The sequence below is a fragment of the Ixodes scapularis genome, unplaced genomic scaffold (genome assembly GCF_016920785.2).
Source record: "Ixodes scapularis isolate PalLabHiFi unplaced genomic scaffold, ASM1692078v2 PGA_scaffold2__306_contigs__length_199485367, whole genome shotgun sequence".
Classification (NCBI taxonomy): Eukaryota; Metazoa; Arthropoda; class Arachnida; order Ixodida; family Ixodidae; genus Ixodes; species Ixodes scapularis.
Genome location: NW_024609857.1, coordinates 94,404,220 through 94,527,646, shown reverse-complemented (window position 1 = coordinate 94,527,646; position 123,427 = coordinate 94,404,220). Strand labels below are relative to the sequence as shown.

Here is a 123,427-nt window from a genome sequence, read left to right as displayed (position 1 = left end):
TCATCATGTATCCACTGTTTACATCGAGCCTGCTTACCAACCTTCAAATTTAAGTCTTTTGAGACCTGCACTTACTTCTTATCGCAAGTACTGGGACAACATTTGGTCTACGGGCCGGCGTCGTCTAAGAGAGCAGACGACAAGCAGAAACGTTTGAAAGAGCAGACGACAGTTCGAACGATCAGAAGATCATTTGAACTTGAAGACGCACTGAATGTAATCCGTAGGTGCTCCGCACAACTTGACGGTTTTCTCGCGTTCATGTTGGAACAAAACAAATCTGACGACTCAAGTATCCGTGAATTCAACCCAAAATGCATCTCACCCAAGCAATCGTTGTCCGACGGCGTCTGCTTTTCCCTTTTCACGGCTCTTATCCAGATCCTCGGACGAACCGAGCACGTGAAAACTGACCTTCAAACTTTTCTCGACACTTTTGGTACAGCCCCCGTCGCGGAGCTTTGACGAGAAGGCAGGTTTTTGTCTGGTTCCTTTCAAAACAACGCAGGAATACACGTCTGGCATGGGTACTTCTGCTCACAGTTCCAGACCGGAAGTGCGACCGACGCGCCACCACCGCGCCGTGACGTAACAGAGATGAGTTCGTGTATATGTGTTCAAAGGAGCAGCATCACATCGAACACACCAATGTCTTGTTAAAAAAAGTCACGGAAAGGAATTTTAAAACGAATTAAATGATTATCAGAGAGCACCTGATGGATGCCCGCTAACGTCTCGTTTGTAATGCCCGTCTAGGAACCTTGACAGCTAGTGACGGTGAGTGTCTCGCCTCCGGCCACGACGAGAGAAGAGGGGAAGGAGGAACTCCCCTATTTTCGAGAAGTAGCTATTGTCCCCCTACAGTTGTGTGTTCCAGAAGTAGCTATTGTTTCCCTACAAGATTATAAAAGATTAACCCGTCACTCAAAATTCGTACAAAAGCAGCCGATTTGGGGGGTGGAACGACTAGGCCATCCCATCGACGTCAGCCTCGCCGTAGCTTTGCTCGTCTCGAGACGACCTATGTCGTTATTGCGTCGGATGTCACGTGTTCTAAGCTGGGCTTTGTCTGTGCGCTTGCTAGAGTGGGCCGTTTATAACAAAAAATAAAGCCATCAGGCTCAAAATACAAACGTGCGATTGTCATTTACGGATATTGTGGATCATATTCAGCCTATTTTTGAACACGACGGCCTCTCCACGCTTCGGCAGGGTGGAGCGGTAAAATGGGAGATGGGAAGGAAATGAACTTTCAAGAGACTATGGCAGCGATTTAAGTGATTTTAAAGCATCGACGTTTATCAGAGCACCACTTCGCAATTTTTGTTGTAAGGGAGTTAGTATTTTTGATGGCAAGGGCATGAATGCCTAATACAGCTGTATAAATATTTTTATTGACTTTTTTTGTTTATAAATACATGGCAGGTTTGTGTCCATATGACACATGTTTTTATATTTAAAGGGGCGGTGCAACAATTTGCGGACTTTGGCTACTTAATTGCGGGAATTGATCCCGGCCACATATAAAACGAAGGGCCGAAAACTATTCTTTCCTGCTTGCCCTAGTTTTCATTAAAAAAAATGAAAGAAATTGATATCTCTGGCACCCCTCAACTCAACATTGAAGCGGCACCAGCTTCGCCTGTGACGTCATTCGGAGTGGCGTTGGTTTCCGGTTGGGTTCTTTTGGCTTCCGTTTCCCCAGCGCTCGCCGGCTCGCCGGGCTCGCCGCTCTCCCGCTCTCCCGCCGATTCCCGACCAACATGGCGGCATGGGCGGACGGCCTGAGCGACGTCGGCAGTCGACGCGGCGGGCAATCGAAGTCGAAGTCGAGGTCGAGACACCAGGAGCAGTAACGACACCACGATACTACGAGCCACGACCAACGCACTCCGTCGAGCGAGGGAAAGACAAAACGTCCGGGTTGCTCGTGTAGCCGCCGTATATAGGCGCCTCGGACGTCGACGGATGACGGCGACGGCAGGTTTTGTTGACTTGCGGTAGATGGCGCCACAAATAATTCATACCCTTTTAGCGGCAATATTAGGCTTCTGAAGCGTTTCTGCATGCCTAAACAACAAGATTTTTTAAACTTAACCTAAAATCAAGCTTACAATTGCCTAACACTGTTACTTACAAAAACCACTCCGAATGACGTCACACCACAGGTTCCATTTGCGGCCACCATCTGGGCGCTGGTTGGGAAAAAAAGCGTTCTTTATTTTGCGATTACGCAGCGAAATAGAGGTATTTTGGGGTATGGTGGCACTTTTTCTCTTACTTATGCCGAAGTAAACAATATAAAAAATACAAGCTGCACATTCGTTCAGTGTTAAAATCATTGCACCGCCCCTTTAATTTTAAAAATAATTTGGCACACAGCAAAGTAATACTCCGACCTTCGGATAATCGGGAATCTATCATAAGTAAACTGCGATAAACTTCGAATTTAGGCAAGAGATAAACTCCGAAAAACACCCTCCAAAATTTTGCAAAAAATAACCTCTGAAAATACAGAGCCCTACCTATAGGCTCTGCCTTTGCCTATCTGGTGTTTTAACGGGGCTAAAGTCCTTGAGGGTGCACATCAGTGTAAATTTCAGCGAACATGCGTTCTGAAGAAATTTCAATGTAACTACAATTGAACAATCTTATGTTTGAGGTGACTGTTGTCCGGTTCAAAATGGGGTATGTTCATTCCATTTTTTTTTACACTAACAAAGTTGAGCTTCAAAATGTGACAATGAAAAATGATGCCTCAATGCATTCTGTCTGGTGAACCTTACAAAACTTCGTTGACTCACCCTTCTTCTAAGTTATTATCTTTTGCTGCCTGCTCAATTTTTTTAAAATAATACAAATGTATGTAAAAAAACGTTATGAAAAATAATTTTCTAGCTGATTTGTACTTTTTCCTACTTTATAGGTAAAAAATATTTATCAAGTATGGGTGCTTCTCATTTGAGATGGGACCGTAGTTAGCAAAAACGTTTTTTTTCTGTCATGATATTATAAGTTATAACCTTTTGTTCGCTCCAACGTTTGGGTGATCTACACAAAACAAGTTCATTGCAAAACAAAACAAAACAAAAGTTTTTTTTTGGCCTGATTGCATTTTATTGCTAATGACACCCCGAGGTCTGACCAATGAGGAAGTAGGAACAGTGGCAGATGAGTTGGAAAAGGGAGCTGAAGACGCACCTATACACTAGTATACCGATGTGGTGACTTGGATGCTTAGGCAGATTTAAAAAAAGTAAAGAGGAGTGGAACCATGGCGGACGGGGGAACAGGCGGTCGGACGGCGAAGGTGGTGAGGCATGAAATCGCAGGAGAGAGGCATGCAAGACGCACGGGGAAGCTGGCACTACAGTGCAGGAGTAATCGATTATTAAGGCAGGGGAGGAATATAGGGGGAAAAGTCTGAATTCCGGTGGTAGTGCAGAGGTAAACTAAAACTGACGGACAGCTACTGAAGGAACTGCGTAGCAGCAGCAGAGACGCCCCAAGAACGTTTTGGCAACATGTAAGAGGGGAGGTGAGATGGGCAGAGGCCAGCCTGACGACAATGAAGGATCCCATGAATGGAGCAGTCCTGACTGGAGAGGAACGCATTAATCATATTACTGTAGCGATGGCGGAGATCGTCAGAGAGTCAAATGCCTAGAGCCAGAGTGACCCAAACAAGGAACTGACTACATCAGAGCGTCGCATAATATCGCAGGGCGAGTTAAATAGGGTCTTGCAACGCACAGGCGATCACACTGCAACGGGATGTGTCAACATCCAGCAAGCCTCTGAAGAAAACGAGGAAAAATCCAGGGAAAGACTCAGAGAGGCACTATTTTGTGTGATGATCACAGGAGATATACCAAAGGACCGGAGGACATCCCGGGTCAGGCGGAAATACAAGGGGAAAGGAGACAAGCAGATCATAAAAAAACTATTGTCCAATAACTACCTCGGTATTCTCTGTCCTATACCGAATCTTGAAGCATGTGTTAAAGGGGCCCTGGAACCCTATTTAAGTATTTACTTTTTTTAGCGGTTTCCACATCTCTTGGGGTTCGGGCAACCCAACGGGCACGGAGAGAGTAATCAAATAGCAGTGCGTCATATTTTAACCGGACGATGCGGAAACCTCCACCTACAGGGGCGACCCGCGGTGCCGAAGGCACGCGATATGTGACGTTTTTGGTCCTGGCCTTACTACTGGTCAGAGCAGCTAAAAGTTTTTTTTTTAAACTCGAAATACAAAATATAAGTGGCGCGAACCGTTTCAATTATTTATGAAAGTAGTTTTTCTTCAGTATTTTAGATCAGAAAAGAAACAAATGCAGTTTATAAAGTACGGTAACAAGAGATGACCTGTCGACATACCCGCCACCAGGCGGTGGAAAAGGCGGCGCATGCTAGAAAGGGGTAGTAGGATCAGGCACCGATGAGGGTTGAACGTAGAAACGTCCCGGATGTACGCGGCGGCGCTGCGGTCGAGGATCCGACCGGTTCCGAGCGTTTCGAAGGCCGGCGAGCAGGTTTGGCGGTATGGCAGCGCGAAGTGGCTCCCGTTCTGAACTGATCTTTACCCCGTGCTTGGTGTCGTTTGTGGCCAATGAAGTGTCATGCCGAATTAGTGTTTAATCGCGCAGCAAATGCAATGCGAGCCGCCCTGGCTGCCCGCTTCATACAGCCTATCCAGAACATGCTTTAGTGGCGCCCTCTCGAGCCGTCGACACAGAGTGCGGCAGCCGTGACCGCTCGCTGAACTCACTACCCCTCCTCTGGTTCACGGCCACTCAAGCAACCAAGGACGTCATGAAGGAGGTTATTTTTTGCTTGTTTTTTTAATCTTAATTTGCCTATAACTTTTAAAATAATGCGAATTTCGAGAAAAGAAAAGTTTCACTAAGTTACTACGTTCAGTGCGCTCAGGTTTGGTGCAAATTAAAAAGCAGTCAAGAAGTCCTTGCAGGGCACCTTTAAGGTAAAGGCTGCAGAGTTGGACAGAGAAGGAGGGCATCCTAGGGGAACTCCAGAATGGGTTACGGAAAGAAAGGTAACTAGAAGACTTCTTCGTGCTCGCACAGGCCATGGAGATCGCCTACCAAGAGTGGATACCATCGTACCTGGACTTTGTGGACATCTACGTGGCTTACAACTCGGTTGACCATAAGGTACTGTAAATCGGTCCTCAGCAGCTTGAAATGCCGGTGAAGTGGAGGGACATACTGCAAGAGATCTACAGAGACAACAGTGCTGTGGTACTGTAGGGTGATAGATACACTGACTCGATTAAGACCCAACGGGAACTTAGACAGGGATGTCCGCTCTCTCCACTGCTGTTTGTGTGATACATACATTGCAGGGATCGGAAGAACACTTGTGGGCAGTGGTTTCTGTATCAACCAGAGCGAGGAAGGGAGGCGGGTGGCACAAAGGGTTCTCGCCTTAATCTCTGCGGATGATATAGTGCTTATGGCAAGGATCTTCGAGGAGCTTCAAGGCTGCTCGACAAATGGGGATAAGAGGAAACTACCTAAACTAAGTTGGGGTACGGCGCCTCAAACGCGTCTCCGACTGTTGTGTTTAGTTTCCTATTTCGCCCAAACATCGAAAGCGGTCCCGAACTGGCAACAAATGACGTCACAAAAACCGGGGTGTCATAGATGTCACGATCCTGGCGGTTGGTCATAGAAATGCTGGCGAAAAGCACGAGCGAACATAAGTGTCGCTGTCATCACGGCGTCGCATTTCTGGATGCCGAAGCTTCCGTGGACTGTCAAGCTGGAGAGCGACCTGCAGCAGACCAAACGTCTGCCACACTCACCACCGCTGCTGTGACGACGCCAGGAGCGTGGCCGGCCACAGCAGCATGACACTTTTATGACGTCATCAGGCGGAAACTGAGGGGCCACTTTTTTGGACGCGGCCGGGGACGCGTTCCAAGCAGCATAGTTGGGGTTGGCCTTCAACTCCAGTAAGTCTGGAGTTATCAGGACGGATGTAAAGCCTTTGAGTGCGTAAAAACCAAGAGATAACCCAACCAGTTGACACAGAAGACGATCCGGGGCCAGAAGATCGAATGGTACTCAGCGAATATAAATATCTGGAGGTAACACTGCAGCCAGGACGACAATATCTCATGTAACATGAAACCGCGCCACGACTCACTGCGAACGCACGCAAGGGATAGTTGGGTTGCAGGAGAATCTGGAGCTTCAGTCGATACGAGACTGTGCGTGCCCTGGATGCCATGCGGAAAATGGTGGCGGTTCCGCTGCTTACCTTTGCCATTGCCGTGCTTTGCCTGTCGGCACGCACACGAGAACATCTCAAAGTGAGGCAACGGGAGGTGGGTCGCCTGGCGCATGGAACACACCGAGACACCACAAATGAGTGCAGAAGGCTACATAGATTGGTCGTGCTTCCAAGTCCGCGAGGACACCAGCGAACTGATTTTTGAGCCGCACTTATGCGCGTTGCCGGAACAAAGATGAACTCGACAAGTGTCCTAATACGTACACTTCCGAAGCATCAACACTTGGTGGGTAAAAAGGGTGCGATAGTTTACGGAACACTATGGAACACCTCGGGTGCTACTGTACGAAGGTGCAACAACGGGGATAACTAAACAAGTCTGGGAACGAGTAGCGGAGACTGAGACAACCAGACAGCCAGCACACAACCGTCTCTTGCTACTTCGCGAGGCGAGGAGGTATTACGGACAAGCCACCTCAGGGCCAAGCACACGACAGGACTAAATATTACGTGTCAGCCAACGTTACTAGAACACTCAGTTGGAAAACTCGCCGTTGAAACCTGGGCCACTGGCGTCCACCGAGACCGAGCTAAATACGATAAAAGCGCCACCCTTTGAGGGATATTCACACGAGGGAGAAATCCAGGGGATTTCTCCATGGCACGCGGACCCTGCGACCAAAACGTCAGGCTTTGCGATGTGCAAAAGCCTCGCGTTTTCGTCTCGTGATGCGCGCGCGCCGGGGAGAAATCCCGGGGATTTCTCCCTCTTGTGAATACCCCTTTAGCGACGAGTTGAAACGTGAATGTTGCCTTATACCTGCTACATTATGCCTGCTACAGTCACTAAATGTTTTCAGAGTACCGAAACTTTCAGGCTTGAGGTGCCAAAATGGCGGCTCAATCTTTTTCTTTACCGGGGTAATCATAAGCTTTTAAAAAGCATGTTTTTGTGTAAAAACAAACGAAAAAATCTCTTTTTTTTGTATTAACCCTCATTGGAGATTAGTACAAAATAACAGGAGTGTGATGTTTTCTAATACGTTTAGTTAAAAAGGTTTTTCGGCACAATTAATATTGATTTTCTAGAACCATGTCTCGCCGGTGATTTCAAGTAGCGCGTCCCAACCTGGGCGCGTCCTAACTTTGCTAGTAATTCGCGGCGCGTCCGATTGGAGACGGGGTTGGCATCCCTGAAACCCCTTCCACCGTATATGTTTCGGCGCCAAAATGGCCGATTAAAGTCAAAATAGAACAATCACAGCGAACGCTATCGAATGCGATACTCCCGAGCCGAGCCAATATAAGCAGCCGTGCAGTTCCCCGATTGGCCGCTGCGGGAGAAATGGCGGCGTTGCGATCGCCATTAGCTCGGTTCTCGAGTACAAATCGGTGCCACTTTTTCAGAGCAGGCTCTATGGCAGTTTCCCAACTGAATTGTTCTAGTAACTTTGATATCAGCTATGCGACCAGAATCAGGAAACAGTCTTCCACGTCGTGATGGAGTGCTCCGAGCTGAGGCCACTCGTGCCACCCTATGTGAATGACTATGCTGTTGCACTGGGACTCAAGGACTGTAATTTAGCGCGATAGGAACCGCCGGCGTGTGCAGCGGCAATGCGCCAACTGTGCCGACGACAGATGGACATGTGATGCTGCCCGTGCCCGCAAGGAAGTAAAACCACGAAAGGCAAACTAGACTGGGGAAAAACTGTGAAGAGGGAGGGTTGCCGCAGCAATAGTGCTTAGCGTTATTTTTATCTTTTGGCTAGGTTTAGTTTTTTAGACTGATCGCCCGATGCAAGGGGTTCAGCCGCCACAATCAAATAAATAAATTACTTAATTTCTTATTATGTCCTTATGGCTACAAGAGAAAATCAAAGTTGGTACTGTGACAAGTGAAAGAGGAAGTTGAAGCAAAAAAGAGTACGTAGAGAATCTGATAGGGATAGAGTTTGCATGCACTTTACAAATGTTACAGCCTGAGAACAGGCTGAGGAATTTTGTATAAATAAATATTGCATATGTTTGAAAGCACATTTTCGTTGGAGTGTGTCCAAAAATGTGTAATGATTGACGTGTTATCGGCACTATGAGATTGTCACCCTGTTACTATTTTATGGATTAATCATATGGAATGACTAGGCCTATCACGCCACTAAAATATCAAGCCCAACCGATCTCAGATGAGGGATGGGCAGTATTTCAAATACAAGTATTTGAAATACGTAATTCAAATACTTTGTGTATTTTGCATTTGTATTTAATTGAAAATTGGGTAATGTATTTGATGTGTGTATTTAAATACTAAAACGTGGGTATTTCAAATACAATTGTAATTAAATACAATTTTGTGGGCGAAAATACATCCCTCAAATTTATTGTCACTGTCCAGAGTAGGAATAAAACTACGTTCTGCATTGAATGCAGTGTTTCTCAATCAAGCACAAGCGTTTAGTGACTTTGTGATTACGGTGCTAGTCCAGGGCAAGAATAGTGACGAAATCGACGTTCACAGGCAGACTGGCTAAATAAGTGCCTGTGAGAAGTTGTGATGCTTTCCAGTCTGATTTTCATCCATATTTTTGCCTGGAACATTCTAAATGTGCGGGTCGTCCAGATTTTCGTAACTGGTGCGAGTTTCAACAATAAAAAATTCTCTAGCTAGTGCTGCGCGTCTTGGTCGTCTCGGTTCTTTGTTGGTCTAGACCAAAATGTAATCGACAAAAAAAGCTGCTTGAAGCTCTGTACTTTTTTCACCTATTACCTCCAAGCTTATTATTGTGATTATATTTCTATTACGTTACTAGAGCCTCGCACACTAACTCCCGAGTTTGCGACGCAAAATTAAAATAAGACACCCAGAAACCCGTTGCAGGCGCCCTGAAGTCGCTGACACAAATTTTGAGGAATGTATTTGGAAAAGTATTTGGAGGAGACCAAATACATTTGGTTGTATTTGTATCTGGTACTTAAATGCTTTTCTGGAAATGTAATTAGATTTGTAATTAAATACATTTTTGACGAAGTATTTTATATTTGTATTTCGATACATATTTGCATGTATTTTGCCCATCCCTGTCTCAGATGTTTTCACTCTTGCTCACCACACTGAAATAAAATTTTCACTTGTGGCAAAATAACTTGTAATTACATGCAGAAACATACGTATAAATATTTTATTTTTTTTAATCACTCATACATTCTTTACAGAACCATCTGGAGACTATTGCTTCGGTGCAACATACATTTAGGCTGTGGTGCAATTGTCTTTGCATATGTGGAAATAATGGCTGTAATGGTTTTACAGACATACTTGCAAATTGTTTTATTCATATTTCTACAATAAATTATGCTGAACACATTTTCTTGTGTGGTATTTATATAACATTGTTTTATTATGTAGCATGCAACAAAATATACAGTCAAGATATTTTTGTGCGTGATAGACCTATTTTACTTCGAATTTTGTGTGTGGCCATGAACATAATTCTCAGTAACAGGGTAAACTTATTAGTCCACTGAAAATAAAATTTTCATACTCGTGTTCACAGGTGCTCATGTTCAGCCTGATATAAATCTTTCTTGCTTGGTGATTTTTTTTTTTTTTTTGGCTGTCGCACAATTTCAACTTTCGGCTAAGTAAAACTATGCAAATAACTCAACTTTATAGAGGACATTATTTGCAACAGTTTTAATGCTATGAATTTGAGCTTGTTTCGTTGCGTTATTCAACTCAGGTGCGGGTCTTCTGAGGGTCATGATTGCTATTTCACTAGTCGTTTGATATTACACGTTTCATGTGGCTGCATTCAGCCTAGGCGATACCTGACCCCATTTCATGTCTAGTGGCAATAATACAATCACATTTCAGCAAAAGACAAAACTATTAAGGGGAAATTCGTATGAATAATATCACTTAACAAGTCATTCATGCTACTTTCACACATATTTTGAGAAAATTTAGAAGATTTTTAGGAGAATAATTAGGAAAATTTTTATTACACAACCAACCTGTATTACCATGTCCGCAAAAAAAAAAAGAAGTTGAAAATCATGCTTTTTTTATTGTTTTGAACCACTGATGGTTTTTTTCGGGTTATGTACAGGCGAATACCATGGACATTTTCATTCAACCATCAATTATAGGTTTAAAGACATGGGGTGTTTGAACTGCACAACAAGAACAACTGCTGCACTCCATCCCCTGCTGCTTCCTCTTGTGAAAGACTCCGCGGATCTGGACCGTGCCGGTTGGAGCACGGACTCGGCAAGTCTGTTGGCTGTCATAAGCGCACGCTCGCGTTCACTCTTTCTTCTCACGGGGTGTCTTCATGCAGAAGATGAGGAAGAGCGTGTATAAGATGAATGCTGCCGAAATTGCGACCAGGGCGTACATGAAAAGGCTCAGTTCAGGGTGCCTGTATCGGTTCTTCTTTAGCCATTCGAGGACTTCCTCTTCCTTGGTGAGGTCACCTGCGCATTTAAAACAAGGATCCTGGTTGTCAGAGTGAATGATGTTTCGACATACGGTTCCCACTTGATGATGTACCGAAATGAAGGCTACGAGCCACCTTAGCCAGTTCAACGTGCCGCGAGATTGCACGCTCCACACATATCGGTTTACCCAATCGGAAGGTCAGGTGACACACTAGGGACTTTTAGGGTACCGTTTTTGCACGTCCGATACGGTATGATGGGCCCTTCCGTACAAACTGCGAATGGGGTAACGCAGAAAACTCGCGCATGCGCAGCTCGTACCGGAGGGCCCATCGTACCGCATCGGGTTTCCAAAAACGGTTTCCTAAAATTGCCTACTGAGCTATAAATTGGTCCGGTGGCTCGTAGCGTCTGCTGCGGTACATCGTAAGGTAAGACGAAGTACAGCGGTCGAAATACACTCAGTAATTTGTGCGAACACTTATCAGCTATATCTATAATTTCGTCGACATGTTTATAAACAAATAGCTGTACGATCGTTGACAAGGCCAGTGGTGTTAAGTGAGTGCACAAGCGCCAACCAGGGGGAACAAGCGGAATACATTCGCCTCTTCAACTCTTGTGTTCGGTGCCGGCGAAGCTAGAAACGTTAGCTTCGCCGCACTGTTGCATTGGGAGGGTGAAGCACCGCTTCCGCAGTGTTAATACTAGTCATAAAGGAGATGGTAGGAGGAGATTTGTTGTCTTCCTTTTTTTTATTCTTTAAACCACTTATTCGAGCACTAAATAAACGATCTGTACGCCTGCCTTGCAGGCTGCAGCTCTCTGAGTGTACAAAATAGTTCATGTCAAGTACAAAAGCCTTCTTGCAGGCGTAACCAAATGTCTTTGCATCTCGCGGGTTGTTGTTTCCAAATAATGTACGTTGCTGGGCTATTCGGTTCATCTTAGTTAAACGTATAAAAAAGCGCAAAAACGACAGGGGCACGAAGTAAACAGGACAAGCGTTAACTTTAGAATATTTTTACTTAGGAAAAAGCAAAGTATATCTACATACGCAAAGCGGCAACACATACAGCTATCAAGTCAATATCCGATCATGCAAAAACTGAAATTTGTTTCCATGAAGCAAGATTGACGTGTCTCTGACACATGCTTTCCCACTCTTTTTGATAACACCGCCCTCCAAAAGGTTACGAGCAACAGTCTCATGGCTTCTTCTCAGAATACTTGTCTGCTGAAGTCGCGGAACACAACTACAATTGTTGCAATGTATAAGCAAGTGCGAGCCACATGAATTTTTTACTGGTAATGCGTGCTCCTGTGCTCGATCATTAATGCATCGCCGCGTCTGGCCGATTTAGACATTTCCAAAACTTAGTGTAATTTCATACGCTACACCCACTGTGCAGTCCGCGTAAGGAGTCACGTTTTTTTTTTTTTTTCACATGGCCGTTTTGTTTTTTCATCAGAAACGCGGGAGCATAACCCAGCCAACTTCTTTGGGGCGAAGAAACTACGGGCACATCGTACTTGTCACTTTCTTCACATTAGGGGAAACTTTGTGGAAATACGAAATGACTTCTGTTTCTTCTTTTTTTTTTTGCCTTGTTTGAACTGACACATGCCGTCCCACTTTTTTATATAAAAAAGTGGGACATCACGTGTTAGTGACACGTCAATTGTGCTTCATAAAAATGTATTTCAGCTTTTGCTTGCTCGGATACCAAGTTGATAGCTGTATGTGTTGCCGTTTTGCTTATGTATATATGCTTGTCTTTTTCCTGAGTAAAAATAGTTGAAAATTGGCGCTTGTGCTGTTTACTTCGTGTCCCTGTCTTTTTTTCGCTATTTTATATGTTACTGTTTCCTGTCGAAACATTGGTAAAGCAGTGGTGCTGATGGTACCTCGGTTTTTTGACTAGTCGATATTGCCAGAAGCTGAACCTGGTACATCTGTATTACTGTTGTCAAAGCACCTAGTGTCATATAAACGAATTCGCAAGATGTTAAGTACAGGAGGAAAAAATCTTGATTTTTGTATTAAATCAAATAAATAAAATTCATTTGATTTAAATTCGATTTATATTATTTAAATAAGATTAATTTGATTTAAATCACTGTAGCTAGAAAGTAGTGACTATTTCGCAAACAAGCAGATTTATTGACCAATCCATCGATCTGATCACTGATAACAATGCAGAGGAAAGATTTGTTGTAAATGTAAAGTACAGTTTAATGAACTACTTTTTATTGATATAACCCCAGCCATACTATATCAAAAGCAGCTTGATTTTTTTAGTTAGCTTTATTTCGCGCTTTAATTTCCTTCCAATAAGACATTACTTTTTCTAGTTTTTGTTTCTTTGTTTGCGTTACGTAACTGCCGAACGAAGTGGAAGGTAGAAAGAAAGCTGAATGATACGATTTGCTCAGAGGAGCAATGCTTTTTGCTCGTGTTCAGCTTCATATAAGTCTAATTTCTTTTTATTTCAATACAAAACAAGTGCACATAGAAAGCATCAAATGATAGACAAACGCTAAGTAAAAACTTTGTTCCGAATTATTTTTGCGGGGAAGTTTTGATTTACATCACCATAGAAGAACTAGTGTGATTTAAATCATTTTTTAGATCGTCTTTATTTTTATTTTTCACCCTGGCTATCTGGTTATGCTTACGTTTGTGGCAGTAGTTTAATGGGTAGCCACTAGGTGGTGTGCATATTTCAGCCGGTAGGCATTCGCTCGGTAATATTGGTATTAATTTACATGCACTATTGGTTGATTGTTTATATTTTAATGAAGATGTATTGATTTTAGTAAGAAATATTAGTTTTCAAAGGAGGAATACCGGCATATTCATATGATCAGCAAAAGCGTAACAGCTTGACTCCGGCACAATTAGTATGTATTTGTGTGTCCGGCATCGTGCATTGGTGGTTTAATATGATAAATGCAGCAAAGTCTTACCTCTAAAAATAGAGGGGAATTTTCTTCTGAAGTACACAATAGCTGGGACCTGAGCAATACCATATTTTCTTGCATATTTAACATCATTTATTTTGACAAAGGTCACGTCCAGGTCATCCACCTCATCGTCAATGTTTTCAAGCTCCTCCAAAACGCTGTCGCATTTCGGACAGTTGCTGTCATCTGTGAATAACAGGAAATCAGTATGTTTTATAAATATATATCAAACTCCCGTTTGTTTTTATTGCAAACAACCTTTCACTTGTCACTAATTCTATAACGGGAGCAGTGTAGAAGTGTTAAACCTTTTTGTTAGAAATACTTGAAAAATGGGATTGAACAACTTACAGAAAAAGACGGCCACAAAATCATTTTCATCGAGGAGTTTGTCTAGCATCTTTCTGTTGACCTCTTCAATTTCATCTTTCAACTCTATATTCTCGTGACTCGTTAGCCATGCCAAGACCTTTTCTTCGTTAAGGAGGTCCCCTGGAAATCAAGATGCAGGCAACAACGCTGAAGAGAACGTCCAGAGAAGTAAACAGGGTTGGGTTACTTAACCTTTATCGAATGTTAGTTTGGGGCAGATAAACTTGCAAGGAAGATTATGAGAGGTATGACTCAGAAGCCATCTATTGGTACATGCAATTAACTGTACTTAGCCATTTGATAAGTAGTGGTTCTGGTAGTCATAAAATACACTTGGAAGTTTGAATTATCCAGAACCTTTTACACCTCATGGGAGTGTGGATCACTGAGTGCTTGAGCCGCTGTGATACCAAGCTTGACAAAATACATATGTCAGGGTAAACAATTTTAGGTTCCATCCACAAAGTTTGTTTAACCGGACAATTTAACTTAGCACAGAGGTTGCTGAAATATGGTCAAAATATATTTTATTCCTTCAAGATTTTCTCCCAAAGATTCATAATCAAACTAAACTTTTGCAGTACATTTCAGCATAAGGTCTTTAGTGAGGGATTTGTGCTGGCCTGTTTAAGGCTGAAAGATGCACCAACAGTGTAACATGTTGTAGATGTAACAGCTCCTAAGAACGAGGACTAAGAAAAGGAACACAACACAGGTTGAGCGTTGTCTTGTGTTGTGTTCAGTTTAATTATTTTCCCACAATTAGGGCTAGGCTTTCGCCTTATCGCCTGCCTGTGGACCCTGCAGATATTTTCTAACACAAGTTGGAAGACGCTTACCATCATATATGACTGGCGTCTTTTTCCGGAAGTAGACAAGTGTAGGGAATGTAGTCACACCATACTGCACTGCAGCTTCGAAATCGTTGATCTTGACAAAGTCGATCCCAAACACATCAGCCTCGTCGTCTATATTTTCAAGCTCTTTGAGGGCTTTTTCGCAATCTTCACATTCCTCTTCATCTGGAATACAAGGCCTAGTTATAAAATATTTGATGCTTCGATCGGTGTTTTTACGTTTGAACAGGGAGTGTTTACATTTGATGCACAATACATTATTTGCTGTTATCGTAATGGTGGCACGAAAGTTCTAATAAGAAACGGCAGTAGGGGACGATTCTGCAGTACTACTGGTGTTAGTCCAGAACACATATCCTAAATAGAGACATTGTGCTTAATTAGTGGCTTTATAGTATTGTAATTTTCAAGTATATAGAGAACAGTTTGGCTTGCCAACAGTGCATAACAATATAATTTTCTGCTATATGACTAGCTTTTAACAGTTCCCCATACTAGCATGTGAACGATCCGTGTGATTTGCTTGTCGGTGCGGGTCCTACCCGCGGTAAATTATTGCGTCTGTAATATTCAAGTTGTTTTTTTTTTGTTCCTTCGACAGGCTCTACGTTAATTTGTGTGAAAGTGGAAACAAACTCACAGAAGAGAACAGCGAGAAAGGGAGAATCCTCCACAAGCTTGTCGAGCATTCGTACATTGACGGCCTCGATTTCATCTGCCAGCTCCCTGTTGTCATCGTCAATGAGCCACTCGAGCACCGACTCCTCATTCTTTATGTCACCTGTTACCAGAAGAGAAACATAACAGGATCGCTAAAGTACACATTGTCTTCTATTTTCGATGGCGTTGCGACACACACCGTCGAAGATGAGTGGATTGGCGTTCCTGAAGTAGACTAGTGCGGGGAATGTCTTGATGCCATAACGCTTGGCAAGGGTTGGGTCCTGGATCTTCACCATGTGGATTCCGTAGAGGTCTGTATCGTCATCTATGTTTTCCAGTTCGTGGAGGGCTTGATCACATGCTTTGCAGTGGGGCTTATCTGTGGAAAGGGAGCGCTAATATTTAAACATAGAAGCATTAAACACATGACAGCCCATACTACATGCTTGGTGATATGCAACTCTAGACCAGTAGAATCTTCAGAGTATGGCCGTCTTAGTATGCTGTCTTGGTTCTTCTCGATACACTAGTTATATTCATTCACGTAAGTGTTAATTAAAGGGACAATCGAGCAATTTTATAACTTTGGCTAGATAATGATACAAAATCTCTTGTACATATTAAGAGTAGAACATGTATTATATGTTTTGAGTGCTGTGGACTGGAAGCTTCGCCATATTCTAAATTTTGTTAGAGCAAAAGTTTGACTTAGAGACATAACCATCTTCTATGTTCCCTGAACACTGGCATTATTTCATGTCTTGTGCATGGTGTGATATAGTGGTCTTTGGGGTTGCCGTTTTCTGATGCAAACTCAACCTGCATGTTCTAAGCGTCCCTGAGAATCGAGAAGGATTACGATCGTGCATTTTTGTTTCGCATACAAAACTACGAAACATCGAGACACGCCCCCTTTCCGAAACATTTCGGAAAAAAAGGTGCGTGTCGCGAAATTTGGTTGCTTTCTAAATAGGGAAAAAAAAGGCCACGCATAATAGTAATTTTGGTGTTGCTAGATAAGGCCCTGACTCTATTTTTATTATGCTTAAAACGCATGGATCGAGTTTCCACTATAAAAAGTCAATCTCAAAATCCACCTTAGTGCTTCTTTAGCAAGCCGAAACAGAGGTATACAAAATAAGTTAAAAAGCCAGTAAAGGGGAGGGGAGAGGGGTGGGGGGGGGGGGGGGGGGGGGAGTCTCCTTTTGCTCTCGAGTCTCGGAGAAAGGTTCCTGGGACAGCAGAGAAAACCAGTCATGGCGTTCACTTTTCCTGTTTAAAATAAAAACGCGGGAGGCGAATGTCCCTGCAATGCTTGCACATTATAGCTATTTTTACGCTTGTTATTGGTTAGAGAACATGCTTTTAGGTTGTGTTTAATTGATGAGTGTTGTATTTAAATTTTTCGCAGTTTCTATACACACTACCTAGATGGCGCCACTGTCCCCCATTGCGCCCGTGTTGTCAGGGTCGCGTCCCGTGGCCCACGCAGCCACTGCTTTTTTTCATTTTCTCGGGTGACCGCCCTTCTTTTATTCAACATTTTGTCGACGAGTATTCACTACAATGAACAGGCCTTCGAGCTTTTGAGACATTTGTGCTTAAACTTGTTACGAATTTCTGCAAGCCCTCGAAAACTGAGCAATAAAAAATGGTGGCCTTTTATTCTGGGACACAGAATATTGTGAGGTATCCGACCATGCGTAGATGAATAAACCAAAATCGTCTCATATGTTTTTCTTCTCTTCTCGTCGCTTACGTTTTCGATGTGTGGTTGCACAATGGGTGGGGACTAGCTGATAATCGAAACTGCGTTACTCTGTTTAATCGATGATATGAATGGTCTTTAGTGAGAGTGGGATAGTAGGAATATAAAATTATTTGCATTGGGAACTTAATTACATCAGAATTAGTTATATCGAAGTTTCTTCTAAAAGTAAATTTCTTCCGAAGCAGATAATGCCGCGTGCGAATAGCTGAGTCAGCAGCGTGCTCGACTCCCACGCCCGTGGCTGAAATTTGATCCCCGCCAGCGCTTGTTTTTTTATCACATGATTCGATAATTTTGTTGTTTGTTGAGCTCGGAAACTTCTAGATACCCACGCGCTTACAAAAGGAGCTTCGCATGGCTGCTTGTGTGAGTCATCCTTCCGTCACCGTCAAAGTACGTACGATCTTTTTGACTTTATGTTTCTCGGCACAAGTTCGCAGCATTAAACGTTCATTTCCAGTTTTATTAGTCAAGTTTATGTTTTCATTCGTGACAATGTTTAGCTGCGCGCGAGACGTCACCATGGCTGGTCAGAAAAACATTTTATCAGAAATCAACAAAACGGGATTTTCACTGTCCGCACGATTCTTCCGTCACTTGGGCTACGAGGCCATAGAACAACGTATGCACTACAGTGAGGTAAAGCCCGGGAAATAGTTAGAGAAAAAAATAAAAGAAAAGCTCATGCAGCCAATAGCCACTTGATACCCGATGCACCACGGAAATGTCGCGATGGCAATATTCACGAGGAAGAGAAAGGGCACGTGAAATGTCCCATTTAAATTATTAAGAATTAACGTGAGCTAAGAGATTGTATACTCACAAAAGAATACTGCCAGGTATTGTGTCTCTTCAATGAGGTGGTCCAGCATATCTCGATTTACCGTTTCTATTGTGTCTTCGGTTTTTTGTACCACAAGCCACTGGAGTACCTCTTCTTCCGCACTCAGGTCACCTGAGCAAATTTGGAGGGTGTTTCGTAATCTGGATATTGAAAAATCTCGAGCGATTGTAGGCTTACCATCATAAAAGTTTGGAATCTGTTTTTCGAAGTAAACCAGGGCTGGAAAGTCTTTCACTCCATAATCTTGGGCCATGGCGACATCTGTGGTCTTCACAAACTGTATTCCGTGACGGTCGGTATCGTCGTCTATGTTCTCTAGCTCATTTAGGATGTTTTTGCAATCTTCGCATTCTGGGCCCTCTGTATCTGCAAATAATTAAGGTGCAAAATGGAGACAACTTCTGCCGGTGCTGGCAAATTAGTACTCTTCATGTTGGCCACTATTCCCAACCCAGAACCCAAATAAACGAAAACCTTAAAATATACTGGATATTTATAAAACCTCAACCTGTGTGTTTTGTCTATGTGATATCCTTCTCAAAAATAAAAACAGCGAAAAAAAAAACAACAAAAAAACCAAGGACGAGTAAAAGAAGTGCACAGCGCTGTGTCTGTACACTTCTTTTACTCGTCCTTTGCTATTTTCTTTTTTTTTTGCGCTGTTTCCACTTTTGAAGATGATTAACCAAGTCGCCCAACTTACCGCCTTGTGATCCTTTGTTGGGGTCAAACAAGGTTTCAAATTTATAGTTGCAAAGTTATCTATGTACGGTAAATTATTATGCTTATAATAACCAGGATTCTTAGAACAGAGTGCAATTCGGGGAGGTGAAAAGGTTTCCCAACGCTTTGCTATTGGAAGGTGGTACACTTACAGAAAAGCACTGCCAGATAGTGTGCGGCCTTGATGAGCTTCTTGAGAGCGTCCCCTTCCACTTCCTCGATTATTTCGCTTCCGGGATTTTTCTGCAGGAGGATCCACTCAAGGATATGATCTCCACTTTTAAAGTCACCTTCAACAGAGAAATATATACAGTGGGAGGGTGAAGTGATGTATACGATCAGCTACCTAGAGTGTCAAGATTTGCATCAAAACGCTTGCACACTGTGCATTAGCTCTTACGGTTGGGTAAAAAGGAGCATGACAGCACAGTTCCAATAAAGTTCGTGTTTACTTCAATTCCATATCTAAATGAACACAAAAAGACGGAATGTAGGCCAAAGTGTCCATCTGGGGGAGATTTAATGCCATTTAATGTTACCTGTACTCTGTTATTTTAACCCAAGAAGGCGTAAGAGGGAAAATAGCTCAACGCTCTCCAAGAGTTCAATTTTGAATATCCTCTTTCAGCCTCTGCTACCTTTCTATCTTGCTTGAGACTATTGATTATAAGCTTATCATCTATGATTGATACTCACACTTTACAGAATTGATAGTTCAAATTTGATACTCACCGGCATAGATGACGGGTTCTTTGTCTTCGTTATTGAAGAACAAAATGGCCGGGATGGCAAAGACACCATACTTTTTGGCAAGAGCAGTGTCGTCAATTTTTACCATGTTAATTCCGTGGGCGTCAGCATCATCATCAATCTTTTCTAGTTCCTCCAAAACCTTAATGCATTGCTTGCATCCTGATTTACTGTCTGTAAGTGAACAAAAATGCCACAATGACATGCATATCGGTGATTAAACAGAATGTTTCAAACTATCACTTTCTTTCTTATTACACTGAAGCAGGCCAGCTTAAAATATTACACGAAAAAGAAATAATATGAAAAACCAATATGTTAATACATTATATAATTTTATAAAGATAGCTTGTTTTTTATCTCTTATAGTTGGCAAATTTCAAATACATATACATGCTGTCCATCCATTGCTGACAGCTCTGGGAAGGATAGTTATTAAGACAACTTTTAAATGCACTGCTACTGAATTATAAGTGTAAGCATGCATTCACTTTTCTTTTGCCAAGGGTTTATATACATGTCCTTTTGCACACTTCGGTGTCATTTACTTTGAAGGTTTACAAAATTATGAAGATTGCAGATAGTTTAGTTTTCACTGTCTAGGAACCTTTTACAGGAGTATGAGATCTGGCAAGATGGCATTTGTAAGGAAAAATAAGCACTCAGTTTCCCAAATAACTTGCACCAAAACTTGGGAAAAAAAAAAAAAAAAAATGGAGTGCTCTGTTGGAGTGAGTCCAACTGTATGTTGCTAGCAAGCGTCTTACGAAAGTGCACGAATTTTTTTTTAGTGCGCCTAGTTATTTCAATAAGACTAATTAGCTAACCTTTATTTATTCGTTTAAAGGCCTAGATGTAAATCGGAAACTTGTAGAGCGCATTGAGAAAACACAGTTAAGGTGTTTGCTGCTTAAAACGCTCTGTGCGCTTCTTTTTTTTTTTTTAGTCTATAAAGAAAGCCCGCGAAATATATTTAAAAAAAAAAAAGAACATGTGACAATGCACCCACGGTTCGCGCTTGCAGCACTCTGAAACGTGTTCTCAAGGGGTCGAGGCCAACTCGTCGACGGCTCATTCGTCGAATAGGCCAATTCGTCATAGGGCAACTCGTCGAAGAGGCCAACTGGTCGCTGCCCTTTCAAAGCCGTAATATATATATATTTTTTTTGTCTTTAAATATTAAAGCAAATCCTGCCCTATAGTAATGCGTAGTATCACCGCACAGTAACATACCTCCAATATGCTCTTTCTTGTCGAAGATGACAACTTGCAACTTTCTTCGCTTTCACGGTGCAGTGGGGGACGATAACTGCGTCGCGCGTGTATCACTGGGGCGTGTATTAACCTACTCAGCCTAAAACTCCTTCATGGTTCAAAAGTAGCGCAAGGTGCGTCGATGCACGAGGCACGTACAGCGTGCAGCCCTTGGGAAGATCATGGCGGCACAGCGCAGCACTGAGCTAGATTTCAGACGCCATGTTCTTCTCAGAAGTGGCGCGCGGCACGTGTCTCGAGCATTTCCACAACAATGAATGGCGCCACTTTTCCCAGGATAAAGGGGCTTTAACTCGGTCCACCCGTTCACGCCGCTTCGCGGCGACAGTCTGCGGCGGCTCATAACAAAAATGCTAACCCACCTGGCCCACCAGTCACGCAGCTTCGTTTCGACAGTTTGGGGCGGCTCATTACAAAAGTAATAAAGAAAACAAACAGAAGGAGAATCCCGAAAGTAACATTTCTCAATTCGTCTCAATGTACTGTCCCGTCTTCGCCCTCTTACAATTTTTCTTTCCGCCTTGTAATCTAAGAAAGGTGCTGTCTGTAGTCCAAACAGAAATCAAAATTTAGGTCAGAAGATAACGAGGAACCACAAACTTTTACCTCGGACCGACATTCAACACATTCGACGAGTAGCCCTTCGACAGATTGCCCTTTCGACAAGTTGCCCTTTGACGAATTTCCCTATTACGAATTGGCCTGTTCGACGAATTGGCCGTCGACAAGTTGGCCGTCGACGAGTTATCTTTCGATGAGTTGGCCGGATCCCGTTCTCAAGGAACGGTTCACCTTATCACTGGTGCGCTGCCCGAGAGAGGGCTTTGCAGCCAGCACGTGCTCATGCCTATCCTCGGGATACACGAACACAAAGCCCTTTTTCGGACAGCGCGTCAGTGATAGAGCGGACTTTATTCTTTCAGAGCACGTTCGAGAGCGCTGCAAGCGCGACGCGTGGCTGCGTTGTCACGTGGCCTTTTTTTATAATTCGGGGGCTTTCTTTTTAAGCTAAAAAAAAAAGAAGCGCGCAAAGCGTTCCCTGTATCAAACACCTTATTTAAGTGTTTCTCAATGCGCTATACAACTTTACAGCACAAACCTTGGCCCTCATAATATAACTAAAAGTTAGTTAATTAATCTTAATTAATTAAATAATTAGGCACATTAAAAATCCCGTTCACGTTCGTAAGACGTTTGCTAACAACATACAGTTGTTTTCACTCCCGCCGAGCACTTTGTTCTTTTTTCGAGTTTGATACATGTTATCTGGGACACCCAAATTGCATAATGACCAGCGTCCTGCAATCAATTTTGCAGGCAACTTACAGAAGAAGACTGTCAAGTATTCCGATTTTGCAAGAATCCTCTCGAACATTCTCTTGTTCACTCTTTCTATAGCGTCGTCCATCTCCATGTTTTCTGGATTGGTGAGCCACTCCAACACCTCTTCCTCATCGAAGAGATCACCTGCAGTGAATCGAGAATTGGGGATTGTTCAGTTAACTGCACTTAATGAATGAAGCCCACAGAAGTATTTTGCACAGTGTCCTTGTTTTTTTTCTTGTTTTTCTACATATTTCTAAAGTGAAAGGGTTTATATAATACAAGGATTAAAAAGAGATTCCCAAGACCGAAGCAGTTGGCAAAGTTTCGGATGGCTCAACGTAACGACAGATCTTTCGAATTTCGGCACTGAGAGCTACTATACTGACAGCAAATTGGAAAAACCTTTAGAACTTCCTTATATTAAAAACTGTACATATAATAAGTGTTTGTTTCAAGGTAAAACGCACTTTGGTTTCATGTAAAATGTAAAATTGTGAACACTGACCTGTGTACTTGATATGTTTGCCATGTCTGAAGTATGCAATGCCAGGAGGATTTCTAAATCCATATTTTTTGGCCATCAGGTTGTCTTGCATTTTGACCAAGTGAACTTCGTAGTCGCTGCAATCATCGTCAATGTTCTCTAGGTGCAAGAGGATTTCCTGGCTTTCGTCGTCATCGTCAAGATCTTTAATATAAAAACAACTCTTTTATAACTAATCAGTTCTCTGGGCACTTGAGCTTATAAATATGGGGTTAAAAATAAGCTGTGTAGAACTATAGTACAAACAGCTAAACATACTCAGGCATACTTACAAAAAAATACGGCGAGGTAATCTGTTTCAATTATCATTTTGTTTAGCATTTCTCTGTTGATGTTCTCAATTGTATCTTCATTTTTTTGTTGAATCAGCCAGTCTAGTACTTTCTCCTCCTTTGTGAGATCACCTGAAATAAACCATGAAACATGTTAGGAAACAGTAATTAGTACACTGAACAAGCTCGCAACCAAAATGATTTCAGAAATATACAATGTGTGAATGAGAAGCGGGTATTAAACGTAATGTCTGACGCGTAGAATTGCATTATAAACATGGTGGCGTTAGCATGAGCATTAACTACAAATGAATTGGCAGTGTCAACTTACCCATATAAATACTTGGTGTGCCATTTTCAAAATATACAAGAGATGGAAACTCAGATACGCCAAGTTCCTTTGCATAGGCATCATCGTCTATCCTTACAAAGTATATGCCATGCTTATCAGTGTCGTCATCTATGTTCTCGAGTTCTTCCAAAACTTTGTCGCACTCTGGGCAGTTGTCGTCGACTGTAAAAGAAATGGTCGGTAATAATTTTCTTTGTTCATATGTTAATATAGTAATTGTGAAGCACTCTTTAAGAATACAAACTTCTGGTACGTAGTTTAAATCTTTAAAGGGCATTTTTACGCATACATTGTTTTGGTTGTACGGTGCATGGCACTGTTAACATAAACACACACCGACGATTTTTTTTTAAATTTTATCTTGAAAGTTTGTTAGGTAACAAATTCTACTGCTTAGGTTAGCGCTCTGTTAAAGACTTTCCACCATCCTAATAGTTTGAATGACAACCTTTAGATCTCAAGAGAAAAACCAGATTAAACCGGTAATCGCTTGTCCGCGCTAACTATGTCGCTCAGTATATTCAAAATCTCAAGGACTTAAAGTTTTCGATTTGGGAGAACTCCTTTAGGGTCAGTTGTAAAATTCCTTCCTGGTTCTGAAATCCTTTGCAATAAATTGTACAGGTGTGCAGAATAAATAAAATAATTAATAAAAATAAATGTGCCACGAAAAGTTAAAAGGTGTTTAGGTCCTAGTCTTGAAACTACAAGACTAAAATTTGCTTGAATAATGCGGATCCTTAAAGGCACGTTACTCAGGGGAAGAGATAACAGACAGCTATTGAATACTTAAAAACCCCTAGGGAACTCTAGGGAGCCTTCAAGTTCTTAGAAACCAAGTTTGAGAGCTGGTGCAACAGCATTCATTTTTCTGATACTTGCTGTTAGCCTTCATTGGGGAAATACCAGTCCCTTATTTGTATATCCTGACTTATTGACTTAACTAGAAGGCTACGCTTCTGCCTAAATAATGAGGCTCACAGAAAAACACAGCAACGTTTTGCATATCCTCCAAGAGCATTTCCAGCATCCTGCGATCTACGAGTTCAATCTCGTCGTTGGCTCTTTCTTTGCTCTCTGTCAGCCACTTGAGTACCTGGTCTTCGTCTTTCAGGTTTCCTGAAAAAGGTAGCATTTTACGGCCTGCAGTTGAATGTGCAGCGGATACGAAAAACACGCCCTTAATAATATGCGAGTGCTGTTGACTAAAGCGTCGGCTCACAAATGAGCATTTGCATCGTACCATCATAAAACTGGGGGAATTTTTTCTTGAAGAACACCAATGCCGGCAGGGACACAATCTCATAAGACTTCGCAATTTTTGGGTCAGTGACCTTGACAAAATCGATGTCCATTTCTTCTGCTTCGTCGTCGATGTTCTCAAGCTCCGCAAGAACTTTATCGCATTCTGCACACTTGTCTTTTGCTGCATAGAACCACAAAGAAAGCATGGAGGTTTCGTGATTAAGAAGGCTCACATGAGGTTTTATTTCATGCAACACTTGTTGCTTTATTTGGAGCTTATTTTTCTTGATAGAACAAAACTACTTACTGAAAAGAACAGCGACGTAATCACTGGTGCTGAGCAATTTTTCCAGCATCTTCTGGTTGACTCGCTCAATCTGGTCAGGTATATCAAGAACCTCTTCGCTGGTCATCCACTTCAAAATCGCATCTTCATCCATTAGGTCGCCTGCGATGAAGCAATAATCAGGGAGAGTTCTACAAAACTTCGACTTCCACAATTTGAAATATTTTTGGGGCATTGATAGCTTGAATGCTAGGTAATAAGTAATTCATGTTAATCTTAACTGACCTTTGTAGTGTACAGGCTGACCATTGCGAAAGAGGACAATAGCAGGGAGACGAGTAACTCCTGCTTGCTTTTTGGCTAGCTTTGTGTCATCTGTTGTGACAATGATGATTCCGTGGTCATCAGACTCGTCGTCAATGTGTTCCAGTTCCGCCAGGATTTTTGGACACTCCTTGCAGTTGTCAGGGGCTGAGAATGTAAGGAAGGAAATAATTAACTAAAGACTTGTCTGATAACATTTCACTGCGTTGCACTGTACAGGGGTGGAACTCATGAACTGCGCTTGGGAGCAGCCACGGGAGCAGCTGAAACAGCTGTTTAGGAGCAGGTTGGGAGCAGCTAAAACTACGTTCTGGAGCAGGCTAGGAGCAGCTCAGTTCAGTTTTCATTGCACTTCAGCTTGTGCCTTAGACAAGCACGGGAGCAATTTCAATTGTGCTAAGCAGCATGGATGAACATGAGTGGTTAGGGACCTAGGTAGATGGGATAACAGTGTAACAGATGCGAAAACTTGAAACTTTGTGAGCCTTAATGAGAACCAAAAAGCAAGTACCATATGTTTCTGAAGATAGCGTCCTTGATATTTCCGAGTGGCTTTCAGCTGCTCAAAATGCAAACCAGCACTGCTTATCGCACAACCCACACGTGCTCAACATAGTAATTATATCTGCGAACCACGTGGCGTGCGTAAGCGACGGGCGTGCAGTAGCGCGGAGGAACAGGGAAACAAATTTCAAGTTGTGCAACTCAATATCGAAGCAGCAGACTATGATTAACGGAGTTATCGTATCTGAAGCGCTCGCGTGACGGCTGCTGGCCAGCAAGGTTTCGGATCAGACCGCGTGCAGCTCTATCAAATCAAAATTTATCTTGAGAGAATGCGGTTCCAACAACGATGAAGGCTAACGTTTGGATCCCGGGCCACAGAGCTTCGGGCAATCTGACGCTGAACGACTCGACCTCACCTAGGCCGACCGCTTATGGTTGAAGAATAACAATCCAGTCGCAGGTCGTGTGGCGCTTAGAATCCGAGTTCTTTCACGCGCTTCCAACTCGAGATACACAGGGAGAATAAACAGAACAAAGGATTACAAGGCCGACCAAGCTAAACGTGCTCATTGTTGCCAATCGAGTCGATAAAAACCGAAACCAGGACAAAAAATAAAATTTTTTGGGGGCACGTTTTGCGATTTAGCGCATACTGGCGCATTGGTTGTGGTGTTGGTTGTGGCGCAGTTTCTGCAACATGGCGCAGAATGGCGCAGATATATGCGTCTGGTGCAAAATGGCGCAAATGGCGCAGCCGTTCCACCCCTGCTGTAACGATTCCTTTTCGCTTTGTTGCTGCCGCCGCCCGATAACAATATGGCTCGGCACATCGGGTGAACACTACATAGAACAACGAAAGCCCGTGCACTAGCATTTCAAGTTTCAAGTTCAGGCACGAGGGCTGTGTCAGCGTTCGGCAGGGCCTCGCGTACCGTCAGTGCGAAATGCTTCGAAGGACGCTGGGCGTTGGCTCGGGTCCAATTGCTGAGTTGGCGCTATTCGAGTGTGATAACACTACGTGAAGGTGGAGGAGGTTGTTCACAGGCTTTAATTATTTTAGGTATGTTGATCGGGCTCGGCCTTAATTTTTATTTTGTTCGTGTCTAATTGGCCACAAAGCCCTCAAAAAGCAGGCCTAAAGGCTCAGTAAAGAGAGTGTGCTTTCAGCAGCAGAGCGTGCAGTGTGTTCCTGAGCAGCCGTCCGTTCGTCAGCCGCTGAAAATGTAGCAGGAAGATGCATACAGCACATGACACTATACGGCATACACAATATTCGGGAGGTCAAATTTTTGTTCTGAATCCCATGTGTTGAAACTGTTTGTGTTACCATTTCTTTGTGGTGGATTTTATGTGCAAAAGTTAATAAAATTAGGTCAGCCCAAAATGTAAATTGTGTTTACAGTGCATAGTTTTATTGCAGGATCCTCTTTCTTTTTTACACCTACCATTCTCATTTCCTCATTCCACCTGATCATTGTTTGTCGCTAATTACCCAATCTTTAACATTATTGAATATTGCAGTTCAATCAATAGAGAAAAGATAAGTAATCCCAAGCTGTTATATGCACAGACGAAAAGTTTTAATATTATACCAGCACACCTCAGTATTTAGTGAGAAAAGGTAAGGTTGGTGAAATACTAGTTTTTCTTTAAAACTCACCAAAAAATACCAGAACGTACTCCTTTGTACGAAAAAGCATTTCCAAAATTTCTTCAGTCACTTCTTCAATGGTGTCCTCTGCCTTCTGGTGTAGTATCCATTTCAGTACCTCCTCTTCATTTTTCAGATTTCCTATTAATATAAATTGGTAGTTCTATTGATGTCACTTTGGCAAACAATTTCTGGCTGTTGATGGTTGCAGCCTTCTCAGAAAGTATTTACAGGTTAGTTGAACCGAATCTGATGAGTTCATACCTTCATAAACATTTGGTATTTTATCCTCAAAGTACACAAGTGCAGGCAGCTCATCGAGTATGCCAAAATCTTTAGCAACACTGTCGTCGTCAATCTTCACGAAGGGAACTTGGTGTTTATCCAAATCGTCATCAATGTTTTCAAGTTCTGCCAAGACTTCAGCACTTGCCTTGTCGTCCTTGTCATCTGAAATTGCAAACCCCAAATGGCAGCACATTACCCAGTGTAAAGTGATATAATTTTTGAAGAGATCTACTGAACTATAAAATGAAATTAGAACAATATTTAAAATATATACTTTAAAAGAGTTATACTCTAATGTATGATATATGTATTCTAAGTTAAGCGGCTCCTAGTATTGATCTTCAATGTCTTATAACATTGATCTGTCATACATATGCATGATAGTACATCTGTATAATAGGCTACTTTTATTTTGTTAATGGTGAGTATTAATCAGACATTTCATGTCTGAAATACCGATTTCATAATGCGAGTTGCCCCATTGTTGAAATGTATTTTATTTTATTACGCAAAAGATTGAGAAAATATGTGACTCACAAAACAAGACAACCAGGAAAGGGTTCTCATCCACGAGATCGAACAGCATCTGTTCTGTAATCTCTTCTATTTCTTCAGATTCTTTCTGCTTGATGAACCAAGCAAGAACCTTATCTTCATCCATGAGGTCTCCTGTAATATTAAAAATTTTGCATGGCAGACATCAAGCAAGATTTTTTTACGAACAAGAAAGACCTACATGTATTACGCTGATATCGGATCAGGAATTATTTTTCCGCAATATGCACACGTTCTAAACTGAGTCCTGAATACTATGGTACTGTGGGCTGTCGTCTTAGCTGTGTTATAGTAAAGTGTGATAAGAAAATATCCGACTATGAAAACCGGACTTCCTTGTATAGAAGTAGTTCATGTTAAAAACATCTTTTTTATTCACTTGCTCGCATTACGACTTAGTTTGATTTGTGTTATTTAAGTATTTAAAACAATCTGATAATTCTGTCCGGCAGGTACATTTCAAGTAGGTTGTCACTTCATTGAAATATTATACATATGCTTGTGTAAAGTTCTTAGTGTTCTTATGGCACTATGTTCAATTTAAGCATGCCTAAGTCTTTTATCTATCAAGTTACTTCAGGACTTCTCAATAACCAATGAGTGTACTCTTACATACCATCGTATAAATTGGGAATTTCGTTATCATAAAAGACTAGCCGCGGGAAGGTCTCAATGCCGTGCTTCTTGGCAGCTTCTGGGTCATTGGTCTTGAGAAACACAATCTCGTGGTCATCAGCTTCATCGTCAATGTTTTCTAATTCAAGAAGAATTTTATCGGATTTCTTGTCATTTTCCTTATCTGAAAGATATAAATGTTGGTCGGTCACATTGTTTAAAAGCATCAAAGTAAGAAACTAGAATATTTCTGGACGTTAAAGTAGTTTTTAAATGCATCAAGTAGTTTCAAATAATTATTTATGCTTGTCTATTCTGATCACATTACCGACCTAGGTATGTGCTCTAAATAAATGATAAATGAAAGATATGAGTGTTGCCTATCAACGAGTTTATCTTTCACACATAAAGCAAACATCTTTCAATAAGTTCTCGGCAATACTGTAAACAGTAAATATGAGATTTTCGACAAAACAACAACAAAATATAGAGAGGACACTATAGATTTTAGCAAATGTTCTTTCTTGGTAACTTAGTATATAAATTCAAGAGGCATAAAAACATGAAGAATACATTATGGGCATTATAAAAAAACATTCAAGCTTAATAAACTGCATATTAACCAACATGCAAATAATCATGCATATCTCCGTGAAAAATAGCGCGTTAATTAAATTAATTGCAGCTTTCAATTAAACGTTTACTAAACTGATTTCGTAAACCCTTATGTATTGCTCGTCTAATCATCACCGCCTAGATAACTCAAGGCACGTGCACCGCTTTTCATCGTCACTATACGTCGTCATTCTTTGCCCGATGTCGGGCAAGGTGTGCTGATGCCTTATAGAGGGTGAGGAATACAAGCTGCGATCAACAAGTTCTGAAACTGAGTTTGTAACGTAAAAAGAGAGGGCAGTGGTGTAATGCGCGTGCGGTGGTCGAAGGCAGGGACATTCCTGTGTCATTATCCCAAAGAGTGTCGTTCTGTGAACATTTCGAACTGCGCTACACGAGTTTTTGGGACCGCGTGCACCGAGCACAGTGGCGATTTCACCATATACCGCAAAGCAAAGCAAAGCAAGAGTGGACGTCAATTTTGCGTTGAATTCGGTAAGTCTAAAACAGAGACCTTTCAAAAGTATTCAGCAGGCTTATGTCAAAAAGCGGTCAATTGCGCTAAGTGTCTTGAGTGGTACTCGCGCTTCAAGAATGGCAGAACAACGCTGGAAGGCGATTAAAGGTAAGGAGATTTTCTCCGTTCCCCCTTGGTGTTTCAATGATGTTCCGCCATTTCTGAAGCGCGAGTGCCACTCAAAACACTTCACACAATTCACTGCTTTTTGACATAAGCCTGCTGAATCAGTTCAAGTGTCTCTGCTTTTGATTTGCCAAACTTGATGCAGAATTTATCATCGCTTTTCTTCTGGTTTGCAGTCTATGGTGAAATTGCCATTGTGCTCGTACACATGGTCATAAAATCTAGTGTAGCGCAGTTCCCAATGTTCACAGAACGACGCTCTTGGCATAATGCCACAGAAAGGTTCCTGCCTTCGACTGCTGCGAGCGCAGCACAGCGCTGCCCTATTATTTTTTTTTTTTTTTGCGCTACATAATGTTTTGGAATTTTTTGATTGTATTAAACGTATTAAAGGCACAATCCAGATTATTTTAATCCGAAGTTTTAATTGAGCATATCGGCTTGTCATTGTCCACGTGGTGTTGGTGTAACTCCCCTGTCTACATTTCGAGCTCTGAATATCGGGAGCGCCCCAGTATTAGCAAAGCTGAACTCACACAGTGACACGAGTAGAAGTGGAGAAATGCTCACAAAAGAGAACGGCGACGTGCGGGTGTTTTTCGATGAGGGAATCCAGGATCTTGTCGCTTACTTCCTCAATGTCATCCGATTTCATCTGGTGCAGCAACCACTCAATCACCTCCTCTTCTTTAGTCAAGTCGCCTGTTGTTCAGGTAAAGTTTCAGAATATTGTTAAACAACGAAACTTCCCCAGTTTCATCAGAACAGTGATTGGGAAGGAGAAAGGGGGGGAGGGGGGGTGAATCGCCCGCCCCCCCCCCTTTTTTTTTTCGTTGAGTCATTTTATACATTTCAATGTAAACATTCGGGGAAAAGGAACAGAAAATCTCATCTCCCACTGTTATGCCCCCACATCAACTCTGGAACGTTTCGACTCCCCCTAACTATTCAAACTCGTCATACCACAGCGGATAAAAGGGATTTGTGACATCGCAGGTATGACATCTACCAGTTTTTCATGCATGTTGCATAAATAATGAACATGTAACTCAAGAACTAAACGAAAAACGTGTGCGCCCGCCTTTCATAATTACTACAACTAAATAGTTAATTCAAACTGCCTGAGAACGATGCACCCCACTGAAAATATTAAGCAGATCTAACGGAAAGAGTAGGTTGAACACAATGCATTTTGTGAAACGAATCCACATATCTCTACCAGGAGATTAAACGCAAAAGAGCACATCCAAAAATTATAATTTCCTGGAAATGATTTTTTTTTGTTCCCAGTTCCCCCGTTACTCATAAATAATTCCTCAAGCTTAAAGTAGTGCTCTCTAGATTCCTGCCTATAATCACTCACTGGCAAAATGAGAAGGACAGGGCATGTCGTTCGAACGACCGGCCTCCAGAACGAGCGCCCTGCCTTCCGCTTTGCTTTGCCTGTGCGCGCTCGAGGTGCACGAGAGGCCAAAGCATTGTCGAAGGTAGGAAGCTTGCGCTGAAGCTCCCCTCTGCTGAAGTTTGCCTCTGCCATGCTCACCTTGTTACTGAGTGTAGTTTCTTCAGGTAGCATTTTCAGTGAAAACTTACCTTCATAAATGTTGGGGATTTCTTTCTCGAAATAGACTAACAAAGGCAGCTCGTCATCAATGCCGTAGCTCTTCGCGACTTCATCGTCGTCAATCTTAATAAAAGGCAGGTCGTGTTGATCTGCGTCGTCATCAATATTCTCCAATTCGCGGAGCACTTCTTTTGACCTTGCGTCGTCCTTGTCATCTAAAAGAAAGTATTTTGTGAGTGCTTAAGTTTGAAGATAGATAGTCTTTGTACGGTTAGAAGTACACGATTCACGAAACTTACAGAATAATACAGCCAAATAGTTTGACTTCTTGATGAGAGACTCCAGGACTTCGGGAGTGACATCTTCAATCTCGTCTGATTCTTTTTGCTTTACAAGCCACTCGAGGACTTGCTCTTCTTTCATTAAGTCTCCTGCATAGCGTCAAAATTGCATTTCGGTATATAGACATAAATATTTGACACTGCGATTATGGATTCACTGTGTTTCACATTCAGTTTTCATTCCGGGTAAAGATAGTATACTGAACAGCTTTTAAGCACTAAATAATAGCTTATATACCTTTACGTATAACGCAAGTAATTCAACATATCAACAATTTGCATAAATGGTCTATTTTCGGTAGTTAGGTATAGCTCTTCGCTATAAGAAACATCAGGTACAACATGTTATGAAACGTCATACAAATCCACATTTTTTAATGCTTCTCCCGTGAAGTGAACACTGCTGGACTCTGCGATGAGCGTTTGGAACAGATGACAAAAAACCGGAAACGCGAGCAAAATCGCACCAGCGAAATCTACGAATCGCAGAGAAAGAAGGTTGGTGCCGTAGTGATCTCTGTCGAAGGGCCGCAACAAGGCATGTAGTTGGGAATAGTTGGTGGTGCATACTTTTTTTTTTGCGGGAACATTGCTAAAAAACGTAAGACAAGGGGCCCTAATTTGGACACTTGGCGAAAGCGTCGGCGAGGAATTCGACCGCCGTGATTCGTCGGCACCAAGGTCAAGTGCGGCGCCGGCCAATTGCCGCCAATAAATTCCTCGCCGACTTTTTCGCCAAATGTTCAGGTTAGAGCCCCTGGACGAAGAAGCACACGGACAGGAAGCTGACTGACAACTGAAAATTTATTTCTGTGCAAAAACAGAAAAAAAAAAAAACACGGAAAGGGGGAACGGAAGAGAGAAAGAAAAAAGCAAACTGATAAAATCCGGCATCAGTCACCCGTGCATACAGTCTCACGAACCTGCCACACGTTTTAATGAAATCTATTTCGTCACCTACAAGGGCAACAGAAGGAGCGCTCACACACGAGATCGCTCTATCAGTCGCCATAAAATGTGATTCGGTCATCTCTCTCGCAGTGGCGCAACGTGCGACTGCGAGGGAGATAGACAAAGCATATTCTAAAAATATGCTTCGTCAAAACGCGCAACGTGAGTGCGCCGCCACGCATTGCACGTAGAAGAGGCTAGATGAGAAAGCCTCCGGACTGTCACATGAGGTTGGCCTTTTTGACGTCGGTGCCACTGGGAGGACGCACCTTTTTGTGCGATGCGTGCCGGCGCACGCACATTGCACTCTAAAAAAAGTCTGTGCGTCTACTTTCACGCACAACACTCGGAGAGCCAATCAGCGCAACTTACGGAGGCAGCTCAGCGAATGACGATGCGGAAACATATGTTTAGACCAAAAAACGCAGTCTGAGTTGTGACATTAAGCAATTTAAAACGTCACTCTTGCATTGCTTAATGTCACAACTCAGGCTGCGTTTTTTGGTCTAAACATATGTTTCCGCATCGTCATTCGCTGAGCTGCCTCCGTAAGTTGCGCAGATTGGCTCTCCGAGTGTTGTGCGTGAAAGTAGACGCACAGACTTTTTTTAGAGTGTGCGCGTTTTAAACACGGCAAAGGGGGGGGGGGGGGGGGGGGAGGGGGGTGTCAACGCGGAGATGCGCTCTGATAATAAACCGAAATTCAGAAAAGCGTCCAAATTGACCATTTTTTTCGGACCGCCGTTAAATACTGCGTGTGCCTTATATAATTGTAATGTGGGTGTATTTAGTAGTTTTCGATGATGCCCAGCAAGATTTTAATTGAAACCATCCCTTTAAATTAATCATTAATATTTAAGTACTCAAAATTAATTGTTTACCCAATCAATTGTTTACTGAGCCTACGGTATCAACCTTTTCTCAGCGCGATGCGTAGTTTTCGCAGGAGCCATTTTTCCCGCGTTTCCGGAAACACATTGTATAATTGAGTGCATTCATAGGCAATTGACAAAAGTACAGATCGCCAACCGTAAAGTACCTGACTCGTTATCATCGCCTAATTAGATTGCGGAGAATTTTCTCACCAGAGTAAAAGTTGGGAATGGAATCCTCGAAGTAGACAAGTTGTGGCACAGCGTCGATGCCATACTCCTTGATGACGTCTTCGTCGTCGATCTTCACGAATGGAATGTCGTGCGTGTCCAGCTCGTCGTCAATATTTTCCAGTTCCTTGAGCACCTTCTCGCATTTCGCGTCGCCCTTGCGGTCTGCAAACACCAGTGTCAGCCTGTTAGTGCGGCGGTCGGGTTTTGAGCGACAACAACAAACCTGCATCGTACACTTCAAAATATTTCCCAACATTCGAAACCAACACAATGCCGTTTTGTTTGTTTCTATTCAAGCTGTTTTGCGCATCTTGAAACTTTGGTTACATTTACCTAAAGGAGAAGGACGTGAGCTGTTATAGACTATTCCAATAACCCTCTTCTGCTCGCTGTCATCTTTGTTCACTTTGGTGTGAAACGCGTTCTGAGCATGTGCAGTAGCTCTATTCTGTTGAATAGCAGACGCCGCGCACGCTACCACAGCCCAGTGACTCAGCGTTTTTCGCTTGGGCGAGAAGCGCTGGAATGGTGTGTACGGTGCACGACAGATACAACACTGCTTGACAGCGAACATTATATGTATTATTAAATTACTTTACCAGGAATGAATTCACACCTATGTCTTTCAGGTGTTAGGGTAGCAGTCGAAAGTTGATTTGTGGAAAAAATTAAAGCACGCCTTTTTCAGAGTGATTTTCTATTTTCTCCCAAAGGAGCACGAAATAGCACCAACAATGGTACTCCCTCGTCGACAATTATATACATCGATGAAGGTATCCATTAGTTCGATTTTACCATTTCGGGCAGAATTGGGACTGGGTTTTCATGGCTCCAGTGTTTCATACAAGACTCCGGAGTACAAAACGGCAGCTTTATAAGGCCAACCAACCTCAGGAACCGCGTGAACACGAAATGTGTATAGGTCCGTCAGTCCGTAACCGCTAATCGATCTTTTTTTTTTTAAAAAAAAAAGGCAACCGGTGCCAGGGATCGAACCTCGGTCACCGGCGTGGAAGCCGAGTGCACTGCTAATTGAGCTATGGACCCAGCATGCAGGAACGTTGGGAGCAGAAGCAGGTGGTGTGAGAAAGCGCGCGGATCGAAGAGGGGCGGAAAGGGAAAGAAAGAGAGGATCAGAAACATGGGGGTGTAGAAAGAGCGCGCGGAATGAGGAGTGGAAAGGGCAGGAAAGCGCGCTTCCACTCTTTCGGTGAGCTAGAAAATTCACCGTAAAGGCTGTGTATCCGAAGTGCGCGCAGCTTCACAAAGATGCAATGGTGTGACGCATTATGTTTCTATACAAAACCCTGCCCTATGCACCACCCGAACTAGGAGTACCACCCACCCTATAAAGCTACCGCATTTAAACGCGTTTGGCAAAATGTTCAAACATGCAGCCAATTTTGTATTTTATTTAAAAGCACGTATGCCTGAGAGCGTGTATTGGGAAGTAAGTTAAAAAGAAAGTTTTCTATATCTTCTGAGACGAATACTTGAAAGGATAAAACATAGAGAACGGGGACGAGAACATGACTCCTTTAATTGAGCAGCAACATGGAATGGCACAATAAATAAAACCGCTCCAAAGGTTTCAACGTTCTCGAACGTTGCGTTCGAAAACGTTGAAACTTTTGGGGGCGGTTTTATATTTTGTGCCATTCTATGTTGCTGCTCAATGAAAGAAGTCATGTTTCCGTCCCCGTTCTCGATGTTTTATCATTTCAAGTATTCGTATATATTCCCCAACACACTCGTTTTCAATTATTACTACCTTCTGAGCTTTATGAAATTTTAAAATTATATTTCAGTTTTAATAAAAACATATTCAGTCTAAGAATTAACTTAAATTGTGCTTCATAAGTGTGCCCGCATATCAGCTACAACAGCGATTTTTTTATTATTTTTTTACCTCGGGTTTATTATTGATTTTTTATAAATAGGAGTATGTACAAAGCATGATGCTCAAAAGGTTGCTTTCTGAAAAATGCAAAATGAGCGTTAAGTTGGCTCAAGAAGACCATGCAGCTGTCAGGATTGCACGCGATTCTTTTGTATGCTTGGCAGTGATTGCATCAAGAAATGGTAGATTCGCTTGAGACTTTACATGCGGTAATACGCAACTATGCATTATTTGCACATTGATTGCAGGGCCAATTTTTAATTAAATATATATGAAAGCGTAAAAGGAAAGCGTACAGTGTTATGCTTAAAGTCCATATCAAACATGTTTTTGGTTTTAACATACTAGTATGCGTTTCAGGAAAGGCTATTTAAAAAAAAAAAGGACGACACGCGACATGGAATTACGTCATGAGCGTCACGTCATTTGATCACGTTGCATGTTGTGACGTGTCACATGACGTGATGCAGCATGAGTTTACAAGTATCGGTGTAAACAGGATCACATTCACGTGAAGTACCCTTTAATGTTTTCTACGTGCAAGAATTTTGACAGGAATGACGAAGACGGGCTCCAAAATCTTTATTTTTATGACTTAATCATTGAACGCTATTTTTATGATAAATTATTTTTGTTGAAGTAACATTTTCGAATCGTTATTTTACACTAAGTAACCAGCAGGAGAGGCATGCTTTCCAACAAAATATTAGCCCAAAAAATTACGTTACACGCTTTACTGTTTTCATACAGGTAAACAGAGCGTCAACAAATTCATGCTCGAAATAAGGTCAGTTCTAAGTCCAGGTGTTTCGCCGCTTAGTTTAAACAAGCTGCTATATTATTGTTTGGGCTAACAGTGCAATGCTTTTTTGGGGATGCGTAGTGGAAGCCAACTGTGCTAGTTCTATAACTGACTGAGAGTTAGAACCTACAAAAAAGTACCGCAAGATAGTCAGCCTTCTCGACCAGTTCGTCCAGCACGTCCTCGGAAACGTCCTCGATCTCGTCCTTCATTTTCTGCTCCACCAGCCAGCTGAGCACCTTGTCCTCGTTGCTCAGGTCTCCTGAAAAAAGAATGTTTCCTTCACAAACGGCTGTCCCCAATTGTACAGCGAAGAATGGGTTAGTAATGAGACATCACCTTCCGTCAAAGGGGTTAAGAAGGGTAACACAATTACGTTACCATTGGATCACGTTGAATCTAATTTTGCACCCATATAATTTCATGACCTTGCGAAAGTTCTGAAAGTTTTTTTTTTTGTTTACCATAACGAAATTATGTTTTTATACAATTAGCTCACTATTAAATTATGTTAAACATAGTAGTTTCGCAGTTGTGCAATCTCATGACCTTGCATAGGTTTATGGAAGTTTTTACACTAAAGCTGTTTTACTCTTTTGTGCGTAGGCCTAGACCTCCTACGATCCACACCTGTGCAATACCAGATTTTTGATGTTTCGAGGATCGTATTCTAGCTTGTTGATTTTGAGCTTCTGACCTCTATTTCTCTACCAGCCTGATTGAACCAGAGCAAGATAAGAGGATTAATGCGATAGATTAGGCGACTTCCTCCCCGTCACTGTTCTAGCTGTTATTGAATATTACAGCAACTCACTGCAGTCTTTTGTCTTTGGGTGAAGATAGTCTTAGCCATAGAGCTTTCATGAGAAAATATGGCTTCTATTATTAATCTACAACTAAATGGCTCAGTTTTGGTTACCAAAGAGTGACTGCAATAGTCTCTAATCTCAAATAAAAAAAACAACAACACGGTTTTTGTATTCCGTCGTAACGTTTAGGCAGAATATTAAAACATCCAGACAATTCATTCTAAACATGCGTTTATTATTGACTTGGCCCCGAGAGTTTGTCATGCGTCGAGTCATTCGCTAATTTAGCAAATGGCAGTTGCCACGCTCAAAACGGTAATTTTATTATTGTCACGTGACCTTGCCTACGCAAAAGCGTAAAATGTAGAGGAAGCTGCGACATGCGCTGTTTTCTGCTGCAGTGCATGCGATGCGGGCGCCGTTTACGTATGCCACTTTACGTGGTGTTCTCCACGAGCACGTAACCAAAGGAGAGCGCCACGTGGGTGCAGAACATAAATTACAACAAGCAGCAAGGTCATCCAGTGCAGCCCGAGTTTCGGTCTCGGTTAGTGGTTTTAAACGAATGTTCACAAAACTTATTTTATTTCTCGCAAAACAGATGACACAGTAGCCTTCAGTTGTACTCGTCAAGCTGAAACCAAATGTTTTAATGAAATTTTCTAAATTGTAAATATAAGAACAGGCTTTAATATTTGCAAACTCACACACACACGCGCGCGCGAGCATACAGACAGTTGCACACAAACACATTCACGTCATTTATTCCTCTTTCTCGTGTAACATACTCTACGATGACATCTGTGTTCTGTCAATACTGGACATATTTAGGAACTCTTGGTACGTATCGGTTCCACGCTTACAGAAAGGGACATCACTAGGCACAGACCACGAAGCGATTTGTCGGGACGAGAGGGCAGTCGGTAATCTAAAACTCGATACCGCTTGCCGCTTCTAACCACGCAGTAAAGCACTGTATTTTCCGACTTACCCAAGCACCGCCACATACCGCTAAGTACCGCCATCGTGCCGCGTGCGCTCCTATTGGATGCCTTCGATGCGTCGCGCCATTTTCGGCTCCTGGCGCAGGCTCCTATGCAAGTTCGTCTGCTTATTTTGCAGGGGCTGTGGTGACGTCAGAACGCCCAGCTCTGCTTGGCTCTGATTGTTGGATAGTGGGTAGACCTCAAAGCAGGCTGCCTTGAGGTCTACCCACTGTCCTCCAATCAGAGCCAGGCACGTATTCAGGGGAGGGGGGGGGTTCTCACCCGGACCGGGCCCCCCCCCCCCCCCCCCCGAAATCTTCCATTTAGCTGGGGCCTCCTCTTCCCCCCCCCCCCCCCCCCCCCCCCCCCCCGAAGCAATCAGGAAGGAAATCAAATCAGTCAATCAATCAAACCACAACCGCTGCAAAAGAAGGAAACGAACTTGCGCTCCGCATTGGCCTGCTGCGGCCACTGCCGGCGCGACGTAGTATGCCAGCGCGCTCCAGTTGGTCTATAATGTGGCTGCCGGCGCCGCGTAACCGGTTAAGCACCGCATTTCCGGCAACGTTTCCGCCATTTTTGGCTTAAGTGGATCCCATCATGCACCTCCTCGGAGTCACTTGTATAGCCAATAGAAATCGCCTATAGCGTTTGACCAGGCAAAGGTTGGCAGTGCCCCCTGGCTGTCGTTCACGGCAGAGCCAAAACAGAGTAGATAGCGTGATCGCATGCCGATCTGACTGTGACGCTGTCAGTGCGATGACCAGCAGCGCCAGTATTGCGCCAATTTCAAGTAAATCCCAGGTGCACTTGGAATTTGCCCATTGTTTCTGTGGGATACCCGCCTCCTCCTTTAGTAAAACGCGCACCTAAATACACCACCTCCTTCAAATGCACCGTATACCCTGGGCTGTACTACCGCGGACAATGCGAGCTGCAACAGCCCTTGCTTCTATGGCATATAGGCCATTCCATTTAGCGCTCTCTGGGTGGCACCATTTTGTTCGCCCGCAGCGCCCTCTCCACACATCCGGGAAGTTCAGCGGGTTCGGCGGGGTAAAACGAGAGAGAGGGCACGCGCCCGACTCCGCTAGCAGACGACAAACCGGGAGGTTGCCTTTCTCCATCTTTGGGCTGTATCGGCGGGCTCTACCGAACATCGAACTCTCGCTCGTGGCTGCCGTTGTGAAGTGGTTCGCGTTCTTACAATAGTTGTGGCTACTCCAAAATCGGCCTATAGCTCTCTGTTGTTCTATTTTGCGAAATGATCAACTAGCATATCTTTTTTCCGTTACTTAAATAGCAGTTGAGTCAGCCGGCAGTACTATCCTCAACTTTTGCGTGTATTGCGGCAGGAGAGCACGTTTTATTTATTATTTCAGACTTCCACTCATGGTCGCTAAAGGCCTACACCAGTACGAACTTCGTCTAATAAATAAAATACAGCAACCGGATTTACTTTTCGCCAAAAAGATCGGCCAATCTGACACAGTTTTCCCTATTTTTTCTTTTATTTGCACGCTGGTAACAGCGCAATCGGACCCTGTGAGTCTCTTTATCTAGCATAATATTACACGACAACTGGCATACCAAAATCTGCGCATCTGCGCTTGAAAGTTCCAAAATGACGCGATTTTAAACAGAGTTTGCACGCCAGCCGGACGCTAGCTACAGCCCACTCGGCGGAGCGGACGGCACGCGGGGTGAGAGGGGGAGTGCATTTTTTTCTCTTTTACCCTCTCTGCTATGACCCTAATGGAACGGTCTATACCGGCCGTCTTTTGAAAGAGCTGTGGTTTGACCTAGGAATGCAATGCGAAGTTAAAGGGGCGGTGCAACGATATTCAATTGGAATGCATGTTCACATTACACGAGCTTACTGGCGTTAATGGGACTCAAGGATACTGGCACTTAACGCCGCTGGCCAAGAAACTCCATTTTTGCGGTGTAATTTCAAGTACAAAAGCGAGCATTTTCATTCAATTTCTGCTTAGCAAAACTTCCCCGCTAAATTTTTCCGCTAAATTTAGCGGGGAAATTGACGTCACGTTATCTCAACACCAATTCAGTTTCCCCGCTAAATTTAGCTGGGAAATGGTGTCACGACTTCGTGTCACGTCACCCATGAAGAAATTCAGCGGCAGGAAGAGGGGAGGAAAGAAAAGGAGGAGGGGAAGGTACGGAGGAGGAGGAAGGGCATACGCTCTTCTCCGTACTCTCCCCCCCCCCCCCTCCTCCTCAAGAGCTGCGCTCTAGTTTCGCATTACAGAGATTTGCAAACGTCTTCGATTTTTTCTTTAAATTTTCCCGCGATTTCGATTGCGTGTGGTGAAAAACGAACGAATATTTCCCAGGTCATTACCGTCAGGGATCCGTTTTAAGTGGTATTTGCTCAAAGTACGAAAATCGTTGCATCGTCCCTTTAAGGTCCCATACTTCGGACTTTTTTGACAAATTCAGAGATAATAGATCTTACGGGGATCATGCAGGCGCGGAAAAAGTCTGATCAGGTGTTTCAGCTCATATTGTCCTATTTAATGTTACTTCAAAATCTGCCAAAAAAAAAAAAAAGAAGAATGGGACAGAAAGCTGACTTGAGCAAGCAGAAGCAATAAAAATAATAAAACGAAGCGCCAAGAAAGTACGCCCGTTCTGACTCACCTTCGAACAAGGTAGGCACGGTGTTCTCGAAGTAGATTAGAAGGGGCAGTTTCTCCCAGCCGTACTTTTTCGCGAATTCGATGTCGTCTGTCTTGACGAAAGGAATTCCGTGCTGATCCGCGTCGTCATCGATTGCCTCCAGCTCTTCCAAAATCTTCTTGCTCTTCTCGTCGCTCTCGTCATCTGGAAGAAGAAGAAAAAAAGCGCGATAAACAAGATATTAAAAAACGTTTCGAAACACCCGCTCGCAAAATCTCAGCGTCAAAGCCCTTTGGAAAAGCCTCCATTTTCTTTTTGGCATTTACAAGGTGACATTTTAATCCCAAATTGCTCGGATGTCGAGCATCAGAACCAATAACCAGTTCCCTGGAACTTGTTGGATTAAAAAGGGGGCGCGCGACTACTTTTAGGGAATAAAATAATTTTCAAAGTCAAGATTTATTACTCTTCGAAGATATCTCTAGTTCTGGGAAGCCAAATAAGTAAATTGTATATATTAAAAAAGTACAGTAAAAATTACATAACTTCTTTAGCTTGCTTCAAAAAGCTTTTCTTTGGATACTGAAGACACAAATAAAAACCCCGAATAAGTTGTTGTTCAGCGTTGGATGAAGCTCGCCTCGGTAAGAAGGTACAAGATACAAAGCGACTAACAAACAAAGACCGCCAGAATTTCCGTCTTTTCAATCAGGGCGGTCATGTCGTCCGCAGAAACCTCTTCGATAACGTCGGCGTCCTCCCCGGTGTCCATAAACTCTTGAAGCCATTTGAGCACGTCCTCTTCGTTTTTCAGGTCGCCTGTAATAGATAAGAAGAAAAAAAAAAATGTATCACGAGGGCAGTCGAGGCTGGTAGGTACAACTTGAAAGGAACCCTCTGGGAGCCTTTTTGTAGTAAGAGACGTTTCGATAAGTTTCTGGGTTACCCATGGCTGGCCAGAAAAACATGAACGTCTTTCTCTATACTTGGTCTCACCACAAGACAGACCACAGTGAAAGTCTAGAAGACTTACAAATCAGATGCACAAACTAGAAGTGCAGGATGTAGCTGCATTCACTGTGTTTTATCTGTTTAGCAGGTGGACGCGCACAAGGCCGACGAGCACCTTGACGTCACACTTCGGGCGCTACCTGATTGGCCCATTTAGATCGTAGCATCGGCTGTGCTCAGACGGAAGGAAACAAAACGTAACAAAAAAAAGTTTCTTTTTTTGTTATTAAGAGTTAAAAATTACGACCTACGAGAGATTCTTTAAATTAACTGCGTTCCCAAGAAATTAAGCCTTTGTAATCAAAGGTGAATGAACCTCTCGAATCACATTGGGAATATAATGCAAATTAAGGCGTTGCTTCTTTTTTTTTTTTTTCTCCCTCTCGTAACACTTTGCATGTTTAGTCGAAGAAAGTTTGGTGCTGCCGTTGTGAGGAGTTAAATGACCAATATGAGTATCTTTTAATTAGTGATGGCAGCCACAACAAAGACGACGAGCACTGCGTGACGATGCACCCTTAGTGCTGATTGATTGGCTCCATAGGAGCATTGGCTACGGTCGAACTTAATTGGAAACTGAAAATTCATCACATTATGTTTCGGGCGATTACTCTGAGCGATGTGACTCACCGTCATAGAGGAGGGGAATGGTCTTTCGGTAGTAAACTAGCGCTGGAAACTGGTCCAGTCCGAACTCCTCGGCGACCTCCGTCTCAGAGATTTTGACGAAACCGATGCCCAGAGCGTCAGCCTCGTCGTCGATGTTCTCGAGCTCCTGGAGGACGGCTTCGGACTCCTTGTGTTTCCTCTTGTCTGCGTGCGTGACAGAATGAAACCTCGATCGAATAATCACTGTGGATCTCTGTAAAAGCTAGGACACTTCACGAGCTAAAAGGCGGGATGCGGCAGCTTTCTATACATGACTTGCACGTGACATCATTTTTATCATGCTGGACATCATTCGGACTCATTCTTAGCCTAGTGAAAAAAATCTGATGATGCAATATGCACGCTACACGATAGGTACGCACTCAGCCGCTGGTCCACCACAACGGCGGCTGGTGTAACGTGATTGCGAGCCACGTGTGAACGCGGGATTAAGCGAATTAAACGAGAGAGACTTTAAACGCTTTGCTCAGAGATAAACCGCTAATCGTACCGTAAGAATAGCTCACTCAAACTTAAGTTTCGCTTTAAACAATATTTTTAGGGTCTAATATGTTTTATTGGTAACTTTAAGCTCGGGGTTGAAGTTAAATGCACGGTTCCTCTCACTTCAGCGTCAATGAGCTGAGATGAAGGTGGTCAAATAAATCAGGAAAGAGCAATCGAACCAAGCAAAAACTACTTTCAGTTTACCCGATGACCTTACAGAATAAATATATTTGTTTTACGGATATAATATGCATACAAGAATATAACGCACTTAAAACAAAACAAATATTATTTTTTTTATGTAAGTGCATTTGGCCATTTTTCTTGTCATACTATACTCCCGTTTCCCTTTACAACCGACCGCAGCGAACGCTACGAGCCATCTTTGCGCCACGCTGAAGGAATTCCTATAAATATCTGTTTGAGGCGACATACGTTCGATATTTTATTTGAACATGCCAATGAGTTTGAAAAGCGCTCTGGCTCGACTGCGCGTATTTGATCCGCCAACTTTCAAAGCGGTAAAGAGTTCCAAAATGCTAACACGCAATGTATAAATATTTTTTCAGTCGAAATCGTTGCATATTTTTGGCATTTATTCCATCGGCAATGGTCATCCTCACTTCCCTCAAACGCCCATACACGAACTGTATGATCTAAGATTTCTGTTTCTTCACCCGAGTCACAATGTTGACCTCGATAGCGGCATGGCCATCACGTTGCGTTCCAACGCACGCCGCAGCCCGTCACAGTGGTTCACTCTAAATCCGCGAGGCGGCAGCTACTCCGATGAAAAGTGTGATTAGCTGAGTAGCAAAAGGAATACACTTTGTTTCCTTCCTTGTCCGTAGCGACTAATTGCTGCCTCCTGATGCAAATAGGGGGGTTTGATAATGACGAAGCGAGTAACTTCACAAATGGTCTCTCTCTTGAAATACGCCGAAGTGGGGAATGCAGCAGCATTGCATTTCTGTTAAATAAAGCCTGTTCATAGTAGTTTTTTGTCAGTGAATGATTTGTTTTCTAGAGTTAAGCTCCGTACTCGAAACACTTACTTGAGAGATTTCTTATGAAGTCGACAGCGCGTTCAGCGGGGACAACTAATGCAGAATGTAATGTGATTATTTTAGTCGTGACAATTATTAGTTTCGCGTCGTGTCCTCATAATTTCTAAGTGGTTGAAAAACAAATCAAATATCTATCGCTTAAGCTAGATTAGTAAGGCAAGCGAGCTCTGAGTCTCAGGGTATTGAACATTAGTAGCCATCTTGTAAGTTTACTTTTTATTCATAATAATTGAGCCCATTTTGCTTTCCATGGGCACATTACGTGAAGGGTGAGTGAAATTAATCCATCTGTTTTAATATGCCTCATCTCTAAAATAATTAAAAAAAATAAATGTGACTGTCTCTAAACGTGCACAATGGAGGATTTTAGCTTTGTCTTTCTCTGGCATCATTAGCTTAGTCCATGTGCTTTACAAGTTCGAAGGGCAAATTATCGAGGATTCAGGAAGGGGAAAGGGGAAGGGGGTGGAAGGGGAGCAAGGGGGGGGGGGGGGGGGGCGGGGGCGAGGAGCAGCGAAAGAAAAAGGCTAAGAAGAAAACGACTAAGGCAGGTGGAATTTCGTACCGACGAAAAAACTCTCCTGGCCTTTGGCGGCTCAGAGAACATTTAAGCTCAGGGGTATCGGGGTTGGAACCACCCTGATGTTATCCTTCTTGGTATCTTTCACTGACTCCTTCATTCTCGTTCACTTTGATGGTGTTTTATAGGGAAGCTAGGCGCACACGCAAGCAATATAAGATTTAAAACTTCAGCAACGAACGGGTTTTTTTTTTTTTTCAGTCTTGTTTTATCTCGCTTAAAAGGGCGATGAAAAATCGCTTTAGGGCATTTGTGACTTCCGACGCTCGTATCAAGATCAAGATCAAGAATTTGGAATATCAAGTTTTGTTTGTGTATGGCGCGTTTCTAGGGTTCTCTACTGGCGTCATTACTTGGAATGAATAGATGCAAATTTGAAGAAAAAAATGTTTCATAGAATGACAAGGTCGTTGCACCCATTCGTTGAATGCAATTTGTAAATTGCCAATAATTATTCAATCTAATTTAGTTAATACACCATTTGTAGCTGTACAAATTACGCACTGTGGTTTCTAACGCATACCAATGGTGTGCGCTTGAGATATCAAGGAGTCATTATTCCGGAACAAGTTTAAGAATGCGATTTTACGACAATATTTTGGAACATAAGGAGTTTTCAATTTAACACACACAAAAATATTTATTCTTTCGACAGAGTAGCCGGTGTTTTTTCTACGACAGTCAGTCCCTCACAAACGCAACATCGGTTGTCTCTCTTAATTTGTTGGTGCAAGCGTCACCGAAGGATGTGGTTGCCGTGAATAAATTAATAAACGAGACAAGAAGTGATTTGTGAACCGGGTTAAATCTGAATTCTTTTTTTAGTAAAAAAAAACGATTATTGAATAAGGGTGGCGATGTGGGTTAGTTGGTTCATACTGACGTCGGTCAGACGGGCAGGTGTGTTAATCACTGACTGCGGAAGCATGACTTGTCGTTGCGATCAGTGCTGGGAGCTGTAGGGGGGCATCTGCCATTGCATTGTCATGGATGTGGGTGCAAACCTATCTTCAGTAAGACTGGTGTCATTGGCAATGGAAGGGACAGAGTGAATATAGAAATTTTAGAGGCGCATGCAATTATCAAAACAGGCACCAACTGGGTAAGCCAAACGTCACCGGGCTTAAGTAGTAAAGAGATTGCTTTTTGGACATGTGGTGAATGTATCATGTGACGTGGGCGGGGTTGCTGTTTTCTTTGTTTTGTTTTCATGTGATTAAAGTTCAGTTGAGAGTCAGCGCTTATCCTGTTTGCACTTCCTTTAGTCCCTGTTTACTATGCGCTGTTTGCCTTTTCGTTAACGATTATTATGTCAAATATTGACATGATAATCATGACGCGTAAGCACACCGATATATAAATGCACTTTAATTTTTCTTTCGTTTTGTTTTAAGTCGTACATTTTTAAGAGCCATATATTTATAGAGGTTTTCATCTTTGTTCTAAAGCTTAAGAAAACGATATGTACATTCAAGATAACTGCGGTTGAACCATAGCCTAATTAAACAAACGTATTGTCGGGGTTGGGCAGTATCGCGATACAAATGTATCGCGATAGTATTTCAGAAATACATTTCGTATCTGTATTTCTGTATCGCGATACATTTTTTTCACCAGTATCTGTATTCCTGTATCGAAATACACGTGGAATGTTTCTTTGTATCGCGATACAATCAGGATGAAATGTATTTCGTTAGATTTCTTGAGAAATACTCCCCCCTGCCCCCCCACCCCCTCCCCGAAAAAAAAAAAAGAAAAAAAGAAACAAGACCGAACGCATTTTTTTTTTTTTTTTTTACTTCTGAGGGCATCAGAGTGTCAAGGAGATGCTCGGACATTGCTACTATGCTGACCAAGGTTCCTTTTGATTCTGCAAACCATTTTTCTATGCGTCCTCTTCCCTCTTCTGAGAAGTGTTGCGTAGTCGGGGACTCGAACCAGGTGGCGTGCCAGGAGTGGAGTCAGAGCATCTTAGTGGAGCAGGTCCTTAGGTAGGGATTTCTTGAGTCATTGTTTGGTGGCATTCAATGCCCGCTGCTAACCGTCTCTCTCGTTTTAGCGTACAGAATACACCCAGCCGGCAAAGCTGAGTCACATTTCGTTGCAGCACGAGCCTGGCGGTGGTTGACTTGAAATAGTAGCAAGTCTCATGCTGTGAAGTTCAACACATATTCGAATGCATCTGCGGCTGCGCCCGTAACATTGCACGGCTCTAGGGTATGTCATCAGCCGACGTGAACTTGACCCGCTGCTCTGGTGATCCGAAACCCAGAAGGAAGCCAGAAGTGGCCTCGCTGTGCCATCCCAGACTACGTACTCCCGCGACTCGTCTCGAGACCGCTGTTTCTCGGACAGCTCGCACCTGTGCCGGCAATATCAGCTCGCGATCCACGAGGTTTCTGTTTGGATAATGCTAGGCAAAACTTGAGGACTGCAATCCGTGCGTCGGTGGCGGAGGGTCGGTAGTAAGGACCTTCAGAACAGGGATGCTACTTTATCGTTTTTTCAACCCTAAACAGAAGATAAGACATGTATTCCAAGATGCTTCGGGTGGTTCACTATTCTCAAAAATTCCAAATGACACTGCATGCACGATCTTCAATTAGGTAACCTACAACGAAAGTACGTATTGTCCTTTCATACAGCAGCGTGGTAAAGTTTCATGTTCAAGGCCACACCTACAGGTAAAGAATACTAGTTCATTCACCGTGACATCATGTGATCAATGTTGACAGGATTCCCTCGTCAGACAAACACGATGTCATGAAAGAAACCGCGGTCAGTCCTTGATGGAACGTTTTTTTTTTTTGGGCCCATTGAAGACTCCTTATCGTCCGAAACCACTACCTTCAAGGCAAAGTGCCAAGCCTACAGGAAAGTAATTTCGGAATCGAAAACACCCACTTGAAACTTCAAGCTTCATCTCAGTTGGCGTCTCAAAAAAATTGGAAAATGTATTGCAGTATCAGTATTTCTGTATTTGTATTTCTGCCCTCCCTAAAATGTATTCCTGTATTTGTATTTCCAAATACTTTTTGCCTCTTTTTAAAATGTATTTCCGATACGTATCGCGATACATTTTTACAGATATATCTTAGTATCAGTATTTTAGCTACTATTTTAATGTATCCCAGTATTTGTATTTCCAAATACATTTTGGAGTATTTCTGCCCAACCCTGCGTATTGTAATGTTTATTAAACTATATAAAGAATTGGAGACTCATTCATAAAATCATAAAATAGACTATAGACGGAAGCACTCACAGAAAAGGACGGCCAGGTACTGGCTCTCCTTGATGAGGCTGTCGAGAATCTTTCCGTTGACCTCCTCAATGCGGTCGGCCAGCTCCATCGCCTCCAGGTTCGTGAGCCAGTCGAGTACCTTTTCTTCGTCCATCAGGTCGCCTTTGAAGGGGCCCAAAAGACAATAGAACATGAATAAAAAAGAAAGAGATACCAAGAGGGACACTCATTCCTTTTTCTCCTCCTAATTTAGCTGCAAAGCCACATAAACGTATCTTCTTTTACTGTGAATACTTTCTCCGAGCCAAGATCTCAAAGGTTGTAGTTCTTGCAAGAAGAGTGAGCGCGCAGGCGAGCTGATGGATGACTGAATCTGAGACAGTGAAGGAAATCGAAGACGCTTAAAAAGAGGAACAACACAAAGATCCTCCAAAAGACAGAGTCGGTTTCTTTGGTTCCCCCCCCCCCCCCCCCCCCCTTCCTTTCCCTTTTTTTACGTGTTCTGTATTTATTTATTTCTTTATCTCAGCGTTGCAGTGTTGGTTGTTTTTACTGTTCGAGGGACAAGTGCACTGGGCTTAGAAACGGTTCACTGCGGGGTTGTCTTGTTTGTGTTACTTGAGAGGAGCACACTGAATGGGTACAGCACACACTACACGTCGCCAAAACTGCCCCGGGGAGTTTAGTTGGTTCAGAAGCTCAAAACCTACCAGCATTTCTGGCTTACCAGAAGATGAGCTTTATAGATTACAAGGTTTAAGATGATCGCACTGAGCATAAAAACAATGAACACCACTTTTTTTTTCTTCTTTTTTTTTTTTGCGACAACGAGAGGATTCTTTGGTTAAGTGTAAGACGGAAAATTTGTAAGTCGTCATTAAGCTGTAGACAAGGAACTTAGGGCTTACTACTTAAGATACTAAGTCCCGAGTCCCTTGTACGGTCGGGCAAAGCAAAGGCATGTCCGTCAGAGCGTGGTTCTTGAAAATCTGTTTGGCGTGCGAATCCTCATCAGAACAAATGCAGTGAGTGGATATGTGTTTGCGCTCTCGCACCTGTGCCTGTTGTAAGCTGTGCACACAACTTGGAAGAACTGGTTTTGCGTAATCATTCCATTTCTCGGTGAGGTTGAGCATTTACTTGCGCAGACTGATGTTTATGGGCGGGCTTCTCTGCATGCCGACTCTGCTTGAGGGGAAGTTTGCCTTCCGGGAAAGTTGAGCGCTTTACTTGACCGGGTTAGTTTCTAACCACGTGTGACCAAAGTATTATTAAAAAAAAAAAAAAAAAAAAGTTTTGTTTTTGTACAGCCAGAAAGGAGTGATTATAGCCCCCCCCCCCCCCCCCCACCCCTCCCCTTTCTCGGACGATTCGATTCGGTTTTTTGCCACGCCTGCGGTTCCCAGCACAAGCGAAGTTGCTTCATCTTTCAGGGACAAATATATCAAACAGTGCGACCTTAACTCCTCATTCCAGCCGTAATCCGGACAGAAACTTTTTTTTAATGCATTAGCATTAGTGCCCTGGTACATGCGCTGACCTCGGACTGGTTGGAGAACACGTATTCAGAATTTGCAACTTCGCCACGGGATGGCGCTACAGCAGCACCTAACGCCTATCCAGAGCCCCTAGCAACCCAAGATCGCCGGCGACGTCCCTCTCCGCTAAGTTCGGTGCCGCGCAGTGGGGGGCGGCGGGTGTATCACTGGGGTGCGCGTCAACCCACCCCGGCCCGCCCGTTCACGCCGCCTCGCTGTGACAGTCTGCGGATAGCTCATTACAAAATATTTAACCCACCTTGGGTCATCCGTACACGCCGCCTTGAGGCGCCCCGCCGACGGTCCAAGTACTCCCTAGCCCCGCTGTCCCCCACTGCACCTCGGGTGCTAGGCATTACGTCACGCGGCCGGCGTGCGGGTGCGCGCCGGCCGCGTGACTTTGGAGACCCGTGGGCATGTACGGTCTGCGGTTCCGCTCTTCGGCCTGCCACGCGGTTTTTGACGCGCAGTCGTCTTACTACCGTGCCTCCGGGCCGTAAGCGCACGGTGTCGTCGCCCCCCTATGCACAACATGTATGCGCAGCAACGAAATGGCTCTGTCATTTTCCGCGAATCGCGCGCGTACGTCCTTTATGCGCGCGCTAAGTGACCTGACCTCCTTTCACCAGGAAGAAGAGGGATTTCGGGAATGTTCACCCTCGCAGAAAAGTGCTGAGAGGCTGAATTCACCTCGCTTTATTATACTATATTACCGCTGCGCGAAATTCTCACGCATTTATTTAAAAATCAACGTGGTAACAGCAGCAATTTTTTTTTTGTTCTTGTCAGGGGGTCCGAAGAAGCGCGAAAAGCTGCAGTTAGCGCTTACTGTCCGCGATAGTACCTTTGATTTACTTAGCCCTTTAAAAAGAAAGAAAGCGTGGTCTCAGGAAGTTTATTTGGATTTAAAATTTCCAGTATGATTATGGGCATTCCAAAAATGAAGCCTACTTTGGAGTGACATATTCTTTCACACTTCCTTTCACTCCAAGTCCGACCGTGCTACGCCAAAATTGCGTCTTCACGGAACTCATCGCCTTCGTGCATTTGCGGTCACCGACGTAAACAATAACGCGCGCGGTGAATACGCCGTGATCCTGCATCTTCCTTGTGTAGTACGTGATTGGCTTATCCGGTAATATCAAGCCCACAGACTAAAGCGTGCACCGTGACGATGCATTTTTGGCGCCGTTAACTCGGGTAGCTTAAATTAATCCGCCCCCACCCCCTTGCTAAGCTGGTCTGATGCCCTTCTTTAGTTTGGCTATTAAGCCGAAACAAATCTCACTCAACCGAGTGGTCGATCGATTGGTCGATTCCTACGGCGAATACAGATACTGACAACTTAAGAAGCTTAGGGCGTGGCTGATGCGCAGGGCGTGACTAATGCCGCACTCTCATTGGCTGCGGAGTAGCAATGAGATGCCCGGGACTTGCCCCGCCCTGCGCCTCTGAAGCTGTCGGTCACTCTACGCGGGGCGCAAGTTGGTCCGCCCCTTGCGCAGGGACTGTACTGACGTCAGAACACCGGGCTCTGATTGGTTCTCACGGAGGGATAGTGGGTAGACCTCGATGTTAGCTGCCTCGACGTCTAGCCACAGTCCTTCCAATCGGAGCCAATCGGAGCCTGGCATCCTGACGTCACCGTAACCCCTGCTCAACAAGTAGACGGCGCTTCGTATTCGTGACTCCAGCGAACAATATGGGGGCGCGCTGGTCAGGCAAAATGGCGTACGAAAGGAGGTCGTTTTCGTTGTTTAGCACGCGGACCACCCTAAATTTTTTTCACTGCAGCGTAAAATCGGTGTTACACACGAAAGCAAAGCGATTTTTCGACGGTAGAAACCTTCTTCTAGTCACTGCGTAGGAATGCCACGGCAGAAGCATAAACATAATTACTGTAAACGATGTTTGTTTCTATGCTGCCCATGGGAACCAAGCAGCGATAGCAGACGGCAGAGTCAAAACGACCTCCTCTCCTGAGCTTCTCGGCGTTCCCGCTACGCGGCGTCGATTTCGCTGGAGTCGCCAATACTTGGGGACAGCGGTGTTTACTTACAGAAGGAAACTTGCAGCGCCGAACCTCCGTCATTATAGCAGGTGTACAGACTGTATATATATATATTTAAGAACGCTCAATAAAAAAAGTACACTTCAATATACAAAAGGGGGCTGTGAATAAAGTAAATAGATAATCGTTGAGCATAAATAACAACATTAAAATCAGGATCACTTCCTGAGATAAGTGGTTCCACCGTTACCTTCCACGCCGTGATGAGTAAAAACAGACTCGAGTGACAAATTTCATTCAGTAATTGTGCGTGGAAAAACAATTCTTATGATCTGCTTGACAAAAAATTTCCTTTATCTTTCTTGAATGATCTACACGATTTAAAAACTTGGCAATGAAGCCAAAGCTTCATTGCCAAGTTTCCAAGTTTCGAGTTTTAACCCGTGCGCGCTGATCACAGCTGTGCCCACGCTGTCTTCAGTTCCTCAGACATGCCGGAAAAAGTTGCCCCCGAGTGTAGTCCGCATAGTTTGGTCTATGTGTATACGCACCGTCATAGAGTGTGGGTTCTTGGTTCCTGAAGTAGGCTAGCGCGGGAAACTTTGTGATGCCGAACTTTTTGGCCGTCGGTCGATCGCTGTTCTTGACGAAGGCCACACCGAACTTCTCCGCTTCGTCGTTGATGTGCTCCAGCTCCGCCAGGATGGCATCGCAGTTCTTGCATATCTTCGTGTCTAATAGAAAGACAAAAATGAAACGAAACGTTGGATCGGCAGAACGGGTATACCCGCCAGCTGAGAACACGCCGGGAGCGATGCAGTGCGGAGCAGATTGCCAAAAAGCACGCTTCAAGAAATCTGGAGTGCTCAATGCCACATCGCAGATTTGTTTTGTTAGGCCTAAACATATGATCAGCCCCGTCATTCGCTCAGCTTCTTCCGTCGATTGCAGCGATTGGCTGTCCCAAGTGCTTTGAGGAAAAGCAGACGCTCCAAATTTTTTAGTAAGTATCGACGTCGTGTTCACACTAACAATGTCGTGCAGTTTACTCGTCCGCCGTATCTGTATTCACGTACCAGTCACTGGTCGGGACACCTTACTTCCACCCATGCGTGCTTAGGAGCACATTTTGGTACTACGTCAAAGCGTCTAATCAAGTGCTCGCGAACACGGCGCAGTTGTTCATTCATGCAAATGATAGAATGCAAAAAAATAAAAGTCTGCGGTAGTTGTTGCACGCCCACGCTAATGAGCTAGCTTTATACTTCTTTTTTTAAATTAACGCGCACACCTATCGCTGGCAGAACTTTAACCTTGTTTTTGTACAAGAAGCACATACACACTAACAAAACGGGGCTCGAGCGCAAGTTGATTGTTCCGGCAGAAGCGCGTGTTACATACAGCGTGTACACTAACGCTTCGATCTTCGATCCCACTTTGGACGGTCCGCATATATCGGGTTCTTAACGTATCGCGCTAGGATTTACTATGGAAGTGCCCGAAGGTGGTAAACACCTTCACTGAAATTGTGGAAAGGATGGCTCACCTGAGTAAATCACGAGAAATCGAAAACTATATATGTTTTTCTATACTTTGCATGTACACAAATTGTGTCACTGTGGTGTTATTTTGGCCATATGAAGTGAAAAGTAGGCAAGCCAATTGTATTTTATTTCCATTTCACCGATTTTATAGTCGTAATAAACGCCAAAATAGCCCAGAACGATTCTTGATGATTTCGGGAAAAAAGGCTTGGCAATAATTTTTCTTTAAGCAAAACCGGTTTTTATTTTCTTTCTTTTGACTCTGGAGGATTCACATATTCATACTCTCAATTAATGAATGCGCCACCTTCGGGCACCTCTGTCCTAGCGCGATACGTTGAGAAACAGATTTTGGCGGACCGTTCAAAGTGGGATCGAAGCGCTCGCGTAGTCACGCACGCACGCACGCACGCACGCACGCACGCACGCACGCACGCACGCACGCACGCACGCACGCACGCACGCACGCACGCACGCACGCACGCACGCACGCACGCACGCACGCACGCACGCACGCACGCACGCACGCACGCACGCACGCACGCACGCACGCACGCACGCACGCACGCACGCACGCACGCACGCACGCACGCACGCACGCACGCACGCACGCACGCACGCACGCACGCACGCACGCACGCACGCACGCACGCACGCACGCACGCACGCACGCACGCACGCACGCACGCACGCACGCACGCACGCACGCACGCACGCACGCACGCACGCACGCACGCACGCACGCACGCACGCACGCACGCACGCACGCACGCACGCACGCACGCACGCACGCACGCACGCACGCACGCACGCACGCACGCACGCACGCACGCACGCACGCAAAACTGTTGTTTTTTCGTCACATGATTAATTAAAGGCTTTTTATTGATCGCAGCCGCATTCTTAGTTCAAAGACAGCTTTCCTATATGGTTACCAAAGGCAGTTCACAGGAAGGACTCAGTGCAGCCAGACCTTTTCTTTGGTATATCGAAGGACCTTGGCGCGAGAGCAAACACCGCGCAGCGACCTGGTCAATCCAGTGCCCAAGTCGCGCCTACTCTCGTTGAGGAACCATCTGAACGAGCATAGGTTTACTTTGGATTTTCCCGTTACGACGACCCATATACTCTGGAACTGCAAGGGCCCAGATGACTTCGGACAAGATACGTGGGACGTACGCTATCCAGCGAGAAGAGACCGACGAAGCTGGAGGACTGGACCTACCCCCAAGGGACAGACACGGCACAGGAAGCAAATCCTGGACGTTATAACAGGGACTCCGGGGTCTATTACTTGATATAATAAAATCATAATAATAAACTGCTTCCCCTTCCCGACTCCCCTCAATCCCAATATCTCCTGCCTCAGGACGAGCAAGCGAACCTTTTTTTTAATTATAAAATAACTACACGTTTCGATCAATCCTGAGGCAGTGTAGGTGAACGCTACGTCTTGCGCAAATGAATTACCGCATATTTCACTATATACGATTTTTTATTACGCGACGTGAGCTAGGGAGTTTTTTTTTTTTCTTTTTAAGGTTCGAGAATTTTTTTTAAAACTGTAACTCTAGTCATAATTACAGAAGCCCAGCTCCATGTGGACACTTGATTCCTTTATCGAATCCGAATCTATTGACGTACATTGTCACATCTACAGTCTCAAGTTGTCAAATTAGTTATATATATTTACACTTTCAACGAGGCTATAATTTGTCAGAGTTACGGACTTAATAAACGCAATGTAATGGCAATATTAAGCACCTTTCTTCAATCCTGGTTACCACACAGTCAGCAGTCAAGTACCTTTATGCCTTCAGAATACCCTTAAGAAGTTTCGGTTTGTGTAAAAACATTATAATATAAAAATTTCTAATACGTGGTGAAATAAAAAAAATCTTTAGATTTATACAGCTTAAACTTAATATAAATATATATCCATATGACCCTTGGGAACACAAGCCACTTGCTATTTCTTTCGTTCTTTTTTTTTTTTCTTTTTTTTGCTTTGGTGTTTGTCGAGCTGCTCCGACGATCGTGCTTCCAAGGTCGTACGCTCGACTAGGCGCCGTTACAGTCGAGCTACCAACTGCCGCCGTCGTGTTTAAAATTAGACTCCGCGGGAAAGCCTTTAAGCGTGTCATCAGCGCCGGCTGAACCCACGGTACCTTTACTTTAACATATGCAAGCGGATGAATGCCATATTCATATCACCCGACTCGTTACTGCACTAGCCTGCACTACACCCCATCACGCATGCGTTGAATCTTGATGGAAGATTTATACTACACCGCTGCTTCTCAAACTGCCTATTTATGACGCGGAGTCAGCTAGACATGACAAGCATTTCAATACATTTACTGCGCGTACTCATTTTGAAGTGAGATCAGAACCCTTTTGGGCGTCTCTTGAATTAGCTATGGCTGGAAATTCGACGTACTGCGCGTTTTATATCTGACGTCTTTCGTGCATCTCACAAAGTATGGGGGAGTCTGTTGAAAGAAACGAGACACAACGTTTCACCGCCAAAATAAACGACGCTTCGCCAAATGACGGCCACTTGTTTGCTCCCGCTTAGCTACCACCTGCCGCTTCATCTATTCGGAGATCAAGTCGTCTGCTTCTTGGTTGGAAAGCTTTGGTTGGAAAGAAATACGCCTTCAGGGTCTAGCCACATTTTTTTTTTCAATCAGCCAATAAGAGCTTGGCGCTCTGACATCATCGCAACCCTTGTGCAAGAAGCAGATGAACTTGCGCACCGCATAGTCGGTGACAGGCTCAGAACGCAGCGACAACTGCCTCTAAAATGTATTCATATCACCCCGCCAGTCAAACTCTTCCACTCATTTCCTTGACGTCACTGATTTACGAACAAAGTTTTTCCCAGTGTGACGCGCGCTGTTGACGACGATATCGTCTCTAAGAAACATTGGCTTCTGGCAGTGTGTTTTTTTTTTTTTTTGCTCTTTATCTACTAGGGTTTACGACGCAAGTCGTACTGGTATCCGCTTTTGTACGTGGTAGTTTCTGTACGACGACGTGAGAATCCACCGGTCGAGTCGCCGTCGTCGTATTCAGTGTGTCCGCAGGATTGAGTGAATAGGCCCATAGCGACTGACCAGACTACCGAATTTTCAAAAATATTGTCCGCACCCAGTTTATAGACCGCAGGGGCAAATTTATGTTGAAAACAAACAAACAAAGGTTTTCCTTTGATAGTTCGCGCTTGCTGCATAGTCCGCATCCATTGCATGGTTCGCGCCTGGTGCCTATAATATCTACATTAACAAAATTCTCGTGCGCAGCCTTGACAAGTGACTGCTTTATTAGCTCGAAAATGAGCTTATATTATACACAAATCATAATTAACGTACTCTGTCATTCACAAAATCCGCCACGCGTCGTCATAATGAACGATCTAGAAGGAAAAAAACAAACAAAAAACCACTTGTATAGTCCGCGGTGCGTAAAATTTCAGCTACTAAACCTGTATAATCCAGGCATCACAGTCCTGAAAATAGGTGCGTTTGAGGCTCATCGTCAACGCTGAGGTTTTCTTTCGTTCTTTTGCTGCTCGGCACTGACCCCAGTTACACTCTAAGAAAAAATGGAGGAAAAAAGTGGCAACGGCGCGTGTTCCTCCCTTCTACTGACGCGCCCCCAAGCGGACACGAGAAAAGGGGAGGAACGAAACGTTTTTCTCCTTCTCCAGGCAGACGGGAGAAATCTTTCGCCCTCCCGGCTCATCTTCTTTCGGTTTTGTTTTTCGAGCAGGTCGCTCACGTTGTTTAATAAATAGCTGTTGAGTTGATTGAGCTTCAGCGGCAGCGAAGGCCACCTGTAATTCCGTCTTCTTGTCTAAAAGTGCAGAACATTTCGGTTGCATTGACGTTTTTATCACTAATTTTATCAAACGAGCAAACGAAGCCGCTAGAAACAGCGAAGTTCCGGAGCAGAGCCAGCAGCGCCACTTACACTGGGGGATGGCCGTCTCCGGATTGCGCGGGATTGCGGGACTCGCGCGGCACGGACTCGCGCGGCACGGAACTACATTCACTACAGTAGCGAAACCACGCGGAACTGTGTTGACGTTTTCGACGTTATGGAAACCGCAGGTACTGCGTCTAGTGATGGGACGAGTCTTTATCCGAATCGAGATTCGGAGCCGAATCTGGAGATTCGGAAAGATACGGAAGAGTAGCCGAATCTCAAGCGAATCGGAAAAGTTCGGAAAGATTCGGAGCGTTGCCATGGTTGCCAGATCACGTTGATGAGTGTTTCAACTTTTCGTAATATTAAATTCACTAAATTTTATGAAGTGCACAAAATAATATTGTAATATAATATAATAGTAATAAAACAAACGTTCCGCTTTGTTTATATTTGGATGTTTGTCGAGAACCCAGCCAGACATCGTGGGAAAATTTAATTGGTTTCGGTTTCGGATTATGGCCCATGCTCAGGGTATCGGAACAAAACGGAAACCAAAAACGAAAAACGAAAAAAACGATATTTTTTGGCGGAACGGAAACGTAATCGAAACGTTATTTATTATTTTGTTCCGGAGTGAAACCGAAAAATTTTCTTATCGGTTTTCGGTTCAATGTCGTTTCCGCAGATTCCTCTGGAGCGCCTGAATTATCTATTTTTGTGTAAAAATAAACGTTACGTTCCTTTTAATTTTTGTTGCGGTTTTTTTTATAGAAAGAAACCGTTACGAACCGTTACGGAGCATTATTTTTTCGTTCCGGAGCGGAAACGGAACGGAAATTTTTCGTATGGAACGAAAATAAAAACGGAACGAAAAACATTTCGTTCCAACACCCTGCCCATGCTTGGTGCACGTGGAAATACAAGGGCATGCTTTCATCGCCGCAAGAGATGATGCCGTACGTGCTGTGGCACACAACTGAGTATGTTCGATTCGATTATCTTCAGCAAAGCAGAAATTTGGGCTAGTTGGTTCATGATCAGAATATACAGCGCAAAAAAAAAAAAAAAAAAAAAACGACAGGACAAAGAGGAGAGTAAACAGGACGAGGCGCATGCGCCTCGTCCTGTTTGCTCTCCTCTTTGTCCTGTCGTTTTTTTTTGGCGCTGTATATTCTGATCGATTATCTTCAACGTGTGTCCACTGAGGTATTATCGGAACAAGGGAAACAACCTGATTCCTGAAACTCTTTGCGCCGTACCCTGCACTGCATTTGTACCTTTCTGGTTAATGATATCCGATTTTGTTAGTGTTTGTTTCGACGTTAGACACCCCTGTTGTTTCTTTTTCGTCAAATAAAGTTCACGTCCACAAAACGTGCTGCCGAGAACGGAGAAACGACAGTGCGAATTAGCGACGTTTTTCTTCCCCACCGGTGCCGGTACGCGGTCGAAGTTGTTACGAACATTCATCTCGCTCTCGCGCCTTACAGGTACTGACATACGCAGCTCTAGAGAAGGAGACGAATTATTTCCTTGCCTGAATATATTTATTGTGCGTTGCGCCACATTATGTATAATACGCAGCATTTCGCCACATTTTACCGATCACCGTGAAACCGCACAGGAACCGAGACCGTGCATTGGTTAGGCCTACGTCAACCACACCGATCAGCTCAGCTGGATCTGGGCGTGTGCCAGGGTTTAGAATGACAGTACAGTACATACCATACGACGTACGTTGAAATAAACAAGACGAAATCTGGTTATATGCAGCAACAGTACCTAAAAACAAACAAACTGACCCAGGGGCGGATGCAGGAATTTCCTGAGGGGGGGGGGGGGGCGGGCGGGGGGGGGGGGGGGGGGGGGGGTCAGGTGTTGGTCAGCGTACGATATGTTCAGGAAACCCCTACCCCCCCTCCCTCGTTTCACGCCCTAAATTTTACACATGCAGAAATCAAGAGGGGGGTCAGGACATCCGGACCCCCCCTCTACATCCGCCCCTGCTGACCGCGTTTGCGAGCTTTACGACAAGGTTCACGCTGCTGTTGCTGCCGTCTTCAACCAGCGACGAATCGGACGAATCTCCGAATGTGCCGAATATTCGTCGCGGGAAGTTCGGAATTTTCCGAATCTGGGCGAATCCGAATCTCCGGTGATTCGTCCCACTGCGTCCAAGACAGGCAGGTTTTGCTGCCGGCTGCCTGGGTGCCTTCCGCGCTGGGTTCGGTTCTGTTTTCCGATGCCGATCGAGTGTAACCGGCGTTCATCGTGGTTCCGTATTTGTGCGTGTCAGCAACATAGCTGCAACATCGTGATGGCAGTGTTGTGGGTTGTGAACAGAAGACTATAATTATCGCCAATGTGACCGTGTGTTCGCGTATCAGTGGTGTAACAACAAGATGAGATCGTAAACTGTCGGGCATTGATGCCGTTGGTCGGGCCGTGATCGGAGGGGGCGGGGTGTTGCAGGTTGACATTCCGCTTTACATTAAAAAGTTTAATACCACTTGAGGGATTGCGTGCAATCGATCAACGTGCGGATAGTCATGTTGGAACGCTGGTCTGAGCAGTAGAAGCTCCTATCGTTATCATACAGTGGCCGATGTGGCTGTCGGAATTGTCTCGTCCCCGAGAGCGGTTGCGCTCTGAAGCAAGGACTGAACAGTACGAAATCGTGACGGAAAGTACGTATATTTACAGTATGGAATTTCGGCATTAAAAACAATAGTAGGTAAAATCGAAAAAAAAGAAGCTAATTTTTATTTTTCTGTTTAAATATACTACGGTTCCTGGAGAAACTGCCCTCCAAGTGGCGCGCTGGGATGAGCGCTAGACGTTTTCGGGCACGCCACAGCGTCGCGGCTTTGACTGCATTCAAGTTGATCGAAAAGCGATTTCTCAGACCGTGAAGCATCACTTCACGGTCTGAGAATATGCGCTCTACAGGGATTAATTCAAGACGGCAATAGCAGCTTTGCGCGAACAGCACAAATAGAAAAACAGCCAATAGAAATACAGGCTACGACGTGCCGCGTGGGGAAACAAACTCATGGCTTCGAACCGCATTGGAGCGGCTTGATTTATTGGCTTTCAAATAATTACGGCATGATAGAGCGTTTACTTTTTAATAAGAGATTCATCCACTGAGCCATTCAAAATACTCTCAGAGGTATGACATTGCTGGAAAAAAATCAACATGCTGGGAATATTTTTTATTGCTTAGGGAGTCACCGAAAAGTTCCGTACGTTCAAAACGACCAGTATAAAAGACGGAAACGCAGAGCATAAGTGTAGTGATCGGGTCAGGGTGTTGTTCCGTTGTATTGATATTTCTGTGTTGTGTGTAAGTGCTCAATGTATGTTCACCTGCTTGTAATAAGCGTAATGTGTGTATAGTAGAGGATCCCCAAGCGCATTAGTGGCCTGAAGAAAGCAAATTATTTTTTGCAGAACATGAATTGGGCGGTACCTAGCGCCACCTAGCCTAATTACTTGCAATTACTCTGCTTTACCCCGCCATCTGGTGGTTAGCGAATTAACCTTTCACGCTACGCGATAAACAGCGGCTTCGAGCGCTTCGAGTTTGTTCTTTCGAGAGCGGCTTTTGGTTTCGCGGATTGAGCTTACCCTTCTCCGTGATGTGCGGTTGACGAAGGAATTGTGACTCGAGGGACACCAAAGGTAAGACGCAAAGTGCAAGAAGTAATTGGGTATCGGTTGTTTCCGTTTAACATCGCAGTGCTGTCGACGAGAAGACCCAGTAACTGCTTTCGAAACGCAAGTGGCTTCAGAAATAAACACAGTTTGCGGAAAGCTCATGTTACGATTTTATTTGCTGCTGCTCTCGTCCCGTACAAGAGACGTAGCGTCCTCGTCAAGCCTTATTGGGCTCGATTTGCTCGATTCGGGGCCGCCATATTGATATGCAAGCGACGGAGGAACTTTGCTCCCCTGCTTCAGGGACGAAAGTTTCTCCTTTTCTAAAGGAACATAGGTTACGAGACAGTTCCTCCCCTAAGGGAGGACTATGCATACCCTTTTTTCTAAGAGTGTACGTCGCAAAATCGTAGCGGTATAATCGTTTCTTTGCAACGGTTTCTGTGGGCTGGCGTGAACATGCTGGGTCACCTCTATCGATGCGGCACGTTCAGTGAGATGCCCGAGTGACACCACCACTGTGCTGTCTGCACCGGACGCCGCCTGCCTCTGCTGGCTTTTCGAACGCGTTCCAGCATGAGTACAGACAAAGACAGCTATAGCTTTGCGTCTACCCACTAATCATTCCAACCAGCTAGAGCTCGGTGTTCCGGCTCTAGCTGGTTTGTTTGGGTTTAACGTCCCCTAGGTTAGCCTAGCCTGTAGTGCTGGCGTTTACAGGAGACGTGTTGTGCCCGTCGAAAGGCCTAATTGTGAAGTACTTTTTGAGGTCGGTACAGAATATTGCAAGCAGAGGCTTCCTCGACTTGGTAGTGCGACGAAGCATCGTAAATGCGGTTGTATGTGCAAAGTTTTCACGTTATCATTAGATGCAGCGCCGAAAACAAACGCGTAATTAAAGAACACGTGCTGTTAAATGTTCTTACCGATCTTTGGTAATGCTCAATAACCGTGTAAACAGCTCACAAAGGGCTACAAATGAGTCAGAGGCAAGGTGGCGGTTCGGCTAGCAGACGACAGAGTTGTCCGTATTCTGGGAGGGCCGCCAGCCCAGCAACATTAAGGCACTCTAAAAACCGGCCCCATGTTTCGATTGGAAGTTTCGGAAGATCATCACAACTTTTGAGATATATAACGGGAAGTCTTAAAACTTGGGTATCTGGTATGGACCGCTAGCGGTCCATTTGGGCGGAGTCTGAGCGGTCGACGAGGCGTGTACACTAAAGCAAGACTAGACAGCTACGTATAGAGGGCTGCTTTTATACACCTGTCACTGTCGTGAACATCCTACGCCAGAACAAGCGACGAGTTTCGGGAGTTTGACCGCCAACAGGTTCCCAAACACAGGTTGTGCATATGTTCACGTTTATTGTTTTGCGATTCATTCTTTGGCGTTATTATAGGGTAACGCCGAGATTTTATTTGCTGCGGAGCGATAATATTAAGATGCAAAATAGGCAGAAAAAGGTAACAATAGACGACGGGTGGTATGAATAGATCCGGCGTTGGCGACTTCAGCGAAATCGACGGCACCTAGCAGCTAGGGCAGAAAGCTGTGCCGGCAAATTCGCTCCACAGCTTTCTCAAGAAAATCAGAGATTCACAGCGCTCGGCGGTCTAAAGAAGAAGCCGTAAAAGTAGGCCTAAAAACACGTGAGGAAAATCGCCAATGAAATCAAGTACGCTGCCTACTCGGCCGTTATTTGGAGAGCACTGCGAGCACGGCGTCTTATTCTCTGTGAAAATGTACTGTTGTGGTTTTTGTTGTCCTTGTGTGCTATATATTAACGGAAAGATAACATAGTGTGACAAACATCGATATTTGTTCGCCAACAAAGCAGTCAGCTTCCTGACGTCATTTTTTGGCCGGCTAATTACGGTCAAGCGAAAAGAATCGTTTACAAGGAATATCTGACGTGTCCATGGACACTGGTCACTGTTTGTCGCTCTGGTGGGACCAGACCCTTATAGTAGCCTCGCCGGTCAACAGTCCATGTACCTCTGGATTTTCACAAAGTTTTTACAAGAGACCACAAGACGACTTATTTAAAACAGGACAAAAACAAAAAGATTGTGGGAAAATGAATAGCGCTGACCAATTTTTTTCCAGCGTATTTAAACAAAGACTATAAAAAAAGAAAGAAAAATTTCAATAATAATATAAAGGGGAATAATGGTGATACTATGGGGGTATAGTCGTTCGCCATACAGTATGGTGCGAATAAACTCAACTGTTGCTTTCTTACGTTCATTTGTATTTTTCTACACCCCCCCCCCCTTTTTTTCTAATGACAAAAAAAAAATGTCTTCCGTGATCCTCATAACAGACGCTTCACACCGCTGTTGCCGCAAAAATAAATAAATAAAACAAACGTGCGTGCCGAGATAGGATACGAAGAGAACCTCTGGAACAGCAATATCTGTCGATTGGTTCTGCCTGTCAAGTGGTCCGATTGGGCAAAGAGGAGTTCCGTCGCCTGAATGCCCGCTCACACATATCCGTAATTACTTTTCCCGAGTGTCTCTTGAAAAGGAAGCTGTTGAAGACTCACCGAGCTCTGAAGGAAGATGAACAGTGGCAGCGCCCGTGTGTTCAAAGGGGTTCAAAGCACATCATATCCAGAGGTGGCCAACAGCCGAACTTATATATTGGTAACCCTGTTGGAACATTTTCGCACAACTCCTTTTATTATTTATTTCTAAATGCAAAATAGACCCTTTTCCTAAATGAGCGCCATCTAGAAACTCTTGACTCAATAGTTCGAGTCCGCCACTGTGCAGGCATGTACTTTGATCACGTATTGGACAAGAGGGCCGCGTCAACATTCGCGCTGAACTCGGCTCAGCTCGTACCAAAAACGAGTACCGCGTCATCTTTCGGCGAGGACTCGGTTCCAATCACACGCTTCGTGCCCAGGATGGATGGATGTTAATTGCTATACCCTTTGTAACGGGCGGTAGCTTGCGCCACCTAGCCTACGTATATGTACTTTGACGGTCGCCAAGAAATGGTGACCGTTAATGCTGCCAGATGAACTTTTGAAAAGGGTCTGTAGCATTACTGAAGCTAATTCTGATTTTGCCTCGTAAAGAGAAGCGTTCTACGGTTGACAAGAGTTGGCCGGCTGCACAGGCACCTTTGCCGCGGGATCTGCCGGCCGCACAACGTAACTGTCTGGGGAAAAAAAAGATAAATAAAGAAAATAGAAGAGGCAAGAGAGAGGACTTTGGGACACTCTGAGAAGACTTTGCCAGCTGGGAAAACTTAAAAAAGACAGAAAGAAAAGAAACGACACAAAAGGAGGACGTCGCGACGGTAAAAGCGGTGTCGCGTGCCTGGAATGCTAAGACTGAAGTTTGCGTTCGCTGCGTTCCTGGTAAAACTCAATTCAGCACTTCACGGTTTGATCGATGGATCGAAATACAACTACATTTCTTTCTTTTTTCAACAGCTAACATTTTATATTTGAGAGCTTAATATTGGATTTTCTGAGGGACTACCTCAGCGAGCGAAAGCATATGTGGTGTATGGGGACATATGGTAAATATGGGTAAAATGGGGAAATTTCTGAACATGTAAATGTCACTTCTGACGTTCCCAGCGGGGTTCGCTGCTCTCTCTGGTTTATACAACTGATATATATATTGATGTCATTTAAATATATACTAGACCTTTCCGATGACTGTATTAATTATAAATTAATTAATTATCTCCAACGATATTAGATTTTCTACAGAACGATCTAGACAAAATTTGTCCATGGTATGACAACTGGAGGGTGAATTGGGATTCACTGCTTTGGCGTTATACGCTCTAAAACCACTGGACCGCCTACTTTTCCCGCAAAGTACTTGGGATAGCCAATCGCTGTGTTCTGCGAAGGCCGATCGGTGAACGACGAAAATGCAAATATGTTTAAACCTAAAAAAAAACAAAAAAACTGCGCCGTGGTACTGAACATGGTGACACATTAGACTCAGTACATCAGCGCAGACAAATGTTTTGGGTGTGTGTGTGTGTATTGGGGGGAGGGGGGGCTCTAAGCACACTTTTAGCCACGTCACTCACCGAGCTCCCTCCACAGATTGCAGCGATTGGCTATCTTAAGTACTTTTCGGGAAAGTAGACGCTCCAGAGGTTTTAGAGTGTACTTCCCACAAGCGGAGCGCATATATTCCCATGGCAGTGACACGGGACCCTAGCTGACCAATCGAAGACGGGGCGGCAATGTCCCGGTCCCTCGGTCCCGTTTAATCCCGCCGTGTAGATTGAGGCCCCAGGAAGCGCCTCGGTCGGCCGGTAGCCAGCGCGGCTGGTAGCCAGCGCGGCTGGTGACCGAAAGGGGCAACTTTGGGCAGGCCATGCCATCAAGTGACTGGACATGAATGAGCGCGCTCCCGCTGCGTCGAACGTCGGGCAGTGCAGATTCGGACATTCGAGGCTGGCGATCAGGTTCAATCATTGCGGCTGTCGGTCGTCTCAGAGTTTCGAAACTTCCGCCTTAAGATGGCGCCACTTATCGAACCCAACTTAATTGCCCGGTCGGTGTGTACGTAGTTATCCTAGTCACTGACTGCTTAAGAAGCTCAGGGCGTGGCCTATTATGATCACGCCTCATGATTGGTTTTTCGGCGTTCGTATCGGCTAATGTCTCAACCTGATTGGCTGAGAAGCGATAATAAGATGCACGGGACACGTTACTCCCTGCATTCCTTACACTGCCGGTGACTGCAGTTTTGTGGTAGTGGTGGCGCAGTGGGGTGGAGATTTTTTATGCGGAGCGACAGTTCGTCTGCTTCTTGCACGCGGGTTGCGATGATGTCAGAACGCCCAGGTCTTATTGACTGATTGTAAAAAAAAACAAAAAACTGTGGGTAGATATGAGGACTTTCATAGAATTGACGTCTACCCACTATCTTTTCATTTAAGGCCAATCAGAGCTCGGAGTTTTTCTGACGTCACCACAACGACTGCCCAAGAAGCAGACGACTTGCTCTCCGCATAGCCTCAAATGAGCTCATCTTACCGACTCCGAAACCCGCGTTCGTGTTCTCTAAATCCCTACATGCTCCATTTTTTTAGCGGCACATCTGCTTTTCTTTTTTGTGGTTTGTTGACGCACATGCATAATTTCCCGGGAATTAGGTTACGCAGACAGTCGCTCACTATAATAAAAACTTACGTAGTCGGTGTTTTTTTTTTTTCTCCTTCCAAACAGGTGCGTGACGCACGAAGAAACAGTGGCTACACAATAGTCCTCGACTCACATCATGTCGCATTCTACCGGATATGTTTTTTTCGTGTTTTTTTTTTAAATTTTGTTGTTTATTGCATTGCGCGTTTGCGATAATCTCTGGTTTAAAGTTCAATTTAGTCTTAGCTTTTAGCAATTCGTCTTTCAATATTTTATATTGATTGTGGGGAATTATGCGGATTCGTTTATACAGCCATTGAAATGGAAGGGCGATCCTGCTAATGTTAAAGATGGAATTGCGCTGGGACATTACACTCGATTCCAGAACTTTTTTATGCAGCGTCATGCATGGCACATGCGCGAGCGTGTGGCTTTGGAACTGCTCGTCTTTCGCTGGTGCAGCCAAATTTCTTCCTAGATACGCTCTGAAGCTTGTGTCTTTCATAGCGCTGCACATAGCTTGTAAAGTATTACATAAGCTCTACGTCTGACGCCCGGTTAGAGTTCGCAATGTGATTCAGATTTCAAAAGTTTTTTTTTCTTTAACACAAAAGTTGGGAAGAAGTTCGAAGCTGCGCAATTTTTGCTATTTTTTTTACGCGCTTTTTAAGCCTTTGGCTGGGCCTCCTTAAGGCGGGGTCACACTGCTTATACATCATACAAAAAAAAGTCTGCATACAGATTCGAACGCGAGTCACCGCGATATCCGTGCTTCGAATGCCGCGTGGCAATGAGTTCAATGAGTTCAACTTGGCACGCGGCATTCGAAGCACGGATAGTGCGGTGACTCGTGTGCGAATATACGATATTTCGAATAGTAGTTTCGAATAATACACTATCCGGTATTCGCTTCGAGAAGAAGTGCACTATTCGCGTTTTTCGAAGTGTTGACTGCGGCGGGTTACCCCGTTGAGCGCGCTTCTTATCGAGCACCGGTACACTGCAGAGAAGCAATACCCGCAGAGGCGAGCTTCGCGGGTGTTGCTTTTCTGCATTGCATCTGTGCTCGGGAAGAAGCGCACTCAACGGGATAACCCGCCGCGATAAATATTTGGAAAAGTGTGAATATCGCAATTGCGTGCTTGGAAGAAAAGCATACATTCAAAGCGGGATGGTGCGCGCGTACCGGCTGTATATGAAAATAAATGGAAACTTTGTGAATGTGTATATCTACACTTTAGTAGAAGTTTCAAAATTAAACTGACTGTTATGCAAGAGTATAGGCAGATATGTCCTTACAACCTGCATTCATCATGCGCGATTCTTTCGTTTTTAACTGGAGATTAAAGAAAGAATATTTTATATAGCAAGATTCGTATATTCACTCAATTCGGTATAGTTAGCCATTTCTATAGAATTCATTTTATGTCAAATCCGTCGTTTACTTGCCATCCCAAGACATCAAACCTTCTGAGGTAAAAGTTAATAAATATAGATAGATTAAACTTACCTTATGAATGAGCAAGTGGAACAACCTTCAAAATTTTAGCTGCGTTTTCGTCTAAGCATTATACAATGGTAGCGAAAGGCGTGGAAAAACTATTCGATTTTCGAATCGAAAATGTTCGGCCAAAATCAGCATTTACTTCGAATTCGTTTCGAACTTAAAATCCACTATTCGCACAAGACTGCAAATGATGTGTTCCGACAGTTCGAGTGTCATGTTCGCGCTGCGCCAATTTGTGAAAACGTAGTTCCTCACAAGTCACGACACGGCTATGGCCACGTGCGAATGTAATGAGAAAAGGCAGGTTATCTTTAAACATGCGCTCGTATTTTTTTGTGTGTGTGTGTGACTGAACACATTTGCGTCGATCTCTTGAAGCACCATCTTTGCTGCGTGTTTTATTGTTTAAGGACAATCGTTTTTTGAACACATCAGCCGTGAAACGGCAGATGAGCACCGACCAATTTCTATTTGTGTGTGTGTGTTTTAATAAAAAGTAACTTAAAGTAACACCGTTACTTTTTAAAAGTAACTGTAAGTCTAACGAATTACTTTTTCATTCCCATAACTGTAACGGTAACTTCGCTACTTTTTTTTCTGAAAGTAACTGTAACACATTACTTTTTGAAAGTAACTCACCAAAAAAAATAGGTATAAACATTTAAAAAAAATAATTCTAGCAAATGTTTGCGCAATTGTGTTACACGTGAAACAATCCGGTATCACTCCGAAACCCCACCGAGCTCTGCGACTACACTCATAACGATCTTCATCAGATAATTTAACACGTGGCATGTAAACTTGATAGCAGTTCCCGAAATAAAAATGCTGGAGCTAATCGTTTTTTTTCCCTCGCTTCTCTTCGCCTATTTCTTCTCTCAAGTGACCATCCCCATCAGTCAATCAGTATCGCGCTTCGCGGCTTGACGTTTCTCCCGGCTTCAGTCTTGGGCTTCATCGAGATCCGAACACCCGCCTGTCTAGACAAAGAGCGTTTCACGTTAAAAACACCGTCTGCGCTGTGCTATTCAGCATAGTGAAACGTCGTGCTCAGTACCACACGACAGATTTTTTTTTAGGTTTAAGTACATTATCATCTTCGTCTGTAACTTGCAGTGATTGGTACTTTCAAACGCATCACAAAAAATAAACGCTCCACATTTTTTTTCGAGTGTAATTGGATTTGGTACTGTCGGAGGTCAAAAGCGTGTGTTTGCCTTGATCTGCACCAAACTGTCCCTTCTTACGCGTGATCCGGACATCAGGACGGATAGAAGTATAGGTAACGACCTTTCGGGTGGAAGAGCAGACGCCCGATTTATAACGGAGAGGGAACCGAACATAAAGAAGAGGGGGTCGAGGACATTCTTCGAAAGAGGGAGGATATCCGATATCGGTTACGTGTCGCAGTGCACAGAAGGTGGAGAAGCGAAGCGGAAAACAGGGCAAAACGCAAAAGACGCCAACAAGACGCTCGCCGACAGATATATGCCAGGAATAAACCGGCAAGCCTCAAGGTTGCACGGGGGCCTTTCTGCGCTATCGTCGAACGGAACAAACCATCTCTGCGAGTGAAAAACGAGGTGACCCTAAAGATCGTCGGTGTGTGGTTTTTATTCTACGAACTAATGATCTTCGTAACCATTTTGTTGTTTTTCTTTTAATTTTTTCATCGGTTTCTTCGTATCGCAGTGTTTGATTGGATAAACGCACTCATACCACCGATCATGCGGTCGAGAAGATGCGAGCTTTAAAACATGATAATGCAATTAAATTAGGTGGTGCGCGCACGTATATGGGTACGAATTCTAAAGTTGCGCGGACCCGCGCTAAATAATTGATTTTCTAAAAAAACAGCTTTCAGCCTTTCCACTCTGGTGAAGAAGGAAGAGCAGCGGAGCTGTACTCTGTGCCGCCATCTTTGAGGGACGGCGGCAACCAGACAACCGTCAAGGCGGTTGTCTGGTTGCCGTCGTCGCTCATAAGTAGCAGTAGCTGTCCAGAGGGTTGTGTCGAGATTTATTTGTCCACGGACACGAAACTGGGGAAACTAGCCCTTAACAGCTCCGCTGTAACCCTTGCAAAAATTATCAATGAGTTTCAATTAAGGTCCTTATGTATTCTTATAGAATACATTAGAATCTCAATTGAAACTCGTTATTAATTTTTCTAAAGCGAAGTAGGCGAGTGAGCCTCTACACATTTCACCACACGACAACGCGTACATCGTGCATGATACAAAGTAAGACTCTACATCGGTTACACCGAGTCTAAGCGCAACCGGCGCTACTACCCGACGCAGCTAATCGAGCCTCGCCACAAGTGCACCGTTACGTCGCCCATGGTCTCTGTGCATTTGCTGTCGCCTGTTATAGCAATCACGCCCAGAAATTACGACGGAAAACGCGCAAGGATGACGAGCATCGTGGCGTGGCGCTGTTCGACTGACTCCCAGCGACCTAAGTAGTGTGAAAAGGAGTATATAGCGTTTACTTTGTTGTACCGTGCACGACGCTGACGAGGCGCCAGGATGTTCATATGTATATCGCGGTGTCCGGGGTGCGACAATTGTCAGTCGCGCACGCTGCGGTGGACAACACGAGTTATGTCCCGTTTTCGCGAGGAACCCTCTTTTATGATAGCGCTGGTACCGCAGTGGCAACTCGTGCCTATATAGAAGCACCTTCCGAGGCTATATATGCGCCTTGCGCTTCCTTCCTTCGCCGTATGGTACATCCATAGGGGTCAGACACTGGAGCTTGATTAGACGAGTGTAACGCTAAATAAAGCGGCATTATTATTATTATTATTTATCTTTTTGCATTTTACGGTTGTACCCGTGTCTCCGTATCCAGCGTGTAGCGACATGACGCAACGGAGGTGCTCATCAGCTCGGCAGCAAAAATGCCCAAAATTGTCTCTTTTTTCCTTCTTTTTTTTTTTTTTCTTGGGGGGGGGGGGGGGAGGGGGGGGCACTTCGGTTGCTTGGTGGAAAACCGTGACACCTTAAACTTTGCTGCCATTCGCCAAAATTGTGTATTGCATGCCTTTAGTTGACGCGAAAAAAGAAAAAAAAAGAAAAGAAGCCCCATGAGAACATAAATAAACGAAGCTTTTCAGACAACTTGATTTACCCTGATCAAACGGATAAAGTCGGTATATGCAAAAATTGATGGGCTCCTGAACACCAATATAACGTTTGTAAAGTTGTGTCGGGTCACCTCGGGGTGCACTACAGAGATTGCATCCTGTCTTCGACAAATGCCCCAAGTGGTTTTTAAAAATAAAGACAGAGTCACGCGTGAAACTATAGAAGCTCGTGACATCGCAAGACTGGGACTAGGTTGGGTTAGTGCCCCGTCGCTCGCGTTTTCAGATAAAGAGCGGCAGTACTTGGAGCGAGAAAGGCAAACCAGGGACGGTGTTGTAATGAACACGTGATATGAATTTTTTGTGATTTTCCTTGATTTATTTGGTGTGGCATGTGTGCTATTTATACTGAATGCTAACACAAATAAATCGTCAGTTGAGAGTCAGCGCTGCGTTCTGCCGGTTACCTTTTTATAGCCAAATAACCGCCTCTCTGCAACGATATTTGACGAAGTTCAGCAAGCGGTGCTGTGTGGGCTAATCAATATATTTTTATGATCTTTACATCACCGTAAAGCTCTAATTAAGCTCTTTCTTTTGAGTATAATTTGAATATTTTGCGCTAAACATATAACGGGGAACATTAACCTGAAAAACGAATATTTAGAAAGACTTGCGAGTTCGAAGTCGATTTTCAAAACAAACCCACCTTTTATTTATTACATTTTTTAGTTACAGTTAGGTAATATAGTAGTCTGTCAGGAACTAGGAACATAAATTGTAATATATTGTTTGTATGGCCGCTATTAGGACTCGAATCTCGTGCTATGAGAGTTTTGAACGGGACTTTGCATAGACGCTCAGCTGAGCAAAAGTTTGACCTATGTAAGGTCTTCTATTTAATGTTAGTACTTATCTCAATATGTGAGCGTAAAAGCCAGTAAAACAACAATATTTATCGTAATAATATTTATTTACTTGGCACTGGCGTGATTTGCAAGGTGTGTGAGCTTCGCCCTGTGTATTGACGGAGAAGATACGCAACATTTAGACTCCCGGACAAGCTTAATTTAAGAGGAAAAAGTCTAAGTACCCCGGCATGAATCACTGAAAATAGAAATGAAACCTAAACACATGACTAACACATTTGAAGCCTTGCACGCTGCCAAATGCTCGTTATTTTACGAAAGAATCCGTACGTGCACAAAATAAATCGTACTTCCTAAGCGTCAGATACTAAACGGTACATATGTATATGCACAGCATATCTGTTTGACATAAATAAATATGACAATTACATATCAAGTTCGGTATTTCAAACTCAAAGCCGAAAGCAAAAGACCCGAGAGGAATCCTCTAACGATCTGCATTCCCCCGCATTGGGAGGAAGTAAGCGCTGGGTGCCCGCACTTGTGGGTACGGACCTCTAAGTAACTTTTTTTTTTAAGTACACTATTCCGAATTTTATTGATGCTTATGGTTGGATATTGAGGTAACTGCTAACGGTAAACTGAAAACCTTAGATAGGCCAAAATTCTGCTCAGCAGAGCGCCTGTGCGAAGTCCCGTTCAAAACGCTCATAGCACGAGATTCGAGTCTTAATAGCGACCATACAAACAATATATAACAATTTCTGTTGGCAGTTCCTGATATACTACTGTATTACTTAACTGTGAATAAAAATGAAAAAATAAAAGGTAAGTTTTTTTTTTGTTTTTTGTTTTTTTTTAGAAATTCGATTTTAAACTTGTTTGTTTTTCGAAATATTCGTCTTTCAAACAGATGTGGCGGGAGTTATATTTAGTGCAAAATATTAAAATTACACTCAAAATAAAGAGCTTAATTGGAGCTTTACGGTGATATAAATAACATAAAAATATGTTGATAAGGTCACACAGCACAGCTTGCTGAACTTCGTCAAATATCGTCGCAGAGAGGCGGTTTGACAAGTACAAAACAACAACCACAACAAAAAAACACATTAAGCATGTTATAACCTAGACGCGTAATTAGCATAAAAAAAGCATATCTCGAGAGTGTTCCTAAAAAGTTATGTTGATGTAGAGTAAAAAGTAGGGAGAAGGGATGGGAGCGAAATATGATACCCCCGACAAGCTGCAGAAAGACGACAGTTTCCACCTTGGCCGCTGCAACGGTCCATAACTTGAGAACAAAAAATCCGACAAACTTGCCGTTTGCGTCTTCTTTTATTAAAGAAATTGCCCGAGAACATGCCTTTAAAAAAGATATAAAAATTCGACCCAAAATTTGTGCCTGAGTTGAGATGAAATAACCCTATTCTAGTTTTCATATGATCGTGCTTTGCCCCAACACTTGTGCGTTGCAGTGCCTCGGGACTGTGAGCATTACGCCCGGCATCGTTCCAGTTCGTTCTACGCACGGAATGCAGTTTTATAATTAAATGAAACGTTGAACAATTTGGTCAGTACTCGTGGTGAAAACAACGCGAGTAGAAACGGCTACAAAGGCCGAAGGAAGGACAGAACCAAGCGCTGATCCCTTTCACGCGCGGGGGCCCATGGGCAGATGGGGCGATGCCTAAATATTTTATTACGGGAACATCAAAGTTTCTTAGAAGGCCGTGCACACTCGCACCTGTTGATGCACGCAGTGGCTGTGCCTGTCAACCGCGTTTTTATTATACGGCTATACTTTTTCAACAAAAAGATCATTAACTATCACGGAAGATATAGTTAAGATATACCACATAACAAAGATAAAGGATTCGTTCGTATAAGCCGACCTTCTATATAGTTGTGCTAGCTAGCGAGATGGAAATTTCAGTTTTGGACTAACCTTCTGTCCGCTGTCACAGGTGTTAGTTTTGTTTAGCGTAGTTTCGAGCTGAGAGATTAGAATGGAAAATGCTATTGTCACCGTGCTCTGCACTGAGCCTGTGCACACCGACCCAGCGTAGAAGGGATATACCTGTCATTTTTCGATCTTTTAGTTGTTGGTAAGCGCTTGCTGCTGTTCCTTCTCTTCTTTCGACCTCGTTTCTATTCGCACTGTTTTCATCTTGAGTTTTATAATGAAAACTGTTTGTCGCTACTCGACTGCTACGGTTAGTAATGGAGTGTTCTCCGAGTGTGGTTCATACAGCAAAAGTTGTAATACAAAAATGTCGTAAATCTGGTGGAATACAATTTTTTTCCCTTAAATCCTTTTTAAAAAAGAAGAGGGGAAATTAAAGAAGTGCTGCATCATCTAAGAACTCCGCCTTGGCACGTGTTAGAGCGTCGGGCTCAAAATCTTGTTGTGTTGGTTGGATCGATGGTAGAGTGGACCACCCAACCTAACGGGATAAACATTTATTTTTGTCGGCTGACAAAATCAAAAACAAAAAACAAAGTTGTGGCAACCAAAAAGGGTATGTTACGAGCAGTTTTTGTGGTCCGTTAGGCAAACAGTAAGGACACACTAAAGCCTAGTACTCGTAATTTGGAGACCTTGGTAACTCACTACCCTTAAACGCTTTTCCGTCAAAAAACTCGCGGGGGTGTTTGGCACAAAATATGTGTTATCCTTGTACTTCATTCATGCCGGAAGATTGAAACGGCTTACTCACGTTGGTAAAAACACTACAAAAAAGGGTATGGCCATTACACGCCTTGTCACATGTCAGACATCCCAAAACTTCAGTTCGACGTACAGTGCACTGACTTCGAACTAAAGGCCCGTTCACTCAGTTGCGTTCGGAGCGACCACTACGCTTACGAACGAATGCAACCGGTTGGAACGACGAGTTACCATAGCAACGAAGCGCCAAACGGTCGTTTTGTTCGTGTTCGGTCGGAACGCGAGGAGTTGAGCCGGGCTGAATTTTTTCGTTACGTTCGGGAAAGACGGGAGCGACAGACCAATCACAGGTCGAGGAGATCTCGGTCGCGCGCGTTGCATGCCGGTCGTGCCGGGCTTCTATCTGCAAACATGGCGTCGGTGCTGATCGTCGACGTGGACGCCGTGGTGGAAGCTCATCGTTCTTCGTAAAAACGCTATCCTTGACTGTGAATTTTCGTCGTGTCTCGTTATGATAACCCAGCACGTACGAGAAGGGAAGATTCACCTACTCGTGCGGCGATCTCGTGGCGCCACCCTCAAGACAGCAGAAACGCCCGTGCCGTCGTGTTTGTTTACTTCGACTACAGTGGTGCTTTCTTAGCATTTGTGTCCTCGAACATCGCCCGGATTTCTTTTTTGGCGCATTCCATGCGTGCAAGGTGTTACTGGTGCGTACTGTATACAGAATGCGAACTTTCACGCGTTTTCATCACCGGAGAAAAGTGATTAGTGTTAGCAATCGTGATCGCTCGCAACGTCTACCTGATCACGAAATTATATTTCTACCTTGCTGTATCGCTGCTAAGATTGCATCGTTTTTTATCATCGTAGAAAAGGCGTGTGGCGAGATTTGCACTGTTGGCAAAGTCGTGCATTAAAGTCGTGATCGTGCAAAACGGCGTACTGCATCTTTTTCTTCTTTTAATGCACTACCCTGCAAGCGTATCCTGAAAAGAATAAATAAAGCTTGAGGTCATAGAAGACGGTCTGTTTCTGTTACGCAAGTGAGTGGCAGAGCGTCCCCCACTTTTTAGAGGCACCGCTGAAACAGCTGACGGCGGCGGAGAGGCGGTCGCCGTGCTTCCAATCCGCTGCTCTTGTTGCGGTGGTTGCAGGAGTGTACGCGCGGCGCAGAGCGGTCGTTCCGGTCGCTCCGGTCACAACAGACGCAGTTGTGGATAACGGGTTCGTTTCAGATGTCTGAACCAGCCTTTATACAGCTATTATAGGCGCACAGCAGATCTTCGTGACTGTACGCCGTAGCCGGAACCTCCGGCTGCTCCGGTGAGGACCTCGCGTCGGGCGCGAAACCGTCCGCCATGTTTGTAAGCGTAGCTGTGGTTGCTTACTATTGGCTAGGAGCAAGAGCTGAAGCTCGTTTCTCATTGGCTGTTGATTCGTGTGGTTGCATGCGGTTGCATGTGTGTACACGTCGCGCACAGTTGTCGTTGAAGTCGCAGCGGTTGCATTCGTTCGTAAGCATAGTGGTCGCTGCGAACGCAGGTGTGTGAACGGGCCTTAACGGCCCCGACTTTTGCGAGAAGCTTGATGACGGTGGGATATAACATCTTAAACAGCTAAAGTACGCTTCAAAAACTACAAAAAAAAAATAAAAAAAATTAACACCGAGGTTTTGCAGTAAAGCAAAAAAAAAACGATTACTTTTTTTTTGCGGTTAGTCACGCGTAAATTAGCTATTTTAATAAGTTGTAGAACTCGGCTATCAAGCCGCTCGTGAAAGTTAGCACCGTCAGTTCAACATCAGTGCGCTGTACGTCGAACTGAAGTTTTGGGGTTTAATTTATGTGACAGGGTGTTTAAGAGTATACGCTTTTTTTCTGTGAGGAAATGAAATGAACGTTCAATTCCTAGTACAGTTGGGGTGGCTACACACAAGCTTAGGAGTTCTACACGTTCGCACACACCGTGCCTGGCCGCACGAGATATTGTCACGAATGACGATGTGACAAACAAGGAATAACCGAAGAAACTGAAACGTTTAATGGGCCGACCTTGTGCCCAAAATAAAAAGGAAACAGAAAATAACAGCAGAGCGTCGCGGGCGTCGAAGTCGGCGTAACAGCAGAGTCGAACGCTGGGGCGAGACTGACTCGGCTTGGCAGGCGGAGCCCTTTTGTACACGCGTGGGCTTCTGGAACATTCGGCGTAGAAGGTTCGGTTCGTAGAACATTCTAACCTCGAATTAGCCCAAGACGGTTCTTGAATTTACCAGAACATCACATTACAGCGTCAACAAAAATGTGTAGACGCGGCCAGGAATAGAACCCTGGCCTTCTGCGTGGAAGGCAAGCGCGATAACCGTCAGGCCGCGGGCGCGCTGCGTACTTGGTCAGCTGCGCTCGCGACAATATCGTCGTCTTTTTTTCTTCCAGGAAGTCGCTTGTTTTAGGAAAAAAGTCTACACATGTGCGACTTGGGTCGTTTTCGTGAACTGAAAGTATTTTCGTAGTCAGCATTTATTTATTTAGCTTTATGCCTAACTTTACGCGAACTGTGACGCCGGAGAGGTCACGTAAGCCATAATATGTATGCTGTTCTAAACAGCCTCTCGAAACACCGAATCGACGCTGTAACATACCCGTTAGTTCGAAGTGGGAATAAAATTGATCGCAATTATTTTTATGACAGCAAAAACACTTTTAGCATAGGCTGTATCATAATGCGCCTTGAAACAGAGTGCTAAAATAGCATAGGTGGGCAAATATTCGAAATTTCGAATACAAAACGAATACTGTAAATTTGATATTCGTATTCTATAGGTAAGCCTTCGGTATTTTTTGAATATTCAAGATGCTACGAATATTCGAAAGTCACCGAATATTGTAAAATCCAATTGCAATCACTAGTCTTTTTTTATAAGCAAGGTTATATTAGGGTTATCTTTTTGTGTCATTTTAGAAGTCGTGAAGGGTCCACGTGCACAGCTTTCATCGGCCCTGAAGGTCTGCGAGCGCACGGGCACCCATAGGGTTGACTTCACTGACACAGTAGGTTTCCCCCGAGTATATTCGACGGCAAAATATAGTAGCATATACTTCGAGCCCAGATCGTCATATAAAGGCGATGAGGTAGCGACAGTCTGCTGCTGAAGTTAAAATTCCTTCCTGATTATTTAGCCTGTAATTCAACTGATGTACCTACTTCAGAATTATGCGTTAGGATTCGCGCTACTTCGCCCAGCCGTGTTATAGCTGACGGAGACCATAGCGGTGAAGTGTGAGTTGATTCAGATATTCCAATCTGGCAAAGCTTTGCATCAAATACTTGGCAATATCTGCCACTTGAGTGCCAAGTGAAAGAGCGTTTTCTTGGCTGGAAATGTCTTTTCCCGAAAAGAGTGCCTCGTATACCTGACCATGTGCAACGGTAGGTTTCCTGCACGACAACTGGTTATGTTTTTTGTTTTTTTTCTGTGGAACCAGCCCTTTGTGTTCATGACATGCTAGCGCGCTACCAGGTAACGAGACCAGTCAAGCAGCGTCTAAAGCGCAAGTCGCTAGGCCTTTTTTGTTTATGATCGATTCAGCGATGCTAGAACACGTACGGATACATGACAAACACCATGATGGCGGGCTTTTGACGCTCTCTGGTTGATCTCATCAGCTCGTAGCGTCGGCTTGGAAACGAGGTATATAGTCACCATCATTTTATTCTCGTCAACACTGGGCTGAGTATTCTAACATATGAAAACAAAAATTCTGTCACGAATAAATGCGTCTCACTACATTAAATTCAATATATCGAAGCTTATTCGTATTTGATTGGTATTCGAAATATCTAATATGCGCACACCCTTATAAAATAAGCGATCTGGTGAACATGATATTAAAAAAAAAACAGCATCGGCACTAGACAAAGGAAAAGCTAACTCACGAAACTTCTAAGATCTCGAAAGGAAGTGTTCACGGACGATTAGCTAGACTAAATAGAATAAAGCGTGGCTATGAGGAACGCGAAGTCGTGTAATTGTTTGACACTGCAATCTCTATAAAGTTCACGTAATATCGACAGAGAAACGTTACAAACACCCTCCAGTCAACCGAATTTACAAACGCGACGACAAGCGTTCAAAGCTTAATAATAATAATAATAATAATAATAATAATCAATCAAACTTTATTAGGGTGTCCAGGAACAACCTCGCGGTTTTGATGCTGGCACACTTATAACTACGAATTAATAAAAAGAACACAAAAACACAATTTTACACAAGATCCAACAAATGCAGAAGGGCAACAAAGATAGGAATTCTGCTGGTGAGAATCAGATGTTCGAAGGGAAGTGGAAGCCTGCAAAGTAAATGCGAAGCATCGAGACATCTGCAACGCACACATAATGTAAAAACAATAAATTTCACACAGTCGGACATGGAGCACTTTTCAGACCTGCTCAAACATGAACAGGTTTATAATAAATTGATTGAAAGCCCCATAGCACGAGTCAAATATATCAAGCACTTCCGAGTGACGATTATAACATTCAGCAAACCTGAGGAGTGGAACTAGTTGATTAAAAGCTCGAGGGATATAAAAAGAAGACTGAAGGCGTGTACCTGCGCGTGGAACTCTAAGACTCACTTGAGGCAAGAGGTATGGTGAATCAATTAGGCCGTGCGTGACCTTAAACAGAAACAACAAATCTATTTTCTCCCGTCACCGGTTTAGGCTAAGAAATTTAAAAAGTTTTATCGCATCTTCATAGTTTTTACGAGGTACATCCTCCTTAAGATAGCGACGCTTCATGCATAGAGTTATTATAATGTACGCTAGAGGTTCAACTGGCGCTAATGTCTATGCGACTTCCGTGACGCAAATTGAAGCAGACAGCAACCAGACTATTTTTGCGGTGCTCCCGTGCATTCCTATGGGAAAACGCGCGTGCATTTTGTCTCTTCGACGGAAAATAACACGGAACACTTTGGTTATTTGGGTCGTACCGAATAGTATGTGCCTTGATTAACGCTGTAGAAGTGTAATCGCTTTAGTTAGCGCATTTTTCTTAAACAGCGAACGATGTTTAACTTCGCTACTTTTCAGTCCCAAACGTGTGTTCCGCAGCAGGTGTGTAAAAACAAGCAACGATTAAAAGCAAAATTACAATCCAAAAGAATATAGAGTCTGTTCAAGGGTCGCCAGCATTCCGGCGACGCTTATACATTGATAATATGCCAGTCCTGTCACTATATGAAAATGACCCCGTCGTGCATGAGCGGATGAAAACATTCAAAACGTGGAGAATAAAGTCTGTTGGGCTATGAAAGGTGTCTCTTCGCATTGTTTTCTCTGCCGGGCAGCTTTTATCGGGTACTTGTTCTCAAAGATTTCGAGGGTGCGTGTGATATTTTGAACGTAGAACGAACATCTTCGCTCAGAGCAGAAAGAATAAAGTGGTACTTACGTATTTAAAATTTAAAAAAAAAATGCACTCACTTTTTCCCATAGAAATGCATTACCGGAAGTCAATTTTGGACTGGTTGCTGTCTGCTTCAATTTGCGTCAGCACACTAGCGCCACTTGAACCTCTAGCGTACATTACAATACCTCTATGGCTTCATGATAGAAACAAACTTTTTTTGAACTCGCTCAATCCGCCCAGAATTGGTTTGGGAAATTCCATTCCACACAACTGAGGCGTACTCCACCTGTGACCTTGCTAGAGAACAGTACAATGTGAGAAACGAAGGCGGGTTTTTAAACTTTTTCGTTACACGACATGCGGCAGCCAAAGTGCGGAGAGACGAGTTGACCACCTTGGTTACATGGCCATCGAACCTCAGGCTTGAGTCAAAGATGACACCGAGGTCTTTCATTTTATCGACACGAGACAGGATTTCGCCTTGGATATTATATAAACAAGAGGTATTATGCGTCTTACGAGAAAAAGTCATGAGCTTTGTTTTAGAGCTGTTTAAACAAAAACCATTATTTAAGCACCACTGGAAGAAGGAACATGCGCCTTCTTGAAGCCTAGTGCAATCTTCTGGCGTCACTATTTCCTTGTAGATTTTTATATCATCCGCGTATTGAAGAAACATGAAATTTGAAATAACACGGGAAACATCATTTACAAGAATAGAAAACAAAAGGGGACCTAGGACCGATCCCTGAGGAACACCAGAGCGTGTCTTGTACAACGAAGATGACGAATTGTTGGCACGTACGTATGCGTTTCTGTTGCACCAACAGCTCTTCAGCCACTCAAATAATGAGGCGCACACACCGTAGGTGGAAAGCTTGGACAATAGCATCATCCGATTAACAACATCAAAAGCCTTACTCAGGTCAAAGTCAATAACGTCGAGCTGACCCCTGGTACAGACCACACAAGCTGCGGTCGACGTAAAAGTTACAAGACTAGTGGTTGTTGATCTGCCGGAGATGAAGCCGTGTTGATTAGGAATTAATACGTTGCGAAACTCGAAAGGCAGGCATTGATGAACTACAATTTCGAAAAGCTTAGTAAATAAAGAAAGAAGAAAAATAGGCCGGTTGTTAAGAACATCACCATTATTTTCCGACTTCAAAACCGGAACCACAACGGCGGTTTTCCACATTATGGGGAATATTCCAGACTTTAAAGAGTTGTTAAATATTGTGGATAGTATAGACCTTTTCCGCTTACTCTCGCCCCCGACCGCCAAGCAGGCATATCCGGTATGGGCGACGAAAAATCATTGAAACATTTCAACCTGCAAATAGTGAAAAAATAGAGGGGAGGCAAAACGGGAGTGTGTGACGGTTACGGTTATGTCCTAAATGCCTTCTATTCACGTGGCGATGGCAAAACAATGTGTTCGCCCATACTCGAAGTGACGACAATTCAAGATGGCGGCGCCCTTGCAAAAAAGGTCTATGGGTGTGAACACTTCATGAAAAGATTTGACAATTGCGGTGGGTATTCCGTCTTGGCCAGAAGATAATGTGGCTTTAATTTTCTTAATGCAAAGCTCGGCACATTCTTCGTCGACATGGATGCAATTCACCATTTCGCTGAACTCAGACGGGTTGAGCGACGCTTTGCATGTGGAGTCCGTATTGTCCTTATAAACCGACCTAAAATAATCAGCAAACAACTCGGCTTCGCACCCCCCATCTCGTGCGATGTCCAAAGGAGTTTCGGGCCTAATATTCTTTGCACGTCGCGATCCAGCATATCTCCAGAATTTCTTCGGATTTTTAACCAAATCCGATTCTACCTAATAATAATAATAATAATAATAATAATAATAATAATAATAATAATAATAATAATAATAATAATAATAATAATAATATATTTATTTCACACAAATTGGAATTCATGTACTAGATACGGGCATATCAAAGCCTGCAGAGGGCTTGTATGATGACGCCCATAAAAAAATTCAAAAGACGATTATCATGATTCCACAATGTAAGACAGAAAGTCGAACTATAAAACACAAAAAAAGCATGAAGAAGAAGAAAAAAAAAGCGAAAAGCGTTAAAAGAAAAAAAAAATAAAGCACGGAAGAAGAAGAAAAAAGCACTTAGAAAAAAAAACACGAAAAGTGTTAAGCGAAAACAAAGTAAAGGGGGAAAAAAATAAACAAAAGGCGAAACTAAGTTAAAATTAACTTAGCTAATTACAGTTCAAGCTCGAAGCTTGCAGACACAGCAAATCAAAGTTGGTGTACTTGAGTTCTTTCTTCAGTTGTTCCAGTGATGTAATGTCAATGAAAGTGTCAGGGAGGGCGTTGAACAAACACGGAACGTAGTAATCCCGAGTGCATTTACCGTACCTGGTCGAACAAACTGGCACTACAAAACGAGGAACGCGACGAAGTATTCGGGGAGACTGAAATGGTGTTTTAAACTCATTTTTCCAAAAGCTACGGAGCACTACCGTTTGTATAAAAAGAGAACGCAAATTAGGCAATTGAAGACTTCGAAAAATATCACTGTTGCTGGAAAAATTCGAATTGTATGCAACGCTTGTCAGGATTCCTTTCAATAAAGAATTAACTTTGGACTGCCAACGACCCGAACAGTTGCCAAACACCGTAACACCGTATCGAAGGATACTGTAAGCAAGAGCATGGACGATTATTATTCTGATACCGACTGGCATAAAGAATTTAGTATTATAAAGCATACAAGACACAATCCGTAATTTGCTACAAATATATGACATATGTGTGTTCCAAGACATATCAAAATCGAAATGTACACCCAAGTATTTTACGTGATCGACAGACTGGATTGAAACACAATTGCATTGAGCACAACTGGAAGGGTGAAGCAAAATAATAATAATCAATCAATCAATCAATCAATGTTTTTATTGAAGTGCCCAGGAACAACCTTGCGGTCTTAGTACAGGTGCACTCAGGAAACATGGAAATCAACACTACACACAACAAACAAACAGTAAACAATAAAACACTTAAAAAAGATCACATATGTCACATAAACTCGCTAGGCTATACCACCACGATAGCGAAAGGAAAGGAAAGCGAGAGTATAAAAATTGGTTCTGAGAAACTTAATCAGGTGCAAAAAAAAAAAAAAAATGGGAAGTCAAATTTAGGTGAGGAACTTCAGCGCTCTGATGAACTCCGGTGTTTTATTGTTAAATATATCAATAGAGTCTGTAAAAGAGGAATTGTAGGTGTGCCCAATTCTCGACACGGGGTCGTGAAGATTTGTTACGGGAGCATTGTAGAAGGATGCATTTTGCCTTGTAGTTTTTACGGGAATTTTCAAACGCACATTTGATATCAATGATGTGCAGTCAGTGATGCCATGAATAAGTTTGTACAGAAATAGGATGTCGGCATGTTCTCTCCTACGCCGCAGGGTGGGCAATGCCAAGCTATGTTGGACTGGGACTGCTGGATCATCGTTTGAGGTGGACGTATGCGCGACGAGAAACGATGTCTGTAGATACATAAGAACTTATTCTGAACACGTTCGATTCTAGCCGAGGTTGTCGCGCAGATTCCATTCCATACAACAGAGGCATACTCGACGTGTGGTCGACATAAAGCACTGTACAGTGTGACAAAAGTACTAGGGTTATTAAACTCTTTAGTAATGCGGCACGTGATACCAAGCGTACGTAAAGCTGAGCTCACAATATGGTCAACATGACTCGAAAAGCGTAATGTACTATCAAATACAACTCCAAGGTCTTTGATTTCATTCACACGTGTCAAAAGAACTGACTGAATGTCATAAGAGAATATAATATTATGTGTCTTTCGAGTGTAGGACATGACTTTAGTTTTCGAACTATTTAGTTTTAGGGCATTCTGATTGCACCAGTTTTCGAATGCATATACATCATTTTGTAGTAGAACACAGTCGCGTTCGTCCCGTACCTCTATAAACATCTTAATGTCATCTGCATATTGTAGAAAGGAAGAGTGACGGATCACAGCCGAAACATCATTCACAAAAACTGAAAACAAAAGGGGGCCAAGAACGGAACCTTGAGGTATACCCGTCGTAGCCTGACAAGCAGCAGACGAATTACCATTCGAGCTGACAAAACACAGTCTATCACGCAAGTAACTTTTGAGCAATAAAAGTAACGACCTGTGGACATCAAGCCTTGACAGCTTTGCCAGCAACATGTCGTGATTTACAAGATCAAACGCTTTGCTTAGATCAAAGTAGATTACATCAAGTTGGCCTCTATTAGAGACGACCTGAGCAGCAGTTGACATGAAACAAGTGAGGTTGGTCGTGGTTGAGCGACCCGCCATAAAACCATGTTGGCTAGGGATGAGAGAATGTTTGAGCTTAAACGACAATATTTTGTGTAAAGCTGTTTCGAACAGTTTTGAAAATGTACAAAGAAGAGATATAGGCCTGTAGTTTGAGACGCTTGTTCTTGAACCGGACTTATGTACGGGTACAACGAGTGCTGTTTTCCACAAGACGGGAAACACTTCGGTTTTTACGCAGTTGTTAAAGATGTGTACCAAAATAGGGATAAATATTGCACTATAGGCCTTCAATAGGACAGACGGAATGCCGTCATGGCCAGAAGACAAAGACGGCTTCATCTTTTTTACACACTCGTGTAATAGCTCCTCATCAAAAAATGCAATACAGGTTGAATTACTAGAGGCAGCTGGCGCGGCGTTAATGGGAGAGTTCGGTTGATGCCTAAATACGGACTGGAAATGGTGGGCAAAAATGTCGCAAACATCTGTGGTCGAGTTTCCCTGTGAGTTCAGCAATGTGATCTCCCTCCCACATTTTGTCTTTGATCGAGACCGAACGTATTTCCAAAATTTCATGGGATTCTGAGTTAAATGCAGCTCAACAGAATTAACGTACCTCTGACGATCACGCCTCATAACTTCCCTGCATGAAGACCTTAGACGCCTAAATTCTGATTTCCATCCAGGGAGACCGTTCTTTTTAAATTTTCTGTGAGCGTGCAACTTCTTATTCATTAATCTGCGTAATTCACGTGCGAACCAAAAGGGAAACCTAGAACCTGCGGTTCTCCGTAACGGGATAAACTGGTGCATCCCTTCTCGAACGATGCGTGTGAACTCACGAACCTGTTCATCGACGTCAGTGCATCGAATGATCGATGACCAATCGTATTCGGCAAAATGGTTGTATAAACCAACGTAGTCTCCAGCGGAAAAATTGTGACTAGTCACATTAGAATGACTCTGTAAACAACGCCTCATGCCCTCTCGAAGAGCTACCACGATCTCCAGAGGGGGGTGATATCTGTCAGGTGGAACTAAACTTGAGGCACACTCAGTTACACGTATATCATCTAAATCTGAGAAACACAAATCTAGCATGTTTCCCTGGCAATTGGGAATACAATTGTGTTGCTTTAGATTCGTAAATGATGCAAAGTTAAGTAAAAACGTAGATTTCTGAGCAAGGTAGTAATTATTAGAAGACGCTGTAGCTGTTTCCCAGCTTATATTGGGGACATTGAAATCACCAAGAACAATAAATTTGAAATTATCTAGAGCACTAGTTGTACTTTCAATAGCAAGAAGACATCGGTTGAATTCATCAGGAGAGGTGTCGGGCGGCAAGTAGTATGCGCCAAGCAGAATGCGTTCACCATTGACACTTTGCAGTTCTACCCACACTGACTCAAGCGATGTCTCCAGGTCAGGACGTCTGGTGCACGGTAATGACGCATCAACTGCTATCAAAACACCTCCCCCCGTCTTTTTCTTATTAAACAATTTGCGATCATGCCGAAATACCGTAAAATTTGGTGGGAAAAAGTCAGAAGAAGAAATATCTGGACAAAGCCAAGTTTCAGTGAGAACAATAATAGAATCAGCAGTAAAAGCGACGTTAGAAAAAAATTCATTAGTCTTTGTGCGAAGACCACGGACGTTCTGGTAATAGATATCTAGGCTATATAATAATAATAATAATAATAATAATAATAATAATAATAATAATTTATTATTATTGTTATTTGAGGATAATCTTACTCAGTGAAATCTTCTGTGGAAAATCTTGACGGCGTCAGAAGTCCATCGATGAGGTTCAATAAGTCGATCGGACATAGAAATTAATTGTCCTGTACAACAATTTTCGTAAGCGAATTCTACTGGATTTCACGTTATAAAAATATCAACGTAAACTCACAGAGAGGAGATACCTAGTCTCAAGAAAAAGGAAACAAAAAGGTACGAAAACGCCCCGTGTTTTGGAGGGTAAGCTTCACCTGCCACGTACCCTTAACGAAGTGAAGCCAGCTCTCAGTAATCCACTTTGGCCTCGTCGCGGATGCGTAAATTCGCTAGCGAAAAAAAACAACAACAACAAAAACCGCTTGCTTTCTATGCGATGCTTTGTTTGCGACGTACGGAACCAAAACTTTTTTTTGGTACCTTAATGAGTCTCCACAAGAACAGAATACAAATGTGCTTTGTTTATCCAGCGACCGCCGAGATTAACCATGGTTTGTGCAACCGCGCTACGCCGCTAAACATGGTTTCCTGTCTTCGCGTATATTTCCTGTTTCCTCCCGTCTCGATGGTCACTGCCGCCAACTTAAGAACCGCCGAGCGTGGCGAGCCCCGCGCATCTCATTATCCCTTCGCAGCCAATCAGATGGCGGCATTAGTTGACAGGGAAGCCGAAGCACCAATCACGCTGCGAGAGGAGCGAGCGTCATAAACAACGCCTCCGAGTGTCCTAAACTGTCACTGAGTACAGTGCAGTCATTTGTGGGCAACAAATCAATTTAAATATTTTCAGTTTTTCTTTTTGCTAAACATAGCAATTGATTTTTTTTTTTTTTTTCAGTTTTGTTGAGTTTTTGTTGTGACATTTTGCTTGAGCCTTCCGCTCTCGCCACGGGTCTAGAGAAAAGTAGAAAAGTGGCGGTGACGCACGATCTATTTTTCGCCATTTCCAACAACGCATAACAAAAAATGCGGAAACCAGCACATACAAAAAGGCAAATAATTTGAACGCGGTAGACCGTGTCAGAGGGCGCGCAATGGTTTCTTTCGGTTAAATCTAGGACAAAAAGCCTGCTACACGAATGCGTGCCAGTTTGCGTTGAGCCGAGGGAAACATAAACGTGTGAAGCAAGAACTTCGACTCGCGAGTCTTAAATCTTGACAGGAAGTTTATTTATCCGCACCACACTATACATCATAAAACGAGTCTAAGTAGACGGTTACGCAATTTTTTTTTGATACAGGTTTGTCTGGTCACGACCCCCGGATATCGCATATTTATTTTATACCTCGAAGATCGCATTTTTATCGCCGATTCGAACTATATGTCGTGCTTAAAAAGAATAAGCTCGTTTGATTTTGTCAACAAAAAGAAGCGAGAGACTATACCTCACGTAGCGTTCTAAGGTACAAAGTCGGTATTGTAGAGAAAACTATGGTTGGAAACAATATTTAGTATAGCTGGCCGAATGACTGACTAATCAAAGAGATTCGCCGGAGAAAGCTTTATATAATGATCATCTTCAGCTTGAAGGACAGTTTATACTCCGACGTTGAGCGCAGTGAACGCAGCGTAGCGCAGAACACTCGCCTTTCATTGACCGGCAACCAGGAACTCGATATCGGCGTCCAATCAGTATCTGTGCGCGCTGCGCTACGCCGCGCCCGTCGACGTTACGTTGGAGTATAAACGTACCTTTATACCCTTAGGCAGATAGACGGGTTATCAGCTTAATTCATTTCACCTACACAGTTGCATAACCTTTGCACGCGCGTGCCACCTCGAAAAAGTAACGACCAAACAAAAATGATAAAAAAAAAACTGAATATTCTTTTTTTTTTTTCGCAGTGCGCGCGACACTTAGAGCCATTAACCACAGCATCCATAAAAAAAAAATAAGCGCGACGTCGCGAGCAAACCTAGAGAAAATGGAGAAGGGGTTGGGGAAAGGGGGGGGGGGGGGAGCTATTGCCTGAGGATGTTTTACGAGTTCGGTCGCTGGTGCTGTTTGCTGTTGGCGGCTACTTTTCGCCAGGTTGCAGATGGTTGTGCGCGATCGTAAAAGCCAGCGGTCATATATCCTTAGGCGGCCTTACCCCCTGCACGGGGGCACCAGAGTTCATCGCCTTCGCGAAAGCAGTTCAGTCAGGCATAAAGAAAAACGACGCCAAGAAACAAACAAAGATAGACGCAAAGGCTAGAGTTGGGTTTCCAAAGCTGAGGGTAGTTTTGCCCCGTACCTTTGTTAAGGGCACGTTGCAACTATGCAGATGTGAATCGGACAATTTCTTGATAACACGTGTTTCTATGCCCATGTCAAGATTATTAACGAATAGCAAAACCTTGAGCGTGTATAATCTTGCATCGCTTCAAACTCCCGCGCGTTACTCTTTTTAGATACTACAGCTTTTGTTTAAGTTAGCTTGCTAGTAGAATCAAACTGGTACACAATTTCATAGAAGGGCTTCTCGTAGCTGTCGTTCTATGTCTTAAAAGCGTTCAAAATGTGATTTCTTTTTTTTTCTTTCCTTGACAAAACAGCAGTGCTCGCGTCGCTTTTTTCTTTTTTTTTTTTTTTTCGTTTTTCCTGCAGAAGTTAGAAGTCAGTCCATCATCTTGTTAGAAAGGAGAATGCCATTTTGCAGAAATCAACGATAAACCTCCGGTTGGTTCGTATACATTATTAATCCGTTGCCAAGAGCACGTGCCTAAGCTCAATCATTAGCACCACGCCCCAACGCTGACCCGACAGCAAGAGCTATCGAGTGCACGCTGCTTCCTTTAAGAAAAGCGCCTACGCGCTCACGAGCCTTTCGGCGCTAAGGTTAGGGCAAACAGAGTCCTTCCAGCATCTTAGTTATTCTGAATGGAAAATATTTAATTGTATTACAAACAACTGACAATATTTAATTTCAGATGAGAAATTAGATTCCTTCGTGAAATAAGTCGATACCTCTGGATCGTACTTCCCGAATTTTGATTGAATTGTTCTTGCGTAGGATTCTATCGGTTCAACGTCGCCGTTCAATCCCAGATAGGCCGACTAGAACGACTAAGCGAAACGCGTGTCACCTCTGATTGGCTCCTTTGCACTGTATATCTTTCGCTGTTCCCCCGAGTTACGCTCGAACGGACAATGCACTCTATTTCACATTGAGTCCGACCAACAACGAACGCTGCGCTGCAATGGAGCCTGTATCAAGCAGCACCAAAAAGTGCCTCGTCACGCACTCGCTTAGGTTTTTCCTCTTTTTTCCACCAGCAGCTAAACCAATCACGCGGAGAAAAAAAACGCACCATCACGCCGCATTCATTGCGAGGGATTGGTTTAGCCGCTGACAGCAAACGCAACAAAGACGACGAACGAACGCCACGACGAGGCACTTTTTGGCGATGCTTGATTGGCTCCGTCGGGTGGGACTTAAAGTGAAACGGAGTATGGTGCGTTTATAAACTAACTCAACTCACAGACGCCGCTGCACTGCGGTGGCGCTGCGGTCGGTACTGCGCAGACGCAGACGCTTCACTCCTCCCGAATTTGGTTTCTGTTGCGCAGGCGCAGTGCCCACACCTGGTGTGGGCATAGCGGGCTGGTTTGTGAACACTGTTGTGTATATTTGCGCGTTTAGCGTGCCTATCGTTTATTGGTGTGTTGTGTGTCGTGCCAAACATTGAAGTTAAACGAAGGAAAAATAACAGCCTAACTTTGCGTAGGGGCTCTTCGCTGGACGTCATTTTTTAATTGAGTTCATTGTCCACACCACGTGTTCGGAACGAGCTCTCACCTATCGCCTATTAAGAGCGACGAAACTGACCGTTAGCACGCATTCAACAGTATTGTGGGTGATTATTAGTACGTAGATAGCTTGCTTCCAAGTACCACTTTCACTGCGTCAAAGTAGCACTATGGCAGGTTCCCGTCAGTGTATATACGTGACCTGCAATCTCCACGATCCTACACGCGTGTATCCATTCCTTTGTAAGACGAGTACTACAACGCCCGATATGTTGCTCGTGACAGACGATAAGTTGTTTCACCTTCCACCATATAATCATAAATGACCGGTTCGAGAGGTTTTGGTAGCTAATCCCCGTGCAGATCACGAGCGACATCGCGACCTTCTTGTCATGGTCGCTCGCGAATTCGTTGAACGCGAGCGTATTTTTATGCCAACATCTCTCTGATAAGAAATTCCCAAGGTACTACTCAAACTTTCACAAAAGAGAAAAAGTAATTAGAGCAGCGTGTGTTGATTACTTCGCGAGCAGAAATGCACCCAACCAAAGTACCACCAAGAATGACGGCAGTAATCAGCGTTTCTTTATACTGCAGGTGTTTCTGCCTTTTTGAATTATTCGCAAGAACCGCTCGCTAATGTGTCACTAATGCCGACTTTGGGTGGTCGATTTGGAGCGCTCTGAATCAGACTCCCTCCCGTGTGTTTTGCTTAGAGAAGCAAGCTTGCGCTGGACTGCACTCTGGAAGTGTGCTTAAAACCAAATAAAGCCACACTAAAAAAAAAAAAAAAAGGAAATACGCTACATGGTAACGACATTTCAGCGTTATTTGTGCTTTCAGTGATTGTTGCCAGGTATTTAAAGCTTTATTTTAGATCGCATGAAACGGTTTCCCGTCCTCCAGAAATGTTCAAAACAGTTCCCGAGAGAGCAAAACGCTGTCGCCCAAGCTTCTGGACGGCGCATCTAAAGCGCCGCAGTTTCGAATAGTAACGATCATCGATGGCGCTTACCCTGCGCTAAGCACCAAAATGGTGGCGCCCACAAGAATACCGGAGAATGGAAAGACGATACGCTAATCGTAGTTCATCTAGAGGCTCTAAAATGAACCAGCACACGCCGGCTTGAGACACAACAACGACACAGGTGGAAACGAAGGAACGAACGTTGAGTAAAAGATATATCTGTGGAGCTACCGTGGCAACGTTCTTTCTTTCTTAGACGACGGGAAGTCCTCTCCGAGACGTCGCTAAATGTATCCCAGACATTGCGAAGACAAAAACAAGATATAAAGAAATAGCGAGCAACGAAAGACGCCGTCCCGGTGCCTTATTTTGGACTCACCTTCTTCAAGAGATGCTGCTCTCAACTATTCACGATCCCGCCTATATTCTGGTCATTGGGTTGCCAGAGATAGAATAAATCACAATATTATTGGAGACAGGTTCATTAAAAAAAGCTCAGCAATCTTCACGCTCGACGCCGTGCAGTTCACGGTAACTGCCTTGAAGGTTTGGGAAATCTGTCTGCAACTCCTCTTTTGGATAACGCAGTAAACTGGGCACCAAATTTTGTTTGTTTCTAGATATTCTACGAAGAAAGCGTAATTATTGTCTTAAAGCAAAATTTATGCTAGCGGTAACGCGTTACTTTTTCTGTAACGTAGTAATGGGCTCGTTACATTTTTTTTCCAAAAGAGTAACGGGTAACATACTTATGTTGCTTATTTCGAGTAACGGGTAAGATGGTTACGTTACTCGTTACATATCCTTCCCAAAACTAAAAAAAAATATATATATATATATATTACTATACATTTTTGTTCCTGTGAGACACAGGATACAGGTCATATGACCCTCTCTGTCTTCACAGCGTTTTTCTGCGTTTTTTTTCGTAAATATTGAAGGGAACCGTAAAAAAAAAAAAAAAAAGATAAGGCAATTACGTTAAGTGTCTGCATGGGCATAATGTTTATCGAAATATGGCCCTTATGCCTAGGTGTAGCATCAAAACGGTAAAACGTTTTAATTCATGAGTAAAAAGTTACGCAAAGCTAACGTGCGTTACTTTTTATTCGTAACGGTAACGCGTTCCTTTTATTTGTAGGTAACCGGTAACGTGTTTTGTTACTTTTTGTTCTACAGCGCCTACCACACTGTGTAGAACTTATAAAAGACATCCCTTATGCTCCGTGTCACTAGTTCTGTGCAGTGCAGGCGAGGGCAACGGCCAGGCGAGGAGAGAAAGGGAGAGCCCTAGGAAGGCTGGACGGGAGAGGAGGGCAATAGAGGTCGAGGGGAGAAAGGAAGAGCACCGGGAACGTTAGAGAGAAAAGGAGGTTTCTCTCCTCCTCCCCAGCCTTCCTGGTGCTTGCTCTTTCTCCCCTCGCCTGGCGTTGCCTTCGCCTGTACTGCCTGCAACTCATGACACGGAGTATAGGCGTCTGCACCCGATGTCGCGAAGCAAATGTGGAGCACTACCACCTCACCTCCAAAAATAGCAACTTCTTTTTGTTTATTTTTTCAGCTAATCGATACTATAATTTATTAGGTCACAATTAGGCGCACCATTTTAAATACAATAAATACGCTGTCGATGATTATACAGAAACATCATTCGGACTTTGTATGGGTTAGCTAGTCCTTTGGTTCATCGCTGAACGATTATAGTTTTTTTTGTTTTTTGTTTGGCATTAACAGGCGAGACAACACTGGTGTTTGGAGGAGGAAGGCTGAACGCGTGTCTGCGTGATAAAAAGAGAGAGCGAAGGAGGGAGAGAAAGACACTTTCACCAATTTTACTTGTTTCCTTCGCAGTCCTCCTCGCCCTTCTCGGAGCTTACTTTTTGACGAGACTGATTATGTTCGCTCGCCTCGAAATAGCAACCTGCGGCGGAGCTCGCAGCCCGGGGGCAAGCACCAGGCCCGGGAAGGGCGCACCCTCCTTTCCACATTTACTCCACTTTCGGAACATTCCCCGCATAAACGGCGTCTGCCTTATGTAGGGCGGCAAGCTCCAGGGAGCCGTCCCCCGACTGTTCGGAGACTGTTTATCGGCTCTTCTTTGTTCGGCGCTGGTTTCCGGGTGCGTTTCGACGGCTATAGCTTGGCCGCACCGCGCGTCTGTCGATTCCCCTTGCAACGGAAGCGTCGTTATCGAACGGTCTGAAATTAAAAAAAAAAAAAAAGATAATAATAATAAAAAATAAATGAAGAAAGGGGAGACTGCGCGATTGGATCGGGCGGACGCTTTCTATTGAGCCCACGAAAGGATGTCTTGATTCGGACTGGAGATTACCGCACAAGAAGGGTGGACGCCGGGGTATGAAACGAATGAGGAGCACAAGTTCGTCTGCTTTTTGCACGGGGGTTGCAGTGATGTCAGAACGCCAAGCTCTTATTGGCAGATTGAAAAAAAAAAAAAAAAGAAAAGAAATAGTCGGTAAACCTTAAGGCATTTATAGCGTTGAGGTCTACCCACTATCCTTTCAATCAAAGCCAATCAGAACTCGGCGTCGTTCTGACGTCATCGCAACCCCTGCGCAAGAAGCAGACGACTTGCTCACCGCGTTGAGTGAGCACACGGACTAACCAGCGGCGTGCAGTGATCTGTTCGTGAGTGTGTGCTGCGTCGTGTTCGATCACGCTGAGATTGGTTATCTCTATTCTCCGTTTTACTTTTTTTTAACTTCGACCGCAACCGACGCTAGGATTCGATGGAGCAAATCAAGCAGCGCCAAAAGTGCATCGTCATGGTGCTCGTCGCCTTTGTAAGATTGCTATATCCGACGAAATCAATCCAACACTGGGAATACACCGTGCTCCTGTGCTTTTTTGTGTTTTTTTTTTCTTTTCGCGCGTGACTGGTTTTGTCGGTGATATATCAAACGCACAAAGGATAGATGGATGGATGGATGGATGTTAATGGCTATACCCTTTGTAACCGGCGGTAACTTGCGCCACCTAGCCTAAGACGACGATTGCCGTGGCGATGCACTTTTGGCGCCGCCTGATTAGCTAACTCGGATCGCAGCGACGGCTGCGGTCATACTTAGTGTGAAATGGAGTATAGAGAACGCTCTCTTATCAACCATTCACATCTTCCATAAAAAGCAGTGTGTCGAACCGAAAAAAATACGGGTTCGGTTACGGTTCAGGTTCAGGTAAATTTATTTTGTTCCGGTTCAGTTCCGGTTCCATTAATTCCATCCGCGAACCGGTTCGCGAACCGGTTCGGGGCGCTAAACCGGTTCGCAAACCGGTTCGGAAATTATAAATGACAAATTGCAACATCAAAATAAATTACAAATAAAACATCTGAAATCAGCACATACGAAACGGGATACATCGTAGTGTAAGGCTCAGGGATTTCTACCAGGAATGGTTTCTTTATGTGCACTCAAAGGTTACCTCACCGACGTTTACGCATTCGGACTTCATCTAATTGGGTCCGACGCAGTAGCTGTAAAATCCGCGACCTCCTTACAAACCCACTTACAAGTAGAACTCGCTAACTATCCCGCCACCTCGGCGTGTAAGCAACAGTGGGGAGAAAATACAGCTTGCTTTATTTGAACTAGCCTTCGGTAACTCAAATTAGACCCTTAAAGAAGTTTTCGTTAAACAAGATACGGAATATGAAAAACACTTCACCAAACGCAACGCCAGAAGGACGTAATAGGATAAATATTAAAATAGAAGAGTTCGCTGTCTCACAAATATGTTAGCTTCTAAGTGCCTATACGAAACCGGATGCATTATTATCAAACTCCACAGCCTTTTCTTTTCTCATTCCGATGGAAGCAAGCTTCAAGAACTCGCGCGTTCTAGAAACGTGTTATGAAATGAGCACACAGCAGCATTTAGGATTTACGAGATTGTAAAAAAATAAAATCCCGTGACGCGATTTTTTTTTTTTTTTGCACAGCTTTCCGATTCTCTTTTTTCCGTGCAAGCCGCGACCAGCGCAATACTGGTTCCTGTGTCAAGATTTATAGATGCAGCGTTTGTCAAGATTCATGGATGCAGCGTCTATATTCCTAAGACTGAGTGGAGAAGAAAAATATGTAAGCGAGGTGTGTGTCAGTTGACGGCACTTAAAAAACAAATGGCATTGATAGCACATTCATTGTCAACAGCGCGTGGCCGAACCGTTTTGACATGAGCCGGTAACCGTTATTTTTTTCCGGTTCAGTTCCGGTTCGGGTTCATCGCGATAACAATATAACGGTTCGGGTTCGGGTTCAGTTCCGGAAAAAATACCTGTTCGGTTCCGGTTTTCGGTTCGGTTCGGTTCCGGTTTGACACCCTAATAAAAAGTTATAAACAGTTTTTTTTTTTTTTTTTTTCGTGGCAGCTTCCAAGGTTGAATTCTGACGTAGCTGAGTTGGGGAAGAACAGCAAATCACTTTATTCGCCGACTGGAAGGCGCTAGAATTCAAGGGGCTCGTACCAGTAGTTCTATTTCTTTCTTAGCTGTACTTTTTTATTTAGTTTTTGTCGCCCAACTCAACTATGTCGTATTTCGAGATGACAATGTTAACACGAAAACGGTCTATAGTCACTCATCTCTATCGTAGTAGGCTCGATCGCGGATCGGGAGCCATTCAGTGGCATTACCGACGGCCTGTGCTCGACACCAGGCACTACACGCGAGTCTGTGGGAGAAACGCGCACAAGTAGGAAAATTGAAGCTTGTACGCGGTGCTTGAAGGCGAGTATATTATGATGTGTTGCGATTATTATATCGGTTGCTTGTTATATCGAAATAGTATTTGTCGAGCGTTCGAACGCCGACTAAATAAACCCGGGGCGCCACCGACTCTGCCGGAGTCGCTCGCTTCAATTGCTAAATAAATGACACGTTCAACAAATGAACGACACGCTTCGAGTGTTATGTAGTTCGTCACAGACGCCCTCACCGCAGTTCAGAGCAAAAGTTTGAACCAGAAGCACTTTGTACAGGCGCCTGAAACGATGCGAATGCGCAGTAAAAGCCTTCTAACTTATCGTCTGCTAAACTCTGACGACTTCGAGATTACGAACGACTCCACACTGACTCTCGACAACCCTCGTCTCTTTGAACCGCATCACAGTTCCCGCCCAACAAAGTCGCAACCCTCGGCCCTCAACCACAAAGCGTTTATTTAAAACATATTGGTATTCTGACGCTTTTGATTTCTGCGTCCAGAATATTAATTGTCATTCCGTGAAAGCACAATAAAAATTTCATCGCCTAAAACAACCCACAAAGGTAAGAAATTGCAGTGTCCCCCGTTGCTCCCATAGAGTCTCATTCATCAGATGGTGTCAAGTAATGGCTGCCGGTAGTAAAGTGCCAGGGTTGCGCTCAATTTCAGCAAGACAGGGCTCGGTCTGCGATCCAGCCTACTACAATAGAGATCAGTGTCTATAGCAGCCAGAATTTGGCCAACACCTTCTGGATGAAAAAGCGTTAGTGCTGAAATCACCTGAGTCACTAAAGAAGGCCACCGTAAGGAGCAGATTGCACAGGAGTGCTGCGTCAGCGTTTGAATTTAACTCGTGTTTTCACTGGCCTTCTCTGGTGACTCAGGAATATTCATCCCTTAGGCTTTCTTGTCTATAGAGGCGTTGCTTTGTAACGTTAGGCAAACGACCAGCCACCACTACTTGTACCGCTCATTCACACAGGAAGCGGATCCGCGTTCGCAAAGCGGTTGCGAACGAGGTTGTATAAAGATCTAGTACAATTGTACGCGCACTCGATGATATCGAGTACGCGTGCAATTGTACTGGATCTTTATACAACAACGTTCGCAACCGCTTTTCGAACGCGGATCCGCTTCCAGTGTTAATGAGCGGGTAGACGTAATGAAAGAAGATTTTTAGAGAACGGCCTGCGACCGGCTTATTTACAACGTGTTAATTTAACGTGTTAATTTGTAGTCACTTGGTGACGCTCAGTGGGGAGAAAGATAATAATTAGAAACACTGGCTACGTGGTTTCATAACCCTTTATACTGGGAGAGTTTGGCACTCTTTTGAAGACACCGACAATCCAGCAACCACAGCTGGAAGTAAAGCAACCAGGAGGTGGCACTTTGCCTCCGCCATTTTGTGTTATCGAATTTTGAACCCACTCAGAGTGGGTTCGAAATTCGATAACACAAAATGACGGGATAAGCTGCGTCGGTTCTGTCGCGAGTGTGCGGTTTGCTCGCTTCTGTTAATGAAAAGTGCTCAAGGTAAGACGAATAACGCGTTCGAATTTCTTTTCCAGGTAAGGCTCTTTTCGGAAAATGCATTGGACCGTATTTTGTTTGGTTTGAATAATGCTAATAAACAACGTAAACGTTCATTTGACGCCGTGTCTTGATCGCCGTTGCACGGAAACTCGGTGAATCTCGACGATAGTCCTGTCCGCGCTGAACAGAGCAAGGCAGGGTATGAACGCGAATTCGGTAACTGGTTGGACACTCACGCAGAGCATGATCCCGGTTGATGTTTTGTTTGCGTAGCTAAATCGGGGTGTACGTTGCCTGACGCTCGCTTCGGCCGACAAAACCTTGATCGCCGAGCGCGGCCGAACTTCCCGTGTGTACACGAATACATTTTATACGAAGTTCGTTACGAAGGGCAGAACAAACGTATGGCCGTATAAAAGTATCGCAACCGACGGCGTAGATTCGCCGAGCTCTATATTTTGCGTGTGCTAACGACGTTTTTGTCGGTTTTTATAACAGTAGCTGCCTTTGCACCGCCAAGCGAAAGGCTCGATCGCGTTGTATCGCTTCGAACAGCAGCGCTGATGTGTACAGTCACTCGCTTTTTCTTCAACGACCTTGTCAAAACTTCTTCAATACCGGCGTCAAATAAAAGCGATCGTGCTCGCCATCGTCTGCTTCCAGGTCATTCGGAGACTGTCTGGCACAGGGGAGGAGGCGGAAATTGCGTAGAAGCAGATTTAAAGCCGCGAGCTTTTTTTTTGTTTTTTGTTTTTTTGTTTAGTAGGCGCTCCGAGGACTGCTACTCGAGTGACTCCGTTCGGAGCTGAGGGAGCCGCTACCGAACGCGCCCATTGCAAATACATGACCCTGTGCAATGCATGTTACTTCCATGGAGAAGATTCCATTCGCGGGATGGCATTTTCTCTCATTGCGTATTGACATTTATCCCTTGAGGATTACCTGGCTCTAAGTACGAGTCGATTCATTTAACAATAACTCAGGTACTGCAATCAAAACAAATCCAGCCCCCATATTTCTTCCATCGCGAGCCGTTACTGCCTGAACGGATGTGGCTAGCATAAGTAAAAATGAGGGGAAATACGACGGTGTCCTGTGTCCCGTTTAGTCACTTAACCATCTCATTGTTTCAGTACTAACATCACACAACGACGTAGTGACGGCCGGTTAATAGTAGCGTTTTACCGGCGACAACTGCAAGTGCGCTAGGGTCGTCTATCCTATTCGCGTGTGCTCCTAACACGCAACAGGCAGTACTGTGACTAGAGTAAAGCTTACAGTAGAAAAGGATGTCATCGTCCCTTGAATTGTTTTTTTTTTTCGAAATGTAGTAACTCAGGTTGAACCTTGGAAATCATGTAAGTCACCACGATTTCTTGTACGGCGATTGCCTTTTAGTGGTGATAAACGCACCAGGTTAGAGGATTGACAAAATGCACACGTTTACTCATATTACGGATACATCCCATCATTGGTTTTGCCAATTCCCTTTCCTCCTTTTGACGCGTCACTGTCATACGAACGCACGCACTGTACTGTATAGTGGACACTAAAAAAGTTTAGCACAAACGAACAACTACCGGGTCGGCCGAAGGGCGTTACGTGGCGCTGTATAGAGCCTTCGTTACAAAGACTGTGACGCAGGCTCTCTATACTATACACTATAGAGAGCCTGCGTTACAGGGAGTGTCCAACTGTTCGATGGGGTCACGGGATTTATGGACCGCGTTTGCAATACGAGCTGCGATGAGGTGACGAAAGCGTTGATCGTTTGCGAACGCCTCCGCATTTCCGCCTGCTTTCCTCCTCGCCACGCGACAACGCGGCGCATGCGCACGGGCGACCAACCTTTGCGGGGAGCGTCCGCCATTGCATTGCAAACGCTCCCCATGGTTTGTGACGGACCCTCTCTCCAATTTAGGCTCCCTAAAATACAGCGGGGACAAGATTGCCTGGCAGATGTCATATCTTTGTACGGTGGGGGAAGTGGGCAGGCAACAGCTCTTTCCAAAGCTCGCTTTTTAATTACCACTGCACTGCTTCAGACTTTCGCCAGTCATGCATGACTGTGCACAAGGGATCTCTTTTACTTTCTCGTCAAGATCATGGATATTTCTTATCCACCGTTGGAACGTTGTCTCTCAACTCAACGGACAACTATAATGAATGACAACATCTACTTAAATTGTCATTTTCAGTTTTTGTTTCGTTGTGTTTTGTTTTTGCAAGTGACAACTACCTGGCCAGCACCCCCGAAATTGAGAGGTGGAAACGGCTCGGTCACTCTTGCTCCCACGCTGTATTCGCGAGCACGCAGCGCCGCGTGTGGGGATTTTACCGCTCCGGCCGTTGATCACTTGCTCTAATCTTTTTTTACTGCCGAATGTACTTGCGGTTCAAGATTGAATGAAACATGATTAAACATTATTTCGTATTGCTCTTGAAGTCGGTGGTACCTCGAAATGAGCTGCTACTGTAAGACGCTAGGTGGAATGAGAGCGCTCATGTTACATGCCCAAAACACTAAAACCCTTTGATAGGCTTCTTTTTTTTTAATAGCGACGAGTAAGTTATACCGAAGGCCAGTTGATTGCGCAGTACTCGAAAGAACGTGGCAGCGCATAGATGAACTAATGTACCGAAAGATACCATATTGTATATCTGGACCTCGTTCACGACACTTGTCTCGCGCATTTGCACACAATGATGTATGTTATTGTAAGATACTCGATAATTATACATATATCATGGGGCTTTTCAAAGGATACTTCTCAGAACAAGCAACTGAAAAGGAATTTCTAGAAAATATAAACTAATTTAGGACATGACAACGTGCGTGACATTGGGAGACTTTAATCCAGACAAGAGTTCTCGAAAAAGTTAATTTATATAATTTTATTTTTAAATAGTTCACCGCCAGAACAGGACTGTGCTTTTCTAGAAAATAAAATTCTCAATTCTACGTATCCCAGACAATTTTCTCAATTGCGTCGCAGTATGGCGCTCCTTGTGGCCCATGCTTGGCCGCTATAGGTTCCTTATTCAGACAACGGTGCGCCCGTATTATCTGCGTCTAACTCTTTTGTTCCCCTATTTCAAATTGCCGACTAAAGTTCATTTTATGTTAAGATTATGACGCGAATCTAAATTACGAGATTCAGTACATAGGTGTCTTCGTCTTTTATTTGGACGCCACGTTGGGCGCCCATAATGGTGGGGGTGGGTTTGATTGATTGATTGATTGATTGGGGGTTTTTGGCGCATCAGCAACTAAGGCTATATTGCGCCAAGCTTAGACTATTGCAATTCGGGTTTAAGAAGAGGAAAGAGCTATAGTAGCGATATATGATAAAACCATGAACATGAATGTGTATAAGTGTAAACAATATGACAATGAGTTTAGGATAGAAAGTAAAATCACAGTCGGTGTAGAAGGCCGATATCTGTGAGGAAATTAAAAACACAACCATATGGAATGAGCGGTTCGTCACCTAGTAGTAGGGCAAGGTGTAGTGGAATGTGTTCTTTATAAAGCAGTGAGTAGTGTTTATAACGGCATTGGTCATACATAGGGCATTCAATGAGTATGTGCATAATACTTAGAGGTAGGTTGCAGTGCACACATTCAGGGGCATCCTCCCCGCTCAAGAGGTGTCCATGTGTAAGACGAGTATGACCGATTCGTAGCCTACACAGTACGACTTCGTAAAAGCGCTCCCGATGTCGGGCGCTCTCCCACTCACCTAGAAGAGGTTTGATTGCATGTAGTTTGTTGCCGGTTTCGCCGTTCCACTGCAGCTGCCACTTTGCTTTGATGCAACGTTTCAGAGAATTGTGGTAATCTTTGTAGGGTATTTGGTGTGTGTCAATTTCTCTATCATTAGCAGAACTGGCTGCACTATCAGCTGCTTCATTTCCAGGAATGCCAACATGGCTAGGAACCCAGCATAAGACTATGTCAAAATTTTTCGTTGCAGCCAGGATTATCTTGTACTTTAACTCAGAAACCAGTGGGTTTTTTACACGGTTCATTGGTGCGACAGCCTTCAGAGAGCTTAAAGAGTCGGTGTAGATTACAGCGTGAGAAAGGCGTTTTTTGATTATGTAATCAACAGCTAACAACAAACCATAAAGCTCTGCTGTTAGTATAGAGGCTTTTGAATTTATTCTCTTCACTTGATTTACCGATGGTCCCACCATAGCACAGCCTACTACGGAGTCTTTTTTTGTCCCGTCTGTATAAAAACTGGCATACTTGTGATATTTGGTCTGAAGCTCAAAGAAGTTCTGCCTTATGACTTCCTGTGGAACATTCTTTTTGTTATACTTGGTCAGTGTAAGGTCGCAATGTATCTGGCAGTTGTTCCATGGAGCTATTTCCGGAGGGTATTGGACCAACTGAGGCTTTGCATCCATCCCAGCGGATTGTGCTGCAGTATTATTCCTCATAGAAAAAGGGGGAACTGTGGAAGGTTTGTTTTCAAATGTGCGTTGGAACTTGATTGTCTCAATATTATCTCGAACGGGGTGCTCCGCGACCGAGCGAACCCTGACAGAGTACATAAAACCCAGGGAAAACCTCCTATACTCAAGGGACAATTCGTTTGCTTCCGTGTAAAGGCTAAGCACTGGGGAGGTACGAAATGCACCAGTAGCCAGTCGCAGTCCTTGATGATGAATAGGATCTAACATCTTTAGAACTGATGCCCGAGCAGAGTTATAGACAATACAACCATAATCAAGCTGGGAGCGAATGACTGAGTGATAGATACGCAGCAGACACAGTCGGTCCGAGCCCCATGATGCATGTGACAAGACCTTAAGGATGTTTAGAGATTTAAGGCACTTGAGTTTTAATCTCTTAATGTGTGGAACGAAAGTCAACTTGGAATCGAACACAAGGCCCAAAAACTTGTGCTCATTTTTTACAACAATAGGAGAACCATACATGTTCAAAGACGGTTCCTGAAGAGCACCACGTTGACGAGAAAAGTTGACACAAGCTGTTTTTTCGGGAGAAAATTTAAACCCATTCGTATCGGCCCATCTGACCAAATTATTGACCGCAAGTTGAACGCGACGTTCACAAATTGAGAGATTACAGGATGAAACGGAGATCTGGAGATCATCAACATATAAGGAATATTGCACCGAAGGAGGAATTACACGGCCAATGGAATTAAGTTTGACGATAAAAAGAGTGACACTCAGTACACCCCCCTGAGGGACTCCATTCTCCTGTAAAAACTCCCTAGAGAGAGTTTTTCCCAGCCTCACGCGGAACGTACGGTGCTGCAGGTAACTCTGTATGGCACTCAACATTCGGCCACGGAAACCAAGATCGAATAAATCTTGCAGAATGCCGTAACGCCAGGCTGTGTCGTATGCTTTTTCCAAATCAAAGAAGATGGAGAGACACTGTTGTCTGTTGACAAACGCCTCACGTACGAAGGTCTCAAAGCGGACAAGATGATCGACAGTGGACCGTGCTGACCGAAAGCCACACTGGAACTTATCAAGGCAGCTGTTTCGTTCTAGAAAAAACATGAGTCTCTTGTTAATCATCCTTTCTAATGTCTTGGAAAGACAGCTAGTTAGAGCTATTGGTCTGTAGCTAGATGCACAAGAGGGATCTTTGCCGGGCTTAAGCACTGGTACAACCACAGCAGTCTTCCAGGAGGATGGAAAGTGGCCCTCGAGCCAAACTCTATTAAAAAGGTACAAAATTAGCTCCATAGTGGATGGATGAAGATGTTCGAGCATTTTATAATGAATACCATCTGGTCCAGGGGCAGTTTGTTTGGAACAAAGAAGTGCCATTTGAAGTTCGTATAATGTAAATAGAGTGTTGTAGGGTTCGTGCGTGCCACCTGATGTGATAACAGCTTTTTTTTTCTGCATTGATCTTGTATCGCTGGAACGTTAGGGTGTAATGTTCCGAACTGGAGACATACTCGAAGTGTTCACCGAGGATGTTGGCCTGTTCCTCAAGGCTTGCAGAACAAACTCCATTCCGACTCAAGAGTGGGACAGTGAATGCCCGGTAAGAGCCGTCAATTTTATGTACGCGATCCCAGACTTCCTTTGCAGATACAGTGCTGTTAATTGAAGAAGCGTACCCTCTAAAACTTTTTTTCTTAGCTTGCCTTCTAATCCACCTCGCCTGGGACCTTTTTCTCTTAAATTCAATAAGATTGTGTGTTGTAGGGTAGCGCCTAAATATACCCCACGCTCGATTTTGTTCTTTTTTGGCCAAACGGCAATCTTTGTTCCACCAGGGCTTTGGTCTCCTGGGCAGATGCGAGGACGTCATGGGGATGGAGAGAATGGCAGCCTGTAAAATGTGCTGAGTGATATGTTGAGTGGCATTATTGATATTAAGATCGTCAAGTGATGTGCATGCAAAAAGAGATGATTCTTTAAAGGTAGGCCAGTCGGCATTTTCGAATTTCCAACGAGGACAGCGTGTTGGGACTGTCATGGGAAGATGGTTAAATTCTAAGATGATGGGAAAGTGGTCACTTCCGTGAGGATTCGGTATGACCTTCCATGAAAGCAATGGGAATAATGATGGGTGACAAATAAATAGGTCAATGGAAGTGAAAGTGTGAGTTGCTGAGCTAAAATATGTAGATTCATTTGTGTTCAGCAGGCACAATCCCGCAGAAAGCAAAAAACGTTCAACAAGGGCCCCTCTAGAATCCCGTCTGTCACTACCCCACAGGGGATTGTGTGCATTAAAATCTCCTAAAAGTAAAAAAGGTGAAGGAAGTTGATTAACAAGGTCTTCTAGCTCCTCCATATGTAACTGATAATTGGGAGGTACATACAATGAGCAGACTGTAATTATTCGATCTAACAAAATACGTGTAGCCACCGCCTCAAGTGAAGTCTGCAGGGCTACCTCGTTAGAAGGAATTGAACGTTGGACAACCACCGCAACACCTCCAGCTGCGTGAGCTGCATGTGTACGGTCCCTACGAAACACCTGGAAGTGTTTTAAAACATTGGTGTGGGTGGTTTTTAGGTGCGTTTCCTGTAAGCAACATGCAATGGGCCGGTGATCCTCTAAAAGATCGCTCACATCATCGTAGTTAGACAGGAGGCCTCTACAGTTCCACTGAAGGAAGAAAGACATTTATCTTCAATAAAGGAAACGCCTCAATAAGTGTTTTACGCAAAAATTGTGAAATGTAGTTTATGCGTCTTTTGGTGCCACAATCCGTGGGATGGTTTTCTTTTTTGCAGTGTCTTTAGGCCGTCCTCCAGCCTCGCAGGAGGCCGAGGAAACAGAGCCTGTTTGAGAGAGAGGAAGGTCCTCATCGGAGAGTGGGACGCTCACATCCATCTTCTCATCCAATGAGACCTTGGGTCCTTTGGGCGGTAGAGGTGAATCTGACCGCCCAGGCTTTGAAGAGCTGCCAGAGGCACGGGAAGGCAGCCCCCGACCCCGGCCAGAAGGGCCAGCTAGTGCTGGTGACGACACGTCTGGCTCCTTGGAGGGTGCAGCACCCTCCTTAGAGGGCACAATACACTCATTGGAGCATGAAGGCAGTGGGTTGCCCACTGTCTTCGGACGTACGTAAAAGGACCCTTGTGGAGATGACAGGTCTTCCGGGGAAGTCTGCGTCTCCACGGATGCCATAGACAGTGGGGGTCCCCTTCGCACTGCCTCGGCATATGAACCCCTTGCCTTGAAGGCAAGCTGTTCTCTAGTGTCTTGGTAGCTGAGATTGTGTTTCACCTTAAATGTAATTATCTCCTTTTCTTCCTTCCATTTCGGACATGTGCGTGAAAATGCGGGGTGTGGTCCGCCACAGTTTATGCATTTATGGTTGTTTTCACATATGTCAGCGACGTGGTCAGTGGCACTACATTTCGCACAAGTTTCTCGGCCGCGGCAGTTTCGGGAGCCATGCCCAAAACGCTGGCAACGAAAGCACCGCTGTGGGTTCGGAACGAAAGGACGAACTCTGCAGTTTAGATACCCTGCCTTCACGGTGGAAGGCAGAGAGTGGAGTTCAAAAGTCAGGACTAGGTGTCGGGTTGGTATCTCCTGTCCGTCTCGTCGTAGCGTGATTCGCCGCACGGCCACAACAGCACTCCGACGCAGCCCTTCAAGGATTTCTTCTTCAGTACACTGAAGGAGGTCATCCTCAGAGATGACGCCGCGGACAGTATTTAAAGTCCGGTGCGGGGTTACACAAACTTGGTGTTCACCTAAGCTAGTCAACTTCAGTAATGCTGTGCTTTGAGTTTTGTTTTCTACCTCAACGAGGAGGTCTCCAGCAAGTTTTTTTGCCTTGTAATTCTTTCCAATCGTCTGCTCTAGGACCTTAGAGACAAGGAAAGGTGACATCTTTGATAACGGTAGAGAGTCGTTCGCAGCATGAAGTACAAGAAATCGTGAAAAGGTGTCGGGTTCTTTGGCTTTTTCAAAAGTAGGGGGAGCGGGGCGAACCCTTTTGGGGGGTCGCTCTGCTCGGGGTTTAGAAGAGAGGGGAGCCATAAAAAGGCAAAGGGTGTTCAGAATCTGTGGCGCGCCGCCCACCACGGAGCCCAACGAGGGAATAGGTAACACCCCATAACAAATATGGCTTTGCTGGAAGCATTACTCTATTAGCGCTACCCAGAAACTATAACCAAGTGTGGATCTGGACGAGAGTATCTGTCACCACCCAAGGTTAGCCCTTGCCGCCAAAGAAGTTGAAAAGGAAAGAAGAGAAATGAGAAGAGTGAAAAGGAGGAGGAGACAAGTGTGAAAGAAGGGAGGGGATAGTAGAAGGAGTGGCGACTAGACTGAATCATCCTGGCCGGGCCTTACCAGGACTCCCGTCTATGAGAAGCAGGGGCCGAAGTGGTGTATTGCCTCGCCCGGGGGGCCCCGAAGGGTCCAAACCTACCCCGGGCTTGGCTCAACCACCAGGATGCCCTTTTCCCCAGACACGGGAAAGCCACGCACAGTCAGACGTGGGCGGGCGAACCCGCATGGCTCGGGGTCCGTGGAGACGCCACTCTCCAAACACCTGCTTTCACAGGTGCCCCCTGCGGGGGTGGGGGTGGGTGCATCACGTCCGGTGTCGACCCCAATGAAAGATAGCCAGGTTAAACAAAGCAAACATTAAACCATTCTTCCTGACATAACCATTCTGCCCGGCATAACCATTCTGAACGGCATGTAAATGTCAAATATTGCTCCCTTGTCCAAATCTCCGTCACTCGATTCCTCGGCTACCGATGGGGCGCTGCGCACACTTCTTCGTCTTATTTCGCAGATCGCCCTATAATTCATCGCCGGAACGCTTAATTGATTTTAGATATTTTTACCCGCTTATTTATTTATTTTCTTCCTTGCGCGCACCCTGCTTTCCTGCGTAAGGCCACCGGTCAGTTCGTTCGCAAGTCTATTCCTGGATTCCTGAATCCTCTCCTTCTCTTCGAAACTCCATACTAAAAATACAACAAATAAAATGACAAGGGACGATTCATGAGCAGTTTTTGATATTCAACTTCCGCATCCGCGTCAAACATTTGGTTTCTTCAAGATTGTTAAAGTTGAGAACAAAAGAAACACGTAGACGACAGACAAGCGCACAGTCACAACTCACGTGTATTGGAAAAGTAAGGAAAGAAAGAAGTACAAACGGCGGAATCAGCTCGAGCGACGGCCACACAGGCACAAGATCACACGAGCTCGAGGGGGGCACTCGGCTTCAGCCATACCAACGTTGGCCATACGTATAGGATTTTAGAAAATCAATTTCCTTAAGACACAGACGGCTGGCTGACACATCACTCACTTATGCTAAGGATATTAAAAGCTTCAAAGATTTTTTTGGTCTGTTTGTCATGGTATTTTCCTATAACCTTCGTTTTTTCCTAAGGATGCTGTACACGTGCAGGCTTGACAGTTTAGGGGTAGGCGACCCCCACCGTGCATTTTAATTGAGATTGTGTTCTTTTAGCCGGTCGTTAACACAACGTCGCGACTGTCCTACGTAGTATCTACCATATGAAAGCGGGTCAAGGAACAGGGTACATAAGGGTGGACATGATTTTTGGGTCACATATGTTTTCTGATATGTTTTAACTTGGCTTGGATCTTTGCACAAATTTGACAAATTCTTGGGGGGCTGACATCACTAAGGGGACACCCCACCTGTTAGCTACCTTTTAAAGAATGTTGAACATTTTGTGTATGTCGACCTTTCCAAAAAAGGGCTCCTGGCCAGTTCCATTTTCACTGTTCGTGCGTATGGCGCGTGATTTTCTCGCTTTCCGAAGCGACGAACACGCGCTTGCTGGGCTGAAAAGATCGGACGTTTGGCTGAAAACTTGTAAATATTGGAATGGTGTATACAGGACGACCACTACTCTTTTTTTATTAATTTTTTTGACAGCAGTGCGCTTAGTTTCTTCATCTCCCTTTATTTATTTTTTTGTCAAGGTTTTTGTGTTAAAACAAACTGATGATGTTAGCCTCTCAATTTGAGCGTTGAAACTGCATTTGATGGTATGACAACATGACTTTTTTTAAGACAGATGTAAGAGAGTGAGGATTTTTAGTGAAAATTACTTTATTAGAACGAGGTGAAAAAGACCAGCACAGGGCTGAAGGAAAGCGAGAGGTCCTTAAATTGCAAAACCTTTTTCTTAGGCGTTTCAGATATAAAAAGAAGCCCTAAACCGTATTTATGGAAAATGGTCATTGTCCTCCTGACAACTTCTTCGTCAACCAGTCTTTTTTTTTTCTTTTTTTTTTTTCAATAGCACGGTTTGCACTTGAAAGAAAGATATCGGTTAGAACCGGTGCTGCACTGGAGCCTATGCACACTCCCAACTTTTGCAAAAAAATACCACCTTTTGGCACCTTGTGAATAAGGAATTAAGACAGAAATGCAGAAGCTCAAGTTACTTCACTTGAGTTCCGAAACGAACGTTTGTACTGTGACTCGATTCAGGACTTCACAGAGCAAGTAAAGATGATAGGGAAGCGAGTAAAAAAGATACTGAACATCCACGCCGAAAACATTGCGATTGGTAAAGTAAATTGTCCTTAATATTTAAACAACAGCTTTCGAATCCTTAACTATGAAGGGATCACCAATGTTCAAATCGGAAAGGTGTTTTTGCAGATACGCGGACACTTGACGTTGCCACGAACTTTTTTCGTTCACAATTGCTCGGAAAAAGAGGGCTTCCTCCTGTGCCTTGGTCTTCGAAATTTTTTTATGTTGCCAGCTAACTTGGTTAAAGTGAGACGTTCACACATACTGAGGGCTTGGCTCTTCACTTTTTTAATCACTGTCTGCACCAACCAAAATGTCTTTCGTACTCCTGCGCATGCGTTTTTTCATTACACATGGCTTCGGGCATTAAAGGAACCATCTTTATCCTTCCTCAAGACACGCGGTTATTTTCCCAGCAAACAGTTAACCAGGGGTCCAGGATCCGGAACCTATACTCTACTCGTACCAGGAATCGCGACCACACAGTCGGATATACATCGTGGTCTGACCTCTTCGTTGGTCTTGTACGCCATCTTTCTCGCCAACGTAAGTATCTCCAGAGGTGGCAGGTTCGGTTGAATGCAAAGCTTGGGACCAAGACCCAAGGTTGATCGAAGGTGTTGCTTCAGACGTATCTCGACGTTCATACAAAATGAAACAATTTCTGGCTGCTTCCATTCGTACCATGTCATACCAAACAATGTTACGTCTTCGTCGCAGATTTCTGAATTAAAACTGGTCACGTAAGCGCCTCAGCACGATCTAAAAAAATCTGCTATTTTTTTACATTATGTTGTAGCTATGCACACGCGTAGACATAAAGCAACCGCTTTAGAAGTAATTATAGAAACCGAGAGGGACAAAAATGGCGACTCTTTCTGACGCTCGGCCTCCAGCACGCGCCCGTTGCCTTTTGTCGTCCTTTGACTACGCGTGCACGCTCCAAGCTGACGAAACGCCAAAGCTTTGTAGAAGCCAGGAAACTCTCGCTTGGAGCGGGAGAGCAGAGGGAGTATAGACGTTTTACACACGCGCTAGATTACAGCCGCCATTCCTGAACTTATCTCGTGTTACCAAGACGCCCAGCCACCGAAGCGGGACTAGCATCCACAAAGGCCTATGGCGTGGAGGCGGACGCAGTGAACGCAAAAAGGCCAGTAACCCGTTCTGATGTGATAATGACGAAGGGAAGTAAGCGACATAAGGGAAAACAAAAACTAGAAGTCGGTTATGGCGGCGTCCAATCACAGCTTTTGCAAAGCGTCTCTAGACTGGCGGCCATAGATGTGTGCTCTGCGGTTAAGCGCGTGCTGACAGCGAGAGTTCGCCAAATTCCTCCCGAACCGGGGGTATTCACACGAGGGAGAAATCCCGGGGATTTCTCCCCGGCACGCGCGCATCACGAGATGAAAACGCGAGGCTTTTGCACATCGCAAAGCCTGACGTTTTCGTCGTGGGATGCGCGTGCCGGGGAGAAATCCCCGGGATTTCTCCCTCGTGTGAATACCCCTTAACAAGCTGTTTTTCGTGGCAGATGATAAGTTGCTTTATCCCCAGCTCGTGCTGAAGACGACATGCGAATACTTTCTTTCGATGAAAGGTTGCAATCGGGGGAAAACAAAAACACGCGGGCGCATTCGGCGGGTAAACGAGCATAGGAGATACGCGTGCAAGGCTCGCAGGTAACCCTGGCTCCGCCAGGGATATACCGGCGCTCAGCATTGCTTCCACCTGACGTCATCGCACCGCGCTGACAGTCATTCCTTCTTGCTCTCGTCGAGGGAAGACGACTTCGACGGTGTGAAATGCGTGTTGTCAAGGGTACGCACTCCGCAGCAAAGGCAACCACGATGGCCGCTGACGTGACGTCGGTATACCAGCCACGCATATACCTCGTGCCCCATCGGTAATTGGGGCAGGGTTCCGGGACGCGCCAAGCTGCAGCGATCCGTTGACAACAGAACGGGGATGAGACCGGCGCCAGTTACGCGCAGCCACGACCTTCACGCTTGTCTGCGCCGCGACTGTAAACGTAGATGACGCGCCACTCTTTCGACGACGCTAAACAATGCGCGCGGCATCAACGTGCCCGAGTCCACGCAGAGCGCGCGCGCCCGCGAAACGCACTCTCAGAGGCACAACTTTAAAAATACTTGTTCTTTTTTTTTCGTTCGCGTTTTACAGGTTTGTATTTTAGCCGCCACGGGTTTTGACTCTTGTCGTACGGTCGGGAGTAAGAGGTTGTACCAACTCTCACATCTCCCGGCATCGAGACGAGCAACAAAGGTGTCAAAACAGGTTGAATCGTTTCTTTGTGACCACGTGAAGACCGACAATCCTGTTTATTGACAATACTGTCAGTCGTCTTTACGGTGGCCAAGGCAAGGGTTAGCTAAGCTTCACTCAACTTAAAGTACATAAGAAAATAAACACTTTTTTATATAACAACGCGTCCTAAAATAATGATTTGACAGAAAAACAAAGCCGCAAACGACAGTGTTAACATTGACGAGTTAAAGAGAAGTTAAAGCGAACACCTCTACTGCGTTTATCTGTGACGTCGAATGTTTTGTGAGCGCCATGACAAAATACGGGAGTTGTGAACTGGTTCATGATTTATAAAGGTCAACTACGTCACACATCGATGTTTCGAGGTAGAATCAAGATATTGGTTGTACAGTTTATTATGAATATAAGGGACTTGTGGGGACAAAGCAATCGATCGATCTCACTGCCCTTTTCGTTACCACTGCCGCCATGCATCCTGGGAACTGTGGTCTTTCTGCACGAGTGACGACTCCGCTGAGGATCTGCGCCAGCAGAGCACGAAGCTGCACGAGCTGTCTCGTAAACTGGCGCTTCCCTCCTACGAACTATACAGTTATGGCGGCGTCGCACATTGCCCTACTTTAAGTTCTAGAAGACCTGTGAGCGAGATTTAATATTTTTGTACAAAAGCCTTTATGGATTAATCCATTGGCCTGAGTTCACGTCGCCTATTCATCTTCACGTTCCAAAACGAGTTTTGCGGGTTTTTTTTTTTTTTTTGCTGATTAGATTGTATTAATTAGCCCCATGACTAGATCCCAGCATATCCTCGGACTACCCGCGGATCATACGCGGATATCCGCAATCAGCTGGCGAATGCTGAAAAAAAAAAAAAAAAAAGAATCAGATTTGGCGGTTTTCGGATCGGATGCGGATATCCGCGGGTCTGGTTCTAGATTTTTGTCAAGGCGGCCCTCAAACGTGTGAGATCGCGAAGTATGGAGTGAATCAATGAGTCATATACTATAAAGTGCCCCCTGAAATGTTTCGCGGGAGAAAATTACTCTCTTAAGGGAAGGTGCCGATTGGGGAGAAAATTGTTCTTTATTTCTTTATTTCTTTATTCATATTACCCCTAAAGGCCCTCGTGAGAGGGTATTACATAGGGGAGAGGGTATTACATTACCTATGCATCGAGAAAGACCTTATCCTCACCAAAGACCGCTTTAAAGCATTCTACTCGCCAAAAACGATCTTCCTAGAAAAAAGTTAAGAAACATGCGGGGGCATCCATCGTCCTGGAAAAGCGTGTTTTTGGTTGGCACGGAAAGAACGGAAAACGTTTTTCGGGCAAAGAAAACACAAAACGTACAAGTCACAAGAAAATTGAAGCCTCCTCGACAAGTAAAACGCGAGGTATACGTGCGTTTTTCTTTTTTCTCGACAGTTGGCTAGTTGTTGATGAGTATGTGGTTCAGCGCACTCAATTCGGGGTCGCGTTTAAAACTGAAATTGAGACTAATAGGTGTTGTCATCATCATCATCAAGATAGGTGTTGTCATTATTGAATATCGTAATATTATCCCAGTGATGTACTCGCGTTTTACCACGTACACACGAGTGCTTCGCTGCGGTGCATGACCACATTTCCTCTCCCACTTTTGTTTATTGTTCTTCTAAATAAAATGACAGAATGCTATTAGTATGTCCTTTATTAATTTTCATGTTTAGAAAATGCACTTCTGCTTTCAACAAGTGTTACCAAAAAACACTCTTTATTTTCATTTGCGCGCTTTTCTTTTTGTGATTGTCGCAAACTCTATTGGACGATCTCCTAACTGCGATCACACTTCCAGCGACGCGAAGTGTCTCTGGAAGGATGATCGCTTATAACACAAATACGATAAAACAAAATAAAGTGGCTTTCCCCATATTCTGACTCGGAAAGTTGTACAACGACAAGCAAACAGCTTTTAAAGTGCCATCCAAACGCTTTTTTTTTTTTTTTAGTTACGCTCGATGTTATTATGTAACATAAATGTGCAGAGTCCGGGTCGAATCCGTTTCAAAATTTTGCGGATGCGGTTCGGATGCGGATACAAAGTATGCGGATGCTCAAACTATTACCCGCGCAAGGCTCTACCCATGGCCCGCCTACAGCACTTGTATACGGCGGATACATCTGTTTTAACTCGACTTTTTTTTTTTAATCTTAGTTGTGTCTGACCAATTTTTAATCACACTGTGCATATTTACCGCCATTCCACTGTTCATATGGTGAAGAACGTCCTGGGAGGCCACTAGCGACGTCTGGTCCGATCTGGGAGACACAAAAGGTTGTCTTGGTGGCCAACGGAGCGCTCTTTGGACCACGTCACGCGCAGGCCATGTATAGTAAGGGTGCCTTCATGTTTCTAGGAGTTACATTTTGTTTTTTGTGTGCGTGCCCTCCTTCCTCCAAAGAAGAAGCTCCCAGCTTCACCAAGTAGAGCACGTGTAAATTGTGTATGCGTGCGTGCGTACGTGTGTGTGTGAGTGCGTATGTATGTGTGCGTGTGTGTGTCACACTGCAGTTATCATCTCGTAAAACAGCGCAGGAGGTAGCATTCGGACGCCACCGCAGCCATCCTCTGAAATGTCACCGCTCCAACGAGACAGCGCGTCAGAAACGGGGACGAGACGATGCCATTTGACTACATAACTTGCCGGCACCATTCAGGAGAAGAGACCCCCCCTTTCCCGACTTTGAAAGAGGACCGTCTAGGATGCTTATGTTTTCTCTCCGCGGCCCTTTAGCATCTTTCAAAGCTCATGCTTTGCTTTTTCTTCTTGTTGTTTCTCCCTGTCTTTCTGTCTCCCTATGGCCTTTTTTCTTTTGTTTTACTTTTCTGTTCCTGGTCTCGCTCCTCGAAGAGAGGCGCGAACTGAAAATAGCGCTAGAAAGAAGAGCGTCCCTTGGGGAGGGAGCAGTACGCATGCGCGGGAGATTCTATTTTCAATGCTCCCTTCCCCTCGACCTCCGTAACGATGCCCGTGATCTGGAAAAATGCGTTCTTGTCCCGTGCCAGTTCGCAGTGCACAGACCGGGATCCGATTTCGCTGGCGGTGCCGTCCAACCCCTTCGGAACCGCTCGCCAAGTGCGCGCTACACTCGTTGATGCTCGTAATGAACATGCGCAGCTGCTGCGGACATCTGTAACCTCGTGCGAGGAAATTTTGCTGATCTTGTTTAACTGCATCGGAGGAAATGGAGGTCTCAAAAGGAAATAATGGGTGCTGGCTGATGAAACTGCGCCTTGTATTGCAAAAATACAACTTGAGTCAGATTTTTTTTTTGCGTTTTAGAATTTAGTATGGATAACAGGCGCTATTGTGGTGCTAGTTTCTCCAAACTCTATTAAACTGCTTAAGAGTAAACGACCTAAGCGGACATAGAACTAATATATAATTCACCACGTCAGCCTTTCATTAAACCTACGTTATGAGGGAGATATAGCCGAACGTACAACTTCTTGTTCTTGCAATCGATAACGTAAAAACTGATGTGCGTAGTTAGTTCCAACTCTTCCCTTCGTAACTTAATTATTAATTTCCAATTCGTCCGACTTATTGAAGTTTTAAAGGCAAAGTGTTGTGTGTATGTTTATACAGCCTGAAGTCAGTCAGCCTCAATGGGCGTCTGGTGTCTCAGCTGTAGATGAGCAATTTAACCTGTGCGGTACAACCGCTAGCCTGGGGTCTTTAACGTGCATTACGCAGTAGTGATACACGACCGAACGCCGGTACGATGCTCATCCATATTGAAACGGGCAGGGGTGGAATTGAACCAAGAATCCCTGGGTTCTGCAGCGCGAGCTTTCGCTCCACGTGCTCCGAGCTGGTGTGCGCTAAAGTCACCGAATTCTGGGAAAGTTGCGCCATTGCCTTCTCTCCCTGCTAGCCGGACACAGACGGACACTAACATGCAGACGCCCGCAGCATCGCAAGGTGATTTACGTTGCAATGGAAATCGCCATCTCGGTCTATTCAAATCTTATTAGCTTCTAGAGGGTCGTTCTAAACCAGTTGCGCCAGGATCACCATGGTGTATCATCGTACTGAAAGCGTTCGTCGCCAATATAAGAGTTTTTGGCACTGTGTATGCAATCAACTTATCAATCATGCCAATCTCCAAGGATGTCTTACAATTATAATGTTCTTCTTTCGTATTTCAAAACAATAAATTATTTTTCAGTGCCTTGAAGCACCGACACAGCATGGGGTGGTGCTACGAAGTTGTACGCTTGTTTCGCCGGTGTGTGGATAGCGAAATCTCGGTATACAAGAAATGTCTCTATAAAGCTAGCCGTCACCAGCGTATCTAGATCGGCTCAACAAGTGCGGAGGAATCAAGGAGAAATTGCTCATTTCACGGACCAAGATGGCGACCATACAGGGATCTTGGCGCTACTTTCCCAGGATCCAGTGACTTTAGTGTGCGCTAGCCCACTCGGCCACCGATCCCCCAAAAGATTTAAAGGGAAAACGACAAATCGCGAACAAACCTCTCGAGAGACTCGCCGTCAGAATTAGCGGAGGACTTCCGAGGCGCCCCAGCAAAGAAACACGGTTAATTTAGATCATCCGGGGATCTTTACAGCGCACTTAAATTTTCAGTTACGTAGTAGTTTCAGTTAGTAGTTTCAGACGAAGGTTTATCGCATGCCTTCGCATGCGATAAACCTTCGTCAAGGTGCAAGTACATCGATCAAGATTCGTACCTGCCAACTGAGGATCCGTAGGTCAGCACTCAGACTCGGAGTCACTCGGGTGGACGGATTATTCGTAAAGTGAACAGATTAGTCCACATCTGTCATGTGAACTGCATTCTTTACGCTGCAGATGAGAACTTTAGCCAGTGCAGTACAAACTGCTAGCCTGGTGGTCTTTAACGTGCCCCACGCAGTAGTGATACATAACCGCACGCCGGTACGACGCTCATCCAGATCGAAACGGTCAGGGGTGGGGATTGGGCCCAGGATTGCTGGGTTCTTCAGCGCGAGCTTTCACTCAACGTGCTCCGAGCTGGTGTGCGCTAGACCACTCGGCTACCGATCTCCCCGCAACTAGCTTTGACAGAGCTGGAGCACTGCGGACGTCACGATAGCCTTGACAGCGTAGCATAAAATAGTTGCCGCCGTGTATGCACGGTTTCACTGTTTGCAAACATGACGGTCCACACGTGCTAAATCACAATCCAGCTGCAGCACTCGCACGCAACTGTTGCCAGCCAGAAAGTGAGCGTGCATAACACACCAACACAGCAAAGCACGCGCCCTCATTTGCTTTTATGGAAAGGTGTACAAAGATTCTGTGTTCTGGACACGAGCCCCTTCTGCTGGTTTCGATCTGGATGAGCATCGTACCGGCGTGCGGTTATGTATCACTGCTGCTTGATGCACGTTTACGACCGAAGTCTCGCAGCGGTACTACACCGGCTAAATTTGACATTATAGCGTGAACCAGTGCAGCGACACCTCAAAAGCCAGACAGACCTTCCGCTGTCTGAGCATCTGACGTCCATCTTAGTCCTCACTCTTCACATGGTCATAGCAGTATACCGTCAAAACCTATGTGCGTCGTCGATGTATGTGTGGAATACGTACGCTTATGCGTACAGTAAACAGTAGAACCCAATACAAAGGTTACGTTTTACCGCAATGTATACAGGCGCGATAAAGGGGAAGCCAGAAAGACATGTTGTGTCACAGCTGGACTCAGCTCCGGATTCAACTTTAATAACAGGAAATACCAGTTAGGAAACGTAGTTTAAACTGTTAAACAGAACACACCTAAGGAGCAGATAATGTCATAAGAAACGGCAGCAATTGAAAACCTAATACGCACGGGGCAAAATCAATTAAGCAGGCAGACTAACTGGCTGTTTGTGGTGTTTCACGCTAAATTGTGTATGAGTAAAACAGGAGCAGGCGCCGATCTTGTGTGCGGGTTCGACTTTGTCACGTACTATACGGCTTCGTGTGGAGTGCGCCTTCAAAGAATTCGCAGTTGCGAGTTCACCAGGCTACGGTATATTCAGATGCGAAAACGTGACTGAAAATTCAGGTACTGTTGAAAAGGGATGACCCAGATTCAAACTCGAAGCACTCGGGACATAGCACGAGCAGACAGTCCTCTCTCCAGCGCTCCTTCGTTGTCGTGCATCTTGATGTAGACAACGTCTACGTTTTGTCTTCAAATCATCTAGGCCCGTTCGGATACTTTGCGTTTTCGTGTGTAATTGATTGTTGGCTGGGTGCGTGGTCAAAAGCCGAGTTGTTAGACGCCGATCGTTGTTTTCTTTGGTTTTCTTTTCTTTTAGTCGTTTATGTGCTTTGATGTTCCGGCACTTTTCCAAACGAAAAGAAAAATTGCCGGGCTGTCGAGACAGCAATGCATCTCGACACAACATTGCAGATGTCCAAGATATTTTCGCACTGCAAGTGAGGTGAACACATCGCCTCGCGGGTTCAAGGCTGCAGGCGTCAAGTGCACACTTAGCTTTGAAAAAACTCCCATTCCATCTTCACAAAGATTTTGATTGCGACGGTCGTGAGCTAACCACCATGTGCGTCAAAAAATAGGATTTCAGTTACAGAAAAATGGCCCACTTCCAGCGGTTCATACATTCAAACCCTAGCGATTTGTAAATTTAAATGTGATTTAATCCAGGCCAGACTCCAGTAAGGCATCTGCCGAAAGAAAAGACAGACTTGCACTACACGATGAAAGCACTAATATGTAAAACGGCGGAATAACAGCATATTTAAAATGCAGTGATACTTTTAAATTTAAGAACAAAGTAACACGTATACAGTAACAAGCCTTAATATAAACTGATGCTTTGTTAATATGGATACAATCGTCCATAATCTTGGTTGTTTAGAATAACGAGACACAACTGTGTCGTTACGATATATATATATATATATATATTATTATACATTATTATTATTATTACAACGACGAGAACATTTTTTTTTTCTGTAGGTATTTATAATAACGGGCCCATATTAACGAGACATGATTTACACTTCAGAGTTATAACCGTGCCACGGACAACTCGAATGCCATTTACAACGAATGACATTTGAGCGGACGGCCAATCAGCGTGCGACACTCCGGGCGTAGCGCATTCCACGCGCGATAGATTGCGAGCTGATTCGCCGATCACACAAATGTCATTCGTTGTAAATGGCATTCTAGTTGCCCGTGTGGCACTGGTATTATTTTCTCGAGATGATCTTGGATTGAAGTTCATATAACCCTTCTCTCGAGCATTACAATGGTGCATCCCGTGACAAGGAAGTCTCTAAGCTATTTATTAACGCTGAGAAAATTGTAGACCACGGACGCGCTTACCGATATATTGTCAGAAACAACAATAATAAAAAAAAGCGGTACTATGTCTCGTTCTCTAACTAAAACGGAAAAAGGAACGCAAATAACTCCGTTACCATTCTCTCGTTGCTTGAGCGATAAAAGCGCGTTCAGAGTTTTGTTTGACAGTTACACCTCAACACTTGTGCCTGACAAGGCACAAGAACGCTGGTTTCGCGAACAACGGGGACTCGTTGATGGAGTTTAGTTAAACAGTGCAGTGCAAGACCTCGTTCATCGATAAACTAATCAAGGAAACTCAGCACTCTTCGCGCATTGCCGTAACGAAATGTCCCAAGGTCACAGGTCAAAGCTCGTGTGTTTGTTCGTTAGCGTTTCGCTTGCGATGTAGCTTCCTCAAAACAACTGAGAGAATGTAAGATATTAACACAAGTGGACGAAACAACAAAAAAGTACGGTGTAATTGACACCATGAGGAGCGATTTGTTGTTGTTCTTTTTTGTTTTCTAGGAGAAGGCTGCGCCTTGCTCTGCTCACTGTATTCCCATCAAACTACTGTTAAAAAACATTAATTATATAAACGTAAACGCATACATAGTAACGTCACATGGGGTTAATGCTTTCTCTAAAGACAAGACCAAACGTATGTCAATAGTTTGTTGTGACTGCAGACATCTGTCAAATCGAAAAATTGCTGAAAGAATTAAATTTGACGGTAAACATTTTATAATAAAACAAGAAAGGGGGATCGGGATAGAGTAACTCCATTAACTCACGTAGCAAATGCATCGCGTGCGAACTGATGCTTTTAAAAGCTTCCACGAATCGTTTCTTTCTCTCTTTTTTTTTTCTTTTTTTTTAATTGTGATGGATTTAAGGATATTGAATTTGACCCGAACACATTTCCCAAATCCCTGCCCACCTTCCCTTCAAACACGCCCGCACTTACAGAACGTACGGATTGACAGTGTGCGGGTGTTCGTTCTTTTTAGGTCTTTAGCACCGCCAGCAGCGTTTTTCAACAGTCTCGGAACACTTCGTGAAAAGGAAACGGTGAGTGGCAAGGCAAGTTCACCCCGCGTAAACACGAAGGGGGGTGAAAGCCTTAGCAAAACATTGACACAACTCGCCCCGCAGATCGTGATTTGTGTGCGGTCAACACACAGAGCTGTTTGTGCCTGTAGAAAAACGCTTCTGCTCTTCCCCGACAAGCTGGATTTACACTGTACGTCGACGCTATACAACGGAACTTCAAACATAATGAGAGCCTACCATCAGCGTATCTTAATGAAACATTTCATCTAAAAAACTCGTGAATGTTTTGCTATACATAAAAAGAAAGTATTTCTCAGGTGTGTGGAGTTTGATGGAGTATTTATAGACGTAAGTGCTTTGCAATATCAAGCAGTATGATTTTCCCCCTTCGGAAGTTGGCATTACATTGTTAATATAGGTTGTCTGTTTTGTTGTTGTTTTCTTGTTGCTTATGTGAACATGCGTAAAACTGTTTACGGGACAAACAAAGTGAAACCGTCCGAGAATGTATATCGTGATTAAAAACGTCCCAGGAACTTTCCCTTGTCACGTTACCTTGGTTTAGCATAGGTATATTTTTTTTTCCTGAAAGATCAACTCTATCGCTTAATTAAAGATTGCTTTTTTTTTTCTGATTTTAGGGAAATAATTTTTATGCACAAATTTATCAAGGCGCAAACTGATCGTGGAGAATGTTAGTCTCAAAAAGTTAAATTGGAACTACGCAGATGTTACATCGCCTTCGATCTTAAAACAGTAAAGAGGAAATACATTCTTAAGAGTCTAAGGAAAAACACTGGCACATACTACATTGAAATTGACAGTGAAACAAAGGCATATTCGAGATCTTTATGCTTCTGTCATAAACCCAACGCGAAGCCCCCCACGACCTTCCAGCGCTCTCGTCCTTCTGGCGCATCAATGCACAACTCTCGGCCCACGAAGAGTCTTTATTGTCTCCGGTGCTGAGATCGGACAGAATTTTAACTTCGCCGCTATAGACAAATATTAAAATGAAAATCTAAATCTACACGATTTTTGTTTGACCGTTTAGCGGAGGTGCTTGCCTCCACCATTTCTAGAGCCATTTTAACTTGCAGCTCATTGACCTTCGAAATTTGCGAGCGCAACGATCGAAGCTTTGCAATCTCCACTCTATTTTTACCGACGGCTACCAGAAGATTATTTTCAAATAAAAGTGAAGAATTTTGGTTCTTCTCGACACGTCAGTCTTCGGAAGCACTTAGATTTCGTATGAGCTGTTTCTTGTATACTACCGCCGAGCAGAAGCAATCTGAGGAACCGAAGGTCCAGCAAACATCTTCATGCTATAAAATGGTGTTGGTGACACGCCCAAAAGTAGACGTAAAGACATAAAAAGGAAACTTTGAACGCATACTTCGCCAATGTATTTCCCACGTTCTGGTAGCCCCAAGCTGAGCATCCCCCCCCCCCCCCCCCCTTTTCCCCCATCGACAATCCTGAAATAGCAATTTATGGTGGGCAACCCTTCAGCCTACTTTCGACCGCGAAGGTGGTCGGTACTTGCTCTAGCGCAATAGCAAAGGTATAGTCTCCCACAATATGAACAACACATTTTATGAGACGGTTTATGCGGTGGTACTATACGCAATTTGGACAGATGCCCTTCATTTTCGGAGAGAAAACGAAGGTTAATTTATTTCCTCGCAAAAAGCATCGCGGGCCTCGCCAAAGCGAATCCCGCATAGCCGCCTGAAACTGCCTCGCCGAATGGGTCTTTCATATTGTTGGACTGTACCTCGCGAACACTGCGGGTGTCATGAAAGAAAAACGCGTTTGAATTCCGCCACGTTTCGCGGTCTCTATCAAGCCCCCGACACCGGCTACAACGTAACCAAAAACCACTGGCAGCGGAATCCAAGTTCGGGTGACTCACTGCCTCGCTTCCTAAACTGGCGCGTCGGGCCAAGACACCGAACCGCGACTGAGGCTCCGCCACCGACCGACCGTCCAAACCCGCCGAACCCCGGAGTTTGTGTGGAGGGGAATGCAAACAGCCGCAACAAGTTGGCAACGCGGGAAGGCTCTCCCTTCATTGATCGGCAAACTTTGTTGGCGCTACCTAACATGGAGCGCCCTTTGGTGAGTCTTCCGTGACTCCCTTATAACTTACAAGAAGTGAAAGACGAGAAAAACACTAACGGAGGTGAAACGAAAAAAAAAAAAAAATCGGGAAGGGGTTAATAGACCAAAACCCGACCGGGTTTGTGGTGGGACAAAATTTTTCGTCTTCGAAAGCGCGTCGCTTTATTTTTAGCGCCGCGAGCAAAAACTGGGTTGATGCGACGGGTGCCTGCTGCGACCCATAGGCGACCGCGGCCTAGAAAGTTTGCAACGGCAGAAAAGAGTCTAGTTTTTGAGTCGAACTAGAGAAGTAAAAATTTTGTTGCTGTTTCCCACTCACAGAAAAAGACGGCGAGGTATTCCTCGGTCTCGAGAAGGCTCTCGAGCTTCTTGCCGCTGACGTCTTCGATGAGATCCGAATCGACCTGCGAGGCTGGCTTGGCTTTCTTCGCGTCTCGGCATCCAGAGAAGAGCAAGAGCAGAAGGAGGTGCAGGAGCAGACGGCCAGCCATCTTCCTCTCGACTGAGGCCGCCGGCGAGAGCGCTGCGGCCGCCGGGACTCGCCGCCAGGTGGAGACACCGAACGCCGAGCCGCGCTCCAGTGCGCCCTGTGCGCTCCTCCGTCGCTGGGATTCGATGCTGTCGCCGAACCGAAGGCGCCGAGGCGTTTACCGCTCTCGTCGGCTGTCGCCTCGGGATTACAACTCCGTTTTCGCCTTACGATGGACCACAGCGGACGCGACGAGCCAGCCCAGCCAATCCGACGCAGTGAACGTATCACGTGACCACGCGCTCCGCGCGTTCCGCAGCCCTTCCCGAAAGTCACGGGACACTCGTACGGCACTAGATTGGCCGGGACGCCTCTTAGTGTCCCCTGCGGTCCCTCGTGAGGTGGAAAAGGAGTATAGCGGGCATCGGGCTAAAGCCCCAGTACCTGCGGCACCCTTTGACATTTGGGCAACGGGAGAGACGGTCGTCGTTCGGTTCTAAGCTCGGAGATTTCATTTGGACGGGAGGAAGGAGATACTCCGTTTCATACTCAACATACAACGCTGTAACAGATACTGGCGCGAGCGCGTGGCTTCATCTATGATTTCGTTCGCTCGAGGACGCGTGCAAACGTTCAGCGAGATCAAGGCCTACGCTCGCGCCAGCAGCTTTCACAGCGTTGCGGATTAAGTAGGAAGAGGAGTATGCGCCGAGAAAACTGATGGAGAGGAGGAAAAGATAGCGCGCGGGGACGACAGAATGCCGAGCTCTGGTTGGAACGATTAGTGGGTTCGAATACGAGAGCCAAACGCCGGACGCTGGCGTTCTGTGTTCTAATCCGTTCGACGAGTGCAGTGGAGACAAAGGTGTCTCCACTGCACTCGTCGAACGGATTAGAACACGGAACGCCAGCGTCCGGCGTTTGGCTCTCGTATTCGAACGGCTTCGACCAGTGCAGTGCACACAAGGGCAGCTAGCTTTCCGTCTACCCACTAATCGTTGCAACCAGAGCTCGTCGTTCTGTCGCCCCCGCACGCTCTTTCGTCCCCATTTCCCTCACTTTCTCGGCGCATAGGTGATCCGACGCTCCTTCGAATGAGGTGCGCGGAAAGAATCCCTCGCAGCAAAGACTGGGATCATCTTAATTTTATAAAATTCGTATTTGTCCCAAGCATAGTCGAAGACGATAAAAACATCCCCTCTTTTCTTTTTTTTTTTTTTTTGTGCCGCGGAGGGTGTTTTAGATTACCTTAATCTAACTCGCCGAGTTGACTTTTTTTTTTTTTTTTTTTTTTTCGTAAGGTGACGTTATAATAAAGAATTGTCGCTGTTTGTAATCACTTTCTTTTTTCTGCAGTTCCGTAGCTTTATGTTTCTTTCTTTCTCGTTATACAACTGCGTTCGGGACTAAAGTAATTGTTGTTTTCTTCTCCTACCCTACGAACATGGTCTTGGACTGGGAGAGATTAGTGTTTTAGTTTAATAACTAAAGCCATAAACCCTAATGATAGACTATAATGGCCGACTGCGTACAGAGACACTCTAAAAAAAAAATGCCCGTGCGTCTGCTTTCCCGCACAACACTCGGAGAGCCAATCACCGCAACTTACGGAGGCTGCTCAGCGAATGACAATGCCAAGACATATGGTTAGACCAAAAAACGCAGTATGAGTTGTAACATTAAGCAATGCAAGCGTGACGTTTTGCATTGCTTAATGTCACCACTCAGACTGCGTTTTTTTTTTTGTTTTTTTTGGTCTAAACATACGTTTCGGCATCGTCATTCGCTGAGCTGCCTCCGTAAGTTGCGGTGATTGGCTCTCCGAATGCTGTGCGGGAAAGTAAACGCACGTCTTTTTTATTATTACTTTTTTTGTGTGTGCAAAGCAGGTCAGTACTGCTCAAGCGCTTAAGAATTGTCGCTAAAGAGTTTGGCCTTCGGCGAGTTGAATGTTCGTCCAGTGGGACGACCACATCAGACACTTCGTGCCGCAGCGTACTGCGCCCCGTAGAGAAAGCTAAAAGCCGCGGCCCCCTGTACTAATACATCGTACAAAAGACATTCTGCACACACTGTCTGTGTTTCTTCTTTGTATTGACGGTCCCGTCGTATCGGTCGTACAAACACTGTCTGCGCATATTGCAACAGTGTATATACCGCCCACAAGCACATACGTGCTTTTACGGGCCCGGATAATTCACGTACTAGTTCATTATGCGATAAACTTACGTATGTATGTAGGTTCGAAGCATACATATGTGTGAAACCAACATGTTTCGAACGAGCTCAATCGAGGCATATGTGCGCAGAAAATTGTGCCATCATGTCCGCAGCAAACGCCGTGTCTTTTGTGTGATCGCTGAGAGGCGCGACTGCAACTTTAGTTTCCCTCGCACGATACGGGCCGCAACGTTTCGAGGTGTT

The 123,427-nt window shown here is 44.4% G+C and overlaps 1 protein-coding gene across 1 annotated transcript; it reads right to left on the bottom strand.

Moving 5' to 3' along the window:
- Positions 1–10,229: 10,229 nt before the first annotated feature.
- Positions 10,230–121,410, bottom strand: LOC120836545. The gene is made up of 33 exons (XM_040205508.3): positions 120,854–121,410; positions 52,400–52,582; positions 48,321–48,461; positions 42,884–43,066; positions 41,918–42,061; positions 41,264–41,446; positions 36,938–37,069; positions 34,085–34,267; positions 32,007–32,138; positions 31,737–31,922; positions 30,714–30,845; positions 28,887–29,069; positions 28,253–28,384; positions 27,692–27,877; positions 27,437–27,568; positions 25,231–25,416; positions 24,967–25,107; positions 24,658–24,840; positions 24,396–24,533; positions 23,394–23,576; positions 23,063–23,194; positions 22,752–22,934; positions 22,247–22,387; positions 19,628–19,819; positions 19,048–19,185; positions 18,350–18,538; positions 18,152–18,283; positions 15,754–15,936; positions 15,535–15,675; positions 14,877–15,059; positions 14,017–14,157; positions 13,669–13,851; positions 10,230–10,734 (listed from the first exon to the last, which is right to left on the bottom strand). The coding sequence occupies exons 1-33, from the start codon at positions 121,023–121,025 to the stop codon at positions 10,565–10,567; spliced, it is 5,343 nt and encodes a 1,780-aa protein (XP_040061442.2). The 5' UTR covers positions 121,026–121,410; the 3' UTR covers positions 10,230–10,564.
- Positions 121,411–123,427: the final 2,017 nt, after the last annotated feature.

Excerpts from the sequence above, each read along its gene's own strand:
- LOC120836545 (XM_040205508.3), bottom strand. The coding sequence starts at position 121,025 with ATGGCTGGCCGTCTGCTCCTGCACCTCCTTCTGCTCTTGCTCTTCTCT. Across the intron at positions 22,388-22,751 it reads CAAACATATCAAGTACACAG|GTGATCTCTTCGATGAGGAA; the intron begins GTCAGTGTTCAC and ends GATTCACTGCAG. Across the intron at positions 18,284-18,349 it reads GATTCCAAACTTTTATGATG|GTGACCTGAGTGCGGAAGAA; the intron begins GTAAGCCTACAA and ends AAATTTGCTCAG.